This window comes from Ranitomeya imitator, chromosome 2 (genome assembly GCF_032444005.1).
Source record: "Ranitomeya imitator isolate aRanImi1 chromosome 2, aRanImi1.pri, whole genome shotgun sequence".
NCBI lineage: Eukaryota > Metazoa > Chordata > Amphibia > Anura > Dendrobatidae > Ranitomeya > Ranitomeya imitator.
In genome coordinates this window covers 78018761-78162939 of record NC_091283.1, presented here as the reverse complement: position 1 = coordinate 78162939, position 144179 = coordinate 78018761, and the positions used below count along the sequence as shown (strand labels likewise).

At 43.2% G+C, this 144179-nt stretch overlaps 1 protein-coding gene across 1 annotated transcript; it reads left to right on the top strand.

Moving 5' to 3' along the window:
- Positions 1-115601: 115601 nt before the first annotated feature.
- Positions 115602-117013, top strand: GPR101 (G protein-coupled receptor 101). Its single transcript, XM_069747009.1, has one exon. The coding sequence runs from the start codon at positions 115682-115684 to the stop codon at positions 116945-116947; it is 1266 nt and encodes a 421-aa protein (XP_069603110.1). The 5' UTR covers positions 115602-115681; the 3' UTR covers positions 116948-117013.
- Positions 117014-144179: the final 27166 nt, after the last annotated feature.

Here is a 144179-nt window from a genome sequence, read left to right as displayed (position 1 = left end):
GTGGCGACATGCGTGTAGCAACTTTTTGTGTGTCGAGTTGCATATGACAGGTTAGTGTAGCAAGTTGTGTGCAGCAAGTTTTGCGCATGGCGAGTTTTGCGTGTGGCGAGTTTTATGTGTGGTGCGTTTTGAGTATGTGCAAGTTTTGTGTAAGGCAACTTTTGCATGTGTTGCAACTTTTGTGCATGTGGCAATTTTTCCGCGTGTGCAAGTTTTGCATGTGGCGAGTTTTCCATGAGGTGAGTTTTGCACGTGTGGCGAGTTTTGCGTGAGCCTAGTTTTGCATGTGGCGAGTTTTGCGCTTGGCGAGTTTTGAGCTGCGACTTTTGTGTTTCGACTTTTATGTGGCGAGGTTGGTGTATGTGTGGTGAAATGTGTGGTATATGTGTTCAAGCACGTGGTAGTGTGTGGCGCATTTTGTGTGTGTGTTCATATCCCCGAGTGTGGTGAGTATCCCATGTCGGGGCCCCACCTTAGCAACTGTATGGTATATACTCTTTGGCGCCATCGCTCTCACTCTTTAAGTCCCCCTTGTTCACATCTGGCAGCTGTCAACTTTTTCTTTCACTTTTTCCCCATTATGTAGATAGGGGCAAAATTGTTTGGTGAATTGGAAAGCGCGAGGTTAAAATTTCACCTCACAACATAGCCTATGACGCTCTCGGGGTCCAGACGTGTGGCTGTGCAAAATTTTGTGGCTGTAGCTGCGACGCCTCCAACACTTTTCCATTCACTTTTTCCCCATTATGTAGATAGGGGCAAAATTGTTTGGTGAATTGGAATGCACGGGGTTAAAATTTCGCCTCACAACATAGCCTATGACGCCCTCTGTCACACAGACAGCTCTCCAGCGACCAACGATCCCGAGGTCCCCGGTAACCAGGGTAAACATCGGGTTACTAAGCGCAGGGCCGCGCTTAGTAACCCGATGTTTACCATGGTTACCAGCGTAAATGTTAAAAAAACAAACACTACATACGTACCTTCAGCTGTCTGTCCTCCGGCGCTCTGCTTTCCTCTGCACTGTCAGCGCTGGTCAGCCGGAAAGCAGAGCGGTGACGTCACCGCTGTGCTTTCCGGGTGGCCGGCGCTGACACAGGATGCAGGAGGAGTGCAGAGAAGCAGAGCGCCGGGGACAGACAGCTGAAGGTAAGTATGTAGTGTTTGTTTTTTTAACGTTTACGCTGGTAACCAGGGTAAACATCGGGTTACTAAGCGCGGCCCTGCACTTAGTAACCCGATGTTTACCCTGGTTACCAGTGAGGACATCGCTGGATCGGCGTCACACACGCCGATCCAGCGATGTCAGCGGGAGATCCAGCGACGAAATAAAGTTCTGGACTTTCCTCAGCGACCAACGATCTCCCAGCAGGGGCCTGATCGTTGGTCGCTGTCACACATAACGATTTCCTTAACGATATCGTTGCTACGTCACAAAAAGCAACGATATCGTTAACGATATCGTTATGTGTGACGGTACCTTAAGATTGATTTCAGTGATCCATTGAGCCCTGAGACACAATACCATCCATGAGTTTAGTTGAAAAACAAAACAATTAAATCTTTATGACACTTAAATCCAATTTGCATAATAATTTGGAACATGGTGTAGCCAGAGGTCGGTACACAGAGCAGCAGTATAGTTGGGAGGATAAGCTTGTAATGTAGTCAGGGTTTGGCCAGAGGTCAGTACATGGAGCAGAAGTAATATCTTGAGGATAAGCAGCAGGTGGGAAGAAGCTATACTAAAGGCTGGGAGCTCAATAATCTCACAATGAAGGAAGTGCAATGCCAGGTTTAATCAGGGTGCTCAATCAGGAGATCACAGGGTGAGCTGATCAGGAACTCGGAGTGTAGACATCAGGAACTCAGGTTGGAGACATCAGGAACAACACAGGTACTAGTGATTTAGCAAGGAACTGACCAGTGAGGGAAAAGCTGCCGCCTGGTGCACAAAGCTGTTGGCTTTTAATCCTGACCATTACACCAACTAACCACCCATAAAACCTATTCTTTTAGGGAGCACAGTTCGGGGATACACTTGTCTCTTTTTGTAGGGTTTTTTTTACCTCCTTTATATCTTTTAGCCGATTGTTCTCACCGTTCTCTAATATTGTGCTGTTATATTATTGTTTTGCTGTACTAATATATTTCGATACTCTCTTTCTAAATCCTTGGTCTAAGTGTGTTCTTTTTCTGTGTTATAAATTTGGAGTATCAGTGTACATATCGTTCAGTCATTTGAAGATACTCATCCCTTTGGTTTTCATTAACTGACATCATTGTCACTGACGCTGAGGGCAGGGAGACCAGGCGACAATGATGAGCACCCGACACCGGGGAACAGCGCTAATTGTACTGCTTTTTCCAGGTGCCGGTATGTGTCACACTGATGACACATGGATGTCATCTATGTGTCATCAATGTGCACGTGTGTCGCACGCATTTTGACCGTGTTACGTGAAAATTACAACATGTCTGCACATGGTGCAAATGAAAAAGATGACATGTGCACACCACCATTGAATACAATTAGTGTGCATTATTTCATATTTGCAGTCCTTAGAAAACGGACCACATACAGACATGAAAAACGGAAAGGTAAAGGGGGCTATGATAAGATACACTGAAGCTTGGCAGTATGTCGGGACAGCAGGTATATATCGCTATTGTAACTGCCAAAACTACAAATGCAGCACGATGAGACTCTGCCTCCTCTGAAAAGCCAGAGACATCATGGGAAATGTAGTTGGCGTTAGAGGACCCACATCAGAAAGAGTGTAAGAATCCACATGGCTGACAACCCATCAATAGCACATCAACTAAAACAGGTATATACAAATCACACTCCAAAGAACCTGACATTATTCTTTAATAATATCATATTCTGCAATATATAGGCAGAACAAAATATTTGCTGGAGTATTGCTGCTTTAAATATTCAGGAGCATTTAAACCAGATTGTTATAAAATGAAACTGCTTGAAAGTACAAAGTTCTATGAAAAACTAGTGAGATGTATTTTTCAGTCTTAAATTTAAATAGCTTCTTCGTTTCCTTCCTTTACATCTTTATGATGAGCTTTTATTATATACAGATAATTATTGTCCCCGCAGCATATGTTTCTGCGGAAAATGAAGTGCTCAATTATCATTTAGCTTTTATGGCTTGAATATATTATGCACACAATGTTTACCATGATAATTAGGAATTCCTACATCTCTGTACTTATATTCTTTACTTCTCTGGAATAATTTTTAAACTATATATAGTATAAAAAAGAAGTGCTGATGTATTATTTAGTATTCATTACAATTTTTTTTAATATATAACCTGTAGAAACGCTTGCCACTTACTGAGCAAATCAAGTAAGTAGATATTCTTCAGTATTTGGGGGCACATTTCAGTAGGTACATGAACCTAGAAAATTAGAATTTAACAAAATAAATGTAAAATGTAACAAATCCCCGCATCCCAATGGAGTTCTCTCAAAGTTTTTTACTTTTAGAAGTGTGAGATTTCAACTACTATCTCCAGGATAGTATTGAACAGGCACTGTAGTTACAGTATATATGCAACACCTTTTATTTGAAGATATTAAGGAAAATTTGCCAAGCTAAATCCAGAAATTTGGCACAATTTGCGTGAAAAAGGTTCTTAATGTGCATCATATTTATTATGGCCCGATTCATCATTTGCATTTTTTGAAGTAACTTTTGGTATTAGTTACTGTTTTGGGTGCCAAATTCTTCAAATTGGAGCAAGCAATTCATGAATTTGGCGCAAAGTCAAAAATGGTCTTTTGTACTGTCTTGAACTGTTTTTGCAACTCTTTGGTTTCAAAATTCACAGTTTGAACAAAAACGGAGCAAAAATTAAGCCACAAGGAGGGGGACTGGAGTGGAGTTGTGCCAAATTTTGTGACTTTTTTAAAAGTTGTAATTGATGGATTGGTTAGAAGCATCTGGAATCAGTAAACTTCACCCACAAAGCGGAAAAAAACAAAAACAATAAAAACGGGAGCTCATATAAAATAGAATTTAAAAAGGCACAATAAATTGGGTGCAAACCAAAAAAAAAATGGCACAAAATTAGACAAATGACAGGGGCAAAGACCATGATGAATCAAGGCATATCTGTTTTAGACAATTTTAGTGCTTTTTCTGACAAGTGGGCATGGCTTCACTGAAAATGGATGTGGATAACTGAAAACTTAATATGAGAAATTGTGTGCCAAAATTCTCAGATAAGTTTCTGGCACGAAGTATTCCAAATAATAGGTGGTAATAATTTAGTCTAAAGATGCACCAAACTTATCAAACAGCATGAAACACTATGATAAATCAGGCACATTGTAAGTCCGTTCAGTCTAACTCTGCCTTGTCCGGCAATTACACAGTATTGATAAATATGTGCCAGCGCGTTTTACATTGGCAGACACCCTATAAACAAAATTTTATTAAAAAAAAGTATCAAATAATATTTACAGTTTTTTTTGTCATAGTAACATAGTAACATAGTTAGTAAGGCCGAAAAAAGACATTTGTCCATCCAGTTCAGCCTATATTCCATCATAATAAATCCCCAGATCTACGTCCTTCTACAGAACCTAATAATTGTATGATACAATATTGTTCTGCTCCAGGAAGACATCCAGGCCTCTCTTGAACCCCTCGACTGAGTTCGCCATCACCACCTCCTCAGGCAAGCAATTCCAGATTCTCACTGCCCTAACAGTAAAGAATCCTCTTCTATGTTGGTGGAAAAACCTTCTCTCCTCCAGACGCAAAGAATGCCCCCTTGTGCCCGTCACCTTCCTTGGTATAAACAGATCCTCAGCGAGATATTTGTATTGTCCCCTTATATACTTATACATGGTTATTAGATCGCCCCTCAGTCGTCTTTTTTCTAGACTAAATAATCCTAATTCCTAAGAAAATGTTTGTTCTTTTGAATAGACATGTATTAATGAGTTTTCCCTATAGTCTACTTGCAACCTCTAGTGTTCAATATGTAGAATTGCAATTTAATGTGCTGGTGACAAAAACCGGTTGTGAAAAAGAAGGCTATGTACATTGTTTGTTTGTTTGTTTGTTTGTTTGTTTGTTTTTATTTGCTCCTTTTAGCAACTTTTTAAATAGCCTTCATTAAAAATCCTCAACCATTTTGCATCTGCAGAGTTTTAAAGATCAGTGCTTCAGCAAAAATTTTTCAAATCTGTCAGATCTCTTGATCCCATTTCTGAAGCCTCTCTGCTCCACCTCACTAATCTGAGTGCCGGTGATAACAAGAGAGAGGAGGTTATATGCAGCTTTGCAGTGGAGAGGGGAGAAAGTATTTCAGGGAGCATAGAGAATACAGGCTATAGATAAGCAACAAACCCATGGAGAGGAATTTAGTGCAACATTGGTGCTGTGCTAACATATGAAGGCAAGTAAGGATACCAGCTTCATGAACACACCTGGACCTAATATCCAGCCTATATTACTGACACTCTCACAAGGGAAAAATGTGAAACTTGGATCAACTGTATATCAGTGGGTCTAAAGATGGAATGAAGAGTTCTGCTTGAAGTTTAGTGCAATTACCGTATATACTCGAGTATAAGCCGAGATTTTCAGCCCATTTTTTTAGGCTGAAAGTGCCCCTCTTGGCTTATACTCAAGTCATTGTCACAGGGGGTTGGCGGGGAGCAGCAGGAGTGGCGGCTGTCACATCATCCTCACCTGCTCCCTGCGCGGTCCCTGCTTCTCTGATAGTCTCTGGTGCGAACCGGCAGCTTGTTCCTGTGTTCAGCGGTCACGTGGTACCGCTCATTAAAGTAATGAATATGGACGCAACTCCACTCCCATAGGTGTGGAGCGCATATTCATTACTTTAATGAGCTTTACCATGTGACTGCCGAACACAGGAACAAGCTGCCGGCGCGCGCCAGAGACCATCGTAGAAGCAGGGACGGGCAGACCGCACCAGGAGGGTGAGCATGACAGGGGAGGGTGAGCCATGCGATATTCACCCGCCCCAGTTCCACCGCCGCGTCCTCTGGCTGTGATGTTCAGGTAAGAGGGCGCGATGGCGTGGTTAGTGTGCGCCCTCTGCCTGAACAGTCACTGCATAGACCCAGAAGACAGCAGTGTGCGGTGGTGGAACGGGGACAGGTGAATATCGCAAGTGCCAGGGGCCTGAGCCAGCGGCGACTCCGGCACCTGGCGCCCAGCAATGAGAGGTGAGTATGTCTTTTTTTTTTAATTGCAGCAACAGCATATGGGGCATATTATTCTATGGAGCATCTTATGGGGCCATTATTAACCTTTGTGCAGCATTATATGGGGCATATTTTTTGTATGGAGCATCTTATGGGGCCCATCATGAACTTTATGGAGCATCATATGGGACATATTTTGTATGGAGCATTATATGGAGCTCTTGATTCAATATGGATATTCAAAAACACTTAACCTACTGATGTCTCAATCAATTTTACTTTTATTGGTATCTATTGGTATCTATTTTTATTTTTAAAATTTATCAGTAGCTGCTGCATTTCCCACCCTAGGCTTATACTCGAGTCATTAAGTTTTCCCAGGTTTTTGTGGCAAAATTAGGGGTCTCGGCTTATACTCGGGTCGGCTTATACTCGAATATATACGGTATATTACCGAAAGGTTATATTTTTTCTAAAATATTTTTTCCACATCACAGGTTCACATAGCCTTTAACACCTTTACCCATGGGCTATTTTTTCTCCCCTTCTTCCAGGAGCCATAACTTTTTTATTTTTCCATCAATATAGCAGTGTGGGAACTTGTTTTTTACAGGACAAATTGTACTTTTTAATGACACCACTCATTTTATCATATGATTCACTGGAAAGTAGGAACGAAAAATCCAAGTGTGTTGAAATTGAAAAAAGTGCAATTTCACAATTGTTTTTTGTTTTATGTACCATATTTACTATATGGCAGAATTGACGTGCAATTCTGCAGATACCAAATATGTATAAGTTGTTTTTTTTTAAGCGGTGAAAAAAAATTCAGAAATTCATAAAAAAACCTTTTACTGTATTGTGTCCCCATTTTCCGAAATCCTAAACTCTTTCAATTTTTGGCTATGGGGCTGCGTGATGTTTTTTACGCCATGAGCTGATGTTTTTATTTATATCTTTCTGGGATATATACAATTTTTTGATCGCCTCTTATTGCATTTTAGAGCAATGTTGCAGCAGCCCAAAAAACGTTTGGATTACCGTATATACTTGAGTGTAAGCCGACCCGAGTATAAGCCGACCCCCCTAATTTTGCCACAAAAAACTGGGAAAACTTATTGACTCGAGTATAAGCCTAGGGTGGAAATGCAGCAGCTACCGGTGAATTTCAATAATAAAAATAGATCATTATTTCCCCATAGCTGTGCCATATAGTGCTCTGCGCCGTTCATTATTGCCCTATAGCTCTGCCCCATATAGTGCTCTGCACCGTTCATTATTGCCCTATAGCTGTGCCCCATATAGTGCTCTGCACTGTTTATTATTGCCCTATAGCTGTGCCCCATATAGCGCTCTGCGCCGTTCATTATTGCCCTATAGCTGTGCCCTATATAGTGCTCTGCACCGTTCATTATTGCCCTATAGCTGTGCCCCATTTAGTGCTCTGCACCGTTCATTATTGCCCTATAGCTCTGCCCCATATTGTGCTCTGCGCCGTTCATTATTGCCCTATAGCTGTGCCCCATATAGTGCTCTGCGCCATTCATTATTGCCCTATAGCTGTGCCCCATATAGTGCTCTGCACCGTTCATTATTGCCCTATAGCTGTGCCCCATATAGTGCTCTTGCACCGTTCATTATTGCCCTATAGCTCTGCCCCATATAGTGCTCTTGCACCGTTCATATTGCCCCATAGAAAGCTCTGCCCCATATAGTGCTCTTGCACTGTTCATATTGCCCCATAGAATGCTCTGCCCCATATAGTGCTCTGCACCGTTCATATTGCCCCATAGAAAGCTCTGCCCCATATAATGCTCTTGCACCGTTCATATTGCTCCATAGAAAGCTCTGCCCCATATAGTGCTCTTGCACCGTTCATATTGCCCCATAGAAAGCTCTGCCCCATATAGTGCTCTTGCACCGTTAAGTCTGTTACAGTCTGTTTAGAAAGGATCGTAAAAATCGGAGAGGAGGAGGGGTTTGTTTCTATGTAAAGTCTTGTCCACTTTAAGGGAGGATATTAGCGAAGGAAATGAGGATGTCGAGTCCATATGGGTCGAAATTCATGGAGGGAAAAATGGTAACAAAATTCTCATTGGGGTCTGTTACAAACCCCCAAATATAACAGAAACCATGGAAAGTCTACTTCTAAAGCAGATAGATGAAGCTGCAACCCATAATGAGGTCCTGGTTATGGGGGACTTTAACTACCCGGATATTAACTGGGCAACAGAAACCTGTGAAACCCATAAAGGCAACAGGTTTCTGCTAATAACCAAGAAAAATTATCTTTCACAATTGGTGCAGAATCCAACCAGAGGAGCAGCACTTTTAGACCTAATACTATCTAATAGACCTGACAGAATAACAAATCTGCAGGTGGTCGGGCATCTAGGAAATAGCGACCACAATATTGTACAGTTTCCCCTGTCTTTCACTAGGGGGACTTGTCAGGGAGTCACAAAAACACTGAACTTTAGGAAGGCAAAGTTTGACCAGCTTAGAGATGCCCTTAATCTGGTAGACTGGGACAATATCCTCAGAATTAAGAATACAGATAATAAATGGAAAATGTTTAAGAACATCCTAAATAGGCAGTGTAAGCGGTTTATACCTTGTGGGAATAAAAGGACTAGAAATAGGAAAAACCCAATGTGGCTAAACAAAGAAGTAAGACAGGCAATTAACAGTAAAAAGAAAGCATTTGCACTACTAAAGCAGGATGGCACCATTGAAGCTCTAAAAAACTATAGGGAGAAAAATACTTTATCTAAAAAACTAATTAAAGCTGCCAAAAAGGAAACAGAGAAGCACATTGCTAAGGAGAGTAAAACTAATCCCAAACTGTTCTTCAACTATATCAATAGTAAAAGAATAAAAACTGAAAATGTAGGCCCCTTAAAAAATAGTGAGGAAAGAATGGTTGTAGATGATGAGGAAAAAGCTAACATATTAAACACCTTCTTCTCCACGGTATTCACGGTGGAAAATGAAATGCTAGGTGAAATCCGAAGAAACAATGAAAACCCTATATTAAGGGTCACCAATCTAACCCAAGAAGAGGTGCGAAACCGGCTAAATCAGATTAAAATAGATAAATCTCCGGGTCCGGATGGCATACACCCACGAGTACTAAGAGAACTAAGTAATGTAATAGATAAACCATTATTTCTTATTTTTAGGGACTCTATAGCAACAGGGTCTGTTCCGCAGGACTGGCGCATAGCAAATGTGGTGCCAATATTCAAAAAGGGCTCTAAAAGTGAACCTGGAAATTATAGGCCAGTAAGTCTAACCTCTATTGTTGGTAAAATATTTGAAGGGTTTCTGAGGGATGTTATTCTGGATTATCTCAATGAGAATAACTGTGTAACTCCATATCAGCATGGGTTTATGAGAAATCGCTCCTGTCAAACCAATCTAATCAGTTTTTATGAAGAGGTAAGCTATAGGCTGGACCACGGTGAGTCATTGGACATGGTATATCTCGATTTTTCCAAAGCATTTGATACCGTGCCGCACAAAAGGTTGGTACACAAAATGAGAATGCTTGGTCTGGGGGAAAATGTGTGTAAATGGGTTAGTAACTGGCTTAGTGATAGAAAGCAGAGGGTGGTTATAAATGGTATAGCGCCATGGAATAAATGGCGCTATAAAAATGTATAATAATAATAATAATAGTCTCTAACTGGGTCGCTGTGACCAGTGGGGTACCGCAGGGGTCAGTATTGGGACCTGTTCTCTTCAACATATTCATTAATGATCTGGTAGAAGGTTTACACAGTAAAATATCGATATTTGCAGATGATACAAAACTATGTAAAGCAGTTAATAAGAAAGAGAAGGAGATCCAGCTCGACGATAGTGAAAAATCCATAGTTTTATTCCACTTCAAAATATAGTGTAAGGATAAAACATCAGCATACAAAAAAATTAAGAACCAAGGTCAACGCGTTTCCGGTGGCTAAGCACCCTTAATCATGATACCTGGTACATGGCATGTCTTATACAGTATAAAAGTATAAGACATGCCATGTACCAGGTATCATGATTAAGGGTGCTTAGCCACCGGAAACGCGTTGACCTTGGTTTTTAATTTTTTTGTATGCTGATGTTTTATCCTTACACTATATTTTGAAGTGGAATAAAACTGCATTTTTCACTATATCGTTGAGCTGGATCTCCTTCTCTTTCTCTCTCTTTCTTGTTTGTCTACGCCCTGACACAGCGGTTCCGTGCTCCGAGCCCTTGGGAATGTCGATATGGTGAGCTGGACTTTGTTTTTTCTTCCTAAAGCAGTTAATACAAGAGAAGATAGTATTCTGCTACAGATGGATCTGGATAAGTTGGAAACTTGGGCTGAAAGGTGGCAGATGAGGTTTAACAATGATAAATGTAAGGTTATACACATGGGAAGAAGGAATCAATATCACCATTACACACTGAACGGGAAACCACTGGGTAAATCTGACAGGGAGAAGGACTTGGGGATCCTTGTTAATGATAAACTTACCTGGAGCAGCCAGTGCCAGGCAGCAGCTGCCAAGGCAAACAGGATCATGGGGTGCATTAAAAGAGGTCTGGATACACATGATGAGAGCATTATACTGCCTCTGTACAAATCCCTAGTTAGACCGCACATGGAGTACTGTGTCCAGTTTTGGGCACCGGTGCTCAGGAAGGATATAATGGAACTAGAGAGAGTACAAAGGAGGGCAACAAAATTAATAAAGGGGATGGGAGAACTACAATACCCAGATAGATTAGCGAAATTAGGATTATTTAGTCTAGAAAAAAGACGACTGAGGGGCGATCTAATAACCATGTATAAGTATATAAGGGGACAATACAAATATCTTGCTGAGGATCTGTTTATACCAAGGAAGGTGATGGGCACAAGGGGTCATTCTTTGCGTCTGGAGGAGAGAAGGTTTTTCCACCAACAGAGGATTCTTTACTGTTAGGGCAGTGAGAATCTGGAATTGCTTGCCTGAGGAGGTGGTGATGGCGAACTCAGTCGAGAGGTTCAAGAGAGGCCTGGATGTCTTCCTGGAGCAGAACAATATTGTATCATACAATTATTAGGTTCTGTAGGACGTAGATCTGGGGATTTATTATGATGGAATATAGGCTGAACTGGATGGACAAATGTCTTTTTTCGGCCTTACTAACTATGTTACTATGTTACTATATTGCCCCATAGAAAGCTCTGCCCCATATAGTGCTCTTGCACCGTTCATATTGCCCCATAGAAAGCTCTGCCATTGTCGCTGCTGCTGCAGTAAAAAAAAAAAAAACACATACTCACCTCTCTTGCTTGCAGCTCCCGGCGCCTCGTCCCGGTGTCTCCACTCTGACTGATCAGGCAGAGGGCGCCGCGCACACTATATGCGTCATCGCGCCCTCTGACCTGAACAGTCAGAGCGCAGAGACGCCGGGAAGATGGAGGGACGCCGGGAAGATGGAGCGGCGCCCGGCGGCTGGAACGGGGACAGGTGAATATTACATACTTACCTGGTCCTGGCGTCCGGCTCCTTCTCCCGGACAGCTGTCTTCGGTGCCGCAGCTTCTTCCTCTATCAGGGGTCACCATTACCGCTGATTAGAGAAATGAATAGGCGGCTCCACCCCTATGGGAGGTGGAGCCGCCTATTCATTTCTCTAATGAGCGGTCCCACGTGACCGCTGATAGAAGAAGAACTGCAGCACCGAAGACCGTGGGACGGCAGGGGGAGCGCCAGGATCGCTGGGACTAGGTAAGTATGCCTCAGCGCCCTCTCCCCCTCACCCGCCGACCCCACCGCCGACCGTGACTCGAGTATAAGCTGAGAGAGGCACTTTCAGCCCAAAAATTTGGGCTGAAAATCTCGGCTTATACTTGAGTATATACGGTAATTTGTTTTATATTTTAATAGATCAGTCAATTATGAACATAGTGATACCAAATATGTGTATTTTTTATCATTATTATTTGCTTTTAATGGGGCAAAAGGGGAGCGATTTGAACTTTTGGGGGGGTAGAGACACTTGGGGGTCAGCGGGCATCGTGGTCCGCTAGCAGAAACTGCAAGGTGTCATCCCTCTGAACGCCCGCTCTCCTTTCGACATGGGCATAACACTACTCAGACAACACAAGGTGAGGTTAAAACAGTGTAGCAATACTTTACTGAACCACAAAACAGGCAGATAACACATAGAACAGTCCCAGCAAAATACCTAAGATGGTGCACATTGCAGAGTCTCACCTTACCGCTGATTCACCGGGATAAGAGCAGCTGTGATATCAGAGCTTCCAGGTCCGACTACCTCCATCTGTGGCATGCTCAGAGAGAAGGTAATGACAAGCTTATTAAGATGACAGTCCATTCAGGTACAAGGCCAGGTGACCGGAGGGTCACAACCTGGCTTCTCCTAACATCTCCATGGAGCTAGGAGACCGTTGGGCCCTAATCCTGGCTTTCACAAACGTATGCATGGGGCTCAGGCAACTGGTGGCAACGTCTACAAGGAGTTTGTATGTTCTCCCCGTGTTTGAGTGGGTTTCCTCTGAGTTCTCTGGTTTCCTCCAACACTCCAAAGACGTACTGATAGGGAATTTAGATTGTGAGTCCCAATGAGAACAGTGACTGGGATGTCTGTTAAGTGCTGTAAAAGTATGACAGCCCTGTATAAGCAAAGCATAATAATGATATGAGATTTCCTTTGAAGGAGAATTCTGATTAAAAAAAATAATTGTAAATGTTCATATATTTGGCCCATCAGCCCTTCCAGTCTGAACTGACATCAAATGTACTCCTGAAAATCTGAGTTTAATGAACGGCAAGGATATTTCTGATATAGCCAACAACAAGATATGTTTTAGTTCTTAGTTTATATATTAAAGGAATTGTCAGTGTAGTCATTTTTTTACTTAAATATGATGAATGGGTTAAAAAAAGCAATATTCCCTTTACTGATCACCCGATGCTCCTTTTGCAGCAGTGTCCAGTCCAACATAGTCTCTACTTCCTGCTGCAGCTAGGACATCCTGTCACTTGTTATTTACCATACCTCATGTAACCATACCTCGCCTGGATCCAGCGCCGGGTGCTGTGTCCTCTTCATCCTGCCTCCAGTTTCCTCTGCCCAACTGTTTGTTGGGTTGCATGACCACTTGACTTCCATGACATCAATCTCTTAGGCTACATAGCCCATTTCAGGCAGACTGACACTGCCTGAGTATTTAAGGATTTGGCGTCCATGCAACTGCCATAGAATTCTGCCGAGTTTTGCCATATAACTGTGCCAACTCTGTCACTGAATCAACATTTCTGTGTTGCCGTGCCAGCCCCACAATATTATTATTATTATTATTACAACATTAATAGAGGACCCGTAGAAGCGCAGGAGCACGAAACGGCTGTCGTCCATTCAGTCCACTTGTTCTGACCAACACATGGCCCAATTATTCTCTATGCCCCAGCTCCTATCTGCCGAATGAATGGAAACTAGGTCAATGACCTGTAGTTACCTTCATTCACAGTGAGGCGCCCTCTGCTGGATGTCCTTCGAGCGTGGGAAAAAAAATCAGAAAAGTTCCCAGGCTCGAGTTCATATGAGGACAACCAGCAGAAGGCGCATCACCGCCCTCACCGCGAATGAAGGTAACTACAGGTCATTGACCTAGTTTCCATTCATTCGCTGGGGTTTTACAGTCAGGAACACAGCTGCATTATAGCAGAGCTCCTGGCTGTAAAAAAAAATTAACCCCTTCAGATGGATTTACATCGTGGGACGTGACAGATCCTCGGAAGGTACGTATATTGTTGGTTTATTATTTTTTCTTTGTCACAGAGCGAGGGTCTTCAGGTGGATTACCAGAATAATAAAATATTCAAACAACCTGTGTTTTTATTTCATTAAAAGACTTTTTAATAATGTATTTGTGGTTTTTTTAACCATTTCAGACTATTGGATTAATAATGGATAGGTGTCATAATTGACGCCTCTCCATTATTAATTTGGCTTAATGTCACCTTACAATAGCAAGGTGACATTAACCCTTCATTACCCCATATCCCACCGCTACACGGGAATGGGAAGAGAGTGGCCAAGTGCCAGAATAGGCGCATCTTCCAGATGTGCCTTTTCTGGGGTGGCTGGGGGCAGATGTTTTTAGCCAGGGGGGGGCCAATAACCGTGGACCCTCTCCAGGCTATTAATATCTGCCCTCAGTCACTGGGTTTACTACTCTGGCAGAGAAAATTGCGCGGGAGCCCACGCCAATTTTTTCCGCCATTTAACCCTTTAATTTAATAGCTAGAACGGCCAAATTTTGCACATACACCATACTAACATTAGTAGTGTGAAATATACAAAAAAATGGGAATATGACATGGTTTACTGTATGTAAACCATGTCACATATCATGTCGGGTTTTGGAAGGAGATAGCAAAAGCCGGCAATTGAATTACCGGCTTTTAAGCTAATTCGCGCTGGATGAAATATTAATATATATATATATTAATATATATATATATACATTTACATATATATATATATATATATATATATGTGTGTGTGTGTGTCTCACTAACATATATATATATATATATATATATATATATATATATATATATATATAGTGGGGCAAAAAAGTATTTAGTCAATCAGCAATAGTGCAAGTTCCACCACTTAAAAAGATGAGAGGCGTCTGTAATTTACATCATAGGTAGACCTCAACTATGGGAGACAAACTGAGAAAACAAAATCCAGAAAATCACATTGTCTGTTTTTTTAACAATTTATTTGCATATTATGGTGGAAAATAAGTATTTGGTCAGAAACAAACAATCAAGATTTCTGGCTCTCACAGACCTGTAACTTCTTCAAGAGTCTCCTCTTTCCTCCACTCATTACCTGTAGTAATGGCACCTGTTTAAACTTGTTATCAGTATAAAAAGACACCTGTGCACACCCTCAAACAGTCTGACTCCAAACTCCCCTATGGTGAAGACCAAAGAGCTGTCAAAGGACACCAGAAACAAAATTGTAGCCCTGCACCAGGCTGGGAAGACTGAATCTGCAATAGCCAACCAGCTTGGAGTGAAGAAATCAACAGTGGGAGCAATAATTAGAAAATGGAAGACATACAAGACCACTGATAATCTCCCTCGATCTGGGGCTCCATGCAAAATCCCACCCCGTGGGGTCAGAATGATCACAAGAACGGTGAGCAAAAATCCCAGAACCACGCGGGGGGACCTAGTGAATGAACTGCAGAGAGCTGGGACCAATGTAACAAGGCCTACCATAAGTAACACACTACGCCACCATGGACTCAGATCCTGCAGTGCCAGACGTGTCCCACTGCTTAAGCCAGTACATGTCCATGCCCGTCTGAAGTTTGCTAGAGAGCATTTGGATGATCCAGAGGAGTTTTGGGAGAATGTCCTATGGTCTGATGAAACCAAACTGGAACTGTTTGGTAGAAACAAAACTTGTCGTGTTTGGAGGAAAAAGAATACTGAGTTGCATCCATCAAACACCATACCTACTGTAAAGCATGGTGGTGGAAACATCATGCTTTGGGACTGTTTCTCTGCAAAGGGGCCAGGACGACTGATCCGGGTACATGAAAGAATGAATGGGGCCATGTATCGTGAGATTTTGAGTGCAAACCTCCTTCCATCAGCAAGGGCATTGAAGATGAAACGTGGCTGGGTCTTTCAACATGACAATGATCCAAAGCACACCGCCAGGGCAACGAAGGAGTGGCTTCGTAAGAAGCATTTCAAGGTCCTGGAGTGGCCTAGCCAGTCTCCAGATCTCAACCCTATAGAAAACCTTTGGAGGGAGTTGAAAGTCCGTGTTGCCAAGCGAAAAGCCAAATACATCACTGCTCTAGAGGAGATCTGCATGGAGGAATGGGCCAACATACCAACAACAGTGTGTGGCAACCTTGTGAAGACTTACAGAAAACGTTTGACCTCTGTCATTGCCAACAAAGGATATATTACAAAGTATTGAGATGAAATTTTGTTTCTGACCAAATACTTATTTTCCACCATAATATGCAAATAAAATGTTAAAAAAACAGACAATGTGATTTTCTGGATTTTTTTTTCTCAGTTTGTCTCCCATAGTTGAGGTCTACCTATGATGTAAATTACAGACGCCTCTCATCTTTTTAAGTGGTGGAACTTGCACTATTGCTGACTGACTAAATACTTTTTTGCCCCACTATATATATATATATATATATATATATATATATATATATATATATATATACAGTACATATGTTTTTTTTATTTTTTGAGCACATGGATCCCTTGTATATCCGTATGTCGGTTTTGCAAGCCTGCGAGAAAATCTCGCAGTACGGATGCCATACGGATTACATACGGAGGATGCCATGCGCAAAGTACGCTGACACACCCTGCCTACGGAGGAGATACGGACTACTATTTTGGGGACTTTTCAGCGTATTACGGCCGTATATTACGGACTGTATTTTTATACGCTAAGTGTGACGCCGGCCTTACTCTGCAGGATTTATCAAAACCAACTACTGATAACATGATAACTAGGGGTCTCTGATGGAAGATAGGTGGAATATCAATGGCATGTTAATAAATATAATTTAGTATTCTACTATATAATTGTCTAAGGGTCACTTCCGTCTGTCCTTCTGTCTGTCACGGATATTCATTGGTCGCGGCCTCTGTCAGTCAAGGAAATCCAAGTCGCTGATTGGTTGTAGCAAAACAGCTACGACCAATCAGCGATGGGCACAGTCCAGAAGAAAATGGCCGCTCCTTCCTCCCTGCAGTCAGCGGCCGCTCCATACTACCCGCAGTCAGCGCCCGCTCCGTACTCCCCTCCGGTCACAGCGCCCACTCCGTACTCCCCTCCGGTCACAGCGCCCGCTCCGTACTCCCCTCCCATCACAGCGCCCACTCCGTACTCCCCTCCGGTCACAGCACCCGCTCCGTACTCCCCTCCGGTCACAGCACCCACTCCGTACTCCCCTCCGGTCACAGCGCCCGTTCCGTACTCTCCTCCGGTCACAGCGCTCGCTCAGTACTACCCTCCGCTCAGTGCTCACACAGGGTTCATGGCAGCATTGACCGTGGTGTAACGCACTCGGTTAATGCTGCCATTAACCCTGTGTGACCAACTTTTACTATTATGCAGCATGAATAGTAAAAATATCTAATGTTAAAAATAATAAAAATATAAAAAATAGTTACATACTCACCTTCTGGAGCCTTCGGATCGAAGCAGCCGGTTACTGATGCTCCTCGCGATGCCCCAGTGACCGCTGCATGCAATGCGGTCTCGCGAGATGATGACGTGCAGTCTCGCGAGACCGCTACGTCATCATCTCGCGAGACCGCAATGCAATCTTCAGACCGGAGCATGCGAGGAGCATCAGTAACCGGACGCTTCGATCCGGAGGCTCCAGAAAGTGAGTATGTAACTATTTTTTATTTTAATTCTTTTTTTTTAACACGGATATGGTGCATACTACGTGACTGGCCAATATACTACGTGACTGGGCAGTATACTACGTGGCTCTGTGCTGTATACTACATGGCTGTGTGCTGTATACTACGTGACTGGGCAATACACTACGTGGCTGGGCAGTATACTACGTGGCTCTGTGCTGTATACTACGTGACTGGGCAATATAATATGTGGCTGGGCAATATACTACGTGGCTGGGCAATATACTATGTGGCTGGACAATATACTACGTGGGCTGCGCAATATACTACGTAGGCTGGGCAATATACTACGTGGCTGGACAATATACTATGTGGGCTGCGCAATATACTACATGGGCTGCGCAATATACTACGTGGGCTGCGCAATATACTACGTGGACTGCGCAATATACTACGTGGCTGGACAATATACTTAGTGGGCTGGGCAATATACTACATGGGCTGCGCAATATACAATGTGGGATGCGAAATATACTACGTGGGCTGCGCAAGATACAACCTGCGCTGCGCAATGTACTATGTGGGCTGGGCAATATACTACGTGGGCTGCGCAATATACTACGCGGGCTGGGCAATATACAACGTGTACTGTGTGGGCTGCGCAATGTACTTTGTGGGCTGCGCAATGTACTGCGTGGGCTGCGCAATATACTACGCGGGCTGGGCAATATACAACATGTACTGTGTGGGCTGCGCAATGTACTTTGTGGGCTGCGCAATGTACTGCGTGGGCTGTGCTATACACTACGCATACATATTCTAGAATACCCGATGCGTTAGAATCGGGCCGCCATCTAGTACAATATAGTTTTATAGAGATTCACAATTTGATATTACCTTAGCAATGGTTATCATATGAAGAACATTTATCAGATATTCACATGTTAGATGCTAAATTTAATGTTTGTGGGGGTTGTGGCAGTCAAGTCTGCCAAGTAGGGGCAGATATACTGCCAGTGCAGCTGCATCGGGGCCCGGAGGTGGAAAGGGCCCCTGCAGGACAGCTAATACTGAGGGCAATTTGACCTGTTTCTTGGAGCCCGAGGCTCCGGAGGACCCATGGCCAGATTGCCCTTATCATAAGCGGCAGGTATGGAGTGATCACTGCAGCTCTGCTACCTACAGGAAAAAAAATGGCAGAGGAGCTGCAGGAATCCATCCTCTGCTTCCTGCCCGGAGCTTTCTCCCTGACACAGACACGTGCGGCAGGATGACGTCCAGCAAGCAGCACACGCCTGTATCAGAGAGAAAGTTGCCAGCAACAACTATGTATGCTGCAGGGGAATGATCAGAGAGGTGAGTGATAGTGTGTTTTTTTAAAAAACCAATACTCTTGGGAGAGAACACTCAGACGTGGTGGGGAGAAAAATGATGGGGGTCATGGAGAGGACAATGATCACACATTTATTCCCTATTCTGTGGATATGTGATAAATATAGTTCATGGCATAAACATTTTAATAACTGAAGATTTTTGCAGACTACTTTTGACTGTGTTGTCTCTTGATCTATTAAAGCGGATATCCAGGACTTTGTCAAGAACAAAAAAATAATTTGCCTTAGCACAAACAGATGCTCCGTCCCTGCCTGTTATGCCTGATGCCATTCTTCCCCTGCACAGAGTAGTCACAGACCGCTCCTGCCAGGGATTCAGCTGTGTCTGCTGATGTCACATCGATAGAGCTGCAGATTCTTTTCTGTTATGCTCTGTTGATGGCAGGGGTCTTCAACGTCATTCTGATTGACAGCCACATTTCTAGTGCCTAACTGGGGAAAGCCGACTGTCAATCAGAATGATGTCAGCAGTCACACATCGTTTATAGAGCAAGACAGAAAAGATGTCGCCGCTCTGTCAACATGACATCACCAGAGGCAGCTGAATCACCGGCAGGAGTGGTCTGTGACTGCTCTGTGGTGGGAAAGAATGCTGCCTGGCACAACAAGCAGCTAGGTAACAATTACCTGCCTGTTAGTGCTTAGGTACATTTTTTGTTTTTCACAAAGTCCCAGAAATCCCTTTAATGAATATTGAGGTCACAGAGTAGTTGGAAACTGACTTTTTGATAATTAGTTGTTGTTCATCACAACTTCCATGTGAAAAAGTTTGTCTATGGTGGGACAACTTTAAGAAATAATTTGGAAGATGAAGTTCTGTAAAGAGTCTGCTTTTTATGTTGACGACCTAACCTTTGGTATAAATCAATAATGTTGTTTGATATAAATGATCACTGTTCTGATTGATAGCTTGCTGTCTCGCTGACGTCAGGAAATCTTGAGCCTGCTCACAAATGGTCCCTGCACATATGCTGTAAGGTGTTCTTCTGAAGGTACTGGCCTCAGCATGCTGCTATTGCACATGCAGCGCCCATTAAAGTAGACCTTCAGGAATTTCCTTCGTCAAACAGGTGATAATGATACACATTCATTAACTAAAAAAGAAAAAGCTATATAGGAGAATTAAAACTGAGTGAGGAACAGCCAAACTCCACTATAAAGGTGAGGGTGTGGAAGACAGTTTCATGTTAGGGGTCATACACCGTGGCAAGAAAAAGCACAGCAATAAGACACAAGGTATTTATACTGCATCAGAAAGGTCTTTTCAAGGTAAGATTTAAGAGCAGACTAGGGTTACAAAATGTGCTGTTTAAGCTCTTTTGAAGTTTCACCAGGAAATAGGCCACGTTGAGGATCGTAGAAGCAGTGGTCTGTAAGGGGGTTACCTTCTCTGCTCCATGCTTGGAACCACTTAGCTGTGCAGCAGGTTTCCCTGGGGCAGACTTAGAGGCCGGGACAGGAAGGAAGCCGGGCTGAGAGAGAAAAGAGGCGTGCTTTCCAGGGCTAGAGCAGCGTGCACAGGAGAGAGAGCAGCATGCACAGCAGAGAGAGCAGAGTGTGCAGCAGAGAGAGCACCGTGTGCAGCAGAGAGAGCAGCGGATACAGCATACAGAACAGCATGCAGCTGCGCTCCGGGGAGGAGAGAGAGAGCTCCCGGTCGGAGGACTGAGACAGGAAGATTGTCCAGAAAGACTGCATCTTGTGAGTACGTGAAAGCGGACTCTGCTGTGACTGGAGAGGTGCGCCCTGACGCTCATGCAAAGACATTGACCCGTGCAAAGACAGTGACCTGTGCAGAGACAGTGGCCCCTAGCACCCACGGCATTAGTGCAGAGCCCCTGATTCCTGTTGGGAGACCCAATAATAGACTGAGCATCGTTCTCCCGAGATTGAACCCAGATTGAGTCCAGATTGAACCCAGCAGAGTTTACCAGCTGCCGTCAGGAATATTGGTTGCGTGGTCCCTGGCTACCGTGCGGGACAGTACTGTCCTTGTGCGCTGCATGAATTTGGGGGAGACAGATGCAACTTTACCCCCCAGGAGTGAAGTCGCCCAAGTCCTGGGCCTCCCAGATGAGCTGGTCCCATCGGAAACGGTGCAGCTGACCGCTAGGCCAGAAGATCCATGGCTGGTGACCGTCAAAGCGGAGGCAGCTCCGGACCCCAGACTGCTGCAAGAAGGGCGACAGATATTGGAACGCATGAGGGCGGAGCTCTCAGAACCTACCCCACAGCAGGTACCTAAGGTGGAAGCCTTATTGGGGAAATATCAAGAGGTGTTCGCCAGAGACGAAGATGACTTTGGACGGACCACGGCCATCATCTGTGAGATACCCACCGGGGATGCGGCCCCAATCTGGGTACGGTACCGCAAAATACCCTCACAGATGTACCAGGAGGTGAAGAGAATGCTGTCACATATGTTGAAGAAGGGAGTCATACATGAGAGTCAGAGCCCATGGGCTGCCCCTATAGTTTTGGTGAAGGACGGGTCCTTGCAGTTCTGTGTGGACTATCGCCGGCTCAATACTTGCACTGTGCAGGACTCATACCCACTGCCCAGGATAGAGGAGTCCCTGTCAGCACTGGGTAATGCCAGATATTTCTCCACGTTAGACTTGGCCAGCGGCTACTGGCAGGTGCCCATGTCCGAGCGAGACCGAGCCAAGACTTTCATCCTTCCGATGGGACTGTATAAGTTCGACCGGATGCCTTTTGGCCTAGCCAATGCCCCTGGAACATTTCAGCGACTCATGGAGAGATGTCTGGGAGACTTGAACTTTGAAGCCACTTTGATTTACTTGGATGATATCATCGTCTTTACCTCCACCTTTGAGGAGCATCTGCAGAGACTGTGGCAAGTTCTGAGTCGGCTACCGAAGTACGGCTTGAAAGTGAAACCCTAGAAATGTCACCTCTTGCGGACTGAGATTGAATACTTGCGGCACATTGTCTCTGCTGAGGGGGTGAGGCCTTCCCAGGGAAAGATTGCTGCGGTACAAGAGTGGCCAACTCCAAAAACTGTGAAGGATGTGCGTGTGTTCCTGGGACTCACAGGATACTTCAGACACTTCATAAAAGACTTTGCTCGCCTTGCTAATCCACCCCAGGAGTTGTTGAGGGGAGTGCCCTCCTGCGCCAAAAACAGGAACATACAGTGGGGGAAGCATCAGGAAGAGGCATTCTTGGCTCTGAAGAAGGCTTTGACGGAGGCCCCTGTGCTGGCCTACGCCGACTTCACGCAGTCGTTCATCTTGCACACTGCATAGGAATATGTTGCATCCATGTTTGTCTCGAGATCCTGAATCGGTTCAATTGGCCCCAGCACCCTCACCAGCAGCGCCAGTGATCAATGTTGATGTGGAAGATGAGAAAATTTCTCCCAGGAAACCCAGAAACAGAGCTGGTGCCTGGAATTACCAACATATCAGAGGAGACCTCGACCCCCACTCCTCCTACAGCAGTTGACATCACTGCCCCTACTGATTTAAGACGCTCTGAACGCTCAACAGCTGGTGTACCCCCCCCCCCCCCCGTTCGCTACAATCAGTATGAGTTCATCTGGCAGCAGATTGTGCAAGGACTGGAAGATTGCCAACAGGAACTTCGGGAACTCTCGCCCGTGGAATGGCGAGGAAAAAGAGGGGGGGGATGCAAGGGGCTTACCTTCTCTGCTCCGTGTCTGCAACCACTTAGCTGTGCAGCAGGTTTCCCTGGGGGCAGACTTAGAGGCCAGGACAGGAAGGATGCCGGGCTGAGAGAGAAAAAGGTGCACTTTCCAGGGCTAGAACAGCGTGCACAGCAGAGAGAGCAGTGTTCATTGGCAGAGAGAGCAGACTGAGCAGCAGAGAGTGCAGCGGACAGAATAGCACGCAGCTGCGCTCCGGGGAGGAGAGAGAGAGCTCCCGGTCGGAGGACTTAGACAGGAAGATTGTCCAGAAAGACTGCATCTTGTGAGTATGTGAAAGCGTACTCTGCTGTGACTGAAGAGGTGCGCCCTGATGTTCGTGCAAAGACATTGACCCGTGCAAAGACAGTGACCCATGCAGAGACAGTGGCCCCTAGCACCCATGGCATTAGTGCAGAGCCCCTGATTCCTGTTGGGAGACCCAATAATAGACTGAGCATCGTACTCCCGAGATAGGCTGCACTTTGGAGGCAGAAGACTCAGAGCACAGGGGACCCCATTTGCCTAGCATCCCCTCTACTCACCACAGTAACCCCTCAAACCCCAGGTTGCGGGTTCCCAGAGACTACACAGCTCACGGATAACAGAGGGACGACAAGTGCCGCTGTTTCCCTGCGCCTACGTTGGAGAAGACGACCCTACAAGCAAGTACTCATCAGACTTGATAAGTGTTTTTCCCAAGAACTTCCATTTACTTCTGTTATACTGCTTCCCATATATTTTGCACCGTTATTTCTGCAGTTTATATTCTACTGTTTTCTCCCTGCAAGGAGAATATCGCCCCTGTTAATAAACCCCCCTCAACAGTTGGTCTGTCTGTTTCGTGGTGACATAGTCTACCCTGCACTCTATTACAGGTCCACCCATGAAACTTAGTTCAGCAGACGAAAGACATAACATGCTTCAGAGGTGTATCTATGTTTTTTGGCACTTAGGGCAAGAATTCAGTTTGGCGTGTTTTCCCCCATCCCAAGCATATATGCTATTTGCAAACTTACAGTCATGTACCGATGAGCTGCTCTTCCTAATTCACTCAATGTTCAGTGAAAAACTGAGAGAAGCGGGAAGTAAAGCGATTTGTCACGTGACCGTAAGTATGAAAATGCTATGTGAGTGAAGCAGCCATGTGATGACTGCAGGAACTAGAAAGTAGAGCTGAATCCTGACACTGAGCATCTTACACGCTGTTAGGATTAGTTAGAGGGCTTCATTTTATAATTAAATGTTTGAGATGAAAGTTTGCAGTCACTTTAGGTGACTGCAGGCTTCTGAGTTCTCACTCACTTTTAGGCCCGGGTCACACTTGCGAGTACAATGTGAGAAACTCGCGTAAGCCTCTCACATTAATACCCGGCAGTCGAGACCAGGGCGTTCAGCTGCATGGAAATACATGCAGCTTCACGCTCCGGTCCCGAGTGCAGGCGGCAGTGCCGGGTATTGATGTGAGAGACTAGTGCGAGTTTCTCGCACTGTACTCACAAGTGTGACTCCGGCTATAAGATTCTCCCTTGCCAGTGGCAAGAGTAAATAGTGATGCGAGCACAAATAGAATACTTCTGGCCAAATTCCGATTAAACCAGAGAATCCTGACAGCATGCAGTGCGCACTGTGAGAATTCAGAAGTCTGCAGTCACATCGAATGACTGCAGATTCATCACAGACTTGGACAAACCCTTTAATGCTCCTAACATAACTAAAAATATGAGATTTAGTCAGTATTACAAAAAAAATTACATCAAGGTAATTTACAGATGACATCCTCTCTGATTGGAGTTGTTCTCTTTCTTTTCTTCTTCCTCTTGTCCATGACTTTTCTCATCCACAGATCATCTCTGCAGACTTTCATCTTCTCCGGTCTTCTGAAGCACATCCCCACATGATTCCCATAAAAATAGCAGTGCTCCTGAGTAAAAATATCTGCCCTACGCTGAGCCCGTGAATAAATAATTGCCCCTCACTATATTCCCTGCACAAAATATGACCCAAACACTGTCCTGTTATGGAACATGCCTTCCACACTGCCCCCTCCTTTTAATACTGGGCACATTTTCAAACTGTGTCCTTCTTATACTCTCTATACTGTGTCTCTATACTGTGCGCCCTCATCACACTCGCCCTCCTTGGCTTACTGTCCCCTCCTGTTGTGTCCTCACACTGTCCCGCATGATAACCCCCACACTAGTCAGTCTATATTCTATGCTCACTCACACTTTTCTCCCTTCATCCTGTCTGCTCGTACTATTCCTCTCAATAGTCTCATCACACATTTCCCCCTTCCTCCTCATAGTGTCTTCTCTCACATCCCTCCCTGCTAACCATACTATCTCCTCACAAATTTTCCCTCTCTCTCTCCATACTACCTCCTCACATATCTCACCATCTCCCTATTCTGTGTCTGCACCTGCACTCCTTACACTGTGTCCGCATACATTCTTCCCCTCACTCCTCATACTGTATCCACACCCATCCCTCTACTCACCATACTATATCTGCAGCCATGCATTACTCACCATATTGTATCTGCAACAATGCCCCCTCATACTGTTTACTCACATATGCATCCAGCTCCTCAAATGGTGTCCTCAAATTTCTCCCTCTTCCCCATATTGGGTATGCAACCATCCCTTCCTCTTTCCCTAACCTGTGTCCTCAAAACTTATTTTCTCTCACCTCAACTGTATTCTCAAATCTTATTTCTACCACGCCAAACTGTCTTCAAATCTTATTTCTTCCCCCAAAAACTGTGTCCCCAAATCTTATTTCTTTCCCACCAAAACTGTGAAACCGTGTACTGAAATCTTACCTCTATCCATCCTGAGTCCTCAAATCTTATTGCTTCTCCCTCCAAAACTGTGTCCTCAAATCTTATTTCTTATCATCCTGCTATCAGAGCTTCAATTGTGCTTGCGTCTGATCACTAGGAGCCGGCGCACTGCACCTTCTCTGAGCTGGCAGTCAAACTGACAAAGTCTGACTCCCAGTTCAGCAGGTGGTGAAATGCAGCCACCAGGGAGATACCTTGGACCGATGCATCAGGCAGCCCAACAGTACCAGCTGCACACAGGACAGATGCACCTCCTGCCCACCCAGATGCCCTTCAGACATGCTTACTTCCCTTTGATATCAGAAGATGTCCTGCAGCACCATTAGCAGTACTAGCAACAATCAGTAGGACCCAGCTACTGTTGGGAAAAGTTTGGCCAGAAATGGTTTTCATGGATAAATTGCAGCCAACAAACATGGAAACAAGGACAAGTGACCCAACTATACCCAAAAACATAGGAATTGGGGTGCTAAGAGATAGACTCTGACCTCTAAAAGCACAAAATGGCACAGCCAAAACCAGGAGTGAGTGAAAAATGTAGAAGTGGTGACGTTTTTCTATTTTACTTTTCCTCTGAGTTCCACTTCTGGTTTTGGCTTACAAATATTGATAAAAAATACTGACCAAATACTGAACGTTTGAATGCAGCCTTAGAAACACAGAAAATACTAAAACTGTAATTCCACTTTCTATCCACAAGGTGTCAGATATTGCACGGCTTAAAAATATTCATTGCCTGCACTAGTCAGCCAGACACAATGATGGAAATTATTATGCTTTGATTAAAAGACTGAATTTTGTTATTTCTAACTAACAAAATAAATAGCGTAAAGGTTGTTCTTAGTCTCCAGATTTTCTAACTCTACATGTAAAATAGAAATCCACTTTTGGCACTTAGGATATTATTGTCGTGCATGGTTTACACTTGTCTAATTGGTTCCAAATTTTTGCATTTATGATAAACTTTGAAATGTTATGTGTATTTTTATAGACTGCCCGAAAGTAAAGCTTTAACAATTTTCTCCGGTAGTAGGAAGAAAAGAGCCAGCACTCACCGATCGTCCAAGACAGGTTACTTTATTAAAGTGCGGTTAAAAATCTTCACGGCCGGGGGTGCTAGGTAAGGAGAGCGGCAAGCATGACGACGGCCGTTTCGCGCCTGATGTGCGCTTCTACGGGTCAGTGAGTGGATGTTAGGAACGCCGGGGGAAGTAGAAGGACGGGGCCAACAACCCCTCCCCTGCCTCCTCCCATTATTAACCCAACACTCCCCACATCGTGACAGAAATACTAAAAACACGTTAAAAACATAAATATCACTAAACCAAATAGACAAAAGTGCTGTTACACCTGCAAAGTTTACAAAACGTTGCTGGTAATATTTTTCATATATAATGGAAGTCACTAGATGAAAACAGTCCTGATTTTTTCCATAAAGACGCAATCACAACGCACCTCCCACATGTAATAGCGATGTGATGAAGATACAGTACGTCTCCGTACGTGACTTAATTTTCTGGATGTAACAGTAGAGGTCACTGATGGGATCCTAGATACGACCGCATACAGGAAACCGGTTGCAACTAATTTGGTACTCCATTATGGAAGTTACCACCCTATTCACACAAAACGGTCACTCCCATGTAGCCAGCTCTTAAAGGTACGTAGAGCCAACAGTACAATGGAGGGCGTAGAACGGCAATCCACTGAGCTCTGCAATAGGCTTGAAAGAAGGGGATACCCGAGGAAACTATTGCAGGAAGCTAGAGAGAAAATTAAGGTCAATAATGATGGTGAGTCGACAAGAAATCCCACTACAGGGAAACGTTTTACATTTTGTTTTCAGTATAGCCCTTTGGATATGCACATTCGGTCTGCCATCAGAAAATCTGGCATATTCTTGAAAAAGACAGAGACCTCATAGAAACCACAAAGAGGGGTCCACTAATATCGAATAAGCGTAGCACCAATTTGAGAGATATCCTAGTGCATAATTGAGTTTCCAGTGATAAAGCCAATTGGTTGGACTCTGGTGCACCTAAGGGGAATTATCGTTGCGGACACTGCACGTATTGTAAAAGCCATATAATAGGCCAAATTCTCAATATAGGTCCGGTTCAACATACAGTCAAAACGTTTACCGTATATCCTGCAAAACTAAAAAAGTAGTATACGTAGTGTATTGCCCATGTGGGCGGTTTTACATTGGTAAAACAATACGTTGCCTTTATATACGATTCCACGAGCATTGTAGATCAGTCATTACAGGCAAAGGAGTGCCCAGATTGATCGAACACGTGCGCGAAATACATGAAGGAAACCCCAATGTAATGACATTTGCGGGTATAGACAGAGTAGTTTTGCCTAAGAGAGGAGGAGATCTCCATAATATACTGTTAAGAAGAGAAGCGCGATGGATCATGCAGACGAACGCGATGGGCCCTTTAGGTTTTAATGACAGAGTCATGTCTATTTTTTTGTAATATGCACAATGTTATGATTGTAATATGATAATAGGTGCATATCAGAGTAAGGAAAGCGGATATTATGGTGACGTACTGTTATCTGTATCTTCATCACCCAATAGACGAAAAAACGGGGGCACCACGATACGTGGGACTCAAACCAGACCCAAAATAGACCAAACATATACTAAGAAAGAACAAGTAGGCCTTACAAATGGGAGTCACCACCAGAAAATATGAAAACACAGCTTTATTGGTAACACATGTAAAAAGACTGTAGACTGCTTTTCCATATCTAGTCATTCATCTATTAGGCTTATTTATCCTTTTTACATGTGCTTTTCACCTGGTTCAGGTCTGTGTGGGCTTTTTGCCTTATTTTGGGCTTGATTACATATGGGGCTATTGTACACCCCCTTGTTTTTAATGTTTTTAGTGTGTTTTTGCTTTTGTGTTATATATTTTTGTTACCAATAAAGCTGTGTTTTCATATTTGTCTGGTGGTGACTCCCATTTGTAAGGCCTACTTGTTCTTTCTTAGTATATGTTTGGTCTATTTTGGGTCTGGTTTGAGTCCCACGTATCGTGGTGCCCCCGTTTTTTCGTCTATTGGCATATGGTGTGTATATGCGGTTGCTTTTTTCCCGCATTTTCTGGGTGCTGGCACACGATTGCAACAGCATTGGATTGGGTATTCATTATTGAGTATTGTACGTTACCTGTATTATCATAATGGATTTGGCAGCTAGAGAAGCCGCATGGAGTAATAAGGCGAAGAATCTGTTCAGTGAGGATATTGTGAGTGCGACAGACACTGGGTCTGGGACTAGTGATTTCCATCAGGTGACTAGGGAGTTAACCAATTTGCATAAAGCTTATGCTAAAACTTGGTGGAATTTGAAAACACTAGAGGAATATAAGCGCACTGGTATTATCCCAAGGGGACTTAGGGTACAAATATTCCCCGCTTGGGAAGTGGATGATGGGTTTCAAAGGACCTGGGAATCTGGTTTGTCCAAATGTTCTTTTATTATACTGGACATGCTAATTGAACATGATCAGGTGGTTCTTAAGTCCCTTAAGGACAAGCTTCTTCTCTGTGAAGGTAAATTGGACGGTTTCGACCGCAAGTCTTTGGTTGAACCATTCCAGGAACTGCTGAAGACCACCTTGGATAACTTTGAAAAAGACATTACTGGTAAAAAGAGACAAAAGTTCAAGCGAGACCAAATGGACTTTAAGAATGGCCAAGCTTTCAAATGGACGCATAAGGGTAATCGGAGGCTGAGAAAAGGGCCTGACCAGGCTGAGAACAACATAGCCACACTATCGGATGCACCCTCTAGTGACGGTTTTTTATCGTCGGAATTGAGCGACATCGAAAGCGTAGGAGGAGGGGCCGGAGGAGGAGACATACCCCAAAAGAGGCGCACTCGGAACCGCAAAGCTTGGTCGCCTCGGTACCAACGGGAGACGCGGCAGAACAGGAGACACTGACATTGGACTCATCTCGGGACGCTGGTAAGTTACAAATCATAAATCTATCCAAATATGTTTTGTCGGAATGTGAAATTGCCTTATTACAAAAAGGCCTGTCCTTCTGCCCTACCAGTGGGCTCGACAAGTTCACTTTTATTAAAGACGTCTATCTGTTTTGCAGACAGCTTACCTTTAAACTGCTGTATCATCGACCTTCGGCCCTTGATGAATTACCCATGGCTGACAGACTTGTCCTTAGGGATCTCTTGGACCTTCTTGATGAGGGAGACGAGTGCCAGCCCAGAAGAAAATTCACTGGTAGGGTACCCTCACAAGCTACCCCCCCCCCCCCCCCTTCACCATGTTTCCAGCGGTGCAGAGTTTTTTTAATGCCGTATGCAGGGAGATACACGAGCTTAAGCTTGACCCAAATAGGGGGAGGAATATTAGCCAGAGGGACCAGGCTATTCTGGCGAAACTAGGTTCTAATAGAGACTTTGTTATCCGCGAAGCGGACAAGGGGGGCAACTTGGTCATTTGGCCGGTTGACCTCTATCTCCAAGAGGCCATGCGCCAATTAGGTAATTCAGAGTGTTACCAAGTGCTTTCCTCCGACCCTACTTCTGTTTTCCAGGGCAAACTGAGTCGACTACTGGAGGCCGCGTACACACGTAATATTATCAACAAAAGGGAACGAGAGTTCTTAACTAACCACCATCCCAGGATCCCCACCTTCTACATGCTTCCGAAGGTGCATAAATCTTTACAGGCCCCTCCGGGGAGACCCATTGTGTCCGGGATTGGTGGGTTACTTCAACGACCGTGTGTCTATATTGACTTTTTTCTCCAGCCCTTAGTTGTGTCCCTCCAGTCGCATGTCAAGGACTCTACATCTCTCATCTTGCAACTTCAGGATCTTGAAATTCCGCCAGGGGCGTGGCTTGTGACCCTGGACGTGGAGTCCCTATATACGTGTATTGGACATGAATTAGGTATACGTGCTGTATCTTTTTTTCTGGACTCCAACACCACAGGGGATAGAGGACACGATTCGTTTATTTTGGATCTGTTGTTATTCATTTTGGATCAGAATTATTTTATATTCGATAGTGTTTTCTACAGGCAAGTGAGGGGCACGGCTATGGGGGCTCGCTGTGCCCCCTCTTACGCCAACCTCTTTTTGGGTTGGTGGGAGGTCACTAGGGTGTTCTGTCTGGATCACTTTTCTGAATACGTCACAAAATGGTTCCGATATATTGATGATGTTGTGTTTATCTGGACAGGCACTCTGGAACAGTGTATTGATTTTGTGGGCACGTTGAATGACAACCCCATGAACATCCGTCTCACATCTCGTTACTCTCAGACGGACATTGAGTTCCTGGATCTGAGTCTGCAAGTGAAGGACTCTAGAATTCTGACGACTCTATATCGGAAACCCACGGCCACCAACAGTGTTTTACACTTTGAGAGTTTTCACCCATGGCATCTGAAATCAGGTATACCCAAGGGCCAATTTTACAGGGTCAGGAGGAACTGCAGTGAGCATGGGGAGTTTATCACACAATCCCGGGAGCTCACTGCACGTTTTCGAGAGAGGGGCTACCCCAAACGGGTTGTTTCCCGTGCTTTCTCCATGGCGAATAACAGCAGAAGGGAGGACCTCCTTAAGAGTAGAACTGGGACCACTGAGAAACCGTTGGGCATTATCACTGTTTTTAATAATCAGTGGCGAGATCTACGGGGCATTCTTTCTAAATATTGGGGCATTTTGCAGAGTGAGCCCAAAATTCTTCCTCATATTGCCCCACATCCCAATCTGGTGGCCAGGAGGGCTAGGAGCCTGAGAGATTGCTTAAGCCATAGCCATTTTCAACGGCCGGTTACCAAACTCCGGAGAGGGGTTAAATTGATGGGGACTTTCCCTTGTGGAAAGTGTAGCATTTGCCCGTTCACCAGTCATGATGAGAAGATTACGGTGCCTTCTTTGTTTCCACAGACCCCTACCAAGGCCTATTTCAACTGCAGGTCCCGGAATCTGGTATACGCGTTGGTTTGCCCATGCCCAAAAGTGTATGTGGGTCAAACCACACAGGAGCTCAGGAGACGTATACAGCAACACTTCTCCACTATTTCAACGGCTATGAGGGACAAGACAAAGGGCAAAACTCTTACATCAGTGGTTGAACATTTTCTGGCTGTACATGGCTCACAATGGGCTGGCACGAAGATTTTGGGACTTGAAGCAGTACGAATGAACATGAGGGGCGGAAATGTTACTTTGGAACTTTTGAAACGTGAATCCAAGTGGATCTTCGATCTGAATTCTGTCGTGCCTATAGGCTTGAACGAAGATTTACTGTTTACTGGTTTCTACAAACAATAAACTTTTCTATTTATAGGTGTGGGATAATAATTGGCCATTGTACTACTGTCATTTTTTCCTCGCTGTTTTTCTCTTTTTTTTTTTTTTTTTGTATTTCTTTATGAGAGTCATGTTTTATTATTGGCTGCTGTGGTAGGCTGTACCCCATATGGATCTTAATGGGGCTAACCTGTCCTTGGCATATATTTGTTTCATCATGGTGCCTTTTATTTTTATTTTTATTTCTTTATTGTATCTGTTTTTGTACTAATTTTTTATTTATTTCTATTTATTTATCTGTACATGTATTTTGTTTTCATTAGATTTGGCTTTTATGTATATTTTTTCATTTTTTTCATTCATTATTTTTCTGTTTACTGTGTAGGTTCTATTGTTTGGGTTTGCTTCAGTTCAGTGGCCAGCTCCAGCTCCCTTCTGCCTGTTATATCTTAGCACAGACCAGTGTCCAGTCACCTATCTGTTGGTAGTCCTAGTTAGTCGTTTGTTAGGTATGGCGCATCATGCCTTTGTATTATCCAGTGCCTCTGCTATTTCTTACTCTATAGTCTGGTTGTGATTGTCTCCGCGCACACGCACTTGTCCCTGTGTACATGTCGCCTTGACGACTGAGAGCGGTTTCCTCACTTCCGCTCTGGGACGCCGGCGCATGCGCACTAACTACACGCCGGGCCCGGCAGATGCGATCGCCATTGATATTCCCCCATGCGGCGTGTCTTATTGCCGCACAGCTGAAGCTTGGTAAGCTATTTATCTGACTATATTTAAACACAGGGCAAACTATGTGGGCATTACCCCTGACGAAGCCACCAGAGCGTGGCGACACGCGTTGGGTGCCTGCAGCCCACACTTACTCTGCACTGGGTATGCACCTTCTATTTGCCCTGCCTATGATCGGCGCTGCCTGAGTGTTGCCACTTTGGCACTCTATGCTGCTTTTTTTTTTCTTATCATGGGAGCATGTTCTGATCGTAGGTGAGCTTATTATGGGAATATGTTCTGATCGTAGGAGGGTGTTTGACTATGTACTTGTGCTTATTTGCGGTCCCAGCACTTATACTTTATCATGACTGGTACTTTGTTCGCTTGAGCACTATCTCCAACAGTGGCTATTGGGCTACATTGTTCATATGGTATGTAGCTGAACAGGTTACCTCATCCCCAGGTTTTCATTACGTGCACTTACGGTGTACATACTTGGGGTTTGCTTAGACTGCTTTTTCATATCTAGTCATTCATCTATTAGGCTTATTTATCCTTTTTACATGTGCTTTTCACCTGGTTCAGGTCTGTGTGGGCTTTTTGCCTTATTTTGGGCTTGATTACATATGGGGCTATTGTACACCCCCTTGTTTTTAATGTTTTTAGTGTGTTTTTGCTTTTGTGTTATATATTTTTGTTACCAATAAAGCTGTGTTTTCATATTTGTCTGGTGGTGACTCCCATTTGTAAGGCCTACTTGTTCTTTCTTAGTATATGCTGTATCTTCATCACATCGCTATTACATGTGGGAGGTGCGTTGTGATTGCGTCTTTATGGAAAAAATCAGGACTGTGTTCATCTAGTGAGTTCCATTATATATGAAAAATATTACCAGCAACATTTTGTAAACTTTGCAGGTGTAACAGCACTTTTGTCTATTTGGTTTATTGATATTTATGTTTTTAACGTGTTTTTAGTATTTCTGTCATGATGTGGGGAGTGTTGGGTTAATAATGGGAGGAGGCAGGGGAGGGGTTGTTGGCCCTGTCCTTCTACTTCCCCCGGCGTTCCTAACATCCACTCACTGACCCGTAGAAGCGCACATCAGGCGCGAAACGGCCGTCGTCATGCTTGCCGCTCTCCTTACCTAGCACCCCCGGCCGTGAAGATTTTTAACCGCGCTTTACTAAAGTAACCTGTCTTGGACGATCGGTGAGTGCCGGCTCTTTTCTTCCTACTACCGCATTGACTGTCTACTGCATCCGCCAAGGCACCCGTGATCAGAGGTCTGGGCTTCCACTGCAGGTGAGCAGTTCACACTATTATTAAGAGCGGTGGTGCCGTCCATCTGTTTCTACATATTTTGCTTTAACAATTTTCTATTGATCAAATGTCAAGGAAAACACTGAGTAACTGTATTTTTAATTTTTTTTTTATAATTTTGTCCAGTTATGGAAAGGTATGAAACTTTGAAAATCACTTTATAAGGGTATTTGTCTTCATTCTTCCAAACTCCTGCTTTTCCCTAGTCTTGCTTGTCTGTTGCATTGTATTCAGAACACACTCATTTAGGGTACAGAAGATGGCAATGAAAGAGTTAACTAAGCACGTCTCACTTAAGGTTCATTCAGACGTCCGTGCCAATTAGTCCGAGCATGGAGCGCTAACGCATAGACTGGCCGTGGCTCTCCCAACCCAAGCGTGAAAGCCAGGGTCGGACTGGCCCACCGGGAGATCGGAGAATCCTCCAGTGGGCCCTCCCCCTCACCAGACTCCTGCTCTGGCCTGTATTTTAGCGTATTATGATTGCATGCACCCAGCAGTGAGTGTTATTCCATAACCTGGTGCCGGCTGCCTGCACTGCTCAGTAACATGTGATGTGAGGTGAGAGCTTTCTCATCACCTGCTGAGGCTTCTACTGATGTCTTGGCGCCGCTCTCTCAGCTGTGCAGTGATGCTCATGAGACCAATAGAAGCGGCAGTAGCAGGTGATAGAAAGCTCTCACCTCACATCACATGTTACTGAGCAGTGCAGGCGGCAAGCACTGGGTATAGAATAACCCGCACACAGCAGTGTCTCACAGCACAGAGCCACAGGCTGTGAGACACTGCACACAGCGTCTAGAACGGAGTTGATTTTTGGAGGGCATGATGTCACTGGAAGGGACGGGGCCTCCATCAGACCAGTGACCTGATAACAGGAAGCAGCGCTGTGCTGAATGAGGCTGCTGGAGCCCTGTGACCACTAGAGGACCGAGGGGGCTGCACTATGGAACTGTGTGAGGAGAGGAATGAGGGTCTGCACAATGGACCCTTGCACAGACAGGAATGAAGACCCAGGATTCAGTGTGAGTGGTCAGAGGATGAATTTATTTGCTGTAACTTGAAAGGGGCTGTGTGGAGAAAGAGGGATGATGAGGGGGCTGTGTGGAGGAGGGGTGATGAGTGTGGAGAAGGAAGGATGATGAGGAGGCTGTGTGGAGAAGGAGAGATGATGAGGTTGTGTGGAGGAGGGATGATGAGGGGGCTATGTGGAGGAGGGGTGATGAGTGTGGAGAAGGAGGGATGATGAGGGGGCTGTGTGGAGGAGGGATGATGAGGGGGCTGTGTGGAGAAGGAGGGATGATGAGGGGGCTGTGTGGAGGAGGGATGATGAGGGCTGTGTGGAGAAGGAGAGATGATGAGGCTGTGTGGAGAAGGAGAGATGATGAGGCTGTGTGGAGAAGGAGGTATGATGAGGCTGTGTGGAGAAGGAGGGATGATGAGGGGGCTGTGTGGAGGAGGGATGATAAGGGCTGTGTGGAGAAGGAGAGACGATGAGGAGGCTGTGTGGAAAAAGAGGGATGATGAGGGGGCTGTGTGGAAAAGGAGGGATGATGAGGGGGCTGTGTGGAGAAGGAGGGACGATGAGGGGCTGTGTGGAGAAGGAGGGATGATGAGGGGGCTATGTGGAGAAGGAGGGATAATGAGGGGGCTGTGTGGAGAAGGAGGGATGATGAGGGGGCTGTGTGGAGAAGGAGGGATGATGAGGAGGCTGTGTGGAGAAGGATGGATGATGAGGAGGCTGTGTGGAGAAGAGAGGGATGATGAGGAGGCTGTGTGGAGGAGGGATGATGAGGAGGCTGTGTGGAGAAGGAGGGATGATGAGGAGGCTGTGTGGAAAAGGAGGGATGATGAGGAGGCTGTGTGGAGAAGGAGGGATGATGAGGAGGCTGTGTGGAAAAGGAGGGATGATGAGGGGGCTGTGTGGAGAAGGAGAGACGATGAGGAGGCAGTGTGGAAAAAGGGATGATGAGGGGGCTGTGTGGAGAAGGAGGGATGATGAGGGGGCTGTGTGGAGAAGGAGGGACGATGAGGGGCTGTGTGGAAAAGGGGGGATGATGAGCTTTGTAGAAAAAGAGGTGATACGGGGCTGTGTGGAGAAGAGGGGGGAGTGAGAAAAAACCCATTGGTGAGTTCACCGCCTCTGCACCGTGGGACTTTCTCACTGCGCTAGTGGGGATCTCACCAAGGTCACTGCAGTTCAGGGTCCTGGCTGAGAACATAGCCTCAGTGACTTGCCATAACCTCGATGAGGTTAGCCGGCGCCAGTGACCGGAGGTAAACTTTATACCTCCGATCACAGCTGTGGGCTCACATCATTTGACAGCTTGTGAACATCAGCTGTCTGACTGGCGGTAATGATTTTACCGCCGATCAGAAGCAGTGTTTGCCGCTCTGTCTTGCATCTGACAGAGTGGTAAACACTGGATGTATTGGCCCCCCATTCAAATGAATAGGGTCCAGGTACTGTTCTGGTACCCGAACCTGGACTCATTTTTAACTGTTCGGCCGGACTCAAACATCTAGGGGTCCGCTCATCTTTAATCCTGTGTCTAGTGTGTGACTGGTGTATGTATGGTGCGTGAGTGTGTCATGTGGCTAGCGTGTGACTGGTGTGTGTGTCACATGTATGTATCCTGTGTCTAGCATGTGACTGGTGTGTGTGTCGTGTCTGTTGTGTGTATGTGGCACATGTCTAAATAATAAAATCTTTCTGTGCTTATAGAATATCATTGTTCTAGGTTTTACACAAAAATTATCTGCTGCCGATAAGGGTGCTTAACTAGATGGAAACTAAGGCTACTTTCACACTTCCATCTTCAAAATCTGCACGGGATCCATCAAGCCGTTGAAATGACGGATCCTGTGCAGATTGTGCAAAAAGGGGGGCACTGGGCCCTGTCTTTCTGACGGACCTGTCGAGGCTATGTGCACCTGTTGTGTATGCGTCTTCGCAGTGGTTTTCCGCTGCAAAAACGCATACACAACACAAACCAGGTTTAAAAAAAAATGTAAAAAATTGCAGTGTTCTCACCTACCGGCATTCCTGCGCAGCGATGCTCCTGGTAGCTAGCGTTCCTATTAATACACTGCGAAATCTCGCGAGAAGTCACAATGTATTACTAGGAACGCTTGCTGCCGGGAGCATTGGTGACGCTGCTCAGGACGTCGGTAGGTGAGAATATTGCGATTTTTTATTTTTAAATTATTTTTAACATTATATCTTGTTACTATTGATGCTGCATAGGCAGCATCAATAGTAAAAAGAGAGAGAGAGAGAGAGAGCAAGAGAGAATTTCCCTGATGGGAAATTCTTCCACGCATGCTCTCTTTGAAAAGATGGGACCCGTCGCTAGATTCCTGCTTTTCACAGACATCGACGCATCCTGCGCCCATAGGCTTCCATTGTAGCCAGTGACAGGCAGCGCAGGATGCGTCACTGACCGATTTTCCAACGTGCAGAAAAAACGTTCCTCTGAACGTTTTCTCTGCCCGACAGACCGTTTTTTTATGCAGGATCCAGTGAAAAAGGGAAGACTCTGCAGCTAGTACCCCTTAACCCCTTCACGACATGCGCCGTCCTAGTACGGCGCATGCCGTGTCACCCCCTTTGATGTGGGCTCCAGCGGTGAGCCCACAACAAAGTCGCGACATGTCAGCTGTTTTGTATAGCTGACATGTGCGCGCAATAGCGGTGGGTGAAATCGCTATTCACCCACCGCTATTAACCTGTTAAATGCCGCTGTCAAACGCAGACAGTGGCATTTAACCGTCGCTTCCGGCCGGGTGGCCGGAAATGATGTCATCGCCGACCCCCGTCACATGATCAGGGGTCGGCGATGCATCAGGAAGGTAACCATAGAGGTCCTTGAAACCTCTATGGTTACTGATACCGGCCTGCTGTGAGCGCCCCCCTGTGGTCGGCGCTCACAGCACACCTGCATTTCAGCTACATAGCAGCGATCTGATGATCGCTGCTATGTAGCAGAGCCTATCAGGCTATGCCAGCTTCTAGCCTCCCATGGAGGCTATTGAAGCATGGCACAGGTAAAAAAAAATTTAAAAAAAATTATGAAAAAAATATAAAAAATATAAAAGTTTAAATCACCCCCCTTCCGCCCCATCCTAAATAAAACAATAAAAAAAAAAACCTACACGTATTTGGTATCGCCGCATTCAGAATCGCCCAATCTATCAATAAAAAAAAGCATTAACCTGATCGCTAAACAGCGTAGCGAGAAAAAAATCCGAAACGCCAGAATTATGTTTTTTTGGTCGCCGTGACATTGCATTAAAATGCAATAACGGGAAATCAAAAGAACGTATCTGCACCAAAATGGTATCACTAAAAACGTCATCTCGGCACGCAAAAAATAAGCCCTCAACCGACCCCAGATCACGAAAAATGGAGACGCTTCGGGTATCGGAAAATGGCACTTTTTTTTTTTTTAAGCAAAGTTTTGAATTTTTTTTCACCACTTGGGTAAAAAATAACCCAGACATGTTAGGGGTCTATGAACTTGTAATGACCTGGAGAATCACAATGGCAGGTTAGTTTTAGCATTTAATGAACCTAGCAAAAAAGCCAAACAAAAAACAAGTGTGGGATTGCACTTTTTTTGCAATTAAACCGCACTTGGAATTTTTTTCCCGTTTTTTAGTAAAAGACATGGTAAAACCAATGGTGTCGTTCAAAAGTACAACTCATCCTGCAAAAAATAAGCTCTCACATGGCCATATTGACGGAAAAATAAAAAAGTTATGGCTCTGGGAAAGAGGGAAGTGAAAAATGAAAACGCAAAAACGAAAAAGTGCCGCGACTTGAAGGGGTTAAGCATGGTGGGCCCTTAGAATGATTTTCTCTGGTGGGCCCAAACTACTCCAGTCCGACGCTGGTGAAAGCTTCATATATTTCTAGGAAGATGTCACGCTCGGGTCGAGAGACCTGTGGTCAGTCCATGCATTGCAGTCCGATCGTGGATCAATTTTCTTACCTCTGGGAAGAAGCTACTGCTGGAGATTGCTCTGATCAACACAACACTCAGATGAGGAGACAGATGCGGAGCTGACCCTTTCACTGCCATCATCTGTACTCCAAATAACTACTTTGTGACTACAATACAAAAAGACTGGATAAAGCAGTTTACACAGCAGTAAATAGAAGCATAGTGGGCTTTCTAGAAATCCCATCCACTGTGCTTGTACTGTAGAATGCAGCTATTCCTGATTGTGGGCACGCAGCCTAAATAGTAGAGAGCCCCGTGCTGCAGCAGAAGCGTCAGCTCTTTAACCTTGTTTGCATGCACAGCGCAGCACAGTCCAGTGCAAAGACGTGCATGCAGATGAGGTGGCTGCTCAGTCTTTGGTGATGCTTATTATGCTGGGGAAAAGTTGCAGATGTGCAGAGCTCATCTTGCCCTTTGAAGATATAGAGTGAAATCTGCAGTGTATTCACAGGAAAATCGTGGCTATATTAGTAGTTCATAAGGAAACTGCAAAGCAGGACTTATTATTTTAGAGTGTAATGGATGGAGAAGCCAGTCCAAATTTCGCTCTGGGACCCATGGGACTCTATTTACCCCACTGGCAATAGATCATATTTCCAGTAGTCCATGGCCATTGGAGAACTTCAGGCAGGCGAGGCCACAACTACAAAGAACAACAATAACATGGCAGCACCGGCAAACAAGGACTATCAAGTCTATGACACCGTAGGTAATGTAGTGGGCTGTAGTGCACATGAGTAACCACTGATCCATTTAAATGACATGGGACCCAGAACTAGAATTGTTGAATATCTATGCATTTAGGTCCCTGTAACTGCAACCAAGAATGTCCCCAAATTGTCCAACCCAGAATTTTTCTTAACACCTTTTGTGGTTCAGATTGCAGGATTCTGCTGAGACTAAAGACATAGCTAGGGGTTCAGATCAGAGAGGACAATATACATCTGAATGGGCTCTGTAATGCAGCGGGGTTGGTGCAGTGTGACAGATAGGCCGGGACCACAGAAAATTCAACACAAATGGAGTCTTTATTTTCAGAACTCACATATAGGAGTGATGTCCTCCAGATCGCAACCGGGTTTCCATAAACACAGTCCAGAACTCAAAAACTGTTGCCGTGGACAATGGCACCGCCGTATTTTCTAGGTGCATCAGCCGCCTTGAGTTCCCTGGCTCAATGTTAGCTCCACACAGACCTGGGTTGCACAGAGCCACCAGCTCTGCAGCTTGAAAACTCCAACACTGACCCAACCAAGGCAAAACTGACAGATTTAAATGGAATTGTGGCCATAGAGCCACTTCTAAAACCTAGAGTGGAGAGAGGGATTTGCACCACTACCAAATCTGCAAATCCTTCTAAACATGAAAGCCCTTAACGGGTTTTTCTAAAATCTGACGGACTCCCTACTTGGACCCAATCTATTCTTTTTTTATATTGCCTTGTGACTCACAGGCATCCTGCTGTGAACATAAGGCACTCCAGTGGGTTTAATAGGACTGTCAGCATCCTGGTGGACACATATCAACCCTCTCATATGATCCCCATCATTGGCTCACAACCCAGAAATTAAAAAATACCCACAGTGGGCTCCTTTGGGAGTTACAATATCCAAATACAACCAGAATATGGTGGTGCCAAGTATCACTAAGCTATATAGCCCTGCAGCGACACCAACAAACTTCCACACACCATTTGTAGATAAGAAAAAAATGTAAACTAGTATATACCTTAGTATATACCGGTACGCGCTGATGGTAAGTAATGATGAAGAAGTCCACTTTAAAAATGTGTAATGATAAAAAATAATTAAAATATATAAAGTCTAATGTCCTGAAGTTTCTGATATACGCCGTAGGTTATTAACCCCTGCAATGGGTACAAAAAACCTGTAGAAAAGGATAAAAACAGCTGTTCCTACCTTCAATAGAAGTTATCCCGGTTTGGAAAGCTGTAATAATGCCGCTCGTATGCTAAGTAGATCCGAGTAACAGGGTGTTATCAAAAACAGGTGGCTGCCCCGGCCGGTAGCAGCCACCTCCAACTGACCTCCGATGTGAAGCGGGATCCTGCGAGGCCGATGCCGCGTGAGGTGTCAGTGGTGAATCCGGATGGTGCGCAGGACCTTCGTGACGTATGAGATCACGTGACCGCTAACGGAGGCCGAAGGTGTGTACGGAGTGCAGTGAGGATCAAAAAGTCCAACGCGTTTCGGAGACGTCTAACTCCTTCCTCAGGGATGATCCCTGCCCCGTACTGATGATCCTTATATAGCCTCTCATATTTCAGGCCAATTATTGGAAGCCAAACAATTCTGTGCCCACATTTAAATCTCTTGGTGTAATGGTATCCAAGGTGAAGATCCATTTCGTTTCAGTCCTCGACATTGCTTTAATATAGTCCCCACCTCTCCAATGTCGGCGTACCATATCTATAACAAGTACTTTCATCTGCCGCGTCTGCTGTTATGAAAGGTAATTCAGTACCACAATGGACATAGAGGTCAGCGCACATACAGTGACCTGGCAATAACCCAAAAAACAAGAACGAGCTCTGAGACGTGGGAACTCTGTTGACCGCAATCCCTAATCCTCTCCAACCACACTAAAGGCAGCCGTGGATTGCGCCTAACGCTCCCTATGCAACTCGGCACAGCCTGATAAACTAGCTAGCCTGAAGATAGAAAATAAGCCTACCTTGCCTCAGAAATACCCCAAAGGAAAAGGCAGCCCCCACATATAATGACTGTGAGTTAAGATGAAAAGACAAACGTAGAGATGAAATAGATTTAGCAAAGTGAGGCCCAACTTTCTGAACAGAGCGAGGATAGGAAAGGTAACTTTGCGGTCAACACAAAACCCTACAAAAACCACGCAAAGGGGGCAAAAAGACCCTCCGTACCGAACTAACGGCACGGAGGTACACCCTCTGCGTCCCAGAGCTTCCAGCAAGCAGTAAAAAACAAATTGACAAGCTGGACAGAAAAAAAACAGCAAACAAATAGCAAAGAGGAACTTAGCTATGCAGAGCAGCAGGCCACAGGAACGATCCAGGAGGAAACAGGTCCAATACTAGAACATTGACTGGAGGCCAGGATCAAAGCACTAGGTGGAGTTAAATAGAGCAGCACCTAACGACTTCACCACATCACCTGAGGAAGGAAACTCAGAAGCCGCAGTACCACTTTCCTCCACCAACGGAAGCTCACAGAGAGAACCAGCCGAAGTACCACTTGTGACCACAGGAGGGAGCTCTGCCACAGAATTCACAACAATCTGCCCATCATGGCACTCAATAAAATGCTGGGAGAGTGGATGGCCCAAAAATTTATTTTTAATATTACGGATATGTTCACTGATCCTAGTTTTTAAGGATTGTTTTGTCCTCCCTACATATAATTTTCCACAGGGGCATTCTATGGTGTAAATTACCCCTGTGGTTGAACACGTAATAAAGTCCCTAATTTGAATGGTCCTATCACCTTTTTTAATATGCATACTTTTTTGAGTGGTGGTCTGTTTGCATATGTTACATTTGCGGCAAGGAAAAAATCCTTTTAATTTGGTGTGAAAAAGGGAGGCTTGTGTTAAAGAGGATTTTTTCTGTACCGTGGGGGCAATCATATTTCCCAAGTTTTGGGATCTTTTATAAACAAAGCGAGGTTGGTCAGTGATCTTATCTCCCAGGATTTTGTCATTTTTTAAAATGTGCCAGTGCTTCCTGACTATTTTGCGAAGGATATTTGAGTTGGTGTTAAATCTTGTTATGATCGGGATGGAATCCATGTTATCTCTAGATCTAGGTGCTGGTTTAATAAGATCCTGTCTAGGTTTTATCAGAGCTTTTTTTCTTGAAATTTCCAGTGTTGCTTCATCATATCCCTTTTCCAAAAATTTGTTAGTCAAAATTTGGGCTTCCATTTCAAAGTCCTGAGGCCTAGAACAGTTCCGATAAATCCTAATAAACTGACTTTTTGGAATGTTAAGCAACCAGCTGGGGAGGTGGCAGCTATCCAAGGGAATGTAGCTATTTGTATCAGTTGGCTTAGTAAAAGTACTTGTCTGTATTTTCAAATCCTCAATGAAAATCCTTAGGTCTAAAAAATTAATTTCAGTGGTACTGGTGGTGGAAGTAAAATTTAAAAAATAATAATTTTTATTGATATCTATCAAAAACTGATTCAAAGTGTCCAAACCGCCAGACCAAATAAAAACAATATCATCTATAAAACGCCGCCAGAGGACCAGGTTCGTGTGCAAACGCCCCCCTGGGTAGATAAATTGTTCTTCCCAGCTACCCACATAGAGGTTAGCATAGCTCGGCGCGAACCTGGTCCCCATGGCGGTACCCCACTGCTGGAAGCAGTAGTCCTCCTTATATAAAAAGTAGTTATGAGTTAAAATGAACTGCATAAGTTCACATAAAAATTCGATTTGTTCTGGAGGAACCTTAGAAAGTTTATTTAAAAAGTATTAAGCAGCCTCGCATCCTTTTTTATGATCAATGACCGTGTAGAGTGAGGTTATGTCAAGGGTACCCATAATGTACCCATTTTGCCATTCTACTTCCTGCAACAGTGGAATGCTCCTCCTACAGTGGAATGCTATGTTTAGGTCCTTTTCGAAGCAGGCAGTGGAGTTTATTATGGATAAAAGGAGAAAACAACTAATGACCAGCAAAAATGCGATCTCCAAACTTTTTGAAACTATTAAACCTTATAGAAAAAATCCTGAAATATTTAAAATCTCTAATAGCATTCGCACTAGAATTAAGAATAAAGAACAGGAAATTATCGACAGAAAAAAGAAAAAATTTGGGAGGGATGCTGTCCCTGTTTGTACTTTTAGGAACAACTCACAGAATGAGTCGGATCTTGAAACCATTGATCATATAGAAGGTAGCATTTTAGAATCTAGCTCCATTTTGGAAAGGTTCTCTATACATCCAACCCCCCTTCCCCCTCTGGGGCAGTTGCTCCGAATGAAGAGTATGTTATCACTAGCCCCCCTAATTCCTCAATAAACCTTCAGGAGGCTCAATATTCATCTCAGGCTTCTGTTCCCTCTACCTCTACAGTAACCCATAATCGTTTTCAAACTTTGGCGAATATATGCCAATCACCATCAGAAGGTACACACAATTCTCCAAGAGTTGGGGAACCAACTTCTAAAGGAGATAGACCCGTATTTTACATGGATCTACGCAACCAAAATGGCAAGAAGAAAAGTAATATTAATAACAGCAATAAAACAAATGTAAAACATCATTTTTTTCGTGTAACCGCAAAAAAACAAGGAAAAGGGGCTGCAGAGGCGGGAAACTCGCCAAAAAGAAAAGGCCATTAGACACTTTGAGTATGAAGAAGCCTACTATTTTCAATCTGAGTAAACATAAATTGGGGGAGGATGAATTGTCATTATTACATAAGGGTCTCAAATACGCTCCAGCGAGCGGATTCAACAAATTTGAAGCCTATATTGGCATCAAAATGTTTATGAGGAAATTAGCCATACAGAGATACTATATTAAGAACCCTGTGGTCAGGAATGCAGAATCTGTTCAAGAAAATATATACATCCACACTGATCTCAGAAATCCATCAAAATTCCATCCAGTGAATGAATATTCTGAACAGATGGATACATTTCAGACTATTGTAACAGATGAGATTAGAAAAATAAGTGATAAAAAATGTGGCAAATTCAGGTTTAATTTAACTAACAAGGAAAGAAATGCCATTATCTCTCTACAGCAAAATAAAGAATTGGTCATTCTCCCAGCCGATAAAGGGGGGGGGGGGGGGGTATTTTGGATCAAGAATCCTATCATTCTGGCGGTTTGGACACTTTGAATCAGTTTTTAATAGATATCAATAAAAATTATTATTTTTAAAATTTTACTTCCACCACCATTTGATACGGTGCCACACAAAAGGTTGATACATAAAATGAGAATAATGGGGATAGGGGAAAATATGTGCAAGTGGGTTGAGAGCTGGCTCAGGGATAGGAAACAAAGGGTGGTTATTAATGGAGCACACTCGGACTGGGTAGCGGTTAGCAGTGGGGTACCACAGGGGTCAGTATTGGGCCCTCTTCTTTTTAACATATTTATTAATGACCTTGTAGGGGGCATTCAGAGTAGAATTTCAATATTTGCAGATGACACTAAACTCTGCAGGGTAATCAATACAGAGGAGGACAATTTTATATTACAGGATGATTTATGTAAACTAGAAGCTTGGGCTGATAAATGGCAAATGAGCTTTAATGAGGATAAATGTAAGGTCATGCACTTGGGTAGAAGTAATAAGATGTATAATTATGTGCTTAATTCTAAAACTCTGGGCAAAACCGTCAATGAAAAAGACCTGGGTGTATGGGTGGATGACAAACTTAAATTCAGTGGCCAGTGTCAGGCAGCTGCTACAAAGGCAAATAAAATAATGGGATGCATTAAAAGAGGCATAGATGCTCATGAGGAGAATATAATTTTACCTCTATACAAGTCACTAGTTCGACCACACTTAGAATACTGTGCACAGTTCTGGTCTCCGGTGTATAAGAAAGACATAGCTGAACTGGAGCGGGTGCAGAGAAGAGCGACCAAGGTTATTAGAGGACTGGGGGGTCTGCAATACCAAGATAGGTTATTACACTTGGGGCTATTTAGTTTGGAAAAACGAAGACTAAGGGGTGATCTCATTTTAATGTATAAATATATGAGGGGACAGTACAAAGACCTTTCTGATGATCTTTTTAATCATAGACCTGAAACAGGGACAAGGGGGCATCCTCTGCGGTTGGAGGAAAAAAGGTTTAAGCATAATAACAGACACGGATTCTTTACTGTAAGAGCAGTGAGACTATGGAACTCTCTGCCGTGTGATGTTGTAATGAGTGATTCATTACTTAAATTTAAGAGGGGACTGGATACCTTTCTGGAAAAGTATAATGTTACAGGGTATATACACTAGATTCCTTGATAGGGCGTTGATCCAGGGAACTAGTCTGATTGCCGTATGTGGAGTCGGGAAGGAATTTTTTTCCCCAATGTGGAGCTTACTCTTTGCACATGGGGTTTTTTTGCCTTCCTCTGGATCAACATGTTAGGGCATGTTAGGTTAGGCTATGGGTTGAACTAGATGGACATATAGTCTTCCTTCAACCTTAATAACTATGTAACTATGTAACCAGTACCACTGAAATTAATTTTTTAGACCTAAGGATTTTCATTGAGGATTTGAAAATACAGACATGCACTTTTACTAAGCCAACTGATACAAATAGCTACATTCCCTTGGATAGCTGCCACCTCCCCAGCTGGTTGCTTAACATTCCAAAAAGTCAGTTAATTAGGATTTATCGGAACTGTTCTAGGCCTCAGGACTTTGAAATGGAAGCCCAAATTTTGACTAACAAATTTTTGGAAAAGGGATATGATGAAGCAACACTGGAAATTTCAAGAAAAAAAGCTCTGATAAAACCTAGACAGGATCTTATTAAACCAGCACCTAGATCTAGAGATAACATGGATTCCATCCCGATCATAACAAGATTTAACACCAACTCAAATATCCTTCGCAAAATAGTCAGGAAGCACTGGCACAGTTTAAAAAAATGACAAAATCCTGGGAGATAAGATCACTGACCAGCCTCGCTTTGTTTATAAAAGATCCCAAAACTTGGGAAATATGATTGCCCCCACGGTACAGAAAAAATCCTCTTTAACACAAGCCTCCCTTTTTCACACCAAATTAAAAGGATTTTTTCCTTGCCGCAAATGTAACATATGCAAACAGACCACCACTCAAAAAAGTATGCATATTAACCCTTATCCGGCTGAATAGGTACAATTGTAACTATTCCGTTTTAAAATTGCAATAACTTTTTTTTGAAAAGACGTAGAGGGCTGAAATTTCGTGACATCTCTACATTTTTGGTCCAGAATATATTGGCCAAATTTCAATAAAATATCTCCACCCGCTTCCGAGATAAGGGGTCGAGATCTTTTTGCATCCATAACAAGCTGCATAGGTACAAATGTACCTCATATATTTTGAATGAAGATAATGCAAGGGAAAAAGCATAAATTTTTTTTTAATGATAATGCTATTTAACTATTATAAACAAGTAAAAAACTGTTCATTTACATTATAAAAGAAAATGTAAGAAACTTTTTTTTATTGATTTTCTTTGCAAGTAATGCATGTTGGCTTTGCTACAGAGTGTTCATCGCAAATGGGTTTCACACAAACCACACAAGACTTTCTAGTCTTGCGTTGTTTTCGCCTCAGGTCTCTGCAGACATAGCAACTACCAACAACAGGGGAGGGTCCACGACTACCATGAGGTATTTTGGGGCCAGCTGCTGGCTGCGATGCTACCACAATGCATCGTCCAAGCACCATTTCTACTGCACCTCGAAGAAAATGGTTTCTCATTATCATTTTGTTTGTACTACGATCTTCAATTGCAATCATACACAGCTGATTTGCGAGATCTTTCAGGAACTTTCTTCGTTGATCCTTTGCCCTGAAGCTTGGATTGTGTTCTCTGTAGATGATGTAGGATGCTAACCCACTGACATCAATCATATTGTAGAAAAATGCCAAAGTCCAACGTGATGTTCGTCGTTTCACAGTGTACTCTCCCAACATTTTATCCATAACATCAACGCCACCTTTTGTTATGTTGTAGTATTTTATTATCTCTGGCTTGGCTGCTAGTGTCTCTTCAACTTCTCCCGTCATGTGCATAGATGATAGAAGCACGACTGATTTGTTCTTCTTTGGTACATATGAACAGACTGTTGCATCATGATTGTAGGCAAAATTTGTCGAGTATACAGGCCTTTCTTTGGCAGGCTGCATGTTGTTAGGTAGGAACCTTTTGTTTTTTCTCACTGTACCAACTAGTGTCATGTTCCAGGAGTTCAATACCTTAGCTAGTTCCATGGTTGTAAAGAAGTTATCGGTGGTGACATTTCTTCCAGAGCCTTTATACGAGCTCACTAGGTCCAATACTGTTCGTTCTCCAATGTTTACTTGTCGAGGACCATCAGTTGGTTTCCCAGTGTAGAGCTGACCTTGTAAAGGGTAGGCATTTGATGAGTCACAAGCCCAGAAAATCTTTATGCCATATTTAGCTGGTTTTGAAGGTATATACTGGGTAAATTTAGTATGACCTCTAAATGGAAATAATTGCTCGTCGACGGTGATACAATGATATGGCTTGTAGGCTCTCTCCAGATTACTGTTCAGCATTGTCCAGATGTCCCGTATTGGTGCAGCTTTATCTGTTTGCACACGTTCTGCACGTGTATTTTCGTTGTCAAACCTGATAAATCTGAGTATCATCTTGAAGCGGTCACGAGACATGGCTGCACGTATAAGAGGCAGAGCAGCAACATTCCACATTTCCTCCAGATTCTCTTTGTTGGCTCTGTGCACACCAGCAGCAATCAGTATGCCCAAAAATGCATGAAGTTCAGTTTCAGTAAATTGCTTGAATGTTTTTTGTGGTGGCCGTTTGGAAGAATCAGGAAAACGTTGTACCAGTTCGTTGTTGTAAGCATCACAAACTCTCTTGGCCTTTCGATTCGTTTCCCGTAATATGATGTCACACATCTCGGGAGTCATGATGGACTTGAATAGCTCTTTTGCTGTATATAGGTTGCTGATTGCTGCAGGGCCACCTCTTTGTCGTAGGACATTACGAGATTTTGTTTGTGCATTTGGCAGTGGATTACTGCACCATTGAGTTTCATCCTTAGCAGTCCAAATGTCGCCTGCACTTTGAGGCACAGAATCATCCTCAACACTTTCGTCTGATTCGTATTCATTTTCATGCTCTATGACCATTTCTTGTTCAATGTCTGAATCTTCTTCAGTAACATCCACTTGTGGTACATAGTTTTCATCATCAGATGGAACATATGGTTCATCCTCATGCTCAGAATCAGATTCTTCTAGCATTCGCATTATTTCGTCAGACGTAAATCTGTAAATATGAAAAAATGTAAAATAAATAATTTTCCGAAATACTACATTATTGGCTTTTCACAAAATTATACTAACCTGCAAACACGTTTTCTTGGATTATGGCGGAAACTAGATCCAGCATTACTATCACTCATGATGACTTGCTAGATGAATTTTGGCTTCGTATTTTGTGCTGAATATAAATAAAACATCGTAAAACAATATGTAGATACTAATTATTATCCATTTTTCGTATAAAAATTATACCTATAGTGATAAGTTTCATACAAAATATATGTAAGCCAAGTCCAGGCTGAAAGACAATTTGACTGTTCTGTCCCCACATAATGAGAATAAAGGTATAACTGGCTGTTAGATGCTGTGAGACTTTCCTACCTTCGTTTCCAAGAAATTGAAGACTTCACAAGCCTAGAAATGTGTGCTCACAGCAATGAGATGAACAGCAAAATGTCTAATGAGAGGAGGGAGGCAGGAAGACAAGTAGAAGCCACTCCCAGTTTGAATTAACTTAATTGACAGCAACATAAGTGACCAGTAACAACACTGAACAATAGATATCAGCATAACATTTGTAGCTGAATGAACTTTAGTTTCTGAAACCAAGTAAAGTCTTCCCACAGTGGAGGTATATGTGAAGGTACAATTGTACCTATGCAGCCTGTTAAGGTTGTAAAATTATGCAGCCTGACAAGGGTTAAAAAAGGTGATAGGACCATTCAAATTAGGGACTTTATTATGTGTTCAACCACAGGGGTAATTTACACCATAGAATGCGCCTGTGGAAAATTATATGTAGGGAGGACAAAACGATCCTTAAAAACTAGGATCAGCGAACATATCCGTAATATTAAAAAGAAATTTTTGGGCCATCCACTCTCCCAGCATTTTATTGAGTGCCATAATGGGCAGACGCGGCAGATGAAAGTACTAGGTATAGATATGGTACGCCGACATTGGAGAGGTGGGGACTATATTAAAGCAATGTCGAGGACTGAGACGAAATGGATCTTCACCTTGGATACCATTACACCAAGAGGTTTAAATGTGGGCACAGAATCGTTTGGCTTCCAATAATTGGCCTGAAATATGAGAGGCTATATAAGGATCATCAGTACGGGGCAGGGATCATCCCTGAGGAAGGAGTTAGACGTCTCCGAAACGCGTTGGACTTTTTGATCCTCACTGCACTCCGTACACACCTTCGGCCTCCGTTAGCGGTCACGTGATCTCATACGTCACGAAGGTCCTGCGCACCATCCGGATTCACCACTGACACCTCACGTGGCACCGGCCTCGCAGGATCCTGCTTCACATCGGAGGTCAGTTGGAGGTGGCTGCTACCGGCCGGGGCAGCCACCTGTTTTTGATAACACCCTGTTACTCGGATCTACTTAGCATACGAGCGGCATTATTACAGCTTTCCAAACCGGGATAACTTCTATTGAAGGTAGGAACAGCTGTTTTTATCCTTTTCTACAGGTTATTTGTACCCATTGCAGGGGTTAATAACCTACGGTGTATATCAGAAACTTCAGGACATTAGACTTTATATATTTTAATTATTTTTTATCATTACACATTTTTAAAGTGGACTTCTTCATCATTACTTACCATCTGCTATTGCCCAGCGCGTACCGGTATATACTAAGGTATATACTAGTTTACATTTTTTGAGTTACAATATCCATTTGACAGTCAGAATACCCTGAGTGCCTCTATAAACATGTACGAGGTGGTAGTCGTGGGCGAATGACTTGATTTCCACCCCACGGCACGCTACAGAAAATTTGTGTCCCTGATCACATGTGCTGTAATGTGTGGGGTGCGCTGTACTCACTTGCAGGCCAAAGACTTCAGCTGTTTCCAGGTCTTCAGTTTCAGGAGCCGCTGGACATGAACCAGAGGACACCCAGTTAGTTTCATAACTAAGGCCTTTACTCAAACTTCTGTATGTGACATCTTGTAATACGTCATAATGGGCACAACACTTTCTGCGTCTTGTTTCCAAAGCACAGTACACCTCCATATTTCCCTTCTGTTCTACCTTGACTTTCCCTGCTTTAACCGGTCCTGTCAGTCCCAGGTATTCCCAGCGCAGTCCGGCACTCCATCTAAGGGTCCATTACTTCTCCCACTCACTTCAGAGGCTAACTGAGCTTGTTCATCCAGGGAGTTTTAGTAAATGCCTCATACTGCCCAGAACAACATGTACTCTCACCTTGCTGTTCAGCCCTCACTCTTTTAACCAATTTCATCTAGGAAGCACAGTCCTGTTCCTATCACTAAGCCCTCCCCTTGTGGGCTAATCCCAAACATTAATACTTGCCTGACCCTAATGTCACTATCTTACTACAGGCACTACCTTACATGACCCACCTTATGTCCTAAACCATGTTTTATCCTATGCTATCCTTTACTGTACACTATGCATTACCTCTACATTACTTATACACTATACATTACCATATCACAATACAAAAAATATATAAACAACACATAACATAATTCACACTACGATAAATTGATGTCTTCGGGTAGGAACATGACAGTCATTGTCAACCACCCTTATACCCCTATACCAGAAAGTTGAACCACTGAAAAATACATGTTGTCGTGCAGCACAATAAAGCTGTCATACAACTCTCCTTAGGCGGAAAATTGTATAACGTATGGCGACATGAAAACAATAGAACTATTTTCAAATAGTAAAAATGTCAACAAAAATAGCAATATTTAGGAACAGAATAGAACAAATCCCATTCTGTTGATGATAATGTCCATATCATTTGTCCTGGTATAACAAGTACGGCAAATAGTTTTTCCACCTTGGCATCTCGATGGCTGATGCTGACCTTAGCTCGCCTTTCATTGTCATGCTTTCCTCCTTCTTACTTCTGTCAGGTCTTACTCCATAATGACTGGTTACTTAGCAACAGGTGCCACTGAGGTCCCATTCTGTACATAAAGGGGGCAGATATAGGTGAAGACTTACAGAATGAATATCTCACTGTTTATAAGACACATGAACTTATTGAGTAAAGTGACTGTCAATATATCCTATAAATTGCGGTACAGATTTCCCATACTATTCGATTCTAGAGTAATATTGAATTTCAAAACTAATTAGCCTTTTACATTTCAATGCTATCAAAAAGATTTTGGGCCAGATATATTAAGGCAGGCGTTGTGCATGTCAGTCTTAACGAACGCGACAGGTGGGGTAAGATGCACCTACAGTGGGGCAAAAAAGTATTTAGTCAGTCAGCAATAGTGCAAGTTCCACCACTTAAAAAGATGAGAGGCGTCTGTAATTTACATCATAGGTAGACCTCAACTATGGGAGACAAACTGAGAAAAAAAAATCCAGAAAATCACATTGTCTGTTTTTTAAACAATTTGTTTGCATATTATGGATTTTTTTTCTCAGTTTGTCTCCCATAGTTGAGGTCTACCTATGATGTAAATTACAGACGCCTCTCATCTTTTTAAGTGGTGGAACTTGCACTATTGCTGACTGACTAAATACTTTTTTGCCCCACTGTATTTCATCACTCAATGATTTAGGTGCATCTTACATGTGCTGCACCCCTCCGCCAAGAATCTGACTCTTGTCAGTAACTGAAGTACATATGTAGCATAATATATGCTGCTAAAGTAGTGTACATTTTGTTAATTTTGCCAGTTGTGCTTCACCATGCCCTGTCCCACACCATCTGGCAAAGCTAACTGGGATTAGTGTAAAAATGGCAAAAGACACAATTTTTTTCAAGTAGTTCAAAACTTTTGTGACCATTCAATGCGTTTCATGCCTGAATTATTACATATTATAAATTATAGGTGGAGGATAAAGTTTAAATAGCTTTTAATGGCAGTGTAATAGTACAAGTGTGACGTTTTGGTCAACTGGGACCTTCATCAGAGTTCACACTGAGCGTGTGGTGGATACTAGAGATGGGCGAATCCGAACAGTGAAGTTCAGTGTCCATACCGAACACCTACTGTTCAGGTACGGACACCGAAAACGGACTTCACCTGGAAGTCCGTGTTACTGTTTGAGTTCAGTGGCATGAACACCGGGTGTTTGTCACGCTGTCATGTGTATGGGAGCACTACAAACACCGCTTCTGATTGGAGGTGAAATCATCCCCGCCGGTCAGAGAGCCGCGGTTCCCATGCTGTCAAAAGACAGCGTGAGCGCCCAGCTGAGATTGGAGGTATAAAGTTTACCTTAGGTCACTGGCGTCAGCTGATGGGACTACAGCTCTCATCATCCAACATCTGCTGCCGCTAATAACAGCGAGAGCAGGAGCAGCATATGGGTGTATTTATTGGCCGGTTCCTGCGCTGTAAATAATATAAAAAAAACATGTGGGTTCCCCTGTATTTTTGTTTACCAGCCAGGCAAAACTAACAGCTGGGGGCTGCAACCATCAGCTGTCAGCTTCAGCAAGGCTGGTTATCAAGAATAGATGGGCCCCTACACCATATTTTTTAATTATCTAAATAAGTAATTTTAAAAAATGACGTGGGGTCCCTCCATTTTTGACAACCAGTCTTGCTAAAGCAAACAGCTGTGGGCTGGTACTCTCCGGCTGGTAAGGGGTCATGGTTATTGGCCCTCCCCCAGCCTAAAAATAGAAGCCCGCAGCCACCCAGAAAATGCACATCTATTAGATGTGCCAATTCTGGTGCCTTGCCTAGCTCTTCCCACTTGCCCTGTTGCGGTGGCAAGTGGGGTTAATATTTGTAGGGTTGATGTCTCCTTTGTATTGTTCGGTGACATCAACCCCACAGCTTAGTAATGGAGAGGAGTCTATAAGACATCCATCCATTACTAATCCTATAGTTATATCGTAAATAAAGACACAGCCAGAAATAAAACAAAACACACTGTTATTTTTTTATTTAAAAATAATAAACAGTTATACTCACCTAACGCCTATTCCACCGAAGCCCTCATTCTTCTGTAATAAAACTAAAATAAAAAAACAATATACCATACCTGTCTGTCGTTCTGTCCCATGCTGTAATCCATGTCTGGGAGATAAACAGTTTTCAACCTGGACGGTGCCAAGATGCGACCGTCCAGGCTGAAAACCACTGGTGACTAAACCGCTGCGAGGACAGCCTTAGTGACCGCTGGTGATGTCATCGAGGTTACCTCCAGTTACTGAGGTTGCTTTCCCAGCCGGGCCGAAACTGCGGTGACCTCGGTGAGATCCCCGCTAGCAGCGTGAAAGCTTTACTTTTGGTGTGTCTCTATGCTGTTATTGACCTCAGCTAATACTTATGTTTATTCCCATTGTCAGTGCTTGACTTTTCTATATCAACTTAATGCGCTGTATTTTTAACTGACACTTTGCGCTTTGCACCTTATTTTACCCATCGCCATACTTGCTGGTGCTACTCACTGATGATCATCACTGTTTTTTTTTTTGTTTTCTTTCAGTTGTATTGTACCATACCTTGGGGTCTTCAGGTTGTTCTTCTCTTTTTCTATTTCTTCACATTGCTTGGATCCTACATATTGTATGTTGACTAGTGATGAGCAAATACATTCGACACTATTCATTACACGCACGAATAGTGAGTAATTCGTGAGTAATTAGGTTTTTACCTTGGCATATTCTAGTAACCCGCCCAGCATGTTTGGCACTTTATTTGCAGCCAATGAACATGCTGGGCTGGCTTGCCAATCACAGTAATGCAGGCGCTATCATTGGTGTGGTATTACCGTGATTGGCTGGCCTTTCAGCATCATAGGGACTATTTAAAGGCTGCGGGCGCTATCTTGTGCACATTGCAGCTGGAAACAGAGTAGGGAGAGCGTAGTTTCAGCATAAGGAGAGTGATAGGAGCATAAGGAGAGTGATAGGAGGTTATAGTGAGTGTTATTCATTCCAAAAAGCTCTTTTAAGAGCAGAAGATTGTGACGAGATTACTTGTTAGGTGGGGATTTAAGTAGGTAGAGATTTAATAGGAGGGAAGGTGAAAGGCAGGCACCTGGATGTTCTCATCATTGCAAAGTACATGCTGCAGATCTCTGTTACTTTCCACTGTGTTGTATAGTAGTTGGTATTAGGAACAGACTGTGGGATTAGGGTGAAACAGTGAAGGTTTCATCTACTACCAAAATATAAAAATCAGTTATTTGTAGAGGGAAATTATAATGTGAACGTAGCCTGAGTGAGTTAACGCTATCTGCTATTGCTTATACAGAGAACCGTGCTCACATCCCTCAGACACATCTCACCCACGTACATCAGTGGCAGAATAGCACGTCTGCCTCCAACATGAGAAAAGGAAATTTCTCCTTGTACTGTTGGTCAAGAAAGGTGCACAGCCAGTATTTCATGTTGGACAAAATGTCTTTCACACGAGGGTCTTGGAAAAGGCATCTGGACATGAACTCTGCCATGTATGGCAGACAACAAAGAGTCAAACTGTCACGGATGTGTCAGAGGCTGCAGACCGTTGCACTGCATCTTTCTGCAGAAGGTCTCTAGATTGCTTTGCAGATGAGTGGTCACCTGTTGATATACTACCTGCTTGCAACCGCAGGTGATATTTTATATTTGTATTTCCCTGTTGAGGCTTGGAGCAGTAGCTGTCAGCTATTGTCCTTTTTGAAGTTTGGAGGATGTTGGTGTTTCTCTCTGAGTCTTCTCAAGCAAAGTGTTCCCTTGTTTCACTTGTCTATCCCAGTTGTCTTTAAGCCCCCGTCACACAAAGCGAGATCGCTAGCGAGATCGCTGCTGTCACAAGTTTTGTGACGCAACAGCGACCTCAGTAGCGATCTCGCTATGTGTGACACGTAGCAGCGACCAGGCCCCTGCTGTGAGATCGCTGGTCGTGTCGGAATGGCCTGGACCTTTTTTTGGTCGTTGAGGTCCCGCTGGGTAGCACACATCGCTGTGTTTGACACCTTACCAACGACCTCATGACAGAATGTCCCTCATTGAGGTCTGTTAATCGTCATGAAATAGCTGCCATGTGACATCGTTGTACAGGTCCCTACAGGTCGCCGCATCGCTGCTGCGTCGTTGGGGAGATCTCACAGTTTGACATCTCACCAGCGACCACATAGCGACGCAGCAACGATCCCTGACAGGTCGTATCATTGTCGGGATCGCTTTAGCGTCGCTATGTGTGACGGGACCTTTAGTGGTAGTGAGGATTAACTAGGGCTCATCGTCTCCTCCCCGATGCAGGGCTTATTGCCAGGGTCAGACAGGTTTTAGGTATCCTGCTCGGCGATAGGAACAATAGGACAGACAGGGTGATGTTAGATCTGTCTAGGGGTCTCCACTCCCACCTTCTCTAGTGTCTTGGTTCCCTTATCCCTTTGTGTTGCACTTAGTCTGTCCTACACTGTGTGTGACACAAACGTTCATTTTCCTCACCAGGAAGAACACTAACCATCCTCTCCTCCTCATGACGTATAACCTCCATCTCCTCCTCTTCTTCAGACCATCCATGCTGGACAGTCATGAAGCTGGGATTGTGAGTCCCCTCTGTAGCACAGACCAAAAACTCCTCTTCCTCCTCCTCCTCCTCTTCCTCCTGTTCCTTGTCATCACCCAATGGCTTAAGAATATTGTGTGAGGCTGGGCTGTGTGGTAACAACCACTGTAAAATCTTGCTCCATAGCCACCTGCTTGGCTTTTAAAGCTTCCTCTTTGAGATTCTGCAGCAAATGTTTTAATAGACAGAGCAGCGGGATGGTTATGCAGACAATAGTGTCACCAGTTCGCGATCTTGGTGCAGTACTCAAAGTTTTAAAGAACCTCACATATGTCATCGATCCACACCCGCTCAGCAAGTCACAAATCTGTCAATGAGGAGGCAAATTAAAGCGCTGCTGCAGCAAAGCTAGTCCAGCGATAGCCTGAGATGAATTTCAGAAATGTGTGCTGACATGCCATACCTTGCCAAGTAGGTCCGGCACGTCAGGGTATGTTTTAAAAAAAAAAAAAGCTGTACAATCAAATTCAGCACATGGCCCATGCACGGAACGTGTTTACCAGCTTGCCTAGCTTTAAAGCGGCCACCAAGTTACACCCATTATCGCACACAACCAGACCTGGTTGAGGATTCAGTGGGGAGAACCACTGATTGGTCTGTTCTTTTATCCCCTTCAACAGCTTGGCTGCATTGTGAGCTTTATCACCTAAGCAGAGGAGCTTCAGCAGAGCATGCTGCCACTTTGCTAAGGCAGTGCTGCAGACCTCCCAGCTGGGGAATGATGGGAAGGCTAGTTTCGGTGAGGAGGAGGAGAGACAGGAACTGTAATATGAGGAGTCTGAAAGCCTGATGAAAGTTGGGACCGCTATTCTTGGTGTGTGTAATGTGTGATGTTCCAGCCTCTGACTCTATCCCAGACTCCACGAGGTTCAGTCAGTGTGCCATAAGGGAAATGTAGCGTCCCTGTCCACAAGAACTTGTCCATGTGTGTGTGGTAAAGTAGACCTTTAAGCTATAGGCTTAAAGGTAAGCTATAGGCTGGACCACGGTGAGTCATTGGACGTGGTATATCTCGATTTTTCCAAATCGTTTGATACCGTGCCGCACAAGAGGTTGGTACACAAAATGAGAATGCATGGTCTGGGGGAAAATGTGTGTAAATGGATTAGTAACTGGCTTAGTGATAGAAAGCAGAGGGTGGTTATAAATGGTATAGTCTCTAACTGGGTCGCTGTGACCAGTGGGGTACCGCAGGGGTCAGTATTGGGACCTGTTCTCTTCAACATATTCATTAATGATCTGGTAGAAGGTTTACACAGTAAAATATCGATATTTGCAGATGATACAAAACTATGTAAAGCAGTTAATACAAGAGAAGATAGTATTCTGCTACAGATGGATCTGGATAAGTTGGAAACTTGGGCTGAAAGGTGGCAGATGAGGTTTAACAATGATAAATGTAAGGTTATACACATGGGAAGAAGGAATCAATATCACCATTACACACTGAATGGGAAACCACTGGGTAAATCTGACAGGGAGAAGGACTTGGGGATCCTAGTTAATGATAAACTTACCTGGAGCAGCCAGTGCCAGGCAGCAGCTGCCAAGGTAAACAGGATCATGGGGTGCATTAAAAGAGGTCTGGATACACATGATGAGAGCATTATACTGCCTCTGTACAAATCCCTAGTTAGACCGCACATGGAGTACTGTGTCCAGTTTTGGGCACCGGTGCTCAGGAAGGATATAATGGAACTAGAGAGAGTACAAAGGAGGGCAACAAAATTAATAAAGGGGATGGGAGAACTACAATACCCAGATAGATTAGCGAAATTAGGATTATTTAGTCTAGAAAAAAGACGACTGAGGGGCGATCTAATAACCATGTATAAGTATATAAGGGGACAATACAAATATCTCGCTGAGGATCTGTTTATACCAAGGAAGGTGACGGGCACAAGGGGGCATTCTTTGCGTCTGGAGGAGAGAAGGTTTTTCCACCAACATAGAAGAGGATTCTTTACTGTTAGGGCAGTGAGAATCTGGAATTGCTTGCCTGAGGAGGTGGTGATGGTGAACTCAGTCGAGGGGTTCAAGAGAGGCCTGGATGTCTTCCTGGAGCAGAACAATATTGTATCATACAATTAGGTTCTGTAGAAGGACGTAGATCTGGGGATTTATTATGATGGAATATAGGCTGAACTGGATGGACAAATGTCTTTTTTCGGCCTTACTAACTATGTTACTATGTTACTATGTTACCTTCCCTGTGTCTGCGTTAGCCAGACCACAGCTGATATTGTGTAACATGTGCTTATGTAATGCGTTGACGGCACACTGGGAAAAATAGCGTCGGATGGGAATCGAGTACCGTGGAGCTGCCACCGCCAAGAGGTTGCAAAAGACTCAGTTCCAACAAGTCAAAACAGCAGCACTTCCAAGGCAACCAATATGGCAATGTGAGTGTTTAGTTTATTGGCCTGTGGGTGGGTGGATATTTCTGCTTTCTGTTAAAGGTCTGGGGCAGAGACAAGTGAATGCTGCACTGGGACAACGAATTGGACGTGGTTGCTGACTGTCATGTCTGTGCAACTGCAGGTAAAGGGCAGGAGGCATCAGCGCCTGCTTCAAGGACAGGAGATTGGGAGGGACATAACACAGGGGAAGGGACAGTGGTTTCACCAACAAAGATTTTGTTCCCAGACGTTCCACCCATCTACTGGGGTGCTTGGTTGCCATGTGCTTTTGCATGCTGTTGGTGCTCAGGTTAGCAGTGTTCTTGCCTCTTCTTAGCTTGGTTTGGCAGACACTACAAATTACAGTTGTTTTGTCTGAAGGATTTTGAGGAAAAACTGCCATACAGGGGAGCAATGCACCCTTGACCTGTTATCTAGCCGAGTAGGGAGTCTCTGTGAAACAGGTGACTGAGTTCTCGCTCTGGTCAAGCCACCACTTCTTCTTGCCTGTTTTCTTGCTACTGATCCATCTCTCTCTGCACTGCTGTGCTTCCTGGATGTGCCACTGTTCCAGGTTGGATCAGTGGCCTCATCATCAACCACGTCATCTTCCAATTCATCAATCTGATCCTCCTTCTGAGTTGCGATTTGAGGCTGACCTAATGGCAACTGTGCGGCATGATTATCCTCCACCTCTTCAGATATGAATTGACCTTCACCAATGTTGCTTTCATCTATCTGTGGGTGCTCAAATGTTTGGGCATCTCTGCACTCCATCTCTTCTTGACCCTCTTTAATGGTGCATGTTGAGAGGCCTGACAAATTACAATGGAACGTAAACAGTTCCTCAAAGTGGCCAGCGTTGGGGTCATATGTCTCCTGGGACTCGAGGGTGGGAGGAAGGAGGACCAGGTTGAGTATTCAGAGGCCCAGCCTCTTGGCTACTGAGACTGGACCATGTGGAAGACTTTGTGCTGCTTGTCAACACACTGAAGCCTTTGTTTGCTATCCAACCTACAACATCCTTGCACTTATAAACAAAAACCACTGATACATCCTAAATATCCATATAAGCTGGCACTACCAATCTAAAAAAAACAGCATAAAGTGTTTAAGGACACTCCCATATATTATATCCTATAGCGCGTCGGGGCTGCATTAGACCTCCCATCCCGCAGATATATCCATGGGTAAGCTGTTCTAATATATTTATTAAGGTGACATTTTCTTTGGTGCTTTGCGTCAGTGCTTCTGCTAGACTGCTCTTAGTGAGACTCTTATTTGGTACTCCTCCCTTTTGGGTTTGGAACACTTGTGTAATTAATACCATTCTGAGGTACCAGTTCACTTTACATTTATGCTAGCTGCAGTGGTGTATCTGATGTGCACCTTATATACGCTAAAATAATCCAGGTAGAGTAGCACCCCCTTGGTTCTGCCTACAAATTGGGATGTGGTTTGGTCTTCAAACCTGAGCCTGTCTATCTGATTGATCTATTGTATATTTATACTGCCTTGTTAATCTTTCTTATGTCTAATTATTCAAATAAAATGTTTTGGTTTTAAAATATTCTGGACTATAACTCCGTTGTTTTCTATAGGATATAACATCCTTGCATTTGTCTGGGTTTGTCAGTGGTGTAGCGTGCGGACCACATTTTGATGGGAAGCTAGAACAAGATCCAGTCACCTTCTGATCTGTATTTATTTCAAAAACCTGACCGGCACATCCAAACATAGACTAAGTGTGAACAGGTGCTGAACCTAGAGTCGCCAACTTGTATATAGTTAAGTAAATAAGGCAGCACACTGCAGCGCTAGAACATGCAAACTTGAAACACGAAATTTGAACTGCATTTACTGCACTAGAAATATGAAAAATGAGAGCGTTTAGCGCAGAAAAATGGCCAATTTTATGTGTACCTGGTAGCCCCTTTACGGCATCTCTCATACCAGGTCCTAAACTTGCCTTACCTCGCTGAGAATAAACGTCTCCATCTGAATGGGTACATGTGAAACCTCTTCCTAGACTAAAATTCTCTCTCTCTGTGCAGCGCTGCAGTGTGCTGCCTTATTTACTTAACTATATACGAGTTGGCGACTCTAGGTTCAGCACCTGTTCACACTTAGTCTATGTTTGGATGTGCCGGTCAGGTTTTTGAAATGTATTCTCTAGCCTTCTGATCGTGCACTCCGCCTCCTAGCCACAGGTGTTTTAATTACAGTAGGTCCAATACCCCTCCACAGAGAGAGAGAATTTTAGTCTAGGAAGAGGTTTCACATGTACCCATTCAGATGGAGACGTTTATTCTCAGCGAGGTAAGGCAAGTGTAGGACCTGGTGTAAGAGAGATGCCGTAAAGGGGCTACCAGGTACACATAAAATTGGCCATTTTTATGCGCTAAACGCTCTCATTTTTCATATTTCTAGTGCAGTAAATGCAGTTCAAATTTCGTGTTTCAAGTTTGCATGTTCTAGCGCTGCAGTGTGCTGCTTTATTTACTTAACCTTCTGATCTGTAACACGGTCTTGGCGGGCACCACCACATCCACGTCCCTTAACATCACCCTTTATAATATTGAATGCTTTATGCTTATGAAAAAAATTTCCTGGCTTTATTTTTTGCAAGTACCCTCACAGAGGTATTATGTACAAATTCAGTATATCTAGCAATGTGTGGCAATTTGTTTTTAAGATATCAGTTTTATTACATGCGGCAACAGCAGACTCACGAAAACTAAAGGTAAATAGTCATGTTTGCGTATCTCTGTAGACTTTGCTCCAGTCGCACAACTTCTAGGTAAAGATACACTATTTATTAAACCAAGAGAAAATTGTGACTTTTTTATATACCTCTTGTAATAACTGCCAAGTGGGTTGTGATAACCCCATCATGGCGTGTTTCAGCGTGTATGATACAGACCCCTTGGGTTAATTTTTGGAAACCTTTGTACATTGTGCAAAGGTTAAATTTCTACTCTTAATCTCTATAAATTCTATTATTATAATTTGCTTATTGTGTTGCCCTTCTCACGGTCTCTTTAAGCATGTATCTGGTAGCCTGATGTTGATTTTTGGTTGTGCACTTGGACATTTTGGTACATGAATGCATTAATATGCTCCACACAATTCTTCAGGTTTCAGCATTACACAGAATAATATGAGTAATGAAACAGCAGGTTTCACAGCACCTGGTGGCCCTCTGAAAATGTGAAGCCAGGGCTGCATAATGAGATGGCGGTGGAGGTGGTGGTGGTGGCAGGCAAAGCCCAAAATTCAAATAGTCATGTTTGAAATGGCATTGTAACGGGATGGGGAATATGTATACCACTATCTTGCTAACTGCTGGGCATGAGGGAGGGACCTCCCAAATGTAGGATACAGGGCCACCTGAGGACCCTTACCAAACTCAGGTTTCACGGCACCTGCTGGCACTCTGCAAATAGGAAGCAAGGGCTACATAATTACATGGCAGTGGACATGGTGGTAGTGGAGGGCAAAGCCCAAAATTCAAATTTGTATGATTGAAATGGCATTGTAAAGGGATGGGGAATATGTATTCCAGTTTCTTGTTAACTATTAGGCATGAAGGAGATTCCTTCTAAATGTAAGAGTGAGAGCCCTCACAAATGTTAAAGGAAAAGCTAAAACCAAAAAGCTCCGTGTGAACAGATGCTAAAGGAGTAGTATAATTAAATTTTTTTTTTTTTTGCACTATATGTATAACTAGATGGTGGCCCGATTCTAATGCATCGGGTATTCTAGAATATGCATGTCCACGTAGTATATTGCACAGCCCACGTAGTATATTGCCCAGTCACGCAGTATATTGCCCAGCCACGTAGTATATTGCCCAGCCCACGTAGTATATTGCCCAGCCACGTAGTATATTGCACAGCCCACGTAGTATATTGCCCAGCCACATAGTATATTGACCAGCCACGTAGTATATTGCCCAGCCACGTAGTATATTGCCCAGCCACGTAGTATATTGCCCAGCCACGTAGTATATTGCCCAGCCACGTAGTATATTGCACAGCCCACGTAGTATATTGCCCAGCCACGTAGTATATTGCCCAGCCACATAGTATATTGACCAGCCACGTAGTATATTGCCCAGCCACGTAGTATATTGCCCAGCCACGTAGTATATTGCCCAGCCACGTAGTATATTGCCCAGCCACGTAGTATATTGCACAGCCCACGTAGTATATTGCCCAGCCACATAGTATATTGACCAACCACGTAGTATATTGCCCAGCGACGTAGTATATTGCCCAGCCACGTAGTATAATGCCCAGTCACGTAGTATATTGCCCAGTGACGTAGTATATTGCACAGCCCACGTAGTATATTGCCCAGCCACATAGTATATTGACCAACCATGTAGTATATTGCCCAGCCACGTAGTATATTGCCCAGTCACGTAGTATATTGCCCAGTGACGAAGTATACAGCACAGAGCCACGTAGTATATTGCACAGCGACGTAGTATACAGCACAGAGCCACGTAGTATATTGCCCAGCCACGTAGTATATTGGCCAGTCACGTAGTATATTGCCCAGCTATGTAGTATATTGCCCAGCCACGTATGTCACAGGTTCAAAAATTAAAATTAAACATATACTCACCTTCCGAGATGTTTTTACTATTGACGCTGCATAGGCAGCATTAATAGTAAAAACTTGGTCACACAGGGTTAATAGCGGCGGTAACGGAGTGAGTTACCCGCGGCATAATGCGGTCCGTTACCACTGGCATTAACCCTGTGTGAGCAGTGACTGCGGGGAGTATGGAGCGGGTGCCGGGCGCTGACTGCAGGGGAGGGACTAATCGGACTGTGGCCATCGCTGATTGGTCGTGGCAGCCATGACAGGCAGCTGGCGAGACCAATCAGCGGCTTGGATTCCATGACAGACAGAGGCCGCGACCAATGAATATCCGTGACAGACAGAAGGACAGACAGAAAGACGGAAGTGACCCTTAGACAATTATATAGTAGATTAGGAAGGAAAAAAATGTTTCTTAGCAGGAGCATTTCAGAATATATAACTGCACAGAGCATAAAACACAAATAGTCTGCAATACACAGTAACATGAGGTAATATACAAGCTGATAATTACCTATTTAATACAGCAAACATTCTTACAAACCAGGGACTGTAACAAAGATAGTGACTCACCAACTACTCTTAGAGCAGGCTGCTTACAAGGAGCATGCAGAAAAACGAGTGATCTGGTGCCTCATACAGGAACAATGGCTGCTGTTCCCTTCACAGTGTCATAATAAGACCACAATGCAACAGGAGCAATCCCACAATGCCCTAGGAACTTCCCATAACACATTGCAAACTAAACTAAAATGTATACATCAAAACCGCCAGCAGATGGTGCTGTTACTTTACAATATAAAAATATAGGAAGGCTTAATACAAACAGAAAATACATTGTGATAACTGAGACACAAAAAATAACTAAACGTTTTAGACAGTAATTATATTGCTGGACAGAACAGCAATACTCTGACAACATTATTCCCAGATACCACATGTGAGCCAGAAAGGCAAGCGGGCATTTTCTCCATGATGTTCCCATTTAGTTTTAGCTTTTTCCCATCATTTTCAGCTTTTTTCTCAGGCCTCCAGACCTGTTTGTTGGGTCCAGCAGAAAAATATTTGGCTTTCCCATTGACTTGCATTGGATTCGTTATTCGGTACGAATACACAGATATTTGAACTTATTTGGGCCGGTTTTCCCGAATCCGAATATTTCACTATTTGATCATCACTAATGTTAACATATTTTTATTATGGAATGTCTAATAAAGTGAATTATTTTTCTACATGTCGAATGGTCGTAGTCATGCGTCTCCTTGATAGGTTATCTACAGTTTGTTAGTTTGCATGTCACCTTGGACTTTTTTGGTGTTACCGTTTTGCTTGAGGAAAACAAGCTGCTTAATAATTATTCACACCTTAATAAAAGACGTTGTATCCTTAGGTCGCACCCTTCATCATTACACAAATACACGTCACCTGATCTTCTTCATCCAATAATCATTCAAGTCTATACAGCTAGGTGTTGGAAAATCTGCATAAAAATGATGATATGGTCAAAATACTCACTTGTCTAGTAATTCTGCATATTGAGTATTTCGAGGAAGGTTGCTGCATTGACCTTTGTCATAGAAACTATGGCAGCCAACTTTCTAAATCCATTGTGATCGGATTCCACCCCTCACTGACCAAGATGTCCAAGGGGCGTAGCTGCTGGATGACCTGTACAGCCAATGTGGGACATGCACATGTGGTTAACAAGTGAGGTCATCTGCTGGAGAAGCCCCCTGGGTATGCCAACCTACAACTGCCATACATTTATGGCTTGTCCTATGAATATTCCATAAATGTATTAGATAAGAATATCTCTTTAACCCCTTCCCGACCCATGACGCCACGTAGGCGTCATGAAAGTCGGTGCCAATCCGACCCATGACGCCTATGTGGCGTCATGGAAAGATCGCGTCCCTGCAGGCTGGGTGAAAGGGTTAACTCCCATTTCACCCGATCTGCAGGGACAGGGGGAGTGGTAGTTTAGCCCAGGGGGGGTGGCTTCACCCCCTCGTGGCTACGATCGCTCTGATTGGCTGTTGAAAGTGAAACTGCCAATCAGAGCGATTTGTAATATTTCACCCATTATAACGGGTGAAATATTACAATCCAGCCATGGCCGGTGCTGCAATATCATCGGCCATGGCTGGAAATACTAGTGTGCCCCCACCCCACCCCACCGATCGCCCCCCCCGGCTCCCCTCCATCCAGTGCTCCGCTCCCCCCCGTGCTCTTGTCCGCTCCCCCCGTGCTCCAATCACCCCCCGTGCTCCAATTACCCCCCCTGCACTCCGATCCACCCCCCCGTGCTCCGTTCCACCCCCCGTGCTCCGTTCCAGCCCCCCGTGCTCCGTTCCACGCCTGCCGCGCTCCGATTCCCCCCCGTGCTCCGATCCCCCCCCCCCGTGGTCCCCCACCCCACCCCATCATACTTACCGATCCTGCCGGGGTCCCGTCCGTCTTCTCCTTGGGCGCCGCCATCTTCCAAAATGGCGGGCGCATGCGCAGTACGCCCGCCGAATCTGCCGGCCGGCAGATTCGTTCCAAAGTGCATTTTGATCACTGAGATATAATCTATCTCAGTGATCAAAATAAAAAAAAAAAAAAAAAATGACCTTTGTCACCCCCATAGGTAGGGACAATAAAAAAATAAAGAAATTTTTTTTTTCCACTAATGTTAGAATAGGGTTAGGGTTAGGGGTAGGGTTAGGGGTAGGGTTAGGGTTAGGGTTAGGGGTAGGATTAGGGGTAGGGTTAGGGGTAGGGGTAGGGTTTTGGTATGTGCACACGTATTCTGGTCCTCTGCGGATTTTTCCGCTGCGGATTTGATAAATCCGCAGTGCTAAACCGCTGCGGATTTACCGCGTTTTTTCTGCACATTTCACTGCGGTTTTACAATTGCGATTTTCTATTGGAGCAGTTGTAAAACCGCTGCGGAATCCGCACAAAGAAGTGACATGCTGCGGAATGTAAACCGCTGCGTTTCCGTGCAGTTTTTCCGCAGCATGTGTGCAGCGATTTTTGTTTCCCGTAGGTTTACATTGAACTGTAAGCTCATGGGAAACTGCTGCTTTTCCGCAGCATGTGCACATACCTTTAGAATTAGGCCATGTGCACACGGTGCGGATTTGGCTGCGGATTGGCCGCTGCGGATTCGCAGCAGTGTTCCATCAGGTGTACAGTACCATGTAAACATATGAAAAACCAAATCCGCTGTGCCCATGGTGCGGAAAATACCGCGTGGAAACGCTGCGTTGTATTTTCCGCAGCATGTCAATTCTTTGTGCGGATTCCGCGGCGTTTTACACCTGTTCCTCAATAGGAATCCGCAGGTGAAATCCGCACAAAAAACACTGGAAATCCACGGAAAATCCGCAGATAAAACACAGTGCCTTTTACCCGCGGATTTTTCAAAAATGGTGCGGAAATATCTCACACGAATCCGCAACGTGGGCACATAGCCTTAGGGTTAGGGTTGTGATTAGGGTTATGGCTACAGTTGGGATTAGGGTTAGGGGTGTGGGGGGGTTAGTGTTGGAGGTAGAATTGAGGGGTTACCACTGTTTAGGCACATCAGGGGTCTCCAAACGCAACATGGCGCCACCATTGATTCCAGCCAATCTCGTATTCAAAAAGTCAAATGGTGCTCCCTCACTTCCGAGCCCTGACGTGTGCCCAAACAGTGGTTTACCCCCACATATGGGGTACCAGCATACTCAGGATAAACTGCGCAACAATTACTGGGGTCCAATTTCTCCTGTTACCCTTGTGAATCTAAAAAAATGCTTGCTAAAACAAAATTTTTGAGGAAAGAAAAATGATTTTTTATTTTCACGGCTCTGCGTTGTAAACGTCTGTGAAGCACTTGGGGGTTCAAAGTGCTCACCACATATCTAGATAAGTTCCTTGGGGGGTCTAGTTTCTAAAATGGGGTCACTTGTGGGGGGTTTCTACTGTTTAGGCACACCAGGGGCTCTGCAAATGCAATGTGACGCCCGCAGACCATTCCATCAAAGTCTGCATTTCAAAAGTCACTACTTCCCTTCTGAGCCCCGACGTGTGCCCAAACAGTGGTTTACCCCCACACATGGGGTATCAGCGTACTCAGGAGAAACTGGACAACAACTTTTGGGGTCCAATTTCTCCTGTAACCCTTGGGAAAATAAAAAATTCTGGGCTAAATAATTATTTTTGAGGAAAGAAAACGTATTTATTATTTTCACGGCTCTGCATTATAAACTTCTATGAAGCACTTGGGGGTTCAAAGTGCTCACCACACATCTAGATAAGTTCCTTTCGGGGTCTAGTTTCCAAAATGGGGTCACTTGTGGGGGGTTTCTACTGTTTAGGCACATCAGGGGCTCTGCAAACGCAACGTGACGCCCGCAGAGCATTCCATCAAAGTCTGCATTTCAAAACGTCAGTACTTCACTTCCGAGCCCCGGCATGTGCCCAAACACTGATTTACCCCCACATATGGGGTATCAGCGTACTCAGGAGAAACTGGACAACAACTTTTGGGGTCAAATTTCTCCTGTTACCCTTGGGAAAATAAAAAATTGCAGGCTAAAAGATCATTTTTGAGAAAATAATTTTTTTTTTTTATTTTCATGGCTCTGCGTTATAAACTTCTGTGAAGCACTTGGGGGTTCAAAGTCCTCACCACACATCTAGATTAGTTCCTTTGGGGGTCTAGTTTCCAAAATGGGGTCATTTCTGGGGGATCTCCAATGTTTAGGCACACAGGGGCTCTCCAAACGTGACATGGTGTCCGCTAATGATTGGAGCTAATTTTCCATTTAAAAAGCCAAATGGCGTGCCATCCCTTCCGAGCCCTGCCGTGCGCCCAAACAGTGGTTTACCCCCACATATGGGGTATCAGCCTACTCAGGACAAACTGGACAACAATATTTGGGGTCCAATTTCTCCTATTATCCTTGGCAAAATAGGAAATTCCAGGCTAAAAAATCATTTTTGAGGAAAGAAAAATTATTTTTTTATTTTCATGGCTCTGCATTATAAACTTCTGTGAAGCACCTGGGGGTTTAAAGTGCTCAATATGCATTTAGATAAGTTCCTTGGGGGGTCTAGTTTCCAAAATGGGGTCACTTGTGGGGGAGCTCCAATGTTTAGGCACACAGGGGCTCTCCAAACGCGACATGGTGTCCGCTAACAATTGGACCTAATTTTCCATTCAAAAAGTCAAATGGCGCGCCTTCCCTTCCGAGCCCTGCCGAGTGCCCAAACAGTGGTTTACCCCCACATATGAGGTATCAGCGTACTCGGGAGAAATTGCCCAACACATTTTAGGATCCATTTTATCCTGTTGCCCATGTGAAAATGAAAAAATTGAGGCGAAAAGAATTTTTTTGTGAAAAAAAAGTACTTTTTCATTTTTACGGATCAATTTGTGAAGCACCTGGGGGTTCAAAGTGCTCACTATGCATCTAGATAAGTTCCTTGGGGCGTCTTGTTTCCAAAATGGGGTCACTTGTGGGGGAGCTCCAATTTTTAGGCACACGGGGGCTCTCCAAACGTGACATGGTGTCCGCTAAAGAGTGGAGCCAATTTTTGATTCAAAAAGTCAAATGGCGCTCCTTCCCTTCCAAGCCCTGCCGTGTGCCCAAACAGTGGTTTACCCCCACATATGAGGTATCAGCGTACTCAGGACAAATTGGACAACAACTTTCGTGGTTCAGTTTCTCCTTTTACCATTGGGAAAATAAAAAAAATGTTGCTAAAAGATAATTTTTGTGACTAAAAAGTTAAATGTTCATTTTTTCCTTCCATGTTGCTTCTGCTGCTGTGAAGCACCTGAAGGGTTAATAAACTTCTTGAATGTGGTTTTGAGTACCTTGAGGGGTGCAGTTTTTAGAATGGTGTCACTTTTGGGTATTTTCAGCCATATAGACCCCTCAAACTGACTTCAAATGTGAGGTGGTCACTAAAAAAAATGGTTTTGTAAATTTCGTTGTAAAAATGAGAAATCACTGGTCAAATTTTAACCCTTATAACTTCCTAACAAAAAAAAATTTTGTTTCCAAAATTGTGCTGATGTAAAGTAAACATGTGGGAAATGTTATTTATTAACTATTTTGTGTCACATATCTCTCTGGTTTAACAGAATAAAAATTCAAAATGTGAAAATTGCGAAATTTTCAAAATTTTCGCCAAATTTCCGTTTTTATCACAAATAAACCCATAATTTATTGACCTAAATTTACCACTAACATGAAGCCCAATATGTCACGAAAAAACAATCTCAGAACTGCTAGGATCCGTTGAAGCGTTCCTGAGTTATTACCTCATAAAGGGACACTGGTCAGAATTGCAAAAAACGGCAAGGTCTTTAAGGTCAAAATAGGCTGGGTCATGAAGGGGTTAAACTTTACAAACGACTTGATAAGATTTATGGAGACAGCAGATGACATTGCAGTGCAGTGACTGAGCATGGGTTAACTACAGGTAGAAATCCAAGGTGTGATAAGTATCACATTAATAACAAAGACATTTCACCTCCACAGTGCCCCATCTTACTACTTCTATTCCACCTGGTATTAATTTAAGGTGTTAGTACGCCTTCTGTTTTTCCAGATAGTAGCACAATCATGCCAGAAATCACTCGAATAAGGCGAAAGATGAACACATGTGTTATGTTGGCTGAGTCTCATGTATTAACAGATTTTATATGGAATCGACACCAATAAATGTGTAACAGTAATAAAAGTAATGGTAATAAAAATAAATGATTATCCATGTGAGATTTATAGAGTAACTAGAATAATTCACCCGTAACAATCTCTGAGCCCAATATGAGTCTCTTGGGGGCCCTGTTATTGATTTAACATTGGAGCCCAGAACTTTAGGTTATGATTTGAGTACAGCAGTAGGGTCTGGGCGTAAGATCCATTGTGATTATTTGCAGGACTAAAATAAAAACAGAAAATAGTGGTCAGTGCATCCATTTACCCAACCAAGATCGTGTATGGTACATAGAGCATGCAATATAGGCCAGTGAAACATTTATCCATACCCATAAGAGCAATCACTCAGAAATACTTATCAGACACACAAGATGGTTGTAAATACTGCCCCCTGACGAAGCCGACGCGAAACGCGCGTTGGGGCCGCGGCGGTGACCCTTGTACTCCTGTCCTATGGGTAAGAGACATTGAGCCCGACTTAAGATGGTAATAGCCGCACTTGGCACGTAGTATCCCACTATGGGAGGCAAACGGATAGAGAATTAGTCATTTGGTTTATTCGGTGTCTTTTACCCTGACTTGATGCACTACTGGCACTTTCTGAGCTTATAACTGACAGGGATTTATAGGGGTTGCCGTCTCGCAGTGACTTTTTTCAGTGCTGCCTTCTGGTTCCTTGTTTGAATATTATATGTCTGTTACAATTCACAAATGATTTTCTGTATTTGTTGTGTATTTTATGGTCTTACCAATAAAGATTTGTACTTATATTTTCGATAAATGGGACTTAGACTCCATATGTTCTCTGGTGTTTCTATTGAGATATATGGTGTTGGGATCGATCTCCAATGTTTTTTAAGCCTTTCATGCTCTTTTAAATCACATTCAGCATCCAATTAATGAAGCTGCATTGGGGCTAGAGAGAATTCACATGTCCTGAAAAGTGTCTCCCAATATTTCAATTGTCAATGGGCAATGTCACAACCTCTTGAAAATGTTGCATAAACTGTAGAAATGAGAAACAAACAGTGGGATGTAAAAGTTTTAGCACCCCTGGTCAAAATTACTGTTATTGTGGACAGTCAAGCAAGTTGAAGATGAAATGATCTCTAATGTTAGAGATGACACATTTCCTTTGTACTTTAGGCAAAATAAAAATATATTGTCATCTTGTACATTTCACCAGTCCCAGTCCCGGACCCTGTCCTGTAATAATGTCCCCCATACCGGCTCCTTCTAGTAAATGTCATGCAATACAGGAACAACCACCAGAGGGCGAGGAAGGGAGGAAACAGGAGTTCACCTCAAACGAAGTCCTGTAGAGCTGAGCAAACACCGCTAGGGGGGCAGTAGAGAGGTCGTACAAGCCTAAGTCAGCAACAGCCAGGAACGAGGTATCAGAGGGGAAGGCAGGAGCAAGATCTGAAGCAAGCCAGAAGTCAGAAAGCCGGTCGGGAGCGTGGTGACTATAGCACAGCCAGAAACAAACCAAAGGTCAGAACTAGACAGAACAATCCAAAACAAAAACAGGAGACCCTTGCACAGGTCAGAAGTCAAGCAGAGAAGATTAACCCCCGCCTGACCAGGCCGGAAAGCAGAAAGCAAACCCCGACCTGGATCACGACAGTAATAATGTCCTCTGTCCTAGCCTCTTCCTTTAATAATGTCCCTGTCATGGTTTGCCTAGCTTGTGGGTAAAGGTAGATTTAGGGTTAATCTGGACAGCGCACTTTGGGATTCTGGGAGGCTTCTTATAGCCTCATTGTGGGTCCGTTCCTTGACGCTTATACTCTGACCCTTTGCTGAGTGTGTCTGACCCTGTTGCGCCTGTGCCAGTACTTTGTGCCTGTGCTCCGTTTCGTCTGTCTGGTTCTGATTTGGCTGTGTCCCTGTTATGAGTTTTGCCTGTCCCTTTTGTACTGTGCTGACCTCTCTGTGTATGACCTCTTGGCTACATCCTGACTACCCTCTGCCTGCTTCTCTTGTACTGCACTGTCCAATCTGTGTGTGATCCCTTGGCTACGTTCTGACTATCTGTTCTGCCTTTGCCCCTTTATAACTTTGCCCCGTGGTTATACTTCTAGGAGTTTTCCCTCTCCTCCTAGTTCTCCTGAGTTAGGCCACGCCCCCAGAAGTCAGGTGCTTCAGGTCCTGTTTGTCAGAAGCACACATCTTCATCGCTGCTCCCCTGCTCCATAGGTATCTTTGGGCACAGTTTGTTTACTCAGAACACGTGCACTGGCTCAGTTATCAAGTGCAGTGCGGTGTTCCTGACAGTCCCCTTTCCTGGACTTTTTCCTGTAATAATGTCTCCTGTCCTGGCACCCTTACTGGAATAAAGTCCCCTCTTCTGGGCCCCTTTCTTCATCCTTTCCCCCAATCTTGTAATAATGTCCCCCATCCTGGCCCCTTCTAGTAATAATGTCCTCCGTCCTAGCCTCTTCCTCTTAAAATGTCCCCTTTCCTGGACTTTTTCCTGTAATAATGTCTCCTGTCCTGGCACCCTTACTGGATAAAAGTCCCTTGTTCTGGGCCCCTTTCTTCATCCTGGCCCCCATCTTGTAATAATGTCCCCCATCCTGGCCCCTTTCTTTAATAATGTTTTCCAGCCTGGTTCTGTTCTCCAACACATTTGACACACAAATAAACTATTCTTCTGTCTTGTCCACCTGATCCCACAGTGAGAAGCATCCTCTTCCATAGCTGGAGTAGGGGGTGAGCGGCACATGATGGTGACGTCATGTGCCGCCTGCGACAGGCAGGCCAATGTCATCTGTCTCTACAAAGATGGTAAAATTAAAAAATTATGGTTGTTGTAGTTCAGAAAATGGCATCAAAAACCATTTTTTTTTTCTTCAGAAACATCTTAATTTTTTTCTACCACTTATATAAAAAAAATCATGCCAGTTTGGAATTGCCATAATCATACTGACCTGGAGAATCATATTGCCAAGTCATTTTTTACCGTATAATGAAAGCTGCAAAAACAAACTCCAAAAAAAAAAAATGGGAGAATTGTGGAGTATCAAATGTCAGGGAAAGGTTGATGGTTACCTGTACAGAACAGATGGTCAGCTGGTAGCCCCAAAGTTCAGCTCATTCATCTAATGTGTATAAGGGTCTTAACATTGTAAAAATGAATATTTCTTGCTACGTACAATATAAAAAGCCTGCTAGATGATTTGTTAGAAATCAGCAGGTATAGAATAGGTGTAAAACAAGTAATTATCAAGAAAGGCAAGAGGTTTAATAAACAGCCAGGGTGAAGCTTGGGGAATGGTGCCGCAACAGACAATTTCACAGTGTACATCATGCCAACAGCAGACGGTTCCAAACGTGACTGATAACATTTATTTCATTCTCACAACTGTGAGGTTTGAGTTGTTGGTTCCTGTTATAATTTTTTTCAATGTTTGCATTTTGTCCATGTTTCTGGACGTTAAATTGGAACATAGGAAGGGACCTCCAGGGTCATCATGTCCAACCCCCTGCTCATTGCAGGATTCACTAAACCATCCCAGACAGATGTCTGTTCAGTCTCTGTTTGAAGACTTCCACTGAAGGAGAACTCACCACCTCTCATGGCAGCCTGATCCACTCACTGATCCTCCTCACTGTCAAAAAGTTTCTTCTAATATCTAATCTGTATTTTCTCCCTTTCAGTTTCATTTCATTGCTTCTTGTGTTTCCATGTGCAAATGAGAATAATGATCCGTCTACACTGTGACATCCATTCCCTTGTAGACAGCTATTAAGTCTTTTTTTTTTTGCCAGCAAAAAATTCCCAGATCCTTTAACCGTTCTTCATAGGACAAAGTTTGCAGTCCACTCATGGTGGCTCTTCTCTGAACGTGTTCCAGTATTTCAATGTCTTTTTTAAAATATGGTTTTGGTTGTTTACCCTATATATTATTGGCACATGTTTTGGAGCTTCATTGTACCCACAATCACTGGGGGAAATACACTATATTGCATTGTCCCAATTTGTTGGAAGGCCTCTATAGCCCTCCATGTCTGCGGTATCAATTGTCTATTATTGTACATTACAGACTCATGAGCATTTGGACCTGGACTTGTGTATGGTTTTACTTGTCTTTTAAAGGGTATGTCTTCTGCTAGTCAATAAATAGTCAATAAATATTGTGTATATTTTATGTGGATTATCTTGAGTGTGCACATCATTCTGTAGTTGTTTCTCCTTTCATTTTTTAAAATATGGTGCTCAGAACTGTACAGAGTATTCCAGATGAGGTCTGACCAAGAAGAAGTTGAGGGGGATAATGACTTCACATGATCTAGACTCTATGCTTCTCTTAATATAGCCTAGAACTGTATTTGCCTTTTCTGCTGCTGCATCACACTGTTGACTCATGTACAGTCTGTGATCTATTAGTATACTCAAGTCTTTTGCACACATGCTATGGCTTAGTTCTATTCCTCCCATTTTGTAGATGTAATTTTTGTTTTACATGCCCAGATGTAGAATCTTGCATTTCTCCTTGTTAAATACCATTCAATCGGTTGCTGCCCATTATTCAAGCTTTTGTAGATCCTTCTGAATCCTTTCTCTGTCTTCTCTAGTGTTAGCTATCCCTCCTAGCTTTGATTAGCTTACCTTCAGAAACATCTAAATATATCCTTCATAAGCAATAAACCACCAAAGAAGAACACCTTCACATAGGGCCAATAAAATCAATATAATCTTTATTTGAACATTATAAAAACAATATAGAAACAAGGGTATATACCCACAGGCACAAGTAAGAAATAGGTGGGTAACCCAGGTAGTAACCTCAAAATATGGCATATAAATAGGTAACAATAGTATGTACAAAAGCTGTGTGACCATGTACAATCAAACACAACAATAACAGTCATATAATAATAATACAAGTGTATATAATAGTGCAATATAATTACCTAATGATATCGAATCGCTATACACCTCGATTCGACACCAGGATGGCCTAGAAGCTACCTCCTTTTTTCTTACCAACAGTGGGCTTGATCAGGACTTATGCCTCTTTCTCTGTGAAGCTTTAAAATTTGTTCTCACACATAATTTTTTTGCATTTCGGGATTCGTTTTTTCTTCAGTTACAAGGTACCACAATGGGGGCGTCTTGTGCGCCCTCTTACGCTAATTTGTTTTTGGGTTTATGGGAGTGGGAAATTTTTCTGACCAACCCACATGCCCTGAGTCACAAGGTCATCTCCTGGTGGAGATATATTGATGACATCCTTATGATCTGGCAGGGGACACAGGAGGAACTGGGCATATTTATTAATGACCTGAATTCCAATACCAGGAACATCAAACTGACGTATAGATGTGAAACTAGAAAAATTGATTTTTTTTATATATCCATCACTGTTGATGATGATGGTGGTATCCATACAGATTTGTTTAGAAAAAATGTCTGTTAACTCCTTGTTGCATGCCTCTTCACAGCATCCACAACACTTGATTAAGAATATCCCTACTGGTCAATTCTTACGTGCAAGGAGGATATACTCCAGTGATGAGTTATTTGAGAAACAGGCCCTAGACCTCTGTGTACGTTTTAAGGATCGTGGGTATGGGAAGAAACCTATTTGTCACTCTTACCAAAGGGCATATTATAACAGAAGAAACACCCTTCTACAAAAACGAAAGTTGGATAAAGACATAGATCAGGTACGGTGTATCCTGGATTTCAATTCCAGGAGTGATGAAATTAGGGAAGCCATCACTAAACATTGGTGAATACTTATGACAGATAGAGTTATTGCCAAATGTATTAGTAGGACTCCCACTATTACCTTTAGGCGGTCAAATAACCTTAGAGACCAGCTGGTCCATAGCTATCATAAAGGACCTGGCCCTAACTATATTTTTGGGGAGCCAATACCCAAATAAGGCTGTACCAGTTGTGTGAAGTGTGTGGCTTGTAAGAATGTCTGTAATGTCTTGGATTTTACAAACTCTAGGAATGACAGGACATATCAAATCACACACACTATTACGTGCACAACTAAAGCCGTCGTGTATCATGCAACCTGTCTGTGTGGTTTTATTTATATCGGGATGACCACACGTGAACTTCGTAGACGAGTACGTGAGCACGTATTGGATATTGAGGGGGCACGGACTGAAGATGACCCCCATAAATTAAAACCAATCACACGGCACTTTAAGGCCTCTCATGGATGTGACTCCAAGGGACTATGCATTAAGGGCATTGATAGAGTTTTTGTGGGACTTAGAGGAGGTAATTGGAAGAGGATGTTGGCACAGAAAGAGGCTAGATGGATTTTCAAATTGGATACCATCTCACCACTTGGCCTGAATGACCATAACAGCTTTGCCCCTTTCTTGCCAACTTGAGATTATAGCATCTGTGGTGTTGCTTATATATTTGCAGCATTGGATTACTCATTGCCATTTATTCCTGTCTTTTGTTCTTAGCCTTTTAGCTTGGTTTTGTTCTTTTAATTATTTTAATTATTTTTGTATTTTAAGGGTCTCTAGCTTCGGTGCCTCCATGCTCACAATGGATCATTGGATATTGCAACGGAATGCGATATGGCTTTACGTCCACACCACTGGATCTTTTTTTTTGGCATTGTTTTAATATTAAAAGTATAATAATTATCTTATGTGGCTGTGTGTCCATGCACTTTCTTTGCACGTTTTTTGTATATATCTGCATTAAATTTCCATATCAATATTATAATGTATAGTATGTCATTGGTATATGTATTTTTTACTGTATACGGTTATATATATGTATGTGTTGTATGTTATATTTATTAATGAATTCATGATGTCACTGTTATTGTTATTACTATTTCACATTACATGTGTCTTAATTATTTTTTTATTTTAGGCTCTGTAGTAGCTTTTTTAACACGGCGCACTTGGTTCACTTTGCACACTTGTTGTTGTCGTCCTGTTGCAGTTTCTTAGCAACGGTTGTCTTATTATTGTACATCAGCCACCGTCACTTCCGTATTTGCGCTCTGCACCTTACCATCTGGTAGTTCTTTTCGTGCACCTCTGGTCGTTGCATCCTTTGACTGGAGGGTGCGCGCCGGATATTACGTTGGCGTCTTGAGTTTACTACGTGTTGATATGGCAATTACGGCTTCAGCGTGTGCGCCTGCGCATTGCATGCTACTGTTGGTAGTTTGCTGTGTTTACTTCCAGCGGTCGCCTCCTATGACGGTGGAGTGCGCACCGGATGTTATGTTTGTGGCCTGAATCGTACGTGCGTTTACATGGCAACTACGGTGTCATTTTGTGCGCCAGCATGTCTTTACTCCAGCGGTCTTCCTGTTTCCGGTATAGCGGCGTTCCATGTGCATTAGTGAGTAATTGGACTATGCTATATATGTGCTTTCCTGCACAGCAGGTACTTATCATCATCTTGATTGCTGCACTTTTTCTATTGGTCCTTGTGGGATATATATACTATAGCTGGCCAGCACCCAACCACCCCTGGACGAAGCATTTCATTGCGAAACGCACGTCGGGTGTGGTGGGTCCCCAGGAGTACTTCATTAGGTAATTATATTGCACTATTATATACACTTGTATTATTATTATATGACTGTTATTGTTGTGTTTGATTGTACATGGTCACACAGCTTTCGTACATACTATTGTTACCTATTTATATGCCATATGTTGAGGTTACTACCTGGGTTACCCATCTATTTCTTACTTGTGCCTGTGGGTATATACCCTTGTTTCTATATTGTTTTTATAATGTTCAAATAAAGATTATATTGATTTTATTGGCCCTATGTGAAGGTGTTCTTCTTTGGTGGTTTTTTAGCTTACCTTCAGTTCCCTTATCTAGATCATTTATAAAAACGTTGAACAACGCTGGGGTCAAAACAGAGCCTTGTGATGCTCATCTTGAAACACTCCTCCTATTGGATGTGCAAATATTTATTACCACAACATTTGCACTTCTCCAATCTTCTGTTCGCCAGGAATTTTCAAAGATTCTGGCTAGTGGTTCTGGAATTCCCTCTGCCATATCTTTCGGTATGCTAGGATGTAATTCATCTAGACCAGGAGATATGAATTCATTTAAAACAGCTAAGGTTCCCTTCCCATCTCTCTATTTATAGATAGAGTGGATTCTTTTATTCCTTTAATAGCACTGTGAAGATCAATTGATATTGCAATTGCTTTTTTAGAGAACATAAAATAAATTTAAAGGTTCGGCCTTCTCAACATCATATTTGACCACTTCCCACTTTTCATCCTGTAAAAATCCCATAGAATCTTTGACTTTTATTTTGCTTTTGACATACCCTTTTTATTGCTTTAGGTCTCCCTTGCAAGCCTCTCTTCATTACTGGCTTTAGCTCTTCTAATGCTTGCCCTACATTCTCGGCAGACAGCAATATATTCTTCTTTAGATATGCAACTCTCCTTCCATTTGATATACATTTCTTTTTTCCTTTTTGCAGTAAGAATTTCATTTAGCAATATCTCCCATCAGGGCCGGACTGGCCATCGGGCAGTTCTGGCAAATAGTGCCAGTAGTGAGCCGGTACAGTTGAATGCAATGATGGAGGAGAGAGCATCTGCTGTTGCTCCCTCTCCCATCAATCCCCGCTCTGCCTCTGACACTGTGGGTCCGCGCGCACTCACTGTGTCTTAGGCAGTGCAGCGGCAGCCGCCGAGACAGGATCAGGGAGCAACACGGGCATAAGGAGAGGAGTGTTTTTTTTTTACTGGACTGTGGGGCCTTTCTCGGGGGGGAGAGAGATGCGGGCTGTGCTGTATACTACTATGTGGGCTGTGCTGTATACTACTATGTGGGCTGTGCTATATACTACTGTGTGGGCTGTGCTGTATACTACTATGTGGGCTGTGCTATTTACTACTGTGTGAACTGTGCTGTATACTACTGTGTGGGCTGTGCTATATACTACTGTGTGGGCAGTGCTTTATACTACTGTGTGGGCTGTGCTATATACTACTATGTGGGCTGTGCTGTATACTACTATGTGGGCTGTGCTGTATACTACTATGCGGGCTGTGCTATATACTACTATGTGGGCTGTGCTATATACTACTATGTGGGCTGTGCTATATACTACTATGTGGGCTGTGCTGTATACTACTATGTGGGCTGTGCTATATACTACTATGTGGGCTGTGCTGTATACTACTATGTGGGCTGTGCTTGCTGGAACAAAAATCATTGTTCTCAGCAGCACATCACCGGTGTAAACTGTAGATGTGCTGCTGATAACATGATACTGTATGGTGATCTGTTAGTGATCTATTAGTGATCGTTCTGTTCCATCATTATTCCTCAGCTGGTGGAAAGAGGCCGGGAAACAAGCGTTGAACAACTTCAGTATTGTCGATCAAACTCATTTAGCAGCCTGAGATCAGCGCATGTAAATACAACCGAAATACTTTTGTGTGATGTGCAATATGTTATCATTTAGGGCCCCACTTTGCCTAAAACCGGCCCTACCTACAAGTGTACAAAGATATTATATAGTCACCATGTGACAAGTGGGCCTGTGTAACTTCAAATGCCAGGGCTGAATTTTAGTCCCAGTCCGGCCCTGTCTCCCATCTTTCTTGGACATTTCTGTCCTTTAGAATACCCAGTCATTGGACCTTTCCTATGCTCTTTTTAAATCCATTAAAATCTGCCTTTCTGATGTCCAACCTTAACCCCTTAATCCCATATGACGTACTATCCCGTCCAGGTGACCTGGGACTTAATTCCCATGGACGGGATAGTACGTCATATGCGATCGGCCGCGCTCACGGGGGGAGCGCGGCCGATCGCGGCCGGGTGTCAGCTGCCTATCGCAGCTGACATCCGGCACTATGTGCCAGGAGCGGTCACGGACCGCTCCCGGCACATTAACCCCCGGCACACCGCGATCAAAGATGATCGCGGTGTGCCGGCGGTGCAGGGAAGCATCGCGCAGGGAGGGGGCTCCCTGCGGGCTTCCCTGAGACGATCGGTACACGGTGATGTGCTCACCGTGTACCGAGCGTCTTCTCCCTGCAGTCCCCGGATCCAAAATGGCCGCCGGGCTGCATCCGGGTCCTGCAGGGAGCACTTCCGGGTCAGGATCAGGCTGCAGCTGCAGCTCTAATCCTGCCCGGCTGTATGTTAGATCACCGATCTAACAGAGTGCTGTGCACACTGTCAGATCGGTGATCTGTGATGTCCCCCCCTGGGACAAAGTGAAAAAGTAAAAAAAAAAATTTCCACACTTGTAAAAAAAAAAATAAAAAAAAAATTCCTAAATAAAGCAGAAAAAAAAAAATATTATTCCCATAAATACATTTCTTTACATAAAAAAAAACAAAAAAACAATAAAAGTACACATATTTAGTATCGCCGCGTCCGTAACGACCCGACCTATAAAACTGGCCCACTAGTTAACCCCTTCAGTGAACACCGTAAGAAAAAAAAAAAAAAAACGAGCCAAAAAACAACGCTTTATTATCATAACGCTGAACAAAGAGTGGAATAACACGCGATCAAAAAGACGGATATAAATAACCATGTTACCTCTGAAAACGTCATCTTGTCCCGCAAAAAACGAGCCGCCATATAGCATCATAACCAAAAAAATAAAAAAGTTATAGTCCTCTGAATAAAGCGATGCCAAAATAATTATTTTTTCTATAAAATAGCTTTTATCGTATAAAAGCGCCAAAACATAAAAAAAATGATATAAATGAGGTGTCGCTGTAATCGTACTGACCCGAAGAATAAAACTGCTTCATCAATTTTACCAAACGCGGAACGGTATAAACGCCTCCCCCAAAAGAAATTCATGAATAGCTGGTTTTTGGTCATTCTGCCTCACAAAAAAATCGGAATAAAAAGCGATCAAAAACTGTCACGTGTCCGAAAATGTAACCGATAAAAACGTCAACTCGTCCCGCAAAAAACAAGACCTCACATGACTCTGTGGACCAAAATATGGAAAAATTATAGGTCTCAAAATGTGGAGACGCAAAAACTTTTTTGCTATAAAAAGCGTCTTTTAGTGTGTGACGGCTGCCAATCATAAAAATCCGCTAAAAAACTCGCTATAAAAGTAAATCAAACCCCCCTTCATCACCCCCTTAGTTAGGCTAGGTTCACATTGCGTTAATGGGTTAACGCTAACGGACAGCGTTGCACGGCGAAAATGTCACAATTAACGCCGTGCAACGGGTCCGTTAGCACAACCATTGACAGCAATGTGATTTTCAGGTGTAGCGCATCGCTAGAGCGTGCCATTTTCGGCTCGCGCTAGCAAGGTGCCATTCTTTTGTGGCGCGCCTCAGACGCTGCTTGCAGCGTCCGCGGCGCGCCCGAGGTCCGATCCCCGATCTTCCAGAGCGGGGACGTTAACGCGACCACTAAACACGACACCTAAAAAGACATTGTGTTAGCGCAATCCGCTAGTGCTAAACGGATTTCCCTAACGCAATGTGAACCTAGCCTTAGGGAAAAATAATAAAATTAAAAAAAATGTATTTATTTCCATTTTCCGGTTAGGGTTAGGGTTAGGGCTAGGGTTGGGGCTAGGGTTAGGGTTTGGATTACATTTACGGTTGGGATTAGGGTTGGGATTAGAATTAGGGGTGTGTCAGGGTTAGGTGTGTGGTTAGGGTTACAGTTGGGATTAGGGTTAGTGGTGCGTTTGGATTAGGGTTTCATTTATAATTGGGGGGTTTCCACTGTTTAGACACATCAGGGGCTCTCCAAACGCGACATGGCGTCCGATCTCAATTCCAGCCAATTCTGCATTGAAAAAGTAAAACAGTGCTCCTTCACTTCCGAGCTCTCCCGTGCGCCCAAACAGGGGTTTACCCCAACATATGGGGTATCAGCGTACTCGAGGCAAATTGGACAACAACTTTTTGGGTCCAAGTTCTCTTGTTATCCTTGGGAAAATAAAAATTTGGGGGGCTAAAAATCATTTTTGTGGGAAAAAAAAGGATTTTTATTTTCACGGCTCTGCGTTGTAAACTGTAGTGAAACACTTGGGGGTTCAAAGTTTTCACAACACATCTAGATAAGTTCCATGGGAGGTCTAGTTTCCAATATGGGGTCACTTGTGGGTGGTTTCTACTGTTTGGGTACATCAGGGGCTCTGCAAATGCAACGTGACGCCTGCAGACCAATCCATCTAAGTCTGCATTCCAAATGGCGCTCCTTCCCTTCCGAGCTCTGCCATGAGCCCAAACAGTGGTTCCCCCCCACATATGGGGTATCAGCGTACTCAGGACAAATTGAACAACAACTTTTGGGGTCCAATTTATTCTGTTACCCTTGTAAAAATACAAAGCTGGGGGCTAAAAAATCATTTTTGTGAAAAAAAAAAGAATTTTTATTTTCACGGGTCTGCGTTATAAACTGTAGTGAAACACTTAGGGGTTCAAAGTTCTCACAACACATCTAGATAAGTTCCATGGGAGGTCTAGTTTCTAATATGGGGTCACTTGTGGGGGGTTTGTACTGTTTGGGTACATCAGGGGCTCTGCAAATGCAACGTGACTCCTGCAGACCAATCCATCTAAGTCTGCATTCCAAATGGCGCTCCTTCCCTTCCGAGCTCTGCCATGCGCCCAAACAGTGGTTCCCCCCCACATATGGGGTATCAGCGTACTCAGGACAAATTGGACAACAACTTTTGGGGTCCAATTTATTATGTTACCCTTGTGAAAATACAAAACTGGGGGCTAAAAAATTTTTGCGAAAAAAAAATAAATTTATTTTAACAGCTCTGCGTTATAAACTGTAGTGAAACACTTGGGGGTTCAAAGCTCTCAAAACACATCTAGATAAGTTCCTTAGAGGGTCTAGTTTCCAAAATGGTGTCACTTGTGGGGGTTTTTAATGTTTAGGCACATCAGGGGCTCTCCAAACCAACATGGCGTCCCATCTTAATTCCAGTCAATTTTGCATTGAAAAGTCAAATGGCGCTCCTTCCCTTCCGAGCTCTGCTATGCACCCAAAAAGTGGTTTACCCCCACATATGGGGTATCGTCGCACTCAGGACAAATTGCACAACAATTTTTGTGGTCTAATTTCTTCTCTTACCCTTGGGAAAATAAAAAATTGGGGGCGAAAAGATCATTTTTGTGAAAAAATAAGATTTTTTATTTTTACGGCTCTGCATTATAAACTTCTGTGAAGCACTTGTTGGGTCAAAGTGCTCACCACACATCTAGATAAGTTCCTTAAGGGGTCTACTTTTCAAAATGGTGTCACTTGTGAGGGGTTCCAATGTTTAGGCACATCAGGGGCTCTCCAAACGCAACATGGCGTCCCATCTCAATTCCAGTCAATTTTGCATTGAAAAGTCAAATGGCGCTCCTTTCCTTCCGAGCTCTGCCATGCGCCCAAACAGTGGTTTACCCCCACATATGGGGTATCGTCGCACTCAGGACAAATTGCACAACAACTTTTGTGGTCTAATTTCTTCTCTTACCCTTGGGAAAATAAAAAATTGGTGGCGAAAAGATTATTTTTGTGAAAAAATATGATTTTTTATTTTTACGGCTCTGCATTATAAACTTCTGTGAAGCACTTGTTGGGTCAAAGTGCTCACCACACCTCTAGATAAGTTCCTTAAGGGGTCTACTTTCCAAAATGGTGTCACTTGTGGGGATTTCAATGTTTAGGCACATCAGGGGCTCTCCAAACGCAACATGGCATCCCATCTCAATTCCAGTCAATTTTGCATTGAAAAGTAAAATGGCGCTCCTTCCCTTCCGAGCTCTGCCATACGCCCAAACAATGGTTTACACCCATATACGGGGTATCAGCGTACTCAGGACAAATTGGCCAACAATTTTTGAGGTTCAATTTCTTCTCTTACTCTTGGGAAAATAAAAAATTGGGGGCGAAAAGATCATTTTTGTGAAAAAATATGATTTTTTATTTTTACGGCTCTGCATTATAAACTTCTGTGAAGCAATTGGTGGGTCAAAGTGGTCACCACACATCTAGATAAGTTCCTTAGGGTGTCTACTTTCCAAAATGGTGTCACTTGTGGGGGGTTTCAATGTTTAGGCACATCAGTGGCTCTCCAAACGCAACATGGTGTCCCATCTCAATTCCTGTCAATTTTGCATTTAAAAGTCAAATGGCGCTCCTTCCCTTCCGAGCTCTGCCATGCGCCCAAACAGTGGTTTACCCCCACATATGGGGTATCAGCGTACTCAGTACAGATTGTACAACAATGTTTGGCATCCATTTTATCCTGTTACCCTTGGTAAAATAAAACAAATTGGAGCTGAAATAAATTTTGTGTGAAAAAAAGTTAAATATTCATTTTTATTTAAACATTCCAAAAATTCCTGTGAAACCCCTGAAGGGTTAATAAACTTCTTGAATGTGGTTTTGAGCACCTTGAGGGGTGCAGTTTTTAGAATGGTGTCACACTTGGGTATTTTCTATCATATAGACCCCTCAAAATGACATCAAATGAGATGTGGTCCCTAAAAAAAAATGGTGTTGTAAAAATGAGAAATTGCTGGTCAACTTTGAACCCTTATAACTCCCTAACAAAAAAAAATTTTGGTTCCAAAATTGTGCTGATGTAAAGGAGACATGTGGGAAATGTTACTTATTAAGTATTTTGCGTGACATATCTCTGTGATTTAAGGGCATAAAAATTTAAAGTTGGAAAATTGCGAAATTTTCAAAATTTTCGCCAAATTTCCGTTTTTTTCACAAATAAACGCAAGTTATATCGAATAAATGTTACTACTAAAATGAAGTACAATATGTCACGAGAAAACAATGTCAGAATCGCCAAGATCCGTTGAAGCGTTCCAGAGTTATAACCTCATAAAGGGACAGTGGTCAGAATTGTAAAAATTGGCCCGGTCATTAACGTGCAAACCACCCTCGGGGCTTAAGGGGTTAAAGGGAACCTGTCACCCCCCTCAGGCGTTTGTAACTAAAAGACAAGGTGGCTCTTTTAGTTATGCTCCCTGCACAAACTGAAATAAATGCTTATAAAATGTGCCCCCACACACCGTGAGATCTGTTATGATCTGGTGGCCTAGGAGCAGCATGAGACGGACTCTGGAGAAGGTGGTCCCTGTACTGACCGCAAACCCTGAACCTAGCAGCGCAACTAGAAGTAGCCGTGGGGTTACCTAACACTCCCTAGACTCCTCGGCACAGCCTAAGATCTAACTACCCCTAAAGACAGAAACAGGAAACTTATCTTGCCTCAGAGAAAATCCCCAAAGGATAGATAGCCCCCCACAAATATTGACTGTGAGAGGAGAGGGAAATAACATACGCAGATATGAAATCAGATTTTAGCATGGGAGGCCATACTAGCTAAAAAGAAAGAATAGAACAGAGTACTATGCGGTCAGTATAAAAACACTAGAAAATATCCACCGCAGAAAATACGAATCACCACATCTGACTAAAGACATGGGGGGTATATCTGCATCTCCAGAGAAATAGCTAGGCTGCAAAAAATCCTTCACAGACTAAGCTGGACAAGACAAAAACATGAAAATGCACAGAACTATAAGGTCCACAGCAGGTGGACAGCAAAAACAAAGCCAGGACTTATCTTTGTAGAAAAACACAGCAAACTGGAGAGACCAGCAGGGAAGTGAATCCTTCAAGAACAATGGACAACTGGCACTGACTAAAGGATCCTGCAAAGCTATATACCCCAGTCAGTTTTGCAATTAGTAGATACACCTGTCCACTCCTGCAGTCCAGGCACAACTGCATTACCCTCTACAACCACCGGAGGGAGCCCAAAAGCTGAATTCACAACAGAGATCGTCCCGGGGGCGGGTCTTTCCCCCCCTAATCAGACGCAGCACAGCCGTCGCTCCGGACCTCTGCGCGCCAGGTGCTGCCTCCTCTTGCTTCATAAGCGTTCCCGGCGCCTGCGCTGTAAGTTCGAAGGGCAGTGCAACTGTGCATGCCCGGAAAAAAATACTTACAGCGCAGGCGCCGGGGACGATAATGAAGCAAGAGGAGGTGGCGCCTGGCGTGCACAGTCCCGGAGTGACGGCTGTGCTGCGTCTGATTAGGGGGGAAAGACCCGCCCCCGGGGCGATTTCATGGTATGAGGGGGCACATTTTATAAGCGTTTATTTCAGGGTGTTCAGTGTTATGATAAGGTAATTCAGTACCACAATGGACATAGAGGTCAGAACACATACAGTGACCTGACAATAACCCAAAAACATAGAACGAGCTCTGAGACGTGGGAACTCTGCTGACCGCAATCCCTAATCCTCTCCAACCACACTAGAGGCAGCCGTGGATTGCGCCTAACGCTCCCTATGCAACTCGGCACAGCCTGAGAAACTAGCTAGCCTGAAGATAGAAAATAAGCCTACCTTGCCTCAGAGAAATACCCCAAAGGAAAAGGCAGCCCCCACATATAATGACTGTGAGTTAAGATGAAAAGACAAACGTAGAGATGAAATAGATTTAACAAAGTGAGGCCCGACTTTCTGAACAGAGCGAGGATAGGAAAGGTAACTTTGCGGTCAACACAAAACCCTACAAAAACCACGCAAAGGGGGCAAAAAGACCCTCCGTACCGAACTAACGGCACGGAGGTACACCCTCTGCGTCCCAGAGCTTCCAGCAAGCAGAAAAAAACAAATAGACAAGCTGGACAGAAAAAACAGTAAACAAAATAGCAAAGCGGAACTTAGCTATGCAGAGCAGCAGGCCACAGGAATGATCCAGGAGGAAACAGGTCCAATACTAGAACATTGACTGGAGGCCAGGATCAAAGCACTAGGTGGAGTTAAATAGAGCAGCACCTAACGACTTCACCACATCACCTGAGGAAGGCAACTCAGAAGCCGCAGTACCACTTTCCTCCACCAACGGAAGCTCACAGAGAGAATCAGCCGAAGTACCACTTGTGACCACAGGAGGGAGCTCTGCCACAGAATTCACAACAGTTCAGGGAGCATAACTAAAAGAGCCACTTTGTCAGAATATGCACCCTTAGTGCGGCACAAGGTGGCTCTTTTAGTTACAAACGCCTGAGGGGGGGTGACAGGTTCCCTTTAAAGTCTGAGTCCTTGCAGGTCTACCTCTTCTTGTAAACCAAAATTAAAGGATAACATGATCGCTGCCTCCTAAATTCCCAGCCTCCTTTACTTCCTCAACCATTTTCTCCCTGTTGGTAAGAATTAGGTCCAAGATGGCAGATCCTCTTGTTCTCTCTTCTACCTTTTGAAAGATAAAGTTGTCAGCAAGAGAAGATAAGAATTTTCTGGACCCATTACTTTTGTCTGATAGAGATTCCCAACGAATATCTGGATAGTTAAAATCTCCATGTTGTACTTTTTGGAGAACAAAGACATCTGATGTAAAAAGAGTTCATCCATATTTTCAGTCTGTCCATGTGGCATATAGTAAACACCTTCAATAGTTTTCTTTCTTTTCTTCTCTCCTTGTATTGTTACCCAAACAGTTTCTGCAGAGCTACCTTTCTCTGAAACTTGGATCCTTGTGGAGATATATGCTTTCCTAACATACAATGCAACACCTCCTCCCCTCTTGCTAAGCCTCTTTCTTATAAATAAGTTGCAGCCTTCAAGGTCTGTATTCCAATCATATGTATCATCCCATCAAGTTTCAGTGATGCCTATGACATCATATCTCTATTCCTGTGATAGCATCTCCAATTTTCCTTGTTTCTTTTCCATGCTCTGTGCATTTGCATAGACACATTTATTTACATATTACACATAAAAATGATAAAGCATTAACACATCCATTCCTACAAGTGCATGCATAACAGGATATATGAAGATTATGGGGTGGAGAAGTAATTGAAAATGGAACCAAGTAACTGATTGTCAGGGATTTTGTGTGATAAAGTGTAAAAAGTACAAAGAACTGAAAGATTCTTCTCCATGGTCAGTTCCTATTAAACTATATTCCCGCAATGAGAATTTGGGGAGCTTTACTGTTGCAGATTTTCTACAGCATGCGTTAACCTCTTGGGAAATGTTCACACATGTTCATGTACACGCTTTTCTTGTATTTTTCACCCATTATTTTAGATGTCTGAAAAGGGCTGCAAAAACTTAAACTTAAAGAATTGACATGCTGCATCTTGGCATTAACACAGGAAGAGTAAAAAAAAAAAATACGGAAAAAAACACAGCATGTGCGTGAGATTTCAGAAATCTGGTTAATAATGCTGGCACTGTAAAACACAGACTCTCCTAATTCCAGTATTGAAATTCTCAGAATTAATATGACAAGAATCAAATTTTGGGGGAAAATTCAGCAAAACAGAATTTCAAATGATTCGCTCATGTCTAATCGATATATCGAAGCAAAAAACTTTACATACAGCTTCAGACCTATTACAAGCATAGTATACTGCCTCCCACAGCCAATGTCTGACATGAGTGTTATGTGTTGTCCTCAGAGGAAAGCAACTAAAAGATCAACATTTACCTTCCGTAACAATATTTACTTTCTGTAAGCACAAAAGAAAGAGTGGATTTCTAAAAGGCCGTGGTAATCTCTTGTGGATAGAAGGTATAAAGTGTTGAAGCCCCCATGACAGGTATTATAGGACCTATATGTTATAGGGTTTTGGGTCGTATTTGCGGAATTGACATTATATTGTGATGTCAATTTTTGCACCATCAACAAATAACATTTCTACAGGGATACATTGGGTACTTAGCCTCCGTATATACTGTAGCTACATAATGAAGGTCCCCTAAGTTCTATATATATTGAGGAATTTGGTAAAACACAGATGCAAAGACATGCTGATAGGGAAGGAAGATTGTGAGCCCCAATGGGGACAGTGATGGTCTGTAAGGCGCTGTGGAATTAATGGCGCTATATAAGTGAATAAAATACATAAATAATGGCTGGCTCACAATTGGAGGGATTTCTTCTACTTTTGCCATCAAGCTCGGGTAGGCAATATGATTCTACAAGTCAGCATGTTTGTGGTCATAAAAAACATATTAGTTGCAAAATATCAGTACCTTGTAAAAAAAAAAATTAAAAAAAGTTTTGTGTCAGAATTTTCTGATACCGATAGATGGTATAGTTGCAAAATATCAGTACTTTGCAAAGAAAAAAAAGTTTTGTGTCATCATTTTCTGAGACCGATAGATGTGTGAAGGCTTATTTTCTTGTGAATTGAGCTGTAGATCAGACTGATACTATTTTGGGAAACATAAGTTTTGGTTGTTTTCTTATTGCATTTTTTTTTTAAGAAACATGCAGTGCAATAGTTGTTACCTTCTCACTAAGCTGCTTGCCTATTGTCCTGTAGCCCATCCCAGCCTTGTGCAGGTCTCCAATTTTGTCCCTGGTGTCCTTAGACAACTGTTTGATCTTGGCCATGGTGGAAAGGTTGGAGTGTGAGTGATTGACTGTGTAGACAGGTGTGTTTTATACAGGTAACGATTTCAAACAGGTGCAATTAATACAGGTAATGAATGCAAATTAGGAGGGCTTCTTAGGGTATGTGCACACGCTGCAGATTTTGCTGCGAATCTGCAGTGGATCCGCAGCTGCGGATCCGCAGCTGCGGATCCGCAGCAGTTTCCCATGAGTTTACAGTACAATGTAAACCTATGGGAAACAAAAGTTGCAGTGCACATGCTGCAGAAAAAAGCACGCAGAAACGCAGCGTTTTATTTTCCGCATCATGTCAATTCTTTGTGCGGAATCCGCAGCGTTTTTACACCTGCTCCAATAGAAAACTGCAGATGTAAATCCGCAGCGGAATCCGCAATAGAAAACGCGATAAATCTGCAGGAAAAAACGCAGCGGTTTTGCACTGTGGATTTATCAAATCCGCTGCGGAAAAATCCGCAGAGGAGCTTTCTACGTGTGCACATACCCTTAAAGGAAAACTAACAGGTCTGTGAGTGACAGAATTCTTGCTGGTTGGTCGGTGATCAAATCTTCAATTTCATTATGTAAAAATCATACAATAAGATTTTCTGGACTTTATTTTATTTTTAGATTGTGTCTCTCACAGGTGAAGTGTACCTATGATAGAAATTACAGACCTCTCCATTCTTTGTAGGTGGGAAAACTTGCAAAATCAGCAGTGTATCAAATAGTTATTTTCCCCACTGCATATCCCCCATCCTGGAATATGTCCCCCTTTCTGCCACTGTTTTTTAATGTATAGAAAAAAGATAAACCGTTATACTCACCACCCATTTGCTCCCACCTGAGAGCAGCATAATGTAGAAACAGAGTCCCTGATTCCAGCAATGTATCACTTACTGGGCTGCTTGACGCATTTTTGATACAGTCACTGTTTTATCTGATGCACATCTAGCAGTTCTCTGCTGAGCTCTGTATAACCCTGCCCACACCACTGATGGGCATCTTTCTGTGTACACTGTGCATAGGCAGAAAGCTGCCAATCACTGTAGGGGGCGGGGTTACACAGATACAGAGATCATGAATATGGAGGACTACCTGACAGCAGGTTTACTTTTCCGCTAATGATAACTTCCAGCTGGAAAAAAAAGGGATTTTATCAAAACTACACCAAGCAACCCAGTAAGTGACACATGGCTGGAATCAGGGTCTCTGCTGCTCCCAGATTAGGTAGCAAAAACCATTTCAGCCCTAAAGGATAATTGATTAATACCGAAGGGATCATTTCCATTTAAGTGGCTTTAGTTTTTATTAAAAGAGATGATAGTAGACATATACCCCTACACCCCTTAATATACAGGTAGAGGCAAAACCTCCGTGCCAGCCCTTGTTCTTTCGCAATACATAGATCACTATGGGTATATTCCACTTTAGAACTCATAAGGAGAAGTGAATGGCTTGGTATCACCAAATTATAATGATGTGATTTTGCATGCAAATTGCGCTATTTGTTCATATATTCCGTATTTTCAAGGGGACACAAGGTTCTTTCATGTTCAGAACCTCATAAGGATACAAGCACATTCAAGTTTTGCCCACCCAACCTAAGGATCCCCACTGACTTATTAAGATATCCCGATCAACACCATGATCCAACTTACACAAGAACAATTCCGCCTATGAGCAGAATTCCCCATCTAATTACCACCCTGCTGTCCTTCCACGTAAAGAGCGAAGTCCCCAAGGTTAGCTCGGAGTAATTATTTTCTGGAAATCTACAACCCTCATATGGGAACAAGAGTAAGAAAAGTGAGCAATGCATATTACTAACAGACATGGCAGCACAGACACTTTTAGGTCACACGGAGCACGTAATTCCCCAGCCGATCCCAAATGAAATCATTTACTAAACTGATTTAACTCCCGGTGGTCATTAACAGCTGGTAACTAGATCAGATGCTAATGATCCTCACTTATACAATCAGAATTCCTAGGAGAGATGTGGAGCAATATTCATAGCCAATAAACTTTTATATTACAAAAGCTATACATTTGCAGATATATTCTACTTGAAAGACAGAGAAATGTAGCCGGCAAATATCGTGCTGATAAATGCTTTTGTAGAAGAACAAGGCTTGGAAATCTGGTGGTCATCATTCATGGAATTGTACACATAGAGTGCAGAGACAAGGAACATTAGTATTCCAGAACCTAAACCTGATTTATGCCGCTATAACTGTCAAGACAGCAAGCTATACATGACAAGATATCTGACTGACACGTATGACCATCGAGACATCTTTTCATCATCTCACCTCCTGCAGGGGAAGGCTGATGCTTTGCCGTTCAGTCCACATCACAAAAGTCTGGAAATTCTCGACTCAAGTATTCGAAAGAATCTTAGGATTACCAATGTAAAGTCTCCATGTTGTAAAGATGATTTTTCATACTGTAACTGTTACCCGCACCCTCACGTCTGCCCATTTCACAATGACGGGGCTTCAGATGAGATATGATGAGTTGTTTGGAGAACGCTTGCGTCGTAGAGGTGCTTGAAGGGTTTGTACCAAGTTTAGCCCTATCCATATAGTCACGCTGGTCCTCCTATGATCTCAAGAATGGGGCTCTGTAGAGTTCCATCTGGATGGAGGAGAGGCTGAGCTTGCACATCGTCACTCTGAACAGCCACCACCGGCAGTCCCATGGACAATGGTGCTTGATAATGCATCCATGCGGTTAGCGCACTAAATACTTGAGATTGCTGAGGGTACCACGGTGAGAACCCTCTTCGCTGTCAGCAAGTTATCACATATCCAACTTGGTAAAATGTTTTTTAAAGGGGTTTTCCCGCAAACAAAGTACATTTTAATCAATAGAGCTTGGAATAAAAATATGTTCAACAATTGGATGTGTTAAAAAAAATTCCTGTGCTGAGATAATGTTATCAATGTGTCCCCACTGTGTACTGAGTAATAGCTGTGTCTGACCGTACAGGAACATGGTCTGATCCTGGGCAGGGGAGGACACAAAGGAGTATACAGACATTACAGCACGGGATCACAGCTGATTTCACGGCCTGTTGTTAATTAATGTTTTACCTCAAAGAAAGAATCAACTGTGATCTGTTGTGAATTCTGTGGTCAAGCTCCCTCCTGTGGTCATGAGTGTACTTCGGCTGGTTCTGTCTATGAGCTTCCTCTGGTGGATGTGAGTGGGGCTGCGGCCTCTGAGTTTCCTTCCTCAGGTGACAAGGTTAAGTCGTTAGGTGCTGCTCTATTTAACTTCACCTAGTTCTTTGTTCCTGGCCTCCAGTCAATGTTCCAGTATTGGTCTAGCTCTCTCCTGGATCGTTCTTGTGGCCTGTCTGCCCTGCATAAGCTTTGTTTTGCTTGTGTTACTTTTGTTTGCTATATTTTCTGTCCAGCTTGCTATATTGGTTTTTCTTGCTTGCTGGAAGCTCTGAGACGCAGAGGGAGCACCTCCGTACCGTTAGTCGGTGCGGAGGGTCTTTTTGCCCCCTCTGCGTGGTTGTTTGTAGGTTTTTGTGCTGACCGCAAAGCTATCTTTCCTATCCTCGGTCTATTCAGTAAGTCGGGCCTCACTTTGCTAAAATCTATTTCATCTCTGTGTTTGTATTTTCATCTTACTCACAGTCATTATATGTGGGGGGCTGCCTTTTCCTTTGGGGAATTTCTCTGAGGCAAGGTAGGCTTATTTTTCTATCTTCAGGGCTAGCTAGTTTCTCAGGCTGTGCCCGAGGCGCCTAGGTTTTTGTTAGGAGCTCTCCACGGCTACCTCTAGTGTGGTTTGATAGGATTAGGGATTGCGGTCAGCAGAGTTTCCACGTCTCAGAGCTCGTCCTATGTTAGTAACTATCAGGTCACTTTGTGTGCTCTTAACCACTAGGTCCATTGTGGTTCTGAATCACCTGTTCATAACAGTACTGGAGGCCCAAAGTACTAATGCTTCTCAATAGAGGGAAAAGAGAAGTTCTGAGACCATTTTTTTTTCTCTGCACTGTGTTTTGTCTTTCTTTTCCCCTAGACATTTGGGTGGTTCAGGACACAGGTGTAGTGATGGACATTAAAGGTCTGTCTTCTTGTATGGATCATCTCACTGCAAGAGTACAAAATATTCAAGACTTTGTGGTTCAGAATTCTATGTTAGAACCAAGAATTCCTATTCCTGATTTGTTTTCTGGAGATAGAGGTAAGTTTCTGAGTTTTAAGAATAATTGTAAACTGTTTCTGGCTTTGAAACCCCGCTCCTCTGGTGACCCAGTTCAACAAGTAAAGATCATTATTTCTTTATTACGTGGCGACCCTCAAGACTGTGCATTTTCCCTTGCGCCAGGAGATCCTGCATTATGTAATATTGATGCGTTTTTTCTGGCGCTCGGATTGCTGTATGATGAACCTAATTCAGTGGATCAGGCAGAGAAAAATTTGCCGGTTCTGTGTCAGGGTCAGGATGAGGTAGAGATATATTGTCAGAAGTTTAGGAAGTGGTCTGTGCTCACTCAATGGAATGAATGTGCGCTGGCAGCAATTTTCAGAAAAGATCTCTCTGAAGCCCTTAAGGATGTCATGGTGGGATTTCCTATGCCTGCTGGTCTGAATGAGTCTATGTCTTTGGCCATTCAGATCGGTCGACGCTTGCGTGAGCGTAAAACTGTGCACCATTTGGCGGTATTATCTGAGCATGGACCTGAGCCTATGCAGTGCGATAGGACTTTGACCAGAGCTGAACGGCAAGAACACAGACGTCAGAATGGGCTGTGTTTTTACTGTGGTGATTCCACTCATGCTATCTCCGATTGTCCTAAGCGCACTAAGCGGTTCGCTAGGTCTGCCACCATTGGTACGGTACAGTCGAAATTTCTTTTGTCCGTTACTTTGATCTGCTCTTTGTCATCCTATTCTGTCATGGCATTTGTGGATTCAGGCGCTGCCCTGAATTTGATGGACTTGGAGTATGCTAGGCGCTGTGGGTTTTTCTTGGAGCCCTTGCAGTATCCTATTCCATTGAGAGGAATTGATGCTACGTCTTTGGCCAAGAATAAGCCTCAGTACTGGACTCAGCTGACAATGTGCATGGCTCCTGCGCATCAGGAGGATATTCGCTTTTTGGTGTTGCATAATTTGCATGATGTGGTCGTGTTGGGGTTGCCATGGCTACAAGTCCATAACCCAGTATTGGATTGGAAATCAATGTCTGTGCCCAGCTGGGGTTGTCAGGGGGTACATGGTGATGTTCCATTTCTGTCTATTTCATCATCCACCCCTTCTGAGGTCCCAGAGTTCTTGTCGGATTACCGGGATGTATTTGATGAGCCCAAGTCCAGTGCCCTACGTCCGCATAGGGATTGTGATTGTGCTATCGATTTGATTCCTGGTAGTAAGTTTCCCTAAAGGTCGACTGTTTAATTTGTCTGTGCCTGAGCACGCCGCTATGTGGAGTTACGTAAAGGAATCCTTGGAGAAGGGTCATATTCGCCCGTCGTTGTCGCCATTGGGAGCAGGGTTCTTTTTTTGTGGCCAAGAAGGATGGTTCGCTGAGACCTTGTATTGATTACCGCCTTCTAAATAAAGTCACGGTCAAATTTCAGTACCCCTTGCCGCTGTTGTCTGATTTGTTTGCTCGGATTAAGGGGGCTAGTTGGTTCACCAAGATAGATCTTCGTGGTGCGTATAATCTTGTGCGTATTAAACAGGGCGATGAATGGAAAACAGCATTTAATATGCCCGAGGGCCATTTTGAGTACCTGGTTATGCCATTCGGGCTTTCTAATGCTCCATCAGTGTTTCAGTCCTTAATGCATGACATCTTCCGAGAGTACCTGGATAAATTCCTGATTATATACTTGGATGATATTTTGGTCTTCTCGGATGATTGGGAGTCTCATGTGAAGCAGGTCAGAATGGTGTTCCAGGTCCTGCGTGCTAATTCTTTGTTTGTGAAGGGGTCAAAGTGTCTCTTTGGTGTTCAGAAGGTTTCATTTTTGGGTTTCATTTTTTCCCCTTCTACTATCGAGATGGACCCTGTTAAAGTTCAGGCCATTTATGATTGGACTCAGCCGACGTCTCTGAAGAGTCTGCAAAAGTTCCTGGGCTTTGCTAATTTTTATCGTCGCTTCATCAATAATTTTTCTAGTGTTGCTAAACCGTTGACTGATTTAACCAAGAAGGGTGCTGATGTGGTCAATTGGTCTTCTGCTGCTGTGGAAGCTTTTCAGGAGTTGAAGCGTCATTTTTCTTCTGCCCCTGTGTTGTGCCAACCAGGTGTTTCGCTCCCGTTCCAGGTCGAGGTTGATGCTTCTGAGATTGGAGCAGGGGCTGTTTTGTCGCAAAGAAGTTCTGATGGTTCGGTGATGAAACCATGCGCCTTCTTTTCCAGGAAGTTTTCGCCTGCTGAGCGTAATTATGATGTTGGCAATCGAGAGTTGCTGGCCATGAAGTGGGCATTCGAGGAGTGGCGTCATTGGCTTGAAGGAGCTAAGCATCGCGTGGTGGTCTTGACTGATCACAAGAACTTGACTTATCTCGAGTCTGCCAAACGGTTGAATCCTAGACAGGCTCGTTGGTCGCTGTTTTTCTCCCATTTTGACTTTGTGGTTTCGTACCTTCCGGGCTCTAAAAATGTGAAGGCGGATGCCCTGTCTAGGAGTTTTGTGCCCGACTCTCCGGGTTTGTCTGAGCCGGCGGGTATTCTCAAAGAGGGGGTAATTTTGTCTGCCATCTCCCCTGATTTGCGGCGGGTGCTGCAAAAATTTCAAGCTAATAGACCTGACCGTTGCCCAGCGGAGAAACTGTTTGTCCCTGATAAATGGACGAGTAGAGTTATCTCTGAGGTTCATTGTTCGGTGTTGGCTGGTCATCCTGGAATCTTTGGTACCAGAGATTTGGTGGCTAGATCCTTTTGGTGGCCGTCTCTGTCGCGGGATGTGCGTTCGTTTGTGCAGTCCTGTGGGATTTGTGCTTGGGCTAAGCCCTGCTGTTCTCGTGCCAGTGGGTTGCTTTTGCCCTTGCCAGTCCCGAAGAGGCCCTGGACACATATCTCTATGGATTTTATTTCGGATCTCCCCGTCTCTCAAAAAATGTCGGTCATTTGGGTTGTTTGTGATCGCTTCTCTAAGATGGTGCATTTGGTACCCTTGTCTAAATTGCCTTCCTCCTCTGATTTGGTGCCATTGTTCTTCCAGCATGTGGTTCGTTTACATGGCATTCCGGAGAACATCGTTTCTGACAGAGGTTCCCAGTTTGTTTTGAGGTTTTGGCGAGCCTTATGTGCTAGGATGGGCATTGATTTGTCTTTTTCCTCGGCTTTCCATCCTCAGACAAATGGCCAGACTGAACGAACCAATCAGACCTTGGAAACATATCTCAGATGTTTTGTTTCTGCCGATCAGGATGATTGGGTATCCTTTTTGCCTTTGGCTGAGTTCGCCCTTAATAATCGGGCCAGCTCGGCTACTTTGGTTTCGCCGTTTTTCTGCAATTCTGGTTTCCATCCTCGTTTCTCTTCAGGGCAGGTTGAGTCTTCTGACTGTCCTGGTGTGGATACTGTGGTGGATAGGTTGCAGCAGATTTGGACTCATGTGGTGGACAATTTGACATTGTCTCAGGAGAAGGCTCAACGTTTCGCTAACCGCAGGCGCTGTGTGGGTCCCCGACTTCGTGTTGGGGATTTGGTTTGGTTGTCATCTCGTTATATTCCTATGAAAGTTTCCTCTCCTAAGTTTAAGCCTCGTTTCATTGGTCCGTATAGGATTTCTGAGGTTCTTAATCCTGTGTCTTTTCGTTTGACCCTTCCAGCTTCTTTTTCCATCCATAACGTATTCCATAGGTCATTGTTGCGGAGATACGTGGCACCTGTGGTTCCTTCCATTGATCCTCCTGCCCTGGTGTTGGTTGAGGGGGAGTTGGAGTATATAGTGGAGAAGATTTTGGATTCTCATATTTCGAGACGGAAACTCCAGTACCTGGTTAAGTGGAAGGGTTATGGTCAGGAAGATAATTCCTGGGTCTTTGCCTCTGATGTTCATGCTGCCGATCTGGTTCGTGCCTTTCATTTGGCTCATCCTTGTCGGCCTGGGGGCTCTGGTGAGGGTTCGGTGACCCCTCCTCAAGGGGGGGGGGTACTGTTGTGAATTCTGTGGTCAAGCTCCCTCCTGTGGTCATGAGTGGTACTTCGGCTGGTTCTGTCTATGAGCTTCCTCTGGTGGATGTGAGTAGGGCTGCGGCCTCTGAGTTTCCTTCCTCAGGTGACGAGGTTAAGTCGTTAGGTGCTGCTCTATTTAACTCCACCTAGTTCTTTGTTCCTGGCCTCCAGTCAATGTTCCAGTATTGGTCTAGCTCTCTCCTGGATCGTTCTTGTGGCCTGTCTGCCCTGCATAAGCTAAGTTTTGCTTGTGTTACTTTTGTTTTTCTATATTTTCTGTCCAGCTTGCTATATTGGTTTTTCTTGCTTGCTGGAAGCTCTGAGACGCAGAGGGAGCACCTCCGTACCGTTAGTCGGTGCGGAGGGTCTTTTTGCCCCCTCTGCGTGGTTGTTTGTAGGTTTTTGTGCTGACCGCAAAGCTATCTTTCCTATCCTCGGTCTATTCAGTAAGTCGGGCCTCACTTTGCTAAAATCTATTTCATCTATGTGTTTGCATTTTCATCTTACTCACAGTCATTATATGTGGGGGGCTGCCATTTCCTTTGGGGAATTTCTCTGAGGCAAGGTAGGCTTATTTTTCTATCTTCAGGGCTAGCTAGTTTCTCAGGCTGTGCCCAAGGCGCCTAGGTTTTTGTTAGGAGCGCTCCACGGCTACCTCTAGTGTGGTTTGATAGGATTAGGGATTGCGGTCAGCAGAGTTTCCACGTCTCAGAGCTCGTCCTATGTTAGTAACTATCAGGTCACTTTGTGTGCTCTTAACCACTAGGTCCATTGTGGTTCTGAATCACCTGTTCATAACAGTGATCCCCTGCTGTAATGTCTGTATCCTCTCTTTTGCCTCCTCCCCTTCCCAGGAGCTGTGGTACGATCACACCATGTCCCTGTATGGTCCAACACGGCCATTGCACAGCACACAGCTGGGGCACATTGATAAGATTATCTCAGCACAGGAACATTTTTTTTAAATGCATCCAATTGTGAAAGTTATTATTATTCAAAGATCTATTGTTGAAAACGTGATTACATTTAGCTTTGTTCATGGCAAAACCCCTTTAAAGCTCTGTTCGTTGCCATTGCTTTCCATTCTTAAGTCAAATAGTATGTCTGGCACTTATAAAGAAGTCAACTCAAAAAGGCTACCTTGGACAGACTTGGCTCAAGCCACTATGCTAGCAGATGTTAAATGAGCTTCACTTTAAACCCATGTACAGGGATCTTGACTTATTGTTGGGTCCACAAGGCTGGAGGAAAATTGGGAGTCGGTGCTTGGGAGACGCACTTCTAAAGCAGGGGTCCCCAACTCCAGTCCTCAAGGCCCACCAACATGTCATGTTTTCAGGATTTCCTTAGTCTTGCCCAGGTAATAATTGCATCACCTGTGCAATGCAAAGGAAATCCTGAAAACATGACCTGTTGGTGGGCCTTGAGGACTGGAGTTGGGGACCCCTGTTCTAAAGTACTGGGCAGCCCACCTGATCTAATAGTATATGGCCGACCAATATGCTGAAAATTAACATGATACACTTCACATGTGATTGGCACCTAATACAAGCCTCAGTCGTGTGCATTTAGGATACAATGCAACCAACCCACTATAACCAGCCATGAAAGATAGGTAACATCAATATTTTCAGAAAAGGGGGTTGTGAGTTTTAATAATAGCTTAAGGTTTATAGACATCTTGATGAGCGTTATTTCTGATCCTGTCAATTACAGAAAAACATCTGCTGTTTTATACAACTGGCACAACGCTGTGGGTGACATGGGCAAAGTTTCTGAATCTGGGCTAAACCCAACCTGTGAATGTAAGGCAGATTGCTCGAGCTCCTTGGCAGAATGCATTGTATAAAAGGGGTTATAGAAGATTAGAAAAACATGGCGGATTTCTTCCAAAAGCAGTGGCACACGTGGACATTTGTCTTTGTTTTTGCAGCTAAGCTCCATTCAAAGGGGTTTTCCAGTTCCATACAAATTGTTGTCGCATCCTTAGGATAAGGCCATCAATATCGAGTTTGTGGGAGTGCAACTCTTGACACCCTCATCAGTAAGCTGTTTTAAGGGGAAGCACACATGTAAGGAGATGGACATATATTTTCCAATATTCCCCCTTGAAGAGCAAGTATATGGTTACATTGTACATGTGAATTGCACGATGCATTAATGCTATTGATAATGTGTGTTGTTGACAGTAGGACAGGTAAGAGTTAATGGTTTGGACTAGCACAGAGTGAGAGCGCCTAAGGTGAAGGGACAGAAGTAGTTTCCTATTAGAACATCAGAGAGGGCATAGTGTGCATAGAGAAAAGACCTAAGGATTAATGTGAGCAGTGCCGCAAACGTGGGTGTTCTTAATGACAGAGACAGAGGACAGTGAGATCCTAGTGGAGAGCAAGAGAGAGAAGTGACCAAAAGAACAGAGTGCATGATAAGAGACTGGTCCTGGGTCAAGACACCTAGCAGTACAGCCAAAAGTTTATAATTCACAGAGGTAATGGGCCAAGTCAGGGCAGAGTACGTAAGAAGAAAAGAGTGCCTATGGCTGGAGTTCCATAACGTTAGGGACAGAGAAGATAAGTACCGGCTATACTGATAATATAGGTCCCTAGAGGGGAAAGAAGACGAGGAACCATGGGTAAAGAATAGGACTCTTGTAAACTGGACTGTAGTACTGAGCTGGGTTGTGGTGAAGTAGAGAGGGACGATGAAGATAGAGGACAAACGAGTAAAGAGGAAACAATTGAAACTGAGTGGGGAAAAATGCTCCGTATTGTAAAGGAAACGTTCAAAGATGTGTACCAGCTATCTACTGTATGTAATCCCTCCCAAGTTATCGTTGTGTAAAAAAGTTTATTTTTGATTGGTCTCCAGGCATGCTGATGGTTGTGGAACCACTGTGCCATGAATTGGGGAGAGCCTGGAGGGTCATAACTAGGTGACCAGCAGGTTCTTCGCTAGAGCCCCTGATGGTGTGGTTAGACTTGAGCCACAGGTGGACACCAGGTACCACTACAGGATAGACCCTGGAGCAGCAGCAGCTGACCCCAAAGGGGCACAGAGGCAGGGATGATCTCAGAGATTCAGTCCAACTAGGAACTGGCTTACAGAATGGATGAATGCGGTACGGCTGCTTGAAAGGATGGATTCCGTAACTGGTATAAGCAGGGCAGGTTCAGGAACACTGGGCAGACTTCCGGTACAGGATCTCAGGTGCTCGTTCAGACCTGACAGGAGCAGAATGAGATACAGTTGGGCACAAGGCGGTTCAGGGCCAGGAAAAGGTACTGGCAGTACAGGTTCAAGATCAGGTTCAAACAGGATCATGTTTAGGTAGGACGATACAGGGATCTTACAATTAAGTATGAAGTGTACACACTACACACTAAAGTTTCTCAGGCACCTCCCTACAGGGGAGGGTGTTTTAAGTACTTGATATCTCCCAGCTAATGGCTGCAGACATTTTCTGAAGTGTTTTTAAAAAGTGGGGAGCGAGCGTGTGCCCTAAGCGCACTCTTTGAAGACCTGCGCACCGTGCACGGATCCTGGAAGGAAGAAGCTGTGTCGGGGACCGGAAAAAGCGCCGTGGTGGTGGTGAGCACTTTGGCATCACTGCCTGGAGGAGCAAGCGGGATTGTGCAGGGACGCCGGCATCTCCCTTACTGAACTGCCAAACACCTGGTCCTGGCCAACCCAAGTCATCGGTTACATGTGGCCTGCAAGGGTGTAGCACCCCCGTACCACAAGTCTACATGCCCAGCCAGGACTCCCATCTTCATGTAAGGTACCTGGGTGTAAGAGACAAGTATCTCGCCCGCGGCTACAGTCCTGTGCCACATTACACACAGATGTGCAGCTGCTTGTGAAGGAAAGCAGCCATGTTTTTCCAATACAACTACTTTTAGTATTATTTTACGTTCGTTAAAATTAGTTGGAATTCTTCAAATTGATGTATGTTGTATGGTGGGCATATCTTTCGCACATAACATTGCAGCACATTCCCATTATTGGTTGGCAGTTTTTGGGGGTGTTCTTATGTTTAGATATTTAAATTGTTGTATTGTTACTGTATGCTGTGGGGATGAGAGAAATTATTCTCACGACCCTGGTCTAGAGGCCATGTCATTATTCTGTGGCCTGTAAACCTATTGGCATCAATGGCTTCTCTTCCTATTTGTAGGCATATGCAACATCATCATTTCAGGCTTATGCATGCAAGGTGTTACTGGCCTACTAATCAGAAAAGATGCCAAGAATATGGACAGGTAGAAATGGTTTGCAGGACTCCCTTCCGGCAGCCACAGAATAGTGATGTGGCCACTGGATTGGGGTCCTGTGAATCAATTCTCTTATCTCTATTATGTTGGTCTTGCTAAATATCCAATTTTTTATCACTCAAATTAAATAACTTTGTAATAAAATATTATACAAAGGAAAAATAGATCCAAATAACATTTTCTCCAACCTAAGAAATGTTCAGATAAAAGTGATAACAATCCATCGACCATCTACTCTGGTATCGTTCTTCACTTGGCAAAGTAATTTCAAGACGAGATGTCACTAACGTCAATCAGTGGTGAAGATCGATCGAAGGCGGGTCTGATGGAATTGTCCAACAGGCGTAATGATGTAACTAAAGTGACATAACGTGCTATGGAGAAACACCTGCTGTGTACAAACAAATGACACGAGTGCAAAAAAAAAAAGAGAGCCAGCTCTATCCAGAAGCAAAAGATCACAACGACCCTACACCGTTGTTGACCAGAAGAGATGATTAAATGGTGAAGCAATGTAGCAGATTAAAGATTATATGTGTATATACTGTCATGTGCGTCGATGCAGGAGATCCTCAGGAGGATGCTACACTTCACTGCTGGTCAGCCACCATAGACAGTGGCTACAGTTCACACTGGAAGAGTTTATAACATACATTTTTAAACACAGCTGTGCATTACTGGAAAAGATGGAAGGCAGCAATTATGGTATTATTTGTGTGTGAAGCTTTACATAACATTAGAGCATTTTATACGTTGGATACATCCAGTGACTTCTGCCTCCAGCTCCTGGCTGTTAATCTCTGCACTTCCCCTTCTGTTGGTGTTTGTGCCTGGAGCAAAGTGTCAGTGTTTTTCCACATGGCCTGCTACCGACTTCATGGTAGTAAACATTTTGTAGGGGCTTTCTTAGCTTGAGTGAAAATAAGAGGACAGAATAATCTTTGCCGTGGATGGCAAACCTTCCTGCCAATATACTATGCTGGTGAACACCGTATAGGACTTTGGCTATCCTAATGTCACGTCAGTTATCGTTTCCAAGAAATGCATCAGTTATGTTCAGTAAATGTTTATAGACATAGTATGACATTGTAAAACAATACCTAAAGGGTTATTCTCATTAGAACCATTGTTAAATAGTTACCATTACAAAATTCCTCCATTGCAAAGTTGATATTGTCGAGGATACCAGTAAATTCTGCAGTCAGCGATGGCCAGTCTATTCTGAAGCTGGCCGTATTGCTGGACCCCGCCAGCCTCAGGTCCCTTGCACTTCCCCCATATTGTAGAGACAAAGCTGCCCCTACTTGCACCAATGTAGAGCACTCGGATTTGGCCAGTTGGACGACTATGCCAATGATCCAAGCTATCAAGCCAGAAGCCAGGAGGCATGGGAACCCTGTGCTGCTAAAGAGATAATCAGACAACACCTTTAAAGGATTACTAAATCAAAAGTGTCTATGCAATAAATGTTCTATATTTCCATGTGCTGTGCATTTTAATGTGTTTTATCAGTGTCTTTTGGCAGTCAGATGTTAGCATTATTGAGTAGATCATTGGAAGCCAAGAAAAATGTGTACCCACATTATCTCTACTTTATCTCACATACAGTATCTCCACTTTTTTTTTTTTTTTTCCAGACATTCACAGCATTAAGAATTTCTTTATACGGTACATTCTACAACATATTATAGCATAAACAAAATGGGCAACTGGCTCTTTCATCTCCATAATCACTCAGAGGGGCAGAGGGTGCGATACAGTTGAAAGCAATGATGAATGGCGGAGCGTCAGCTGACACTTCCATCGCCATCATTCTTTCTCTGCATCTCAACGCCACGATAACATAACTACATGGCGCCCGCTATGCCCGTATGAGCGCTTCAGACCACTCGCTGCAGAGACCGGAGCAACAGGGGAATGAGGAGGACAGGGCAGTATTTTTTTTTTTAATCAATGAGAACATTGTGGTGGCCATAATAATGTATGGAGAACTATGGTGAGTGCAGTATACTGTATGGAGGACTATGGTGAGTGCAGTATACTGTATGGGAAACTATGGGGAGTGCAGTGTACTGTATGGAGGACTATGGTGAGTGCAGTATACTGTATGGGAAACTATGGGGAGTGCAGTGTACTGTATGGAGGACTATGGTGAGTGCAGTATACTGTATGGGAAACTATGGGGAGTGCAGTATACTGTATGGAGGACTATGGTGAGTGCAGTATACTGCATGAAGGACTATGGTGAGCGCAGTATACTCTATGGGGGACTATGGGGAGTGCAGTATACTGTATGGGAAACTATGGGGAGTGCAGTATACTGTATGGGAAACTATGGGGAGTGCAGTATACTGTATGGGAAACTATGGGGAGTGCAGTATACTGTATGGAGGACTATGGTGAGTGCAGTATACTGCATGAAGGACTATGGTGAGTGCAGTACACTCTATGGGGGACTATGGGGAGTGCAGTATACTGTATGGGAAACTATGGGGAGTGCAGTATACTGTATGGGAAACTATGGGGAGTGCAGTATACTGTATGGGAAACTATGGGGAGTGCAGTATACTGTATGGAGGACTATGGTGAGTGCAGTATACTGCATGAAGGACTATGGTGAGCGCAGTATACTGTATGGGGGACTATGGGGAGTGCAGTATACTGTATGGGAAACTATGGGGAGAGCAGTATACTGTATGGAGGACTATGGGGAGTGCAGTAAACTGTATGGAGGACTATGGGCAGTGCAGCATACTGTATGGAGGACTATAATGAGTGCATTATACTGTTTGGAGGACTATGGGGAGTGCAGTATAGTGTAAGGAGGACTATGGGGAGTGCAGCATACTGTATGGAGGACTATAGTGAGTGCAGTATACTATATGGGGGACTATTGGGAGTGCAGTATACTGAATGGAGGACTATGGCGAGTGCAGTATACTGAATGGAGGACTATGGGGAGTGCAGTATACTGTATGGGAAACTATGGGGAGTGCAGTATACTTTATGGAGGACTATGGGAAGTGTATTATACTGTATGGAAGATTGCAGAATGCATTATACTGTATGGAGGACTATGCCGAGTGCATTATACTTTATGGAGGACTATGAGGAGTGCATTACACTCTATGGAGGATTATGGGTAGTACATTATACCTCATGGAGGATTATGGGGACTGCATTATACTGTATGGAGGATTATGGGGACTGCATGATACTGTATGGAGGACTATGGGGACTGCATTATACTGTATGGAGGACTATGGGTTGCATTATACTATATGAAGGACTATGGGGAGTGCATTCTACTATGGGGAGTGCATTATACTATATAGAGGACTATGGGGAGCGCAGTGTACTATATGGAGGACTATGTGGAGTGCAGAATACTATATAGAGGACTATGGGGAGTACAGTATACTATATGGAGGAATATGGGGAGTGCATTATATTATATAGAGGACTATAAATATATAAGCGTACGAAGATGATCAGCATAGCTACCAGCTATAAAAATCAAATGGAGGTAAATATAAATCCGCTGATAACAATAAGGGATAAAGCGTAAAGACAAGTCGCTAATTACCAAAGGCAAAAGGGAGAGTGGGAAAAAAAACCAGAAACTACTATAAAGTCCACATATGTCAATAAAAATAGTAATCTTTATTAAACACAGTGCAAAGGACAGGTGCGGGCATGGTGCAACACTAAGTACAGACAACTGCAAAAAGGCACGACTGCACTGGGAGCACACGGAGACAGGGAACCAAAACCACCTATGTTACAATCACAGCTGTGACCAAATAATTTTCCTCTTATGGGCGTCCTAGTCTAAGTGAACAGACTATTATGATAGGTGGACAGATCTGCATGTATGGGGCATGTACAATCCCTAGCTAGGTGTCAAATTGTATAACAATAATTTCAGCAAAAAAAATGCAGCCTTATATCACAGAAGTCAGGGTATTTGCCACAAAAAGTTGGAATTATTATCTCAAGTGAAATACAGATCGGAAGGTTCTCTGGGACCATGCGCTCACCCTGATGCACATTTCGGAAGCACTCCTTCTTTAGGGTAAAATGGTACATAATGCCATATGCAAGTTTAAATAATATATAGAGGACTATGAGGAGTGCAGTATACTATATGGAGGACTATTAGGAGTGCAGTATGCTATATGGAGGACTATGGGGAGTGCATTATACTATATGGAAGGCTTTTTGGGGCTATTAGAATATTTGTAGGGCTATCTGGGAGCCTTTATGTTGTATACAAGCAATTATAAAGTGAAAAGGTTGGTGTGGGGTCCATTATACTGTGCAGACTGGAGAGGTGCCATTATACTGTGTGTTGGCCCATTATACTGCATGGAGGGCTGTGTGGGGGACACGGTCGGGTGATCATACTGTGTTGGGGTTACCATACTTTTCTGGGAGAGTTGAGGGGTGGGGTACAGTAGGGTCATCATACTGTGCATGTGTAGGGTACTATGGAGGAATTTACTGTGGGGGTATCTGACAGTGTTTGTGGGGCACATTTGTTGACATACTTTATGAGTGCAATAAAAAAGGAATCTAGGGCTTCAATAGGAGGAAAATTAAACGGCACACAGTAGGTGCAGTAATAGGGACACATATGCCAGAAGCGGCTCGGTATTGGGGTATCAACAGGATAAGGCGTTAGTGCAGATTGAGGATAGATGGGGACAGTGCAGGAAATGTGAGGAGTCAGATGTGTATTTGTTGTATTCTCTGTAGATGAGTTGTGGTTGTAAAAAGTTGCCATGTTGGTCTGGACCAGATGGAAAATACGAGAAAAGTGAATGACTTCACCAAAATAACGTCAGCTGTAAGTCAATATTCGTAACTGTACTGTAATCTCTTACATGTTCTGCAGCACAGGTATCTACCACTAAATGGTCACCATATGGAGGTAATATCAGTGTTGTCTTTTGTATAGAGATTTTATTTCAGTAACAGCGCGGTCATCTGCTGAGGTTCTCCTACATCCACTCTTGGAGTGTGTCACCATAGTTGCAATGTTGGTTAGCTGGAAAGAGGTACATTCAGAAGTTTGTGCCACCCATCCCCCCTCGAACCAAACCCATAGCTATGCCACGGTAATCAATACATGTAGTCTACTTTAAAGCTGCACTTCAGTATCTTTCTTGGTTTTATAGTACAGCATAGGTTATATTATTACAGTATAATGAGAAAGCATTTTTGTACACCTTGTGTATATATGTTTTAGTTGATTTGCTATTTCAGTGTTAATGCCAAAATGGCAGATTTCTCTTTTGATATGGCTCTCTTAATGCAAACTACATTTTCCATGATGGCTCTCGTGTCACAGAGGGGTGTAGATTCATCATATTGTCGTTGCTCTGCTCCAGGGCCAAACTAATGGCAGCAGTTACCTAGACCTGCTGACCTCTGACTTACAGTGTAGGGTCTCAGTGTATTCTAGCTTTCTTAGATTTAGCTTATCTACTCTTCCTCAAACTGGTGCTATGTTGCTCCCTGTCAGCTTTCTCAAGCAGGAGGCAGGGGAAACAGGCTGAACCTTTAGAAAAACTTGTCAGGCTACGGATCACAAGACAAAGTTGTCTATAATGAAAAGATTAAGAATGTAAGGATGGCACAGAGCTGGGATAAAGCAATTTACACAAGCAGACTAATGATAGTAAGGTAGCATACTATGTATAAAGCAATTTGCAGAAAGACATAATCCACCTTCTTGAGCGATTGAGTTTAACCTACATCATGGCACCAGTTGGGACATCATTTAGGCACTATATAGCAATATAGGGCACTACTATGGATTGACTGTATTACGTGATATGTCACTGTATGTGACTACAGACTTGTGAATCTTTACATCGTGCGTACTCATGCTGCAAGGATTCTCTGGTGCTGGCACGGGAAGCAGGCGGTGAAATGACCACAAGTATGTGATATGCATACTCCCGGCCACATTCCGACTAGACAGTTTCTTGCCTCACTCAATAAACTTGCATTGAGCGAGGCCGTATCCATCTGGTCGGAATGTGGCTGGGAGTGTGCATATCACATATTTTCGGTCACATTACCTCCTGCTCTCAGACAGTGCACGTGAAATGAGCATCCACAAGTCTGCAGTCAGATAGAGTGTCTGCAGATTTGTAGCTTTAGACCGGACAACCCCTTCAAACTTGTAAACTCTGGGAACAGCATTGTTGCACCCAATATAAAATGAGTACGTTTTTTTTATCTTCAGATCCAGTCTTTCATATTTTATTAAACTACTCCAAAATACAGCTCATAATGCAACATTTTCATCTATAATATATACTCCCGAATAAAAATTGTTACATGCCAACATACTGTACATTTCGCCCACAGAAAATACTTTAAAATTGCCTAAAATTTTCTTTAACGTAAAAGTAGTTTTGTGCACTCATTCTTTTTACCATTTAACAATAGTAATATTGAAAACATCAGCAACATGAAAACACTTCAAGACACCAACTAACAGCGTAACCCCGGCCAACAAAATCAAGCAAAATGACTGCAATTTGTATAGCAAATAATTAGCTGGTGACCTAGTTTTGCAGACCCCGCCGTTCAGCACCATGGATAGAGGCAACTGCAAACAAAAAAGCAAGAAAGTGGCTTCCATTATTGGAGAAAGAAGTCAAGTATTGTACATGTAGTGCCAGAAACTGAAGGAAAGGCAGCACCGAGATTCTGAGAGGTGAATCACCGATAATTAAGGATTAATAATTGGCCATAAGTAAGGCACGTCTCCGGAGATGGTCTATATCACCAGCCTGTACCTGCTGCAGTCTGGAAGTCGTAGCTTTTCGTTAAGCTTAATATAATAGTTTTCAGTTTCGGCTGAAGTGTATTTTGAAGTATTCTTTAGCAGGAAGTCACACAATGAATGTAAGTGTTGCTGAAATGGAGCTGTTCAGAACTTTTATGATGTTTGTATCACCTCCTCACAAAGGCACAAATATAAGTGTGAATTTTCCTTAATAGGCTGAGACAACAGAATACTTGAAATGGTAACTTTCATGTCTTCATAACCTCATGGCCATCGTCGAAATGACTTGATTTTCGCGGGTAGTCAGTGATGGCTGGCATTCTGGATGACATTGCCAGTGGGTGAAGAAATAAACTGCTGCCAATTGGAAAAATCAATCTCTGCTTTTTTCAGTGGTCCGGACAGGACTTCAATTGATTAAGTCACTATGCAGTCAATTTGAGCTGGCCCCTTGGTGCAAGCACCCAGCAATAGCCCATGGAAGAGCTACTAGTCTATAGAAACCGGTCTTTGGTCAGAATCTGCCATGATCTTCCATGTTTTCAAAAGACCCAATAACAAATGAGTTAAAAGTACGTTTTTCAGAGATTTTAAATATGTAAATTACCTCTATAGAGAGGAGAACAAGAACTGTAGCGCCACCTATTGGAAGTAGCAATCCTGAAAGTCAATATTGACTCTTTAACGAGTCATGCCACACGACATAGTATTAAACGGGTTTCATGGTGTTGTCACTCCTCAGTGCAAAGCATGAGATCTGATTTGGCTGCATGAGAGACCTCTTACTAGGGTCTAAGGGGTATCTTTAGGATAGGTCATCAATGTCTGATGGATGGAGGTGTGAAACCCAGCAACCCTACTGGTCAGCTGTTCTCGGTGTTGGCGGCGGCCAGAACTGATCGATCGCGGAGCTGTTCAGCTCCATCTACTTTACAATTGCCACGGCTGGGTACTGCGCATCTGCCCCCTATTCAAATCAATGAGTGGATGTGCAGTACCCGGCTGTGGCCACCATACAGTAACCGGAGCTGTGCTGTGCCAGGTGTCACACCCCCACCGATCAGACATTGATGACCTATAGTGGACAACTGGACTTAAAAGTGGACAACCTCTTTAACTCTGTTGACTTTTCTATAAGTAGAAATTGCATATTCTGCAAGTTCTAACAGCAGCGTATATTGATGGTCACGCTTCAGCGTCGGAAGCTTTCTATTCATGTAAATAGCTTACATGTGATGTGCACAGGTTTGCCTGACCAACCTCAATGTATCCCTGGAAACTGTGTTATTATGATCTAATTACATTGTTACCTGATCCTGGTATTTCAAGTCAGTGGTTTTCAGACCACAAATGCTCTAATGGCACCGAGGTTATAGAATTATTTTGTTTACTATGCTGCTCAATTAAAAAAACAATCCCTACATCAGAACTTGCACAATATGTAGGTGTGCAAACATTGCTATGGGAATGATTCATCGTGCTCTGCAGCCTATCAACTAGAATAGAATTGCCCCATATTATTGTGCAGCACGATATATATATATATATATATACACTATAAATGCCAAATAAACAAACCATTATTTTTTCTTTGAAAATGGCATTACTGACTAGAATATATAATCTTAAAATATTTACTTGTGGTGCAAATATTTGATGATGATATGCAGTTTTCATGTTTCTAAAATGTACTGTAGGCATGGATTACAAAGGATTCCGGATTCCCTCTGTAAAGCCAACATTAATGGAAACAGATGATTTCAATGATCACGTCTTGTGAATTATAACAATTTAATAAAATGATTATATATCACAGTAGAGGTTTGTAACCTGCAAGTGTCCAGCTGTGGTGCAACTACAACTCTCAGCAAACCAAGACTACCATAAATAAGAGTCATAGGAGGTGATTCATTGAAGAGAATTTGTCAGCAGATTTTTGCTACCTAAGGGAGTAACCTGATGTAGGCAAAAAGAAGCTGAATCCAACGACGTATCACTTAGTTTACTGAGTGCAGCTGTTCTGACACAATCAGAGTATCTAGATTTAGCATGAAGCAGAGCTGAGGAAGCTAATCCCGCCTCCACCAGGCTCTGTATGTATAATGTAATAGACTGTGAGGTGCCTATCACAGGAGGGGACGTGTCGGACTAGCAATGATAATGTGTGATGCCAAAACAATAATTGCAAGCTAACACCAAAACTTTTTCTCCACTCATGTTCAGTGGTTGGGTGAAGCCATTTATTGTCGAACTACTATGTTTTCTATTTTTAAATAATAATGACAACCCAAAACATCCAAATAACCCTGATCAAAAGTTCACATACCCCAATTCTTAATACCGTGTATTGCCCCCTCTAACATCAATGACAGCTTGAAGTCTTTTGTGATAATTGTGGATGAGGTTCTTTATTTTCTCAGATGTTAAGGCTCTTCTTGGCAAAAAGCCTCCAGTTTCTGTAAATTCCCGGGCTGTCTAGCATGAACTGCGTGCTTGAGATCTCCCCATAGTGGCTCAATGATATTGAGGTCAGGAGACTGAGATGGCCACTCCAGAACCTTCGCTTTGTTCTGCTGTAGCTAATGACAGGTTGACTTGGCCTTGTGTTTTGGATCATTGTCATGTTGGAACGTCCAAGTACGTCCCATGCGCAGCTTCTGGGCTGATGAGTGCAAATTTGCCTCCAGTATTTGCTGATAATGTGCTGCATTTATCTTTCCTTCAACTTTGACCAAGTTTCTTGTGACTTTGTATCCCACACAGCCCCAAAACATCAGCGATCCACCTCTGTGCTTTACAGTAGGAATGGTGTTCCTTTCATTCATTTTTGGTTGTGGCCAAAAAGGTCAATTTTGGTCTCATCACTCCAAATCACCTTGTTCCAGAAGTTTGGAGGATTGTCTCTGTGCTGTTTTACATATTGTAGGCGAGATACTTTGTGGCATTTGCGCAGTAATGGCTTTCTTCTGTGAAGTCGACCATGCAGCCCATTTTTTTTCAAGTGCCTTCTTATTGTGCATCTTGAAACAGCCACACCGCTAGTTTTCTGAGAGTCCAGTATTTCAGCTGATGTTATTTGTGGGTTTTTCTTTGAATCCTGAACAATTTTTCTGGCAGTTGTGGACGGCATTTTTGTTAGTCTACCTGACTGTGGTTTTGTTTTTACAGAGCTCCTGATTTTCCATTTGTTAATAACAGTTAGAAACGCTGCTGACTGACATCAATTCCTTGGATATCTGTTCTGAAAGGCAATTCAGTATCACAATGGACATGGAGGTTAGAGCACATACAGTGATCTGACAATAACCCAAAATCATAGAACGAGCTCTGAGACGTGGGAACTCTGCAGACCGCAATCCCTGATCCTCTCCAAACACAACTAGAGGCAGCCGTGGATTGCGCCTAACGCTACATATGCAACTCGGCACAGCCTGAGAAACTAACTAGCCTGAAGATAGAAAAAATAAGCCTACCTTGCCTCAGAGAAATACCCCAAAGGAAAAGGCAGCCCCCCACATATAATGACTGAGTAAGATGAAAAGACAAATGTAGGGATGAAATAGATTCAGCAAAGTGAGGCCCGATATTCTAGACAGAACAAGGATAGGAAAGATAACTTTGCGGTCTACACAAAACCCTAAAGAAAACCACGCAAAGGGGCAAAAAGACCCTCCGTACCGAACTAACGGCACGGAGGTACACCCTTTGCGTCCCAGAGCTTCCAGCAAAACAAATAGACAAGCTGGACAGAAAAAATAGCAACAAATAGCAAAGAAGCACTTAGCTATTATGCAGAGCAGCAGGCCACAGGAATGATCCAGAGAAAACACAAGTCCAACACAGGAACATTGACAGGAAGCATGAATCAAAGCATTAGGTGGGGTTAAGTAGAGAAGCACCTAACAACCTCACCAGATCACCTGAGGGAGGAAACTCAGAAGCAGCAGTACCAGTTTCCTCCACAAACGGAAGCTCCCAGAGAGAATCAGCCGAAGTACCACTTGTGACCACAGGAGGGAGCTCTGCCACAGAATTCACAACAGATATCTTTTTGTACTTCTTTCCTGTTTCATACAGTTCAACTACCTTTTCCCTTAGATCTGTGGACAATTCTTTTGCTTTCCCCATGACTCACAATCCAGAAACATCAGTGGCTGGATGAAAGATGCAAGAGTCTGTCTGGATCCCAGTAACTCACTCAGCTTTTATGCACACACACTGATTACAAGCAAACAGATCACAGGTGAGGATGTTACCTTTAGTAGCCATTCAAACCCATTTGTGTCAATTTCTGTGCGTGTTATCAGGACAAAATCACCAGGGTATGTGAACTTTTGATCAGGGTCATTTGGATGTGTTGGGTTGTCATTATGATTTAAAAAGAGAAAACACAGTAGTTTGACAGTAAATGGCTTCACCCAACCACTAACCACGAGGGGAGAAAAAGTTTTGGTGTTATCATTCATATTCTCTGGAAAAAGGCCAAGAAAGCAAAAATTCTGCCCGGGTATGTAAACTTTAGAGCACAACTGTATGTCCGTCCGGGACTGGTGTAAATCTATGGAGTAAGTTACACCACCTTAGTGACACAATTTATGATTAATTTGACAGGAGATGTGGCCATGTCCTGTCCATATTGGGTCTGCAGTGTGTTTTACTGCCTCATCATTCTACTGATTGTCGGGGATCCATGAGCGGAATCCCACCATTACTATATTGATGACCTAAGGATAGGTTATCAATCGTAAAACTTGCAAACTCTTGCTGACCGTGAGAAATCTTCTTTTCCGGAGAATAGAGCAGCAACAATCCTGACATTAATTGTACTTATCTGACTGTGAATAAAGACTCATTCAGACATCAGTTTTTCACACACGAGTCCTATCCATGTTTTTCATAGATAGAACCAGCACCTATCTCAGAATATCCACCTAATGTGTCCAGTGCTAGTGATGAAAAGCTGTTTCTACTGTGAAGATTCTAATTGGCTGCCTTGCACAATAGCAGGAGTCACCTCACAGATCTGAATGTTGTGACTGAGCATGAGTGACCACCAACAGTAGACAGATCAGGTGGACTTTTAGCATGAGGCACCATAACAAGCATGCGATGCCAATATCTAGTCACAACAGCCCTTTGTTGAAAGTTTTGCTATCTAACAGTGGATAAAAAAAAAAAAAAAAGTGGATATGTCTCTAGATTTCACAATACAAACTGCAAACACTAATAAGTAGATCTATTACACCTGATGAGGCTGGAAGAAAAATCATATCAGAATGGCTGGATAATAATACTGAAATAAGCAGCAAGACAACTCATGAATCCAAGTGTATTCAATCTCCACCCACCCAGCCTGACTGACAGTAGCAGCTTGCACTGAGCAGTGTGAGATCTCAGCAGGATGGAGGGACACTGAGGAGGGCAGAGATTGGGTTTACACTTTCAAAAAGCATTATACAGCCATTCTGATAGGGATTTTTACAATATGGTAAGTAAATCCTTCTGGTTTAAGGGACCCTTATAATAATGTTTGCATTGCGGAGAGAGATCTGCTATAATAATCGTGGGATGGTCCCTGTAACAGATTGCCTCTCCATTAGTAATATGCAACAGCATGCCTGTGTTTAGTCTTTGAATTTGGCTCCATAGATGGGATAATTATCTTATATGTTGGCATGAACTATTGTAATATCTGTGTCCAGCCAATCTAAACAAATGTAAGAACAGCACTAAAGCCGATAGTGATATAAAAAGTCTTCTCCAGGCAGGTGAGATGATTGACATGCGGGTAATAATGTGCAGGCTTGTTGGCATCTGCGAGAAGACGAAATGAAAGCAGAGATTGTGCCGTCAATGCAAACGACTCGCTATTATATTCCGAGTAAACCTAATGGCGATATGTGTGATAAGGTATTTGCTTTCAAGTAGCAGAACGTCACATGCGGTTAGTGATCGTGTCATATAGGGCACATTTCGTAAATACGTCTCGTATTTTACCAGGTCCAGGCAGACATTTGCACCCGTCTCCTAGAGATTGAGACGTAGTATTGTTTAAACAAATCTGCACTGTACAATGGCTACCGCAAGGGGCTCGAGGAATCCCTGCCAACTTCATTATTTCAAATTGAAAGTCATTAGAGAAGGAAATATGTAAAATGTTTTAATGCAGCAATCTGCTGGTTCTAAAAGAATGAGTCTGCCGGCGCTGGTACAGCTCCCTCTGCTTGCTCAACATAAGCATCTCCATAGCTGGAGCAAGAATCATTGGGGGGAGGGCTGCAAAGACAGGGGGAGAGGAGGTGGAGGAGGAGGAGAGGGCTGATTTCTCTCCAGCAGCACTGAGCTGTCCAAACCACAGAAATAGACACAACGGGGAGGGGGGCATGGAGACAGATCTATCATTGTATCACCTTCCTCAGGACCACAGGGGATAAGACAATGCTCATCAACAGGTAAAAGACCCTTGCAGTTTTTTTTTTCCATTTGCAGCATCATTGGCATTGTATTGGGGGAAGGGGGGTATTATTTTTAGGCACAATGCACATACAATCTCCAGCAGTGGGCTGATACATTTATGTATTTGTATCTATTTATGATTCGCAGTCTGTGCTTAGATTATTTACAAATCTGTGCTTTTCACTTTAAAAAAAAATGGTGTTCTCATTTTTTTCTGTTTTCACTACATAGGCCTCTCTGGATAAGAAGTGAAAACCTAGATAATTGTCAGCATGTGAAGTCTTGGTTAACCCAATATGAGTCTCCCTGATGCAGTAGAAGGATAATGTACGGACACAACCTACAGAGAGGAACTCTCTCGATGAGTGCCATGGATCATGTAGGTATAGAATAAGCCCCCACCATTACCATTCTGAGCTCCGGCATGCATCCACCACTCACCTCATACTGAATGGAGGTGTAATCAGGGTTTCTAATCCAACATGCAGAGGCTAGGTGACCGCAGGGCCACCGGGAACCAGAGTCAATTCCCTGCAGATCAAGGACCACTGTCACTGCCTGACACAGTCCTCAGGATAGCACTCATCATATCACTGCTTTGCCTATCTTTGTTTGGAAACATAATGCTTTTAGTGGTTTTCCATCGAAAGCCCCAGTTACTGCAAGTGGCCAATCGGTTCATCTTCAACCTCTTGGTTGCCGACATACTGCAAACAGTCCTGGTGATGCCTTGTGTCATTGTTACCTCCCTCCCGGATATTTGGCCTTTGGAACATGGACTCTGTGGTGCAGTAGTGGTGCTCATGCATCTCTTTGCATTCGCCGGCGTTAACACCATTACTGTGGTTTCTGTCGATAAATACTTGGCTATTATTCATCCATTATCTTACCCTACCAAGATGACCCCAAAGAGAGGAAGTCTTCTAATCTTCTTCACGTGGATCCTCAGCGTCCTCCAGAGCACCCCTCCTCTTTACGGATGGGGCAAAGTTGAATTTGATCTCCAAAACCACTATTGCAAAGTACTATGGGCTTCAAGTTATTCGTACACCACGCTCAGCGCCTTATTTTCTTTCATCCTGCCAGTGAGCATTATGTTGGCGTGCTATGGGATGGTGTTCAGAGCAGCCAGGAGGCAAAATGCCTTAGTTCACCCGGTTCAGGCAAATGGATGTGACAGGTCAGATGGGACAAGATCATCTGCATTAAACGCACTTGACAAAACAAGTCACCACAGACCGCTCTACCATTGCAAAGCAGCCAAGGTTATCTTTGCTATTTTATCATCCTATATAATCAGTATGGGCCCTTATAGTGTCCTGAGCATTGTCTCCACCTGTGCCGGTACAATCATCCCTAAATGGGTAACATCTATAGTTCTCGTCCTCTTTTTCTTACAGTGTTGTATACATCCTTATATCTATGGCTATATGCATAAAAGCTTGAAAAAAGAATTCCTTTTGCTGTTGCATGGATTTTTTTGTAAGCAGGTGCACCCTCAAAATGCCATAGTGGACAGTTATATCATACTGACGGACGGCAGAATCTTTCAGTCTCACTTCTCTACTGGACCTACGGTAAAATTCCTAGAAGAAGAAACTACTATATCTGTCATCACCGGGAAGAGTTTAAATAATCTTAAAATAAAAGACAATAGAAAAGAAATCAGTTCTGCCAATATATCTCCCGAGAAACCGTCCATTCAGCAGAAGACAGATCCTGATTTACCACAACTCATTAGCTGCTAAACAACTGAACTTTTGAGTAAATATGTTGAGGTTTTCTGTATTTCAAGTTGGTTTAAAAAAAAAAATAATTAAAAAATTAAGTGTTCAAAGTGGGTTATAAAAAAAAAAACGTAGTGGTATTGTGTGCGGGTTAACCTCTTCATTGCTGGTGGAAGACTGGAGTGCAGGTTCCTTGGCAATGAAAGGGTCAACCCTTCTAAATTGTGGGGCTAAGCTCCGTCTGTTATCGTAGATGTACTGAACTGATAAAACAATTTTTGTACTTAAAAGAAAATATAGAAAATATATCTATAAGACGTTTGGAAGAATAAAGGGAATCTATCATTTTAGTGGGGGGTTTTTTTTTTCAAAGGTGCCTGTAAAATATGGTAGAAATATGTTCTTCCATAATATAAGTGCCAAATTGATATTTATTTGTTTTTGTGGATGTTGATTTATGTATTTCATTGACTATACGATTTTTGCTATTGTTGTGCTTATTCTATGTATTACCTTTTCCGTTTGCGTTATACATTTACGTTAATGAAATATATACCAGTATACCAGTGGCATAGCTGCTAGCACTCGCCCTTTCTCCTCACTGGGAGCTGGCACCCAAGGGATCACACAATTATCAGCTTCCAATATGACTAAAGCGGTCATCTGTGCCTACTGTACCTAGCAGCAGAATGAGTAATAGGTTAGGGTCACCTTAGGGCCTACAGAGTTCCCCGGGTCTGTTCTTGTTGCTAAGCCACTGATAACAGAACATGCATTAAGGGAAAAAAATGCAGATAAATATGGACCTATAGATTGTCTACAAACATGAGTACTCACTATAAAAGGCCATTGGGGGAGTCATCCTGGAATGATTTGTTAATGATGGTTAACCCCAGCGCCTACATGCATTTGCAGCTGTGTACAATAGAGGCATGCAGGCACTGTGATTAGTAATTGCAATTTTCTGCCATATTACTTGCATTATATGCCTGTGTTGAAACGAACAGCCCGTGCAGGTAGACACTGGGAACCGTGTGAGTAAACTCTGTATCATTGTGTATGGGTACGTTCCCACGTTCAGGATTTGCTGCGGTTTCGACGCTGCGTATTTGTGCAGCGTCAAAAATGCAGCGGCCAGATGTTACAGCATAGAGTACGTGATTTCTAAAAATCCCATGTCCACCATGCATGTATGTGCAGCTGCGGATCACCCGCGGACACTGACATGCGGCGCGTCTTTCAGATCGGTAGCATGTCAATTTCTCTTGCGTAGATGCAAGACGCAACAGAAATTTCCACGATAGAATGTATTGGATGCGGTAAATCCACACGGTTCATTGAACGCATGCAGATTTGCCTGCGTGAAGAGAACGCAGAATTTTGGATGTAGCGAAAATATGTGAAAAAACGCTGCTACTTCCTGATCGTGGGCACATAGCCTAAGAAATGTAGCTTTACTGCTTACACTATTTTTCAGTTTGATTTTACGTGTTTATGTTAGTCCAACAGCTTAATACCATAAGACCAAGGTGCCATACCCATTTTCCGTTACTTTTAGGGTTGTCAGGACAATTTTTGGGTGTGATCAGCAAGTGGAAGATTTGGGCTGTCAAAAAAAATCAAGCAACTGCTTAGATCAGAAGTAGATGTCTCACATCTATTTATTTTCCTTGGAAAAATGGATATTGGTAATATGACTCATTGAAAGAAAAGGCAGGGAAAATGTGGAACAGGGGATATTTGAGAGATCAAAAGACAACTGCCTTCATTTATGGATGTTTTAAGGGGGTTGTCCGGGACGTTAACATTGATGGCCAATCCGTAGGATAGGTCATGAATGTCTGATCAGTGGGGGTGAGACACCCTGCAACCCAATCAATCAGCTGTATGACTTTATGTTCTGCAAGGATAACACTTGTATCTATAAGAGCGAATGGAGTCATTCACAGGTCTGCGATTTTTTATTCATAAAGCGGTCAGTGCAAAATCGTTGAGACATGTCTGAATTGTTGAATGAATTTCATTATTAATCAACATATATGTATGTACTTGGCTAAGAATGCAGTTATTAAACAAAGGCAGTGTGGGTTTGTAGCAAACAAGTCAAGCTAGACTAGTTTAATTTCCTTCTATGATGGAATCACTGACTGGGTGGATCAGGGAAATGCAGTAGATATTGTATATCTTGACTTCAGCAAAGCATTTGATAAAGTATCTCATACTATCCTTATTGAAAAAATGACCAAGTATGGGATTGACAAGGCTACAGTTAGTTGGGTTCACAACTGGCTCAGTGATCGTACTCAAAAAGTAGTAATAAATGGTTGCACATCCAATTGGAAAAGTCTTTCAAGTCAGGTACCACAAGGGTCTGTCGTGGCCCAAGTGCTTTCAACATTTTTAGAAATTATCTAGATACCTGGTCAAATTTGCTGACGATGCAAAGCTAGGAGGGACAGCTAACACTAGTGAAGACAGAGAAAGGATTCAGAAGGATCTAGATAAGCTTGAACAATTGGCAGAGACTAAAAGAATGGTATTTAACAGGGAGAAATGCAAGATTGTACATTTGGGCATGACAAATGAAAATTACTTCTACAGAATGGGAGGAATAGAACTAAGCAATAACACGTGTGAAAAATACTTGGTTGGTCATATACTGTTTATTAGGCCTCTTTCATTACAACTCTCTAATAGAAAAGAGGCCTTGTTACCTATAGCGACCAATCAGAGCTCTGTTTACATTTCTTAAACTGTTCTGGAAAGTTCAAGCTATGCTGTGATTGGTTGCTATGGGCAACAAGATCTGTTCAGAACTGAGGACATGTGAGACAACTAGGGCCATTCATCTCCAGTTTGTAATTGCTACTTACAGGGAACGCTACGGAAAATGAAGATGTGCATCTTGTCTATTTTGCCTCTATATCCAAAAAAATAACATTTTATATATAGTTTTTAACAGAAATCTATTGCAAAATATGGTCATAAGTCAACACCCCATGGGCTGTGCAAGCGATCACATGTAATATATCTATAGATATTTTATTTATTACATATTTTAATTATTTTTTAGTATTTTTCAACTGCCTTATGATTGTAAAGCAGTGTATAAACCAACAAGTTCTTTGCAGTAATGAGGGTTAATACAATGTCATGTATCATGGCACAGTCATGATAAACAATCAATGCTAAAAGTTTAAAGGGGGTTGACCACCTTTGGGGCAATGTTTTGTTTTTACTTAAATGCACGTATTTAGGGTTAAAAATCATGTATGCAATTCGGGTTTATTAAAAATATTGCACCATTTGCCTTCTACAGCCTCAGCGTTGTGCTGTTTAATGCTGGCTGTAGAATGAGTGAACTAAGACTTCATCAGTAAGCTTGTTCTGATGGTCTGGCAGAGTTTGTATCTCCTCTGTCTTTTTCTGAAGTCCTCTCCGCAGGTTTATGACCACAAACGATATCAAAGACAATAAATCAAAGAGTCCGTTAAAAGCTAAAACATTTTAATGAAACCCAATTGCAAAAATGATTTTTAACCCCAAATGTACGCATTTAAGTAAAAAAAAACAAAACTAAAATATATATATTGTCTCCAAAGTCGGACTTCACATTATAATGTATTTTCGTGATAAATTCCCTTTATGTTATTGAAGAATAGCTTTGGACAACCTGTATCTCTCTGGCTGTTAGCAAGGCTGTATTTACCAGAAAGCAAAACTGGACCTGGTTAGTTTTATGGGGGGATCCATAAATGGAAGGTTAATTTAGTTGTCTGCCTTATTATTTAAGCTAACTATTAAGGTTTAAGCCTCATTCAGACGTCCATGTATCATGTATGTGTCCTATTTGTGTTTTTCATGGATAGAACTGGAACTCATTATAATCTATGGGGATATTCACGCCAGTTTCTTTTTTTGTGGACTGGATGTTTGCAACAAAAAAAAAAAAAAAAACTGATGATTTTGTGAAAAAGTGGCACTGATGGCATCCTAGAACTGCCTGATTTCCATGTAAAGGCTATGTGCACAAGGAGCTTCTGAGTGAGTTTTTAGAGCAAAACTCAGAACTCAAAAATTTGAGATTTTCCTCCAAAAACTCAGCAAAAAAAACCTTCAATGTGCACATATTTTCTATAAAAACCTTGAGCACAATCCATCAGTTTTTTTGGCATATAAGAAAACTGATGGTAAAAAGGACACTTACCAATCATTGATGAAAATTGATCATTTTTTTCATGTACAAGAAATAAAACGTGGTCTAGATGCGGCCTACAGTGGTTCTCCAGCCGAATGTACATGTTGATGAAAGCCTAATTTTTCTAAAAGCCTGAAAATTTGGATCCTTACTGAAGTTACCCCCCATATGCCTCTTCCATTAGGACACGGAATTTCAGCAACAGACACAGAATGTAGGGGCATTTTGTAAGAGCGCCTGCTTTGGTGGATTGGGCAATTCGTAAATCACGTTGGTGGCCATTTGCTTCACACGGGGACAATACGTGGAAATATATTGCAGCTCTTGCTTAGGTTTATAGAAGACAATACCTGTGGTTTTTAGAAGAAAAAAAGGACACAACCTTTTACATTTGTAATGTCAGTCCTTTAAGAATGTCCGGATTTGCCAATCCTCCGTAAATTTACTGACAGTACAAAATAATTCCATAATAATTTTTATCCTACCTGGTTGCGTTAATATATATTGCCAAGATATGTAACTTATCAATCAGTTGTTTGTTTTTTCTAAGAAAATTGTCATCAAATTTTCAAAGGATTGGCATATCTGAGAGGAGCCCATGCATTGCATATCTCTGTTGTATAGGATTCAGGCTGCTTTTTGTATGCACTTTATACTAGAACTAAAGGGTTAATCCAGAGGACAAAGAATTATTTGTACTGAATTCTTCATTAAACAGAACATTTGATTTACCAAAAAGCCTTGAAAGTTCTTTTATGAAACAATTACCCATTATTATTTATCTTTTGATGATTTGTATAACCATTATGTCACATTCACCATCACGCCTGAAATATTACGTTACTAAATATTATCCTTTCATACATAAGATGTCATACATAAGACAAGTCATGTCCTTTTCTGACAAATTGTTCAACATCGTGGGTGACATCCAATATGGACAACATGTGGGACTTACCGCCCAACATCTGTCTTCGAAATAGCCCTGCCTAGTTATTAACTTATTATTGCTTCTCCTTGTTGAAAACATCTAGCCAGCACAGTGAGATTTAGGCTTCTTTCAAGTCTCAATTTTTCACATAAGGGGCAGACGGCCGTATTTTTCATGCGAGGATCGCATCACCATACACAGACTGACCCGACACCTTTCCTGGCCTGAGCGTGTATTTCTATGCAGCTGCCACACTCAGGTCAGGAGAGTCAATGGTCAGTCCAAGGATTGCAATACGATCCTCACACGAGAAATACGGCCGTCTGTCTGCCCTCTAAGATTTCTATCCATACTTTTCACGGATATAACTTGTTTTCATAGTCTATTAGGCTTTTGATATGGTTGTGGTTTTTTTATGGACCAAGTATCTGCACCAAAATATGGAGACATACGAGTCACTGATGAAGCTAACCAATAAAAGTCTATGGTTCCGTGAAAACTACAACTGCCTGATTGATAGAAGCTTGAAAAAACATTTTGTATCCAAGAAAAAAAAGAATGGATGTAACTGTGATGGTAAAAACTGCCGTAACAACCAAACACTGATGAAACTCAAATCCAAGTCAATTAATTGGTTGATATTTTTGCATATGAGAATAATCACTGAAGTCTGAATTTGCCGTCACAGGACAGAGAATGAGAATAAGGGAAGCAAATTACCTCTCCTCCACGAGGAAGAAAATTGGTTTCCTAATGCCACCCATTGGAGGTATCTACCTTAGGCTGCATTTAGACAGATGTATTTCATGGTGCGTAGATGGACCACAATGCCTGGGCTAACCATTGCTCTCTTGAATCAAACTTACAGCTTCATATATACAATGAGCCTTTAAGTTTTTGTTGCGATAAGTCCTGGAATTATAGTCTGTATGCAATCTGTGAACAACGCTCTCCTAGAAGTTAATATTCAACCCTATAACGAGCCTTGCTACTTGAGTTAGGATATTTAGCCAAAAATGTTGGTCTCTGCGTTGTCTATGGAGACAATGGACTGCACAAAGTCAACACACTAATCAGTGTAATTAATGTGCTACTCCATGTGAGCGATTTTCCACAAGGGTGGAAAAAATTGCAGCATGCACAAGTCATGTCCACGAGGCAGTGGGGAATGGAAGTGAGCTTATGTGCCTGTCCACAATGTGGATGAGCGCACAATGTTGTACTTCACACCGAAGGCTGGATAAAATGTCAGATGCTAACTTGTAGGATAATGACCTTGAAAGGGTGGCACTAGAGTGCCAGCTTATTTCTATATTGAGGGAAGGTAATATGCAGTTAATCAACTAAACAGCTAGCCCCAATGCCCCCATTACCATCAACTTCCATGTTCATTTAATACAGCCAAGATAAACAGCTGCGACACCTTTCTGTCATTGCTCAACTACCACCCAATGTATATTGCCAGCTTTTAGTCATATGCACATTATAGGAGGCTGTCCACATAGTATGGACCTATAATGACTCCATGTACTGTGGCAGATATGAGCTGTCCGTGTATTACATGGATGGTCCATCATCTCATTGGCTGCTATGTAATACTTGGTCAGACCCTCATCTACCAGACATTTATGGCTTACTAGATGGGGGCCCGATTCTAACGCATCGGGTATTCTAGAATATGCATGTCCACGTAGTATATTGTACAGCCCACGTAGTATATTGCCCAGCAACGTAGTATATTGCCCAACCACATAGTATTTTGCCCAGCTACGTAGTATATTGCCTAGCGAAGTAGTATATTGCCCAGCCACGTAGTATATTGCCCAGCTACGTAGTATATTGCCCAGCGATGTAGTATATTGCCCAGCCACGTAGTATATTGCCCAGTCACGTAGTATATTGGCCAATCACGTAGTATATTGCCCAGGCACGTAGTATATTGCCCAGTCATGTAGTATATTGCCCAGCCACGTAATATATTGCCCAGTCACGTAGTATATTGCCCAGCAACGTAGTATATTGCCCAGCCACATAGTATATTGCTCAACTACATAGTATTTTGCCCAGCTACGTAGTATACTGCCTAGCGAAGTAGTATATTGCCCAGCTACGTAGTATATTGCCCAGCGATGTAGTATATTGCCCAGCCACGTAGTATATTGCCCAGTCACGTAGTATATTGCCCAGTCACATAGTATATTGGCCAATCACGTAGTATATTGCCCAGGCACGTAGTATATTGCCCAGTCATGTAGTATATTGCCCAGCCACGTATGTAACAGGTTAAAAAAGACATAAAATAAAAATAAACATATACTCACCTTCTGAGGGAGCCCTTGTTGTCCTGGCGCTTGTTTGCGGTGCACGCGGCAGCTTCTGGTCCCAGGGTTGGTATGAGCGCAGGACCTGTGATGACATCGCGGTCACATGCCCGTGACGTCATGGCAGGTCCTTCTCGCATAGCATCCTTGCCACCGCAACCTGCCGCTTGCACTGCCGAGGACAGCACGCACGTTGGAGGGTGAGAATAACCTTTTTATTATTATTATTATTATTATTATGTGTAACATTAGGTCTTTTTACTATTGATGCTGCATACGCATCATCAATAGTAAAAAGTTGGTCACACAGGGTTAATAGCTGCGTTAATGGAGTGCGTTACACCGCGGTCCATTAACGCTGGCATTAACCCTGTTTGAGGGCTGACTGGAGGGGAGTATGGAGTGGCCACTGACTGCGGGGAGTAAGGAGCCACCAATGAATATCTGTGACAGACAGACAGACAGAAAGACAGATAGAAAGATAGACAGACAGACGGAAGTGACCCTTAGACAATTATATAGATTTTTTTGATGTCTAAAATCCACTTTGAATTAACAGTAAGTTATATGGGACATATTATCATGAGATCAAATAAATACAATTTTTCTCCATCCAGTATAAAAGTATAGGTCAATGTATACAATTTTTTTAACAAGGGACTGCATAGGTGATGGATGTGTCAATCAGAGACATCCCGATAGGTATGGTGCAAAATGTTAAACAAACATGAAAAAGTCTAAACTCATTCGGTGGCCATCCATCACCTATGGAGTCCCTTGTTAAGAAAAAAAAATCTATACATAAACCTATACTATATATACTGGATAGAGGAAGATTGTATTGATTTGATATCACAATAATATCCATAACTTACTGTAAATTCAAACTGGATTTTAGACATCCAAAGAATATGTCATAAATGTCTGGTAGATGAGGCTCCCGTCCCTGCAACCTGCCTCTCAAGAATGGGCTCCCATCTCTAGCCGCTGGGAACGGAGAGCTGACGTCCTATGAGCTACTCCATGCATTCACTTGTATGGGTATTCTGAAAACTGAAGAGTAAAAGGAGCTCAGCATCAATAACAGGCACAACATATAAGTTGTACAAGAGTGTTAACTATTTTTTTTAAAAAATCCTTTTATTCTAACACACAGAGCTAACTTTGCTTTCTAGAATGATACATTTTTGCAATGTTAAGGTTCTTTTAAATTGGCTGATATTTGCCCAATGCTCGTTCCCTTGGTTGGCATAAACGAGCTGCCGATCACCTGACAAGCAAGCAGAACTTTTGTCATGTTAACAGATCTTTTATGTCGGCAAAAAAATCCTTGCTGTCAAATAATGAAAATGAAATCCTTTTTGGCAGCAGCACGTGATCCTGTGGAAATGGTGGACGTGCTACCAACAAAATGCATGATATACATGGAGTGATTGTATCATGAATGATTGTTCTTCCCCATAAAGTTTTTTTCTGACCTGTGTAAATAGACCAGTAAATGAGAGCCAAAATATGGTCAATCTGCGCCTCTTAGTGGGCTGAAATTTGTCCAGCTATTTGGACATTTACACTCATGAAATGCAGACATAAAGGGGAATTTCCATTAAAGAATAAATAAATAAAAATCTCGCTATTTTTAAATAATTGTGTCCAGCATGGAAAGTTATGAAACTTTGCAAATCACTTTATTAGGGAATTTTTCTTTATTCTTGTAAAAGTAAAATTGCAGGTAAGTTGTTTCCAAACCTCTACTTTCCCTCGCTCTGTTTGCTGAATGTATCATTTGGAGTACAGATGATGGCAGTGAAGGGATCAGCTCAGCACCTGTGTCTCACTAAGGGCCCTTTGAGATGTCCATGATCATCAGTCCGATCTCAGATCACAATGCACGGACTGGCAGCGCGTCTCCCGGCCTGAGTGTGACAGTCTAATAAAGATATATGAAGATGTCACCCTCAAGACGCGCTGCCAGTTCGTGCATTGTAACCCGAGATCGGATCAATGATGATCACGAATGTCTGAATGAGCACAACACTCAGAGGAGGAGACTTGTACTGACACATCACTGCCATCACCTGTACTCCAAATCAGAACGTGCTGATAGCAATGCAGCTGAAGCCGGCAGATAAGGAAAAGCCGGGGTTTAGGAGCCACTTACATGCATTTTTTTTTAAGGAATGAAGTGATCCCCTAATAAAGTGATTTGTAATGTTGCATAACTTTACATGCTGACAAAATTAAAAAATAAAATGAAAGCTAGTTACTCTACAAGTGATTTCCGTCCTTCCATTGAGTAACAAGACAAGTATGTCACTAACTTTTCTTCCACAGATCTCCTAAATTATTGTGTAGAGACAGAGTGCTTGGACCATCTGGAGAATTCTCTGTAGTAATCCCTTTGTATTATTATCACCTGTAACTCTCACATCCACGATTAAGTCACTGTCACGGCACATTTTCATGAAGTATAAGGGCAGAAGGTGGTGACAGGCTTCAAATCATAATGAAAATCAAAACACTCTGGCCAGATGTAATGTGGAGGCTTTCACACTATATTTCCCCAACCAGCATGAAAGCGCTGTGAAAAGAGCATGTTACGCTCTGTCCTTATGCTGGGGAGAAGCGCTTGCGTGACACCAGCTTTAATGTTGTTTGCCAACATCCATTGTCGCTAACAAAAGTCAAATAACCGTGATGAGTTCGGCCAGGCGGCCGGCTCTATGGGCTTCTTACTTGGTCAAAGCTAAAACTCCAAACCAAAATTTGGAAATTTCCAATCAAGAAGCTTTATCCAGTAATTAGCAGTCAGAGTTGAGTGGTTATAGTAATGCCGTAAGATAAGGATTACAAAATCTCATATAGGAGGCCGGGCTAGAAGATGTAATTGGGATACTCGTAAACCAAAGACTACAGTCACACAATTAAGAATTTCACTAATTACAATTGTCTGACTTTTTGCTGCTATGACGAGATCCTCCAAATCTTTGTTTCCTATAGGGAAACACACAATTCAACATTCTTATTTTTTCAGATTTTTTAAATTAAAAACTTGTAACCTCTTTTTTCTTCTAACTTTATGTGTGCACATTGCGGCTAGCCAATCAGAGCGCAGGAAACACCCACAATATTCTGACACAACAGCTTGTGTCATCGGCTGCTGAAATCACATGTCCCTCTCCATATAAAGAGCGGACATCTTGTTTTAGCCCCATTTTGACACTGTAACAGCAGAGAGAGGCTGCTCCTAACGCTGCCACTGTTAGCAGCTAGATTTTAGCTAGTTAGGCGGTTGTTTCTTACTCAGATAGTATAGCTAGACAGCGTCTTGTGTGGCTGTGAAATCTACCTTACAGCAATATTTTCTTGCCATTAATGAGGTCCACAGACAAAGACAGCAGGGCACATTTTATAGAAGTGTGTTGTATACTGCTTCTGTAGTGCTCCATGCACGAGCATAGCGTTCTAAATCAGGCATATGCCACCTTGTCATTTAGTGATGTGGTGACATTGTTCTGTGACTTGCGCTGTTGGCAATGAAAACTATTTTTTTTTTGGCAGTTGCTAGCATGATTCAGCATGCCATATCTCACCTTGTTATTTAGTGGCGGTGAATTTCCACTCTTTGCATAGCTCATGCAGATTAACAAAAAAAAATTCTGTTGCTAATCATGATACAGCCCACCATATCACACATTGTAATTTGTGGGGGTGAAATGAAGCTATCTGCAGACCTCATGCAGATTTTAAAAAAAATCTGTTGCTAAATATGATACAACCCACCATATCCCACATTTTAATTTTGTGACCGTGAAATTGTTGTGTGCAGAGCTGTTGCACATTAAAAAAATTATCTTTTTACAAACGTGATACAGCAGGCTAAATCAGAGTTTGAAATTGTTTGGAGCAGATCTAGGTTATACAGGCCTCATCCACACTAAAAAAAAAATTGTTCACTTACTAACGTTCTACAGTAGGGGAGATCTCACTTTGAAATTGTTTGTAGCATCTAGTCTAGGCTGAACTGGATGGACAAATGTCTTTTTTCGGCCTTACTAACTATGTTACTATGTTACTATGTTAGTCTATATTATACAGGCCTCATCCACAGGCCAAAAAAAAATTCTTTGTTTACTAAGTCATACAGTAGGGGAGATCTCATTTGGAAATTGTTTGGAGCATATCTTCTTCAACACTCCTGGTTGGGTGTCCATCTGCTGGATTGGGTGTAGTGGAAGATGTGTTGGATCCTATTATACTGTTTCTACTGTCGTGAAATTGGTGCCACTTTGGTGGTGTCTGCCACTAATTTTTGGAAATGTGAATACTCCTGCTTGGGTGTCCATCTGCTGGGTTGGCTGCAGTGGAAGAGATATCGCTTCCCTTTATACTATTTCTACTCTTGTGAAACTGATGACACTTTGGTGGTGTCTGCCCTTAATTATTTTAAATTTGAAGACTCCTATTTGAGTCTCCATCTTCTGGGTTGCTGTAGTGGAAGACGTGTCAGTCCCTATTATACTATTTATACTCTTGTGAAATTGACTTCAGTAGTGTAAGGCCCTGATTTTTTTTAAATTTGAAGACTCATGGTTGGGTGTCCATCTGCTGGATTGGCTGTATTGGAAGAGATATCGCTCCCTATTATACTACTACTACTGTGGTGAAATTGATGCCACTTTCTTGGTGTCTGCCACAAATTTTTGGAAATGTAAACAATAATTTTTTTACATTTGAAGATTCATGGTTGGGTGTCCATCTGCTGGGTTGACTGTAGTGTAAGAGGTGTTGGTCCCTATTATACTATTTCTTCTGTGGTGAAATTGATGCTTTTGTGGTGTCTGCCACTCATTTTTGCAAATGTGTAGACTACTGGTTGGGTCTCCTTCATGCATGTTGCCTGTAGCAGGAGGCCTCCGAGACCGTCGGGCCTCCACTTCCTTTATGTCAACTAATAGTGCTACTACTATCCTTAGATTTTTCTGACAATAGTAGTCTACGAAACAAATATTGTGCCATCTGAGTGTGGCTCAGTATGAAAGCAGGTAGAAGTGTTGCATGTGGTATCAGGGCTCCCAGCACAGCAGGCCTACACCGATCCCTCACCCACCTTGTCTTAATTTGATGTTCAATTAAAAGCTTTAAATGCTGTCCCAGACCCAGATACCTCATGCCTGGCTGATTGCTGCAGTGCCATGCTACAATCTGTACTGTGGGTGAATTGAGGCCACTTTCCTGGTGTCTGTCCCTCATTTGATGTATTTTGGCAGCATTTGGGCCCATTTAAAGGTGTTGTGTATGTGTTTGTTTTTGCCTCCCATTGACTTTAATGGTGTTCGGCTGTGTTTGGCAAATATTCGACTAATCAATCTGCAAATATTGCAAATTCGGCGATCGTAATCCAAACAGAATATTGAAATATTCACTCATCTGTAGTCCCTTGTGCAAATCCTTCTGTCTCTTCTTGAAATCCAAAACAGACTCAAAGATGTTGAGATCATGGCTCTGCAGGGGCCATATCATCACTTCCGGGACTCTTTCTTCTTAAGCTGAAGATGGTTCAGCATTAAGGACACCATTACTCTTGACCAAATCCCCAACTCCTTTTGCTGGAAATCAGTCCCAAACTTCCAGGTGCCTCCTCAATGCCTCACTGTTGCCTGCATACACTCATTATCGTACTGCTTTTCAGCCCTTTGATAAACACATTGCCTCCTGTTACAGGGAGTCTGTCATCACAAAGTGACCATTCAATCCAAGTAAAGGCGCTCAGTGCACCAATGGCACGGCCAAACAGTTCAGTAAAGCTTCTCAATTACATGTTTTCCACCTATCTCTGTCCTCCTTTTTCTTTATTGACATCTCTGGCTTTACAGGAGCCAGAGGATTGGAAACATAGATTTTACGTCAAGGATGCATTGAGTGGTAGGGCTTTGTTTGGACAGTCATTTTGTGCTGACAAACTCCCTTTAAATTGGAATATAATAATCAGTTGGTTCCCAGATCAGCTTCAGTACCAAAGGGTGTTATCTTCATGAAATTTGGTTTAATGTATAATGGTAAGGATTTTTCAACATACCGGTAATTCATGTTCTTCCCATGTACACGAGGAACATAAAGAACAGAGATATTTTTTGTAATAGATATGTATAAATGCTCAGAACTGTTGCATTTTGCCTGTCTGTAGTAGTGTACAGAATGGTTTGGATCTTGGGTTTTGTTGCTATTTAACTGGTGGGTTTTTTTTACTCTATTTTATGCTTTTCTTAATTTATTTAGTGGGGTAAGACCAGTATGAGGCTATGGTGCTCTAACATTTGCATGCACTGTGTATTCAGCTTCCAATGAAGTGATTCAGTCGATGGACATGTTGCCCAAAGTGTAATGTTAATCTGTGTTCCTAGCAAATCAAACATAAATCAATCACTATTTACTCCAATGAGTCAAGTGCACTTTCCACATTACATCTGGAAAAGATGTTTTTTGGCATGCTTCCATTTTAATATTACAGACTCTGTTTTAACATCCATGTGCACAAACACAATCTGATATGTTTCCTCCACTGAGAGCAAATATGGAGGCCAAAAGAGATCAGGAATTGTTTAGTGGAGATTAATTTGAATCTGTTGGTTACACATGGAGGAATATGGTTTTTAACAAATGAGCTTAAGATCAAGAAAGGTCATTCAGAACCCCAAAGTTCTTCCCTTATGATCCTATATGCATGCACATCATGCAACTAACAACAACGCATGTATCTAAAACTGCCCCTCATCCATCAGATCAGCACAGAGATTATTAGTTAGCACAGAGATGAGCCCATATTTGTCCAACCCTTGATGGACACAACTATTTGTCCATTAATCACATAATAATTTATGAGGAACTCCAGCAGACATGTATAATCTCTCTATATATACTGTATATCATGTAATATTAATATAAGAGAAAATAGCATCAAAGAAAAGGAGATCGATGAGGAAGTGCTGAGATTGGGGTTTTTTAACAACTTTTGTGCATTTTGGGGATTCAGTGTTTCTTTGAAGGGACTCTTCAAGCACAGAATGACTGTTGAAACCAAGTCCAGGCGCTCGGTGCACCCTTTGTGTGGCCAACGTTTAAGTGCACCTTCTCACCTACATTGTGTATAGAAAGTATTCAGACCCCTTTAAATTTGTCACTCTTTGTTTCATGGCAGCAATTTGGTAAATTCAAAAAAGTTCATTTTTTCACATTAATGTACACTCTGCATCCTATCTTGACTGAAAAAAACAGAAATGTAGAAATTTTTGCAAATTTATTAAAAATGAAAAACTGAAATATCACATTTTCATAAGTATTCAGACCCTTTGCTCAGACACTCGTATTTAAGTCACATGCTGTCCATTTCCTTGTGATCCTCCTTGAGATGGTTCTACTCCTTCATTGGAGTCCAGCTGTGTTTAATTAAGCTGATAGGACTTGATTTGGAAAGGCACACAGCTGTCTGTATAAGACCACACAGCTCACAGTGTATGTCTGACCAAATGAGAATCATGAGATCAAAAGGAACTGGTCAAGGAGCTCAAAGACAGAATTATGGCAAGGCATAGATCTGGCCAAGGTTACAACAAAATTTCTGCAGTAGTCAAGGTTCCTAAGAGCGCAGTGGCCTCAATAATCCTTAAATGGAAGAAGTTTGGGACCACCAGAAATCTTCCTAGACCTGGCCATCAGCCAAACTGAGCAATTGTGGGAGAAGAGCCTTGGTGAGAGGTAAAGAAGAACCCTAAGATCACTGTGGCTGAGCTCCACAGATGCAGTAGGGAGATGTGAGAAAGTTCCACAAAGTTAACTATCATTGCAGCCCTCCACCAGTCGGGCCTTTATGGCAGAGTGGCCCGATGGAAGCCTCTCCTCAGTGCAAGACATATGAAATCCCACATAGAGTTTGCTATAAAACACATGAAGGACTCCCAGACTATGAGAAAAAGATTCTCTGGTCTGATGAGACAGAGATAGACTTTTTTGGTGATAATTCTAAGCGGTATGTGTGGAGAAAACCAGGCACTGCTCATCACCTGCATAATACAATACCAACAGTGAAACATGGTGGTGGCAGCATCATGTTATGGGGGTGTTTTTCAGCTACAGGGACAAAATGACTTGTTGACATTGAAGGAAACATGAATGCGGCCAAGTACAGAGATATCCTGGATGAAAACCTCTTCCAGAGTGCTCTGGACCTCAGACTTGGCTGAAGGTTCACCTTCCAACAAGACAATGACCCTAAGCACACAGCTAAAATAACAAAGGAGTGGCTTCAGAACAACTCTGTCACTATTCTTAATAAACCTAGAAAAAAAATCGCACCAGACACTCAGATAAGCCCTAGATCTAGCATAGATCCCACAGGGAAAGGTAATTAACCATAGGTCTGGGCAGATCAAAATAGAGGTACAAGAGAAATGTATATAAACATAATCTTTATTAAAGTATCAAATATACACAAAGAATATAATAATGAAAAAATAACAGTACAAGGACAAAAACAGGTAGCAGGGAAGAAGCAGCTAAAAGAAAGCATGTACGAGATGGTAAATACTATGCTGAAGACAACATGAGGGGAAAATTGAGCACCCTACACTGACTGCAGACCAAGGATTACTAAATCGTGCACTAGGGAAGTAATCCCGTATGTGCACTGGAGTAGTAAGTAACACCGCTGCAAAAAGTCCACTAGAGGTATACTGGGTGGCAGCGGATATGCAATAGGGTCACGGCAACATGATAGTATATATGAAAGATGTACTTAAATAAGTGTAACGTTACCTTGAGACATTATTGCAGTGAGGACCGAGGTACTGCAGGGAGGGAGGGAAAGCCTCAACGCGCGTTTCACCTGAATGGCTTCAGGTGACGAAGCTCTCTGGATTTATAAAGACACAGAAGGGCAGAGATAGTTGTAAAAGTTGTAGTGCTTGTTGTTTTGAACAGTCATTCTGTGCCGATTCTCCCCTTTGAAGAAGCTCTCCATTACTTTTCAAGGAAAAAACAAAACAAAAAACTTCCCTCCCAAACTGCTGTGCCTCCACCCAGAGCATGTAGTATAAGCTGGGCACATTAATAATACTCTGATAAAAGCCACTAAAATGGCACATTTGAGCAAAGTGAAAACTATACTTTTTCCACAATCAGTAGTTTACAAACACATAGGAGGGTATTTCTGCACACAAGGTAAAGTGTGTAATAATTTGTGGGGTGCTTTTTCTTCTATTGCTCCTTGTAGAAATGAAACCTTTGGGGTGAAAACAAAATTTTATTAAAAATTATTAATTTTTTCATGTTCATAGTTGAATGTTACAAAATTTGTGAAACAACTTTGGGTTTAAAATGCTCACTACAGCCCTAAATTAATTCCTTGAGATGTGCAGTTTCTAAAATAGGGTCACATTTTGTTTGTTTTTTTTTGCTGCTCTGGAGCGCCTTTGTTTCTGAGCCCTGCTACATGACCAAACAGCAATTTGTGCTCACTTATGGATGATTAAAAAATGATGCCAACATAAAGCAGACTTGGTAAACTGTATTGATTAACTACTTTTAGGTGTTTGATCGTCTACTTAAGGGCATAAAAAATAAAGTTTGAAAATTGCAATCCTTTCCAAACTTCTGTAGGTTTCAAGATTTTTTTCAGAAAACGATGAAAAATATTTATTACTAATGTCACAAGAAAAAAAAATCAATCTCAGAATCACACGGATAGAAGTATTCCAAAGTTGTTTTTACATAAGGTGACAACCTATTTATATTTTGAAAAATGGGACTTGATTAGGAACTCCTAAACTGGCTGGGTCAGGAATTCTTATTGTTGGAGCCAAACTTAAAAGTTTGCATCTCCCCCACCTCATTGTAGATTGTAAGCTCTCACGAGCAGGGTCGTCTTATTTTGCTTTAATTATTGTATTGTTAACGTTGTTACTTATGACTTTTGTGTTTGAAACTGTTAAACTGTAAAGCACTGCGGAATATGTTGGCGCTATATAAATAAAGATTATTATTATTAAAAGAGTGGTCTACTTTACAAAACCTCATTGTTGTCCAAGGGTGGTAAAAAATAATGAAAAGACAAAAAAACCAATACCTTCCGGATGGGCACAGCACCATAACGATCATAACACTTTGGTCTTCTAGCTTCCGCTTCTGGCGGGAGATGTCACATGACTGCTGATCGGCTTGATCCTTCCAATTCCATCTCAGCTGTTAGAGGAGACCTGCAGGCAACTCAGTGCAGAATACGAAGATGAGCTGGAGTTCCAGAAAAATTTCCACCATCTTGAAATTAATAATAAGATGTAAAATAGTAGACAACCCTTTAAATTATTTTTAAGCAAGTTATTTGGAGGAAGAAGTAGCAGCGGCCGCAAGATTATAAGATAAAATGCCCTGCCATGTAATGCAAGGACAGTGTCAAGTGCCAGATCGTCTTTCCATTCAAGCGCATACAGAAGTAGAACTGGAAAAAAGAGCAGCGGGATCTGATCACTGCCAAGGAGGGTCGGAGACTGGATGTGTGTCAAGATAGGATGGTCCATGTGTGGTAAATGGTTCCTTTCTTTTTTTTTATCTCTGTCTCACTTTGTTAAGGAACCATTTACCACACATGGACCATTCCTGATGAAGGAAACCGCAGTTTTCCAAATCGCGTAGGATGAAGTTTAATCCATTAAACGATCCATACTGGCATTGACAGCACGATGTGTCACAAACTCTACTGCTCTGAGCTTCTATCAGCTGTTTTTTTCCGGGAGGCCTTGCTCTGAGCGCGCACCACCGGCCAAGACACCGCTCAAGCACCTTTTTTTTTTTTTTTTTTTTTTTACAGCACCCAGAACTGCCATCACCCCATGATCTGGACTGATACTATGAGGTATACCTCTAATTTTATATCATTTTATGAATGAAGATTGTCTTCTGATGATGGACTTTTCTTATACATTTCTATTGGTGCTAATCACTTGCACTTTAGTTCATAATATCTAGGTCAAGTACATGAAGTGCCAGGTCCTAGACACTTATTGTGGTCTATATATCCCTAAAATTATAAGATTTAGGTCTATACTAATTGCTATGCTTGATAAAACTATTCAAACGAGTCCTCAGCTGCCCATAATCACTTGGCTTTAGTGAAGTGCGAATTATACATACTATAATACTTCTAACCAGAAAAATGGTGGTAGTTTCCTTTATTTGCTGCTAAATAGAAGCTCAGATACAAGCGCCGCTGGGCCATTTATGATAAGATAGATTTATTCATACATCGCTTTTCTGAGTTGGTTCAACTCGTTCAGGCACATCCAGTCTCCGACCCTCCTTCATAGTGTCCGGATCCAACCACTCTTTAATCCCATTCTTCTAGTTCCTTTCCCACCTCTGTGTGGGTCAGCGGCAGGAGCAGCAGCCTCCCTATCGTTCCATTCACGTTCACTGGAATTGTGCCGGGACACAACCCATTCAGATGAGCGGTAATCTCCATTTGCCTTCTCCCTCGATATTGCGGTAACATACATGGAGCGCCTCTTTCCCTTCTATCGGCTCATGAAGATGGGTTTTGATATCCATATGCCATAATAATAATTATTATGAGACAACACCATTAAACAGCTTCGACATCAATCTAAATATTTGTTGAAATGTGTCTATAACATTTTGGATTTTTTTTTTTTAAATTGTCATTTCCTTAAATCTGAAATTCTCAGCCGTTAAACCCGGTTTTGAGTTCATGATGTATTAAAATAGACAGTGTTCTTAAAGCAAATCAACGGCGATGAGGACAAGCTCAATGTAACCATGACAACGGGCTCAGGTAGTACGAGCCTATTTATGAACGTATAGGATCCAATCCACACAGCACTTTGCTGTTCCCAAACTCGGAATAATCAGCTCGTACAAACCGCTGGAGTGGCAATAATGGCAATATCTTATTACAGGAACATAAATGGGCACGGTCTTTTCATCAAACATCACATAAATCAATAGTACGAGCCAACGTAAGGAATTTTCAGAGGAAAAAATGCCTTTCCCTCCTCCTGAGCTCATCATTCATTTTAAAATACTGCTAAAATCTGTCAAAAGGAGATAAACTTGACAAGCTGACATGCTGCCCCTAGAAGTCTATGGAGAGCCCAGGAGGGTGCTGCAGAGTGTAGCTAAAAGGTAGAGACTAGGGTTGAGCGAAACGGATCGTTCATTTTTTAAAGTCGCCGACTTTTGGCAAAGTCGGGTTTCATGAAACCCGACCCCGACCCCTGTGTGGGGTCGGCCATGCGGTACGCGACTTTCGCGCCAAAGTCGCGTTTCAATGACGCTAAAAGCGCCATTTCTCAGCCAATGAAGGTGAACGCAGAGTGTGGGCAGCGTGATGACATAGGTCCTGGTCCCCACCATCTTAGAGAAGGGCATTGCAGTGATTGGCTTGCTGTCTGCGACGTCACAGGGGCTATAAAGAGGCGTTCCCGCCGACCGCCATCTTACTGCTGCTGATCTGAGCCTAGGGAGAGGTTGCTGCCGCTTCGTCAGAAGCAGGGATAGCGTTAGGCAGGGTCCATTAACCACCAAACCGCTTGTGCTGTAGCGATTTCCACTGTCCAACACCACCTTTTGTTTGCAGGGACAGTGGAAGCTACATTTTTTTTTCTCAGCGCTGTAGCTCATTGGGCTGCCCTAGAAGGCTCCCTGATAGCTGCATTGCTGTGTGTACGCCGCTGTGCAAACCAACTGCTTTTTTCAAAGCACAAATCCTGCTGTTCCTTCCTTTCTGCACAGCTATCTTGTTTGTTTGTCCACACTTTTTATTTAATTTGTGCATCAGTCCACTCCTTATTGCTGCCTGCCATACCTGGCTAAGATTACTGCCTGCCATACCTGGCTGAGATTACTGCAGGGAGATAGTAATTGTAGGACAGTCCCTGTTTTTTTTTTTTTTTTTTCTCCCTAAAAAAATAAGTTGTGGGAGATTAAGATTGGCATTTCTGCTAGAGTGCCATCCCTGTGTGTGCCATCTCTCTCACATAGTGGGCCTTTTTATTTTTCTGGGTTTTTTTTTGTGGGGTTTATAAATTCTCCCTGAAAAAAAAAAAAACAGTGGGAGATTAATATTGGCCTTTGGGCTTGTGTGCCAGTCCTGAGTGTGCCATCTCTCTCTCAAATAGTGGGCCATAGAAAGCCTATCAATTTTTTTGGGGGGGGTTTCTAAATTCTCCCTGAAACAATAAAAAAAAATCAGTGGGAAATTAATATTGCCCTTTCTGCTTGTGTGCCACTCCTGACTCCTGGGTGTGCCATCTCTCTCTCAAATAGTGGGCCATAGAAAGCCTATTTTTTTTTTTATTTGGTTTCTAAATTCTCCCTGAAAAAATAAAAAAAAATCAGTGGGAGATTAATATTGCCCTTTCTGCTTGTGTGCCACTCCTGACTCCTGGGTGTGCCATCTCTCTCTCTCAAATAGTGGGCCATAGAAAGCCTATTTTTTTTTATTGGGTTTCTAAATTCTCCCTGAAACAATCATTTTTTTTATTTGGTTTCTAAAGTCTCCCTGAAAAAATAAAAAAAAATCAGTGGGAGATTAATATTGCCCTTTCTGCTTGTGTGCCACTCCTGACTCCTGGGTGTGCCATCTCTCTCTCTCAAATAGTGGGCCATAGAAAGCCTATTTTTTTTTCTATTTAGTTTCTAAATTCTCCCTGAAAAAATAAAAAAAAAAAGTGGGAGATCAATATTGACATTTGTGCTTGAGTGACAGTCCTGCGTGTGTGGCATCTCTCTCATTTGGTGCCACCGAAAACAGAGTGTGTAACATTGTGCCTGATTTTCCTTGCGGTCTCACCCACCTGTAAAGAGATATCTAAATCATACTGAAGTTATAGCTCACCGTGTAAGTTGTTTTACAGCAACAAATACCGCTACTTTGGTTAAGTTTTTAAAACAATGAGGAAGTCTGGTGGAAGAGATGGCCGTGGGCATTGTCAGCTGGTAATGATGGTAGTGGTAGTGGAGCATCAGGTGGTCGTGGGAAAAAAAATATTGCACCTAAGCCTGGAGCTGTGGAGCCAGGTTCGTCGTCTGGCTACAGAAGGCCTCGAACGCTAGGAAAACCACTTTTAAAGCCGGAGCAGCAAGAGCAAGTTTTGGCTTACCTTGCGGACTCAGCCTCTAGCTCTTTTGCCTCCTCTCGTGAAACTGGTAAATGTAAAAGCAGCGCGTCGTTAGTGGATGTTCACGGTCAGGGACAAGTCGCTTCCTTGTCCTCTTCAGCAAAAACAACAACAGAGAAGGATGCAGCAGGCGACACAACGGGTTACTCCATGGAGCTCTTTACACATACCGTCCCTGGCTTAGAAAGTGAAGCAGTTAACAGGCCATGCCCATTACAAGTTGAATCTGACATGGAGTGCACTGATGCACAGCCACAGCCAGACTACTATGCTGGTCCTTTGACTCAGACCACAACATTGCCCTCGCAGGGTACTGATCCAGAATCAGACCCTGATGAGACTATGTTGCCCCGTCACAAACGCTCTACCACCGACTTACATGGTGACACAGACGAAGTTGCGCACGAGCTAGAAGAGGAGGTTATAGATGACCCAGTTGTTGACCCCGATTGGCAGCCACTGGGGGAACAGGGTGCAGGCGGCAGTAGTTCTGAAGCGGAGGAGGAGGGGCCGCAGCAGGCATCAACATCGCAACAGGTTCCATCTGCCAGGCCCGCAGATGGGACAAAACGCGTGGCAAAGCCAAAACCTGTTGGAGGACAGCGTGGCCATCCGGTTAAAGCTCAGTCTGCAATGCCTGAAAAGGGATCCAAGGCTCGAAAGAGTGCAGTCTGGCATTTTTTTAAACAACATCCAATTGATCAGCGCAAAGTCATCTGTCAAAAATGTTCAACTACCTTAAGCAGAGGTCAGAATCTGAAAAGTCTCAATACAAGTTGCATGCATAGACATTTAATTAACCACCATGCATTTGCAAGCCTGGACTAACTACCAAACGTCCCTTAAGGTTGTAGCACCCTCGGCCAATGAAGCTAGTCAGCAACACTACATCCCTGCCATGACTGTAAGGCCACCATTTTCCGCACCACCTGCAGTATCTGTGCAGGTTTCCTTGCCAGGCCAAAGCAGTCAGGGTCAGGGAATCACCAGTTTCGTAGTAGGAAACACTGCATCTAGGGCACAGGCGGAAACAATACCGTCTCCAACCGTCTCTCAGTCTGCCATGTCCACCGGCACACCAGCTAGTTCCACGATCTCCAGCTCTCCAGTCCAGCTCACCCTACATGAGACTCTGGTTAGAAAAAGGAAGTACTTATCCTCGCATCCGCGTACACAGGGTTTGAACGCCCACATAGCTAGACTAATCTCGTTAGAGATGATGCCCTACCGGTTAGTTGAAAGTGAAGCTTTCAAAGCCCTGATGGACTACGCTGTACCACGCTACGAGCTACACAGTCGACACTTCTTTTCGAGAAAAGCCATCCCAGCCCTCCACCAGCATGTTAAAGAGCGCATCGTCCATGCACTCAGGCAATCTGTGAGTACAAAGGTGCACCTGACAACAGATGCATGGACCAGTAGGCATGGCCAGGGACGTTACGTGTCCATCACGGCACACTGGGTGAATGTGGTGGATGCAGCGTCCACAGGGGAGATCAATTTCGGGACAGTTCTGCCTAGCCCACGGTCTAGGAAACAGTTGGCTGTAGGTGTTCGCACCCCCTCCTCCTCCTCCTCGTCCTTCTGCAGAAGCGAGAGCTCGTCCACAGACCGCAGTCGCCAAACCACTCCATCCGCAGCTGCCACTGTTGCACACCAGTTGTCCCATTATGGGGCAGCTACTGGCAAGCGTCAGCAGGCTGTATTGGCTATGAAGTGTTTGGGCGACAACAGACACACCGCGGAAGTTCTGTCCGAGTTCTTGCAGAGAGAAACGCAGTCGTGGCTGGGCACAGTAGATCTTGAGGCAGGCAAGGTAGTGAGTGATAACGGAAGGAATTTCATGGCTGCCATCTCCCTTTCCCAACTGAAACACATTCCTTGCCTGGCTCACACCTTAAACCTGGTGGTGCAGTACTTCCTGAAAAGTTATCCGGGGTTATCCGACCTGCTCCTCAAAGTGCGCGGACTTTGCTCACATATCCGCCGTTCGCCCGTACACTCCAGCCGTATGCAGACCTATTAGCGGTCTTTGAACCTTCCCCAGCATCGCCTAATCATAGACATTGCAACAAGGTGGAACTCAACACTGCACATGCTTCAGAGACTGTGTGAACAGAGGCGGGCTGTTATGTTTTTGTGGGAGGATACACATACATGGGCAGGCAGTAGGATGGCAGACATGGAGTTGTCAGGTGTGCAGTGGTCGAAGATACAAGACATGTGTCAACTCCTTCAGTGTTTTGAGGAATGCACACGGCTGGTTAGTGCAGACAACGCCATAATAAGCATGAGCATCCCCCTAATGCGTCTGCTGATGCAAAGTTTGACGCACATAAAGGAGCAGGCATCTGCAGCCGAGGAAGAGGAAAGCCTTGATGACAGTCAGCCATTGTCTGGTCAGGGCAGTGTACAGGATGAGGTAGCGGGCGAACAGGAGGAGGAGGACGAGGAGGATGATGGGGATGAGTATTTTTTTAATGAGGAAGCTTCTCCGGGGCCACTGGAAATTGGTGGCGTGGCAAGGCCGGGTTCTGGGTTTCTGAGGGACACAAGTGACGTAGATTTGCCTGAAACTGCCCCTCAACCAAGCACAACCGCAGATTTGACAACTGGAACTTTGGCACACATGGCGGATTATGCCTTACGTATCCTCAAAAGGGACACTCGCATTACGAAAATGATGAACGATGACGATTACTGGTTGGCCTGCCTCCTTGATCCTCGCTATAAAGGCAAATTGCAAAATATTATGCCACATGACAACTTGGAACTAATATTAGCAACCAAACAATCAACTCTTGTTGACCGTTTGCTTCAGGCATTCCCAGCACACAGCGCCCGTGATCGTTCTCACACGAGCAGCAGGGGGCAGCAGACCAGAAGTGTTAGAGGTGCAGAAATCCGAAGTGGCGTTGGACAGAGGGGTTTTCTGACCAGGTTGTGGAGTGATTTTGCTATGACCGCAGACAGGACAGGTACTGCTGCATCAATTCAAAGTGACAGGAGACAACATTTGTCCAGTATGGTTACTATTTTTCATCCCTTATCGATGTTCTACCTCAACCGTCATTCCCATTTGATTACTGGGCATCCAAATTAGACACCTGGCCAGAATTGGCAGAATATGCATTGCAGGAGCTTGCTTGCCCGGCAGCTAGTGTCCTATCAGAAAGAGTATTCAGTGCTGCAGGTTCAATATTAACCGAAAAAAGGACTCGTCTGGCTACCCAAAATGTTGATGATCTAACCTTCATTAAAATGAACCACAACTGGATTTTGAATTCTTTTGCCCCACCTTGCCCGGCCGACACCTAGCTTTCCTATGAAAAGGTATTGCCTGTGGACTACTCTGAATGACTTTACCAATCTCGTAATTTGCAGCAGCTGATTGTCCAGCATACGACATGTTTACACCTCCCTAAATGGCCAAACTCCCCACACGGGGCCGTGGTATCGCCACTTGGCACAAGCACCCGAGAGAGTGCTGTTTGTCTGAAGAGGTGGGTGTGCCCGCTTTTGGTCTACGGCACTGCCACTGGGTCCCTCATAGTACAATAAAGTGTCTCTGGCGGTGGTGGTGCGCACCCAACGTCAGACACACTGTTGTAACATGAGGGGCCCTGGGCATGTACCGCTGGCCACAAGAGAGTTCCCCCACCCCCAGCTCAAACATTGCTCTACCACTTGCACAATTATCTCTCACAGTTCCACCAATGTTTAGTCTATGCGCTGACATCCGTAAATTCCTGCCACTGACAATACCATTGTGTTGACATGTATGATGGTACTTAACATAGTCAGGGGCAGTGTCCTATATTTACCCAAGTAAATACTTTGTGCCAAATTACTAGGTCTGCCAAATAACTACGCAGAGGAGCCCACCCCTGTACCTAATGATTGCACCCTTTTGGTTTTTCTTTTTGTTGTAATGCGAGACATTAACATGTATTTATTTTTTGGGACTACTAACTGGCAGACACTCATTACAATCGGCCGCCGCTGAAAACACCAATGGTGCCCACTGCCTGTGTACCCCTGCAAGAGAATTCAAAGTGCCTACAGACCAAATTTATTATGTTAGGTCTACTACGCCTGTCTGCGGTCCCTCCTTCCACTAGGCCTCCACTGACCTGTCTACTGCTGCCCGTGTACCCCTGGAACCAATGTTAAAGTGCCTACAGCCCTAATTTATTATGTTAGGCCTTCAAAGCCTGTCTGTGGTCCCTCCTTCCACTAGTCCTCCACTGACCTGTCTACTGCTGCCTGTGTTGCCCTGGAACCAATGTTAAAGTGCCTACAGCCCTAATTTATTATGTTAGGCCTTCAAAGCCTGTCTGTGGTCCCTCCTTCCACTAGTCCTCCACTGACCTGTCTACTGCTGCTCATGTTCCCCTGGAACCAATTTTAAAGTGCCTACAGCCCTAATTTATTATGTTAGGCCTTCGAAGCCTGTCTGCGGTCCCTCCTTCCACTAGTCCTCCACTGACCTGTCTACTGCTGCCCGTGTTCCCCTGGAACCAATTTTAAAGTGCCTACAGCCCAATTTTATTATGTTAGGCCTTCGAAGCCTGTCTGCGGTCCCTCCTTCCACTAGGCCTCCACTGACCTGTCTACTGCTGCCCGTGTACCCCTGGAACCAATGTTAAAGTGCCTACAGCCCTAATTTATTATGTTAGGCCTTCGAAGCCTGTCTGTGGTCCCTCCTTCCACTAGGCCTCCACTGACTTGTCTACTGCTGCCCGTGTACCCCTGGAACCAATGTTAAAGTGCCTACAGCCCTAATTTATTGTTAGGCCTTCGAAGCCTGTCTGCGGTCCCTCCTTCCACTAGGCCTCCACTGACCTGTCTACTGCTGCCCGTGTTGCCCTGGAACCAATTTTAAAGTGCCTACAGCCCAATTTTATTATGTTAGGCCTTCGAAGCCTGTCTGTGGTCCCTCCTTCCAATAGTTCTCCACTGACCAGACCAATGCTGGCCGTGTACCCCTGGAACCCAGCTGAAAGTGCATGGAGCCTCCTTTTTTTCTTTGTTTTATATTTAGAAAGCCCAGATGAACTACGCTGTACCACGGTTCAAGCTACCCAGTCGACATTTCTTTTGCGAGAAAAGCCATCCCAGCCCTCCACCGGCATGAAAAAGTCTGCATTGTCATAGCACTCAGGCAATCAAACAGTAGAAAGGTGCACCTGAGAAGAGACGCATGGACCAGTAGGCATGTCCACAAAAAGTTACGTGTCCATTACGGCGCACTGGGTTAATGTGTTGGATGCATGGTCCACAGGGGACAGCCTACAAAGTCTGTCTGCAGTCACTAATTCAAATTGTCCTCCGCTGACCACACCACTGCTGCCCGTGTACCCCTGGAACCAATTTTAAAGTGCCTACAGCCTAATTTTGTTATGTTAGGCCTACTACGCCTGTCTGCGGTCCTTCCTTCCAATACTCCTCCACTGACCACACCACTGCTGCCCGTGGACCCCTGGAACCTATTTTTAATTGCATAGAGCATCCTTTTTTTAATAGTAGGCGTACAAAGTCTGTCTGCGGTCCACTATTGAAATTGTCCTCCACTGACCAGAGCAATGCTGCCTGTGTACCCCTGTAACCTTTTTAA

Excerpts from the sequence above, each read along its gene's own strand:
- GPR101 (XM_069747009.1), top strand. The coding sequence starts at position 115,682 with ATGCAGAGGCTAGGTGACCGCAGGGCCACCGGGAACCAGAGTCAATTC.